The sequence below is a fragment of the Tachysurus vachellii genome, chromosome 15 (genome assembly GCF_030014155.1).
Source record: "Tachysurus vachellii isolate PV-2020 chromosome 15, HZAU_Pvac_v1, whole genome shotgun sequence".
NCBI lineage: Eukaryota > Metazoa > Chordata > Actinopteri > Siluriformes > Bagridae > Tachysurus > Tachysurus vachellii.
The window spans coordinates 8,801,519-8,922,487 of NC_083474.1; the positions used below are offsets into that span (position 1 = coordinate 8,801,519).

Genomic DNA, 120,969 nt, shown 5'->3' on the forward strand with positions numbered 1-120,969 from the left:
TCTCCCTCTCTCTCTCTCTCTCTTACTCTCTATTTATCTTTCTCCTTATTATATGTAATTAAAAGTGACTTAAATGTGCTGAATTTATTGGTATATTTGTGTTAATTCAACCACCAGGTGTATTCAAATTCAAATTGTTACCGGCATATAGCAGTATTTTTTATGTTCTCTCATGTTATTATTTTTAAAACTATGTGACATTTATTCAAGCTCAAACCTTAATATACATTTTAGCCATCACTCATGATGTCCTTTTTTGCTAAATGCATCTTTATTAGGGATTTTGTCCCTCACTGTGGACTGTTGTCCAGCAACTGTTCTTGGTTCTGATCTCAACTTTTTTTCACTGGTGGAAAGACCCTTCCTCATGTTGTAAAGACAGCTAGGAAGGAAATAGGAAGTAAGTCATTCTTTCCATTCTGTACCCAAGGCATATGGAGTCATCTATGTGAATGAGACGAGGCTATTGTGTGTAAAACACAAAAGTGGTGGCTTTGAGTGTCTTTCCCAGAGTGAGGGGGCTCAAGGGCAGAAGAGCAAAGACATTCAAGTTCCCATATACACAAGGCGTCCTTACAAGAACAAGACCGACGATAAGACTTGCATCAACACTTTATGAGACTGTTTCCATGGAGATTTTATAAAGTCACAAATAACTATGAAAGGATCTGACATCACCTCAAGGCTTACAAATTTCTGAGGTCTCATATTGTAACACTAATGAAAAACATGTCATTTGAAACAAATAATTTGATCTGATCGAACGGTCAAGAAGCAACATTTCCTCTGCATAGTGACCAAGATTACCAACGAGTACCATGATAAAAAGAAAAAGTCCTTGAGAAGACAAATTTTCACAGACAAAAATATCAGCCCGATATTTTTGTCAGCCCACGGGAATACAAGTTGCAGCATATCAATATTTTCTTTACTTTGGCTCTCTCCATATCAGGCTTTTCCATTTTCACATGTGTTGCTCTTGGCTGAAGTGTGTGGGTTTATGTGGTATGTGAGGTCAAAGCCAGATCTGACACCAGACTACAGATCAGCATTTTCTTCTGTTGACAAATTGTGTTTTCCCACAGAAGCTTCTGCATAACTGATTTACCCTTAACACTTAAATTTGCCTATACATTCTGGTCAATACAGTCAGCACAGCTTATTTAAAGCAAGGATCCAGAAGATCTCATAATTTACAGCAGACCAACGATTTAACAAGTCATCTTGCTACAAGTAGTTCAGCATCTTCCATATACAAAATAAGACAAGGTCAAGATTAAGACTACATACAAAGAACACAAAGATATTTTCAACAAAACTCAGATGGATAGCGGAATAACCTTTCTGTGTTGATACACATGCAACAATGTACAATAGCAACTTCTAAAATGATGCTACTTTTTGTCATTGTACAATTCTTTGGACCTTGAATAAATGGGAAATGAATGAGAAAAACATGCTTATTGTGACATAAACGTATATTAACACTCTAGAAGATGAGAAATCTGGGAAAAGCAAGTGCTTGTGACATGATTTGACATTTGTGCAAATTTCACAGTATAGTTTTAAGGACTAACTCAGCTATGCTAATATGCAAAAACTTGTCAGTGTCAGCATTAGGTGCCTTTAAAAATTGTTTCAAACCATGTACCTGTAAACAGTTGTATCGAACATGTTTAGAAGTCTTGTGAAAACACTGTTCTGTAGCCTTTTTTCGTCACGTTTTTCGTCTCCATTACTTAATTTTGTAAAAGGCTAAAACTAAGGTGACAAAACAAGGATATTTGCATACATCTAATGAATAAACATGAAGTGCATAGTCTTCAAGTTCAGGGTCAAGTTCAAGGTTCTTTATTGTCAATGCCACCTGCACCATGCAGACATACAGAGGAATCGAAAAACTGTTTCTCTTTCTCGACTCTAGTGTTTACATTAGCAATACGATGTAGAGAGTTTGTATAGTATAAGCAATAGAAAAACATTTGTATGGATATAACAGCAGTGTACTTGTAATAAATAGGCATAAACAGACAGAGTAAATATATCTTGAAAACCTTAATGAGTAATTGAGAAAATGTAAACACTGAATTTGTAAGGTGCAAATATACATCCAAATGTACTGTATATACATCCAAACTTTCTGAGTACTGAGTATGCAGTTATTTGTAAGGTGCAAGACATAGCAGCAGTATGACAGTAGTACAAGAAGACTGTAATGTATAAACTGCAACAGTGTCAGATATATACAGAGAGAATGAAACCTGTTTTACAATGAACTTTATTCTGAACAAAGCATGTTTATTCTTAACCACATTAAACGCATATAATGTGTTTATCATGAAATGGTCTGCATCATTAACGCCAACTGAAATCTTTACTAAACTTGTACATATAAGGGAAGTGTATGGAGATTACATCAAAGGAATTCACACAATTAGCACAATTAGCTTTCCCCCCGGGTCCCGATATTTTTGGCAAAATTGCTCAAGCTCTGTCGATTGGATAGAGGCCATTGGTGAACAGCAATTTTCAAGTCTCTTACAGACTGGAACAAGTTTTCTTCTTGGATTGCCCTGTATTTGGCTCTATCCATCAATCTATCCCTCAACTCCAAACAATTTTCCATTCACTGCTAGGATGCCACATCATGACGCTACCACCACAATCCTTCACTGTGGGGATGGTCTTGTCATAGTGATGAGCAGTGTTGGGTTTTTGACAAAAAGTACCACTTTGTGTTAAAGGCAAAAAAAAGTCCCATGTTTTTTTTGTTTTGTTTTTTTTCACCAACATTTCCTTAATAATGTAAGGATAATGTGTTTAAGCTGATGAATAATTTTGAAAGAAATATTGACTCTTTTCACTATTGTTGCCTATTTTGTAGAGATTCATGACATAATCAGAATGAAATCCTTTTCAATTCTTCAATTCCAGGTTGTAATACTTACTACATTTGGAAATGTAGATGACTCTGTAAAAAGAACATTATATAATTGTAATATTAAATATATAATTTAATACAATATAAAATACATACACATACGGCAGAAACGTTTATCTAGAGTGATGCCATGCTTTTATTTAAAAAGCTTTTTTAATACAATAACACATTTAGGAGCTCTGGTGGTGAATCTTATGATTTCTTGTAAATCCCTGGGGATTTGTATTGTATGGATTGACTGTAACATATTAATAAAAAAGTAACTGTCTCCCCAAAACACCTTTGTATGAGTATTATGTTCTTTTATCCATCCATCCATCCATCCATCCATTTTCTACCGCTTATCCGGGGCCGGGTCGCGGGGGCAGCAGTCTAAGCACGGACGCCCAGACTTCCCTCTCCCCAGACACTTCCTCCAGCTCTTCCGGGGGAATACCGAGGCGTTCCCAGGCCAGCCGAGAGACATAGTCCCTCCAGCGTGTCCTAGGTCTTCCCCGGGGCCTCCTCCCGGTTGGACATGCCCGTAACACCTCCCCAGGGAGGCGTCCAGGAGGCATCCGGAACAGATGCCCGAGCCACCTTAGCTGACTCCTCTCGATGTGGAGGAGCAGCGGCTCTACTCTGAGCTCCTCCCGGGTGACCGAGCTCCTCACCCTGTCTCTAAGGGAGCGCCCAGCCACCCTGCGGAGGAAACTCATTTCGGCCGCCTGTATCCGAGATCTTGTCCTTTCGGTCATGACCCAAAGCTCATGACCATAGGTGAGGGTAGGAACGTAGATCGACTGGTAAATAGAGAGCTTCGCCTTGCGGCTCAGCTCTTTCTTCACCACAACAGACCGGTACATCGACCGCATCACTGCAGAAGATGCACCGATCCGCCTGTCGATCTCCCGCTCCATCCTTCCCTCACTCGTGAACAAGACCCCAAGATACTTAAACTCCTCCACTTGAGGCAGGAGCTCTCCACCAACCTGAAGGGGGCAAGCCACCCTTTTCCGGTTAAGAACCATGGCCTCAGACTTGGAGGTGCTGATTCTCATCCCCGCCGCTTCACACTCGGCTGCAAACCGTCCCAGTGCACGCTGAAGGTCCTGATTTGAGGAAGCCAACAGGACAACATCATCTGCAAAAAGCATAGACGAAATCCTGTGGTCCCCAAACCGGACTCCCTCCGGCCCCCGACTGCGCCTAGAAATCCTGTCCATATAGATAATGAACAGGACCGGTGACAAAGGGCAGCCCTGCCAGAGTCCAACATGCACCGGGAACAAGTCTGACTTACTGCTGGCAATGCGAACCAAACTCCTGCTCCGGTCATATAGGGACCGGACAACCCTTAGCAGAGGGCCCCGGACCCCATACTCCCCACAGGTCACCACGGGGGACACAGTCGAATGCCTTCTCCAGATCCACAAAGCACATGTGGACTGGTTGGGCAAACTCCCATTTCCAAAATTCGGCCGATTATGTTCTTTTAATTAAAGAAAATTGTTCAATAATTTCTTTAGGGTTTTTACATTAAGGTTGGATCTTAATATACCAAACAATTGTGTAAATACCTTTCAAGCTAAAATAAGATAAAAAAAAATTATTCTAACCAAAACCTAAAGCCTTTTTAGCTATTTAAAGTCCTTATAGCTATTTTAATTCTCTTTTGATGCTGTACTTTAGAGTTCCTGAAGGAAAACACAATTCAACAAGGACATAAGGGATGAAAAGTCAAGACTGACCAAAGTTTAAGATTCAGTTTTAAAGTGTTGGTTTTCTTAAAGTTTAGTTAGTTATTTTGCACAATAAATTCAACAATTCAGTCTTATCACAGCCGTATAAAATTAAATCTCTAGAACGGTAGAATAGTATAGAATGATTTAAAAAAAAACAGAAGTCTTATATAAAAGCTTATCTAGATAGGGTCAGTTTGGTGGCAGGAAATGGAGAAGACGAAAATCAGTTACTTTAATGTGTGGAATGATGTGTGGTATAGTTTGAGTGGAAGGAAAATAGTGTGGAAGGTTGCAGATATGTTGCTTACGACCAGTGTTTGTAAGTTTGTAAGAGGATGTTCTGCCCTCTAGTGGCATCAGTTCATCATACGGCAACCATTTGTTTATCGTTTGTAAATCACTTTAACCAGCATGTGATTTCAGTCATTAGTTTGTAAATGATCTGCATTTTCACCGAAATATATATGTGGACGATTTAATATACCGTTTATCTTTATTTCCGTGTTTTTGTTATTTGCAAAGACAAAGACTTCAATATCTCTACAGCGTGGCTTGTACACACACAAATACACACAATAATATACACACAAATACACACACACATACACACAAATATACCCACAAAAATACACACACACACATACACACAAATATACACACACAAATACACACACAAGAATATACACACAAATACACAAACACACACATACACACAAATATACCCACACAAAAATATACACACAAATATACACACAAAAATACACACACAAATACACACACAAATACACACAAATATACACAAATACACACACATACAGACACAAATATACAAACACAAATACACACACACAAATATACACACACAAAAATACCCACATACAAATATACACACAAATACACACACAAATACACACAAAAATACCCACACACAAAAATACCGTCACACAAAAATACACACAGATGAGTTACACACAAATATACACACAAATATACACACACAAATATACACACATAAATACACATGTGGCAACCTAGTGGTTAAGGTGTTGGGAAACCAATTACACACACAAAAATACACACAAATACACACACTAAAATACACACAAATATACACACAAAATAATACACACACACAAAGATACACACAAATATGCACACAAAATACACACACACAAATATACACACACATATATACACACACATATATACACAAATACACACACACAAATATACACACAGATATACAAGTTGATACTGCTGGGCCCCTGAGCAAGGCCCTTAACCCTCAAATGCTAAGTTGTATAAAAATTAGATAAAATGTAAGTCGCTCTGGATAAGGGCATCTGCTAAATGGTGTAAATGTAAATACACACATAGATGATTTACACACGTTACTGCTGTTACAGTCATAATTATGCTGAATGAACAATAAACAGTAGGAAAATAGAATATACAAATATACACACAAAAATATGCAAACAAATATACAGACAAAAATAAGATAAGATATACCTTTATTCGTCCCACAATGGGGAAATTTCACTGTTACAGCAGTCAAGAGTAATAAAATACAAATATCTAAAAAGAATTGAGACATACTGTAATATAATATACAGTATGTACAAAACAAAATATATAAAAAGATAGTATATTGCATATAAAGATAGTATATTGCATATAGGTAATATTGCACGTTTTTCAAAATTTCTGTTATTGCACGTTTAAAATACTTTGTTACTTTGTTATTGTTTATTATTGCAGTTAAAAAACAGTTAAATACACACACACAAATACACACAAATACACACACTCAAATACACACACACTTATACACACACAAATACACACACAAATATACACACAAAAATACACACACAAAAAAATACACACAAATATAACACAAAAATACACATGTGGCAGCCTAGTGGTTAAGGTGTTGGGCTACCAATCTGATGGTTGTGAGTTCGATTCCTACGTCCTCCAAACTGATACTGCTGGGCCCATGAGAAGGCCCTTAACCCTCAAATGCTCAGTTGTATAAAAATGAGATAAAATGTAAGTTGCTCTGAATAAGGGCATCTGAGGAATGCTGTAAATGTAAATACACACACACATGATTTACACAAAAATACACACAGATGATGTTCCCACTGTGCAATATTACCTATCAGCAATATAGGTAATATTGCACGTTTTTCAAAATTTCTGTTATTGCACATGTTTAAAAAACTTTGTTACTTTGTTATTGTTTATTATTGCAGTTAAAAACAGTTCAATACACACACAAATATACACACAAATATACACACACAAATTACACACAAATACACACACAAATATACACACAAATATACACAAACAAAAATACCCACACACAAAAATACACACAAATATATACAAACAAATACACACACAAGTATACACACAAATACACACACAAATATACACACACATACACACATACATAAATACACACAATTATACACACAAATATACACACACAAGTGGATAAGGTGTTGGGCTACCAATCGGAAGGTTGTGAGTTCGATTCCTACGTCCACCAAGCTGATACTGCTGGGCCCCTGAGCAAGGCCCTTAACCCTCAAATGCTCAGTTGTATAAAAATGAGATAAAATGTAAGTCGCTCTGGATAAGGGCATCTGCTAAATGGTGTAAATGTAAATACACACACAGATGATTTACACACAAACAGATGATATATACACAAATACACACACAGATGATTTACACACCTTCCCACTGTTACAATCATAACTAGAAAGTACATTTCCTGAAGAAAATGTGAATGGTGCATGCACGTAGCAAATCCCGGAGGCTATTCGAGACGACACCATCTGTGACATCATCTGAATACAGGAAGTTTTCCTCATTGTGCTTTGATATGTCACATGTTTTGATAAGTGTTTTGATATGTTACATGTCCATGTTGTGCTAATTATTTATTTTCACGTGACATCTCGTGACGTCATCAGAATACCCGTGAGGTAGTTCCCCTCATTGTTGTGAGTGTTTTGATATGTCACATGTCCATGTTGTAAAAAGTTTTTTGATTTTGCATATTTTGGGGGCGGGGCTGTGGCACAACCGAAAGGCCAGTCGGTACACCAATTTAAACCTTTTTTCAGTATCACCCTAAAGGAGCTGGCCAAGTTTGGTGTAGATAGTTCGAAAGCTTGCCGAGTTATAAACCTCCAAAGTTTATAATGGGAGCCTATAGGAAAAAAGTCCATTTTGAGAGCCGGTACCGGAAGTACCGGTACTCGGATCGCTTGAAAAAGTCATAGCACCCCTCTCCTCAATGAGCCGGTCGATTTGACCATTCATGGGTCTAGGACAAACGCAGCGGGACAAGTTACGCGCCGAAGTTTTGTCCGGCACAAGAGTAATAATGTTGCCTTGCAAGCACCATTAATTATGCTGATTAAATAAATAAATAAATAAATAAATAAATAAATAAATAAACAGTAGGGAAATAAAAAATACAAACAAATGAACTAAATACATTATAATGTGACAGTAATTAAGATAAATAAGTTTCTCAGTATATTATCGCATCAGCTAAGTTCACGTGAGGTCAAAAACACAAGTGACGTCTGATCGTTTTACCCACAATTCCGTGCAATATTTACATCAGACTTTGCGCAAAATTAACGCAGGCTTGGTGCGTGCCAACGCTTTAAAACGACACGACCGTTTGTGATAGTAGGCTCTTTACCGAGGGCCAAACGAAAACGAAACTGTCTGAATCGATGTATAAGTATTTTGTCTTTCCGATATGTTTGGTTTTGATTGTCAAATTTCGTTGCCCGCTCACGGCAGAGCGCATTGTAACCCGAGTAGTAAGTACTAAGGAGCTTTAACGCGTTGTGCTTGTTTAGCTAATGCTAACGAGTTAGCTATGAATCTCTGTTCAAATGTAAACATCCGGCTGTTGATTCTCACACGCAAGTGTCGTATAAAGCAGCTTGGTGTCAATGTTAAGTCTTTACCGGCACCCGATTAATTAACAGTTATATCCAGCCTTCTCTGAGTTACATTGCTATAAGATGATGATCTCTAAAACAGTACAACTCTATTATAAGTAGCTCTAACGTTTAACTTCCTGTTCCTAGCATTCTGTAAGTTTGCTGTTGCTAGTTAACTCTGGGTTTGTAGCTGGTGATGTCCAGTCGCACAAGCAGGATGATTAGCATCTGATTTAAACTGTCTGTCGCAGAGACTGCACTATGGGTTGGCTTCCCTTTGTTTTCAGCGCTTTTGGAAAGTGCTTTGACCTCGTTTGCCTGCTTTTGGACATAAATTTCATGATTGTTAACTCACTAGTTCGGTTGTTTGCAGCACTCCTGCAACTGATCAACAGCTTCCCCATCCTGCTCATGAATTCACTGGTGGAGTGTGTGGATCTTTCTCTGTTCTACTTGATCACCATGATGGACGGCATGACAGTCGTGACCCATAATGTGATGGGAGGCTGGATGCAGCTACTTGGTGGCATGCTGGAAAGCTGTAAAATGATGGGCTACCTGTCTACACATTTACTGCTGCGCACCAAAGAGCTCCTTCACCGTGGTCTGCTCTCGGGACAAGGCTTCCTGCGGCAGATCTGCGAAGGCTGTGGTATTGTGTTTAGCCTTTTGCTTTACTTTATCAACACAGTCATCAATCTTCTGCTCATAGGAACACAGAACCTCTACACTGTGCTGCTTAGCATGATCGAAGCAGTAGCCAGCCCTTTACAGAAAGCTCTTGAGCTGGCCTTGACTGTCCTCACCTTCTTCTATAGCTCCCTGGTGGGCACCTCGCTTCTTCTCTGGACACCATGCAGACTAGCTGTGGAGTTTCTGAGCTCTCTAGGACACCTCTTGATCAGTGTCTTCTTGCTGAACTCCTATGGGCTGCTACTGACTGTAGCCATAATCCTAAGTGCCACCATCTACCTGAACCCTGCTCTGTGTCAGAGTGGAGTTCGGCAAATAACTGACTATGTTAACACAGCACCCGCACTGCAGCGGATACAGAGGACATGGCAGCGTTTGTTCTTGCTGGAAAGACACTTGTGGCAGGGCATAGCCTGGGTGCACAGTCGTCTTGGTCTTTGGATGACGTTCGCAGGAAGGGGGACTCTCCGAGCCGGTGACGAGACGGTACAAGAAGTCCACACCGACCAAGACCCTCCTGACATGCCTGAAAGAGCTGAAATGATGGACGGCGATGCTGTAGACGAGCCCCTGGCACTGCTGCCAGCTCCAGAACTCCAAGACCAGCCGCAACCTGGTTGCAGCTCTCGCAGCCCGCTGCGGAAAATGCCGTCCGAGGGCAGCTGCAAAGCTGCCCCTGCAGAGAATCTGCTTACGCTTCTGCAGGAGCAAGAGGAAAGGAAGAAGTGCGTCATATGCCAGGACAGCACTAAGACCGTTGTGCTTCTGCCCTGTCGCCACTTGTGCTTATGCAGAGCCTGTACCGACATCTTGCTGCGCCAACCCGTCTACCAGCACAACTGCCCACTGTGTCGCCACATGATCCTCCAGACCATGGATGTGTATCTCTGAAGAATTGTTCTTCAGATTAAGAAACTTGTTGATGAATCTCAGGTTAATAAAGCACGACCGTTTTCCATCATGATCCACGTTAGTCAGTGAGGCTGTGTACATTCTGTTGTCTTATTCCACTGTGCTGAATGTTTTGCTACTGTCGATTGTAAATGCACATGAACATTCCCTTTTATATTCATACACATGTTGAGGCTTGCAACTATGACACAGCCGTTTTGTATGTTTGTTGTTATTTTTTCCCCCAAAACTTTGCTTTTGTATTGATGCACACTAACGTTTTATACTGGAGTGTTGAATACATGATTGTAAAGTTTTTCTTAGAGTAAGAACTGCAAAGATTTGATCATTTTATTCAATCCCAAACACTGTATGCAAACTAGTGGCCTAAATGTGAGCTGTTACTAGGCGCATATCTGTGATACAGCACTCTAGCCTTATAATGTGAACGGCTCGTTATTGCCTGACTCCAATTACAAACAAGTTTCTGCAAATTTCATTAGACGAAAACAGATTATCGATTTGCTCTGAGTGCTGTTGCTGAGTGCGTATATTGTTTTACTATTTCTGGAAGCCATTGTTAGGATTAAAAATAGTTGATATCTAAGCTGATTTGTTAATCCAGTTTAGATATTTGATGTCTCGATTTAGCGTGTCGATTTTGTATGCTTAGATAAACGCTACTGATTTGTGCAACACGAAATTCAGACATCAGTCCAAATCGTTTGTGTTATTTTATTATTAAAACGTGATTTTATTAAAGTCTTATGAACAACATTCCAGACAAAAAGAGTAACTGTTTAGCAGATGTTTTGACAAAATCGATCTTGATCTTGAACCAAATTATGAGCAAAAACAATCTGCATGTTTACTAAAATCTGCACCAGAAAATAATCAAGAGTAATGTCACAACCTTTAACACTAATCCTCTGTTTACACAAACTACAGTAGTCTTGCTGATTCCTGAGTGTCATTCACTGCATTTTGTTGTTTTGGAACCAGAGTGACAGACACTTACATTAACCAAATACAGCAGGATAAACTGTGGTCTACTGTAACATTTATTTAAAGTTCAGTTCAGGTTGTTTTAGCCAGCTTTCTTCATTAGAAGTGTGTGTGTAAATGTTTGTGAAGACTGGGGCCAGCACAGAAACAGACTTTCTATAATATGATGCTTAATAAAGTGACAAATTATGCTGTGTTCAAACTGATTATTACTTTACTTTGATAAGTAATCCAAAGAGTGATGTAACATCCTGCGTTTGTGTGGGAGAATGACCAGATGAGTGATCAGTCACTTACTGATCTGTTGATTTGTGTGTTTTATTTCTTAGGGTGGTTCTGCTGTTGTACTGTTTTGATATATCTATGGTGTCTTAACCAAAACATATCAATGTGAGTTAGCGTTTTCATAAGCATTAAAGACTCGCCACCCTGAAACACGTTAGTAAAAATATTTGATTTGTTTAGCCATTCTGTTGCAATGTTGTTCAGTTATTGCTGATTTTCTTTATTTGTCATGACAGGTTACATTTTTGGCAGATGCCTTTATCCAGAGTAGCTTACATTTATCTCATTTATACAACAGTGCTATTGACGGTTAAGGACCTTGCTCAAGGGCCCAGATTTTGGTGGTCTTGTGATTTGAACTCGCAACCTTCATATCAGTAGTCCAACATCTTTAATCACTGAGTGTGTCTTATCTCTTCTTACACTGATGTCATAGAGACATTTCAAACAGTTAAAGTGATATTCTGTAGGAGAAACAGTACAACAGTCTCAAACATAAGGCTCACATTTCTCCATCAGCTCCTGAACAGAGCAAAAGTACAGCGCCCTCTCCTGGGACATCACCACTTGTGCCAGGGGTTTGCAAACGTTTTAACAAACAGCACTCAGAATGGTTTAAATGAACCACCAAAACAACCCCCAAACTTTGACCAGCTTACAATCCTAATTACACATTTATACTTTAGGTCTATTGAAATATTTGAAGGATTTATTTTTCAGCCCCTCCAAGATTTTTTTTTTATGATGCAAATATTTTTCAACATATGGGATGCAACTTGCAGTGTTCTTTGGGCACAAGTTTCTTCTTTTAAAAGATTTTTTTTTGAAGTGTAATTATTCTGTGATAGCTGACACATATAAATCAAGGGTCTTCACATTGCACATAAATGTAATCCCATATAGTCCACAAGACAACTAAATTTACACAAGTTCAGAAGTTGGCATACACTTGACTCTTAATACAGTGTGATTATTACCTGGAAGATTTGTAAGATTTCTTCAAGCCCATTGTCTGTCTATTTAAACTGCACACTGTTCTTCAGAAAAATCCTCCTGCATGTTGATTGCTTTTCCAAAACCTTCTGTGTCTTCTGCTACTTTTCAGCAGCAGCTATTGGTTTTGAGATGCATTTTTCACACTAAGGACAACTCAGGGACTCGTACATTATAAACTATTACAAAAGGTTCAAACATTCACTGATGCTCAAGTAAACCATATATGATAAGAGCTGGGGGTGTAAACTTTTGAACAGTATGACTGGTGTAAATTAATATCTTGCTTAATGGTTTTATTTTTTCATTTACACAGTATGTATTTTCAGAAGCTACATTAGATATGTACAGAAGACCAAATAATAATATATCCTGTTCAAAAGTTTACATCCCCCTGAATCTTAAAGTATGGAGTTGCCTTCTTGAGCATCAGTGAATATTTTGCCCCTTTTGTAATAATACAGTGGGCGGTTTAAACACTCAAGACAAACAATAGACTTCTGAACGACTCAAAAATACATAAGTCTCTATTCATCCAGGTAACACAGTGTTAATAATCCAAGCTCTTCTAAATGTTTAAACATAAATTTATTTATTGTTTCAGGGACTTTATGGAAACATCTGTTATGTGAAACAGCTAATTCAGGGCAGAACTCAATAACAAAGTGCATGATGTGTAAACTTCATTTTGCGCTACATGACATGAACAGCCCAGAAATATTCAAGAGCAGGCAGTTAGTTTGTTTTCCTCCTCGTTTTGTTTGACACCATGACAGCTTGGCTCCCAGCCCTGTCTTTCAAAGGTTAATATAATATTTCCTTTTTAGCATTCGCTGTAAACACACATTGGGGATTATTTAGAATTTCTGTGAACGCAGCATGACCAGCAGTCATTAGTAATGCACAAAAATGAATGAATGTGAACAAAGTAGAATATTTATTCTAGCATTATTTTTCCCTACAATGGATTTGGAGGAGAATCTATAAATCGCTAGAGTGAACGCATTGTCAGGTTAAACTGCAAATTATACAAAAGGACAGACAGCAGAACTGTTCAGTTTAGTGCGGTTTTCTTTTTTGTTCAAACAAAAGTATTTCTGCTTTCTGTTTCTGATTCCATTGTTTGTTTTTTAAAGGAATTCTCAGGATTAAAAGTAGGCTTGCTGTAGCTGAGAAAGCTGTTCAACATGGGCAATAATGCATAAAATATATCAGCAGGATGATGGATATAAAGTATTTATCGCAAGCCAATAAATCTTACCATTTGACATGTGACAAGCCACTTTTGAGGTCATTTCAGGACATTCTTACTAATCCTGGCAAAAAACAAAACCACTCAGACATGAACACAGCATCTGGCAGACATTTTAACAGACACAAGGAGAAGCTGATTCATTTAGTTTCACCAATTTTCGGGTTTGTCACTATTACGGTAATTTGCATCATGTTTGCCTCATTTCTCCACAGTAATTTTTAGATATTGGCATCAGTCATTTAAAAACTCATATCGTTCAACTGATAATTGAAGATACTGGAACATGGTGGGGTTTTTTTAACACTCACCAACCAAAACGTGAAGAAGGAAATTAATATTTAAGTGATGTCTTACAGCTTAATGAACAATTGAAAGTTCCATAAAAGTACAGCCCTTTAATTTAATTACTACTGATAATAATAATAATAATAATAATAATAATAATAATAATAATAATAATAATAATAATAATAAATGAGGAAATTTGTTTCTATGAAACAGAAGAGAAATGCTGTAACCTTATTCCCTTATTAATCTGGTTCTCTATCTGTGAGCTCACCCATAGTGTAATGACTGAGAATCAACACTGGAATGATCCAAGAATGATTCCTGATGAGTATATGAGTCTGATCTCAGACACTGTCAGACTGTTTAAAGCATGTAATGTCTGTTATAACTGATGAGCAATAATCTCAATGGGTTTAAACATTCATGGAAATGAAATTCTCATTTGTTGCATTTCTGTAAAAAAAAAAAAAGTGTCAAAAAATTTTTTTGTAGTTGTCCATGCCAGCAGTTGGTGAAATCTTGTCTCAGTTCAAACAGTGTTGTGTGTGTGTGTGTGTTGATGATTGGGTGGCTTTATGGGGTTTGGAGGCTGCTATACAGGCTATGGAGTGTAAAGCAGTAATGTTACAGCCTTGCCTGAAAATGGGTTTTAATAATGGCCTTTGGTGAAGTCATTAAACCAAAGAACATCTGTGACTATGCATGAATGCTTCTCCATTACCAGTTTGGGCTTACAACCAAAGCAACACACAGCTCGTCATAACAAGGCCCCTGGTACCTTTAAAGCAAAAGAGAGGACAACAAACAATTTATCAAACTAACTCTAAATGAAAGAGAAAGCATTCGCTCTCAGAGATTAACTTTATTGAAGTCATAATTCAAAGGTGTTCTGATTTTTTTTTCCAATCTGTACCAGAATAAATCAATTCATAGAATTAAAAAAAAAATAATAAAATAATGATATTTTCGAATTGGTTTGCATTGATATTTCTGCAATTTTATTATTTCACTGACAAATACTATAAGCGAAAGCTACAGGAATTTTATGTAATATGTTATTAACTGTAAATTACATAATGTTCAAATGAGGCTGAGTACATTGTCTATTAGAAAAGACTCTGAAAAGACTAAACAGTGATTACAGCCTTAGTCTATAACTGTTGCAGTACAATGCATAAGAAAAAACAGTGAAAATTATTTGTTTTCCTTTCTAGATTCCCTCAAAACCTTAGACATTCATTTGTATCAGCTATCAAAATTTTGTATTTTGCAGCACACAATTTGCTCCTCAAAGAATAAATACAAATGTAAAAAATCTTTGTAGTGTTTTTACTGCAGGTATTTTTGGGTAAAAGTAGTATGTACCTCAAATCTAAGCAAAAACAGCAGAGTTTTTCCAATCTGAGTATACCAGAAAGCCAATGAAGGTGCTGTCTGTCTTGGGGCTCGAGTAAAAGCCTGTATACTCGCCCAAAGCCATCTGCACCCACACTTGATCGCCGGGAATCAGGTGCAGCAGAGTGCCTCCAGATAGTGATGCTGGCTTGGACCAGTTGCCAAACATCTGGAAGTAGGAGCCCATGGCGTGTCCATTCTTCATCAGGTCAAACTGTAGACTTGAGCGGTACACAGTGGCATGGACGGCAAAATAGTAAACACCTGGCACCCTGCATGTGAAGCGTCCGGTCTCTGCGTTGTAATCGCCCTGCTCGTTTAGGATGATTTTATCAAAGCGCACTGCATCCCCTACTGCTAATGGCATGGTGAGGGATTCAGACAACTTGGCACTGAATGCTGACTTAGGAGCCACCGCACACTCTCCTGAGGGTCCCCTCTCACCTTTTTCTCCTGGATCACCTCTGTCCCCAGTCAGGCCCCTCATGCCTGGCTCACCTGTGAAGAAGACGGCTTCTTTAACTCAAGGTAATCGCACATAGAAGAAATTCCAGGCTAAATATTGTTGTAGGCTTATAAAGGCCAATAACTGCAATGAGAAGTGTATTGACTCAACAGCAAACAGAAATATTTAAGGTTTAAATGTTATTTGGTATCAGAGCCAATAATGGCTTAAGCAACAACCAGTAATTGTGGCCTTTCTATTTTGGATCATTTCCATGACTCTAAGTGTTCCAGATGAAGCAAGCCAGCATTGGGCTATTGGATGCATTCACTTGTATTCACTTCAGTAATATGGAACTACAAGTCAATTTTTATCAAAGCCATCCTGCCACAAAACACCTCATCATTTTACTTCAGCATTAACTATAGACAAATAAAGTTCCCGGTAGGATTTTTTATGTTAATGGTTTTAGCTTTCTAAAGGGCTTTTATGTGGAACATTTTCTGACCATTTCCTGACCATTTAACCATGACACATGTGGGTCATTGAGCAAGGTCTTTAAATCTTGATGCTATTGTATCTCATTTTAGTAATAATATATTTAGCACACATGCATTTACAAAATCAATATATTTAAATATAATGTTTAATAATTATTCATAAATGTATTTTATAATATTACTATGTATCAATTTAACATGATATTCATTTCAGATTATTATCTAAATCAGTATCATATAAATGAATCAGTATTGTTATTTTCAGTTTGTGCAATAACATTCAGTAACTATTATTATTGTATTTGTTCATTCATTAATATACTTCAGCGCTTCTTAAACTGAGGGATGGCCTCACTGGAAAACGTTTATTTGGAACAAGTGTATGAAACACTTAATGGCTAGATGATAGAACTAATTAACTGCTAAATGAAACAAGTCACATTGGCTTAGCAGTCTGATGGGGGAAGTCACAAATTTTTTTCATTCATAAAGTGGAAGTTGATGAAGTGGTAGCTCAGTGATTAAGGTTTTCAACTAACTAATCAGAAGGTACAAATCCCAGCTTCCACTCCTGTGCCCTTGAGCAAGATCCCTAACCCTCAACTGTATGAATGAGATAAATGTAAGGATTTCATAAATGAAAATGTAAAACTTGGTCACACTCAACAAAAGGATCTGCTGATCTACATGAATCAATTTGCCCTGGTCAGGGTTGCTAATGACTTTACACATGAGTTTACATATCTCATTGTGTTAAGTCTTCATTAAGCAAATATACACATACCAGGCTCTCCACGATCTCCTCTTTGCCCTTTCTCCCCAAGGGGTGCATCTCTCCCATCTCTGCCATCTCTACCTGGTTGGCCTGGCCTGCCATGCAATCCTGGAGAACCCGGGATACCTGGGCTTCCCATACACAGACTGTGAATCTTATTGTCCTCCATCGGATTTGAATAGTGTGCCAGCAAAGCAAGAAGGAGGGAGAGAGCCAAGGACTGAAGAGGTGTCATTTCTTTGAGTCTGTTAATAGAGATACACTAAAGCATGATAAATGACCTCCATTGCACAATATATCCTAGCTACTTAAGACAGACTTAGAAGTCATTCACTGATGATGTGAAAAGCAAAGTACTTGAGCAGCAAAATATTATTTCCAACTCATTAGCAAAAGCACGCCAGGGGAAATTTGATGATGCTCCATAATACTTGAAGTATGAGCATGGCTTAAGGCCTATATGGAGAAAGCACAGAAAAAAAATGAAACAATAACAATCCTGTGTATTTTCATATCCTCCCTCACATAAGGGAGGAGGAATGAAGCAGCACACTGATTCATGCCCCTAGCAAACAGTAAAATGCACACAGTCCCTGAAATCACATCACAATCAGGCACAGAATCTGCATCGTCAGGAAAAGTACAAAGTATTTAGTGATTGGTGAATTTTTCACGATACTGCCCCAGGCTGCACATGTTTCAGACTGTAAATCTGTGGGGTTCTCTGCATGGCTTCTGCTTTTCAAACAGATGGTTTAAGTAAAGCGAAGGAAAGTGCTGACTCAAATGAACAGAACACACACCATCAAAGCATGCTTCAGAAAGCAGACAAGACCATACAAGTATACAGATCTATATGTTAAAAAAACAGGTTGTACTTCTGCTTCTGACTATTTGCTTCTAGTTAAAGTTAAATTTTCAAATATCTAGCAACGGTATTTGTGTGTCTTCTTGTTTAAGGCCTTGTCAAAACACAATACAAAGAGTGCTTGGGAATTGCTGCACAAACACCATTAGAGCACAGCACTGCCAAGAGCAATAAACACATAGAAACAAACTCATATCACAGTGCGCAAGACCAATTGGTATATCTGCAATAGAGTAAAGATTATGAAAGACTGTGGAGCGCACTTCTTTCTTATTTTTAAAGTAAAACAGCATGTTGAGTTTGATAGGGATCTTTGTCTGAAGACACAAACATCAAAAGAAATATTAATACCAAGCTCAAAAACAAGTCTACTTTATCCCTTCAAATTACTAATGATAAGTCGCCTGGTTATGTCTACATGACTCTTATAAAAGCTTTAAGGTAGGCAGCTGAGTCAAATACCCGCAAATACAAATAAGAAATCACTTACCATTAATTCTTCAGAACGTCTTAAGCAATGACAGCTTCTGAGCAGAGTGAAACAAAAACTGTAGAGAGAGACTTTTGTGTCCCAGACTGGGGAGCCTGGGAAAAAGTGAGCACTCAGAGGAAATGGGAATGCAAGCCAATTAGAGAATGAGGGAGGGTAGGGGGGAGAGTGAGAGAGAGAGAGAGATAGAGAGAGAGAGAGAGAGAGAGAGAGAGAGAGAGAGAGAGAGAGGGAGAGGGAGGGAGATGTTTTTAAGTTCATCCAAAAGGAATGAGAGAGACAAGAACCAAGACCAATAAACCCTGTGTGCTGGAGTGCATATGAAGTGAATAGTTCAAACTGTATGATTAATTACTAAAGAATGAAAGCACAGAGGATCAGAGCATTGTGGTCTATGGGACAAACCAACTGCTCAGTCTGAAGAGAAGAGACGTATGCAACAGAAGTAATTTGAACCAAATTATTTCCCTATTTCACATCTGTTATTGAAATATTTAAGCCAACTTGTTTACTACAAGAGATTGGTCTATGTTATTACCACCTTAAACTGCCAAAGTAATACTTTCCATGTCTTTTATGTCTGGCTCACACTTGTGATGTGTTGCTGGCATTTCTGTAAAAAGGAACATGTCTTTCATGGTTATAGAAACAAAATAAATATTCAAAATCCTCTTCCCATCTTTATTCTTTAGGAATACAATCTGAAAGGGATTGCAGGTCGATAGAAACAGTTTATGTCTAGGAGTTTCCAGATAATCTTACTGTACCTGAATACGATAGACATAGATATGCAACTAAGTACAGCTGAGAAGGAACTGTACTGTTAGCTAGCTATTTCCTTTATGTTAATTTAAATTCTATTGAAAGCTTTAAACTACTTTAAGCTACTAACTAGTAAGATAACCCTGTTAAATTCTTAGCTAGCATGCCAGTGTCACTGAAAGAAGGTGCAATGGAAGAAGGTGTCCAGGTCTGGTGAATTATGTTTCTTTACCATCATGTGGACACCTGAGTGCCTGTGCAGCCATGGTTCAAGGTGTTGAATTGGCCTCCAAATTCCCCAGACATCAATCTGATCCAGTATCTGTAGAATGTGCTGGAAAAACATGTCTGGTCCATGAAGGCCTCACCTCACAATTTACAGAACTTAAAGGATCTGCTGCGAACATCTTGTTGCCAGATTCCACAGCACACCTTCACAGGGCTTGTGGTATCGCATGTGCACCAAAAGGTCAGAGCTGTTATGAAGGCACAAAGTGGACCTACACAATATCAGGCAGGTGGTTGTAAAAGTTATGACTGATCTGTTTAAATCTCATGCTATTTCAAATGTTTAACAAGTGTTTTTTTGGTCAAAATGAACATTTTTGAAAGTGCAAAAAGCACGTATTTTTTTTTCATCCAGTACGATTCTCTTGTTCTATTTTGTGTGCGCTTTCACGTGTATTTACAGTCTCATGATTTTTTTTTACTTTGCATTTTTCTCATACTGATGCTTTCACTTGCACGTACATGACTTAGCCCTGTGTGCCATCGTTCTACGTTATATAAAGCATTATGGTCGTGAAGAAATGACATTTTATTCTAATGTATACAAGCTGAATAGAGGAATTATGATACCTTGAATGATGAAACCTAAGAGTTATTGTAAGCATAATGCATCCTGCTTCCTTTAGCTTTTACTTTAATAAAGTCACACAGTACATTTTCAATCAGCAAAATGTGAGCAGTGTTTAAAGGTGTACAGTGTTTACTGATGTTTACAGGTGTACAGTGTTTACTGATGTTTACAGGTGTACAGTGTTTACTGATGTTTACAGGTGTACAGTGTTTACTGATGTTCACAGGTGTACAGTGTTTACTGATGTTTACAGGTGTAGTGTTTACTGATGTTTACAGGTGTACAGTGTTTACTGATGTTCACAGGTGTACAGTGTTTACTGATGTTTACAGGTGTACAGTGTTTACTGATGTTTACAGGTGTAGTGTTTACTGATGTTTACAGGTGTACAGTGTTTACTGATGTTTACAGGTGTACAGTGTTTACTGATGTTCACAGGTGCACAGTGTTTACTGATGTTTACAGGTGGACAGTGTTTACTGATGTTTACATGTGTACAGTGTTTACTGATGTTCACAGGTGCACAGTGTTTACTGATGTTTACAGGTGTACAGTGTTTACTGATGTTTACAGGTGTACAGTGTTTACTGATGTTCACAGGTGTACAGTGTTTACTGATGTTTACAGGTGTACAGTGTTTACTGATGTTTACAGGTGTACAGTGTTTACTGATGTTCACAGGTGTACAGTGTTTACTGATGTTTACAGGTGTAGTGTTTACTGATGTTTACAGGTGTACAGTGTTTACTGATGTTCACAGGTGTACAGTGTTTACTGATGTTTACAGGTGTACAGTGTTTACTGATGTTTACAGGTGTAGTGTTTACTGATGTTTACAGGTGTACAGTGTTTACTGATGTTTACAGGTGTACAGTGTTTACTGATGTTCACAGGTGCACAGTGTTTACTGATGTTTACAGGTGGACAGTGTTTACTGATGTTTACATGTGTACAGTGTTTACTGATGTTCACAGGTGCACAGTGTTTACTGATGTTTACAGGTGTACAGTGTTTACTGATGTTTACAGGTGTACAGTGTTTACTGATGTTCACAGGTGTACAGTGTTTACTGATGTTTACAGGTGTACAGTGTTTACTGATGTTTACAGGTGTACAGTGTTTACTGATGTTCACAGGTGTACAGTGTTTACTGATGTTTACAGGTGTAGTGTTTACTGATGTTTACAGGTGTACAGTGTTTACTGATGTTTACAGGTGTACAGTGTTTACTGATGTTTACAGGTGTACAGTGTTTACTGATGTTCACAGGTGCACAGTGTTTACTGATGTTTACAGGTGTACAGTGTTTACTGATGTTTAGAGGTGTACAGTGTTTACTGATGTTTACAGGTGTACAGTGTTTACTGATGTTTACAGGTGTAGTGTTTACTGATGTTTACAGGTGTACAGTGTTTACTGATGTTTACAGGTGTAGTGTTTACTGATGTTTACAGGTGTACAGTGTTTACTGATGTTCACAGGTGTACAGTGTTTACTGATGTTTACAGGTGTACAGTGTTTACTGATGTTTACAGGTGTACAGTGTTTACTGATGTTTACAGGTGTACAGTGTTTACTGATGTTCACAGGTGCACAGTGTTTACTGATGTTTACAGGTGTACAGTGTTTACTGATGTTTAGAGGTGTACAGTGTTTACTGATGTTTACAGGTGTACAGTGTTTACTGATGTTTACAGGTGTAGTGTTTACTGATGTTTACAGGTGTACAGTGTTTACTGATGTTTACAGGTGTAGTGTTTACTGATGTTTACAGGTGTACAGTGTTTACTGATGTTTACAGGTGTAGTGTTTACTGATGTTCACAGGTGTACAGTGTTTACTGATGTTTACAGGTGTACAGTGTTTACTGATGTTTACAGGTGTACAGTGTTTACTGATGTTTACAGGTGCACAGTGTTTACTGATGTTTACAGGTGTACAGTGTTTACTGATGTTTACAGGTGTAGTGTTTACTGATGTTCACAGGTGTACAGTGTTTACTGATGTTCACAGGTGTACAGTGTTTACTGATGTTTACAGGTGTACAGTGTTTACTGATGTTTACAGGTGTAGTGTTTACTGATGTTCACAGGTGTACAGTGTTTACTGATGTTTACAGGTGCACAGTGTTTACTGATGTTTACAGGTGTACAGTGTTTACTGATGTTTACAGGTGTAGTGTTTACTGATGTTTACAGGTGTACAGTGTTTACTGATGTTTACAGGTGTAGTGTTTACTGATGTTTACAGGTGTACAGTGTTTACTGATGTTTACAGGTGTACAGTGTTTACTGATGTTTACAGGTGTAGTGTTTACTGATGTTCACAGGTGTACAGTGTTTACTGATGTTTACAGGTGTACAGTGTTTACTGATGTTCACAGGTGCACAGTGTTTACTGATGTTTACAGGTGTAGTTTTTACTGATGTTTACAGGTGTACAGTGTTTACTGATGTTTACAGGTGTACAGTGTTTACTGATGTTCACAGGTGCACAGTGTTTACTGATGTTTACAGGTGTAGTTTTTACTGATGTTTACAGGTGTACAGTGTTTACTGATGTTTACAGGTGTACAGTGTTTACTGATGTTTACAGGTGTACAGTGTTTACTGATGTTTACAGGTGTAGTGTTTACTGATGTTTACAGGTGTACAGTGAGTTGACACTGAATGCTATTTCACATGAAACGTCTGTTTCTAAATGACCTGCGCTTGACCGATTAGTAAGGATAGCATGCATGTTATCTCTATCAGGAGTTTACAATATTTGTCTGAAAAGGTTCAGCTCTGTTTCTGGGCTTTTTATTTTTTAGTATTTCACATACAGTAGATAATGTCATGATTTCGAGTCATGAGATTGCGAGTAAATCAGAACGTGATTTGGTTGGAGGTAGACCGTGCCACGATTGGGCAGCGCCACGAGACCGTTGTCCGATTGGCTGGAGTAGACGGTGGGCGGAGTCCACCTATTTGTGGATTCTTGTGCAGGTCTTGAGGTTAGAAATGTTTCAAATCCACAAATGAGCAGGAAGCCATTCACAAATAAATACAATTAAATATATATTTATAAATATTTTTTTTATTTGCAAATCCCATTTTATTTATTTGTGAATTTCATAAAATATTTGTGAAACTCTTTATATTTATTTGTGGATTTAAAAAATATTTGTGAAACTCTTTATATTTATTTGTGGATCATAGTATATTTATTCAGAATAACGAAACAATTCTGACCCCATACGGTTTCCTCCCCCGGTCCAAAGACATGCATGGTAGGTTGATTGGCATCTCTGGAAAATTGTCTGTAGTGTGTGATTGTGTGAGTGAATGAGAGTGTGTGTGTGCCCTGCGATGGGTTGGCACTCCGTCCAGGGCGTATCCTGCCTTGATGCCCGATGACGCCCCGTGACCCGAGGTAGTTCGGATAAGCGGTAGACAATGAGTGAGTGAGAGTGAGTGAGCATTAGTAAGGTCAGTTGGGTGAGAAAGCCTGTGGAGCAGTTGGCGTTCACGTTCATTCTAAAGGTGTTCAGTGGGGTTGATTTCAGCACTCTGCACAGGACGAGTTCTTCCAAAACAAACTAGACACAATAACATCAAATAATGAAGCCAAGTTGAGTAAACAAGACATGTTTATTATTTAAACTATCACTTAAATAAAAAAAAGTGCATAGAAAATAAACATGATTAGAAATTTTGCTTTTTTACAGTTATGTACATTTTTCCTCATACATTCGTTCTTAAGTAATTTGTGGTTTGTCAATGGTCTTTCCTTCATTTCTGTGAACAATGAAAACACTGTTTGGGCAACGGGAGAACAAAATAAAATAAAGCATTACCAAACACGGAACACTCTCATAGCTAAAGAGAATAAGGAGCTGTTCATTAGTAAAAGAACATCGATGCCTGAAAAGGTGGGCAGGCACAGGCTCTCTTTCTTTTTTTCAAATTTTTGAGCACAAAATAAAGCTGATGTTTAATAAATGATAATACAGCACTGTAGGGTCCAACTGTACGATGTGCACTTTCGTCTTACCTCAGGGACATAACAGGACCCTTTACCTGCATATACAGATGTTTCAAATTTGCAAAAATAAATAAAATACTCATTACTGTTACTTACTACAAAACAACATAAAATATTGAACTGAATTTCAGACAGGAGAAAGAGGTCTGGGGAACATGGTCAGGTGAACGATCAGGTTTTTTTTGTTTGCTGTTTTCATGACAACCACAAAGTATGTGAAAATGTACAAAGAGTAAAATCAAAAACTACAGCATTGAAACAAATGGCTAACCCCAAAAACTTTACAACCACATCTTACATTTAGTTTGTTTTATTGTATAAATATCATCTTTCAACCTACCCCCACCCCCTTCCCCCCACTCCCCAAAAAAAAGTCCTAAGATCATAACTGCAATGCTCCAATCGAAGAGCATACACAGGCACAGAAAAACAATACATAATGTCAATATTTAAAATGCTGCACATTAATCTAAACTGTATCTGTAACACAAAGTCATTATAGAGTACACTGAACATTGCTATTAACCATTATGAAACTGTTGTTTGCTACTGTAACTACGTTTTGTTTGTCCATTCCATATACTGTGTAGATATTGTGAATATTGAAGTACAATTTACTATCCATACATATGTTTAGGTAGAATATATTCATTATGTGTGTAAGAATATGTATACATAGATATTAAGAAGCAAGTACAGGAGAAGGTGTGATACCACTGGTGTGGTGTGGAAGAATAAAGTCCAGGAACTTAAAGTCCAGGTAGCTTCTCAAACACTGACCGAACACCATATTTCACTTGTTTTTGTGGAGCATCTGATGTTGCAATGAAACTAATTTTATGGAGGAAAAGAGTCATTAACAAAGCCCTTAGGTTTAGTAAAATCATAATCAGATCGACAGAAGCAAATTCTTTACAAAGATCACCGTTGGTGTACAATCCTCACCAGCTAAAATGAAACATAAAGCTCTTCTGTAACGTCCCTGCCTTTCACATTGGAACAATCGTTCAAAAAAAAAAAAAAAAAAAGTTACTATGATAAAAGATCAATCGTAAGTTCAAATAATACATTCAACGAAGGCCTAGCTGCAGAGTTCAGCCCGGCCCTGTGCCGCATCCAGAGAGCCGGACTTGGAGGAACTCGAATACCTGAATCGATGACAAGACCCAAACTGCAAGAAGCATGGCAAAGATGCTCCCAGCTAGAATCTGCGGCAACACCATCAAACCCAACAGATCCAGAAAACGTAATCTAAAAAAAGCAGCCAATTAAGAAAGACATAAAGCATAAATCATAATTCATTGTGTTGTCATGAATCTGGAAATAAGGCTTGCGGAATCTGCAACTGCCTTAAAAAGATATTAGAGTTCACATGAGGCAGTAAGACAATGCTACACAGAAACTGGCCATTTAGTGGCTCATTCTAAAAATAAAGAGCCAGAGGTGCACACCACAGCAATTGAGCGAGCTTTGTCTGGAGGTATGTACACGTCCCCGATGATTTATCACATTGTCCCTTTTATACAACTCTGTTCTGACTGTCAAGAAGACAACAGTGTAAGCGTAAATCAATTTGCATCCACAAAAAATTGTTTTGCTCAACAAACGTGTAATACTTATTAAGACCTTTAGAAGGGCATGCAGTAGAAGCCTTGCAGTATTCTCCCAAGATATGTCTCGAACCTAAAGAGAGAATGCTCCCCAATATGTCTATGTCTTTTATCAGGTCTCATATCAGCCATGACAAATGATTCGATTCATTTAGGAAAAACAGATGGAAAAAAAAAAACAATTTAAAAGAAGGCACCACACCGTTGCTATAAAAAAATGTACAGGACAGACATCCATGGGAAGTCTAAAATTCCTTCACAAAATTATTGTGAAGAAAATAAGATGTTGTCCTAAGAGGGGGACAAAGGGCTTAATCTGTTGAGAAAAATGAAACATACAAAAGAGCACATTTGTGTGCTTTAAATGGCTAGCTGGAGCCTCCATGCAGTGCCAAGGCAACATGTGTCAAGCTGGGAAGAAGACTGATGTTCAGTGCACAAAACAGGGAGAATGAGTTTTCCTCCATTCCTCCAAATATAGTGCTTTAGAAGAAAGTTTTCATGGGCTAGCCTCCGTGGCAGGTTCCTTCGGGTATATCCTTATCTATGAAAATATCTTTTATATTAATAAAATAGATGGAATAAACTTTGTTTAAATTTAAAACGATTTCAAGCATCTTTTTACTACTTGTTATTTCTCCTCGGAAAACTGCTGTCCTTTCTTGCGAAACAGCAACGAGGGGACTTTAACGGAAGGTCGGTATTTGTGTGTGTGTCATATTAAGGCTGCCATTGGAGGAGACATGCCATATCAACAGATAAACACTACAACTAAATGCTTTACAGCCTACTCTATACACCATCATCTGAAATGGTTGTGACTAACTTGGATCGGCAATGAGAGCTACTGGTGGACTGCACACTATGGGAACGACTACTGCTTCAGTCTTTGGAATAGAAAAAAAGAGAATAAGGAAGAAAAAAGCCAAACTTTAAAAAAAGTACACTATAAAAAATAATGACAAGCATTAGTGTTGTAAACCACTATATACTACAAAATGTTGGTAAAATAAATACAATATTTTATTAAAAATATAAATATCAATAAGTGCTATTCACTAGTGAGTGCTTTTCAGTTTTTTTTATAGAAAAATATACATATTATTTACATATGAAAGGAAATAATGACATTTACCTATCTACAACAAAAGAAATAGGAAAAGCAAAACTGTAAAATGACTCCCCTTTTGAGTTTTTTTTTTTTTTTTGAGTAAATACTACCAGCTACAGGCCTTAAAACATGCACATACTAAATCTCCTCATTACAAATATTATCAGTCCAAGTTACTATAAAAAATTTATTTCTTTAGTCCCTCTGCTATCAGTCCACCAGGATCTCAGCACATACAGCCTCCAATGATACCTCCAGGGGTTATTACTTCTTAAACAAACAGTTCAGGTACACTCCTGTTCATACAAAACAAAACCTGCATACGTCCATCAAAGAGAACAAAAAGCTCCCTCTACCATTCTCTATCCATCGGTCCAAGGGCTTATATACACATAGACCACGTCAGCAAAAGGAGAAGGCTTTGATGTACATTCAGAAAGGGAGATTTGCAGGCAGGTTAAAAAAAAAAAAAAAAATTAAATAAAAACAAAACAAAGCTAAAAACAATGGACCCCTCAGAATTCCTCTAGCTAAAAAGACAGTGTACCGTTCCCTTAGAAAAATTGCACTTTGGTGTCAAAAAAAAACAAACAATGTGGCAATTCCATCAAACATTCCATAGGCATGGGCAGATGAGACTCAATCTTACACACTTGGAAATTGTCATGAAGATTTGGGATTAACAGGGCACACAATTAGATAGCAGACTGCTTATCTTTGACTGGCCTGTTTTGGGGAGATGTGGGGAGAGCTCCACTAAAGAAGTCCTTTTCTCCTGTTATTCATTATGACATTGCTCTTGAAACCTTTCCTGAATCAACTTGAGGCACAGTGCCATAATCCCTCTGAAAACCTGAGCCTGTTTCAATAAATAACCATATTATTCAAAATACACACATTGACAAAACAGTTTCGTTTGGAAGGACAGGGTTCAGTCAAAATTAAGGAGGGGAGAGGTGTTAGTTAAGGAACTTGCGACACTTTTTGGCCCCACAGTTGCAAGGCAGCTTATTGCCTGGTTCCTCGATGGGGAACTTGTAGTCGTAGGTGAGCTCTTCGCCCATGTAGATTTTTCGCAATGCAAAAATGACTATGTGTTTTTGCCCATCGATATTGACCACACGGGAGTAGCAGTTGGGCTCACAGGAGTGGTTGATGAAACGAGCTGAGTTGCCATGCATGGTGGCATCTACCACCTCATAGTCATCGATGCGAAACATGTAGCAGCCAATTCCCTGGTGAATAAAAGAAAGTTTAAGAACCACATTTATTCAAGTCAGGATTGTACATAAAATATATATATATGTATATATATATTTTTTTTTGTACAGCAACCTAAAAAGTCCAGCATTTCTATTATGAAATGAACCAAATTTTGGTTATATCTTACAGGTTACTTTGTGTAGAGTTATGCCTTATAACAGGCACAATAATAATCAGATTTGACCTATACACATAGCTTTGATATGATATAGAAGTGTCTTAATGCGATCTCCGTGTGGGCGGAATAGCATGCGAGCTCTCCCGTGTCAATCACAGCGACACCAGCCATTCGAAAATGTCTGTGAGCTCATGTATTCGGAACAGACCATGTGACGTTTTTCTCTTAAAAAAGAGAAACCTTTGTGCGTCTCAGATCAAGCATGTGTTAGTTTTTACTCTCTCCAACCGCTGATGGTTGTCATATGACTGAGAAAAACTGGCTGATGTGTAGGAAATATCAGGTGTGTTGAAAATGGAAAAAGTGTGAATGAAGCGGAGTTAGAAATTTTGCCAATATCAGCAATCCTGATACCAAGCAGTGTCTCATATTAGCAGTCTCACACTGCAAAATTGGCACGTTGATACCGTTTACCCGGATTTAATAAGATGGGAAATGTCATCTTGAAGTAGCAGAGAGCACATGTGTTCTAGTCTAGTGATAATAGCACAGACACAATGATATTAACACCTGCTGGAGGCTGGAGTGTGGACTTGTTTCATCTTCATAATTAAAGCAGTATTTTATGACAAATAGTCTACAGAATCTTGCATTCTTTAAATGTATTGTGTATTGTGTAATGTATTGGGCTGATGGATCAAATTACAAGGTTTGTTTGATATAAAATGTTGTATTATTATACCCCTATACATAGCATTTCAAGATATGTCTTACACGACACACGATACACATACTAATATGCGAGAGTGTAAGGGTTTACCTTGGCATCATAGTATTTTTCTCGCTTGTCAGTAAGAACAGAGCGAATGACATTGCCTGAATACTCGATCACCATCTCACCAGCATCAATGTTTCTCTTACAGAACAGTCCACGGCCGTGTATGGATGACCTGCCAACAGGAACATGGCTTGCATGACAACAGTTTACTTTTATGGTTTGGTGCAGAGCCAACAGAAATTAGGAGGTAACAGAAGTTTCTACCTGTACACGCCTACAGAGTCTTTGGAGGTTTTCTTCAAGTATCTGAACCTCGCTGCCAGAGGCACATCAGTGCTGGTGCTTCGTCTGTAAGGCAAAAAAAAAATAAATTATATATATATAATATATATATAATGTATTATGTGGTCAATAATATATATATTATTGACCACAGTATAGACAAATAATGAGAAATAAAAATAAGGTAGATGTAAAGACAGACCGAGCAGATTTGAACTGCTCTTCATCTTCCTCCTCTTGAGGGCTGTACTCAGGTGGTTGCCGATATTTGGAAGCCAGGAAGTTAAACATGTCCATCACAGACCTCCTTCAGGAAAATTTTTAAAAAGAATTAGTGGCATTACAAATCAGCAAATTAATACCCTCTGACAACAGATGACAAAATCTTTTTATTAATGAAGCTTAAATTGTTAATGAAGCACCAACTGTAGAGTAAATATTTACTGCCTAATTATACATATTTTTAATTAGAAAAAAATTTATTATGCAGATTGGACTTTAAAAATTCCAAGAAGGATATTGTGCATTTTAGAGTTGTATAATTTGTGATGTTTCACAGCAAAAAACATTCTTTACACCAGAGACAGAGTACCATTTGGCCAGCAAATGCAATATTACAACAAGCTATATATTAGTCTTTTAGACAGTCTATATCTATTAATCTGTTAGTCGCCTCATTTTATGAGATTACTTTAAGGTATCGTAACACAACCTATTGTCATGAATAGTCTTAGTTTACCATATGAGCAATCTTTACACATTTGTTTCAGTTCTAGCAATCTGGACTCAGCATTACTTGGGTACGAACCTATAAAATAGCACCTCTGGTACCACAGAAGTAGTATACATCAGATACTAATAATGATCAAAACAAGTCTTTTTTTCCCCCAAAAGAAATGTGCCACATGTGTATTGTTTGCACTCAACATCTTAAAATAATAACGAGTTAATAAACATCTTAATTAATAAAGATTGTAGCTTACAGGTGAAAATGTGGTGAGCAGTGTCTACTAACTCTGTACAATGAGTCATGTTTGTAGATGAGATCACAAACACAACATAAAGCAAAGCCATAAAGGCAAAGCTACATACCTGTAGTGGACATCAGCACGAGCAGATCCATGAGGGTTAAGAGGAGGCTCATCAACATCCTCTGGTTTGTGGAAGCGGAACCTGTAGTTTCTGCAGTACCTGGCACCGTATAGCTGCTCCAAAAGAAAAGCTACAGCATCATGGACAACACCTAACATCCGAAGCCCATTTACTCCTGACAAAACCATGAAGGAAAGCAGAAAGAGACAAAATAATTAACAGGCAAATATTTTATACATAACATTGATCTGAATATTGAGTAGAACACTGATGTAACATGCGTCTGCTTACCATCAAAAGATAGCTCTTTGAGTTTGGCATTACAGCGTGCCTCCTGGACTTTATCTGTTAGAGATTTCCAGGCCTCTGTAAACAAAATCAAGTTAAATCAGAACACATCCAAACATTTTCTCAATTTCTCATCAATATGATGATTTATTAATGTTATTTCTAGTTTTTTTTATATTTTCAACCCTTAAAGATGGCACTTCTAAAATATTCAATGACTTTTATTCTGCTTATATTTTATTACCAGAGTTGCAAATTTAACAATGGAGTACCCAGAACACCAGATATCTCTAAAAAACATGCCAAAAACAGAAGTTGTTTTCCCCCAAATAAAAAAAAAAAAAAAACAGATGAGCCACATAAGAATCTGAAATGATTTTTGCAGGTTTTCTAACATTAGAAAAGTATATTTTTACATCAGTACACTATATTTATTAGAGATGCAATTCGCAAAAGTTGACCATTCCGTTTTGGTATGAAAGAGGTAAAAAAAACTAAAAAGAACAGTCTAATCTTTAATTATAGAAGTAACATTAATGGTGATGATACTTAGAAGTGATTTTTTTTGGTCTGGAAAAGTTAGCCATGGTGCATGGAGACATTAGTGTGCTGTTTACTGTGAACTACTGCAGATTTAAGTAATTACCAAATACTACCATCTAGCTACAGTTCTGGACTGCACAGCCAGCAAAAACATATACTGAAATTATATATGTATAATTATATCCTTATTAAACTAACCTACTAAACTTTGGCTAAACTACTATGCAATATAACCATGTGACCAGAATGTCATATATGCACAACTGAAATAAAAGCACAAATCATACTTGCCTTCTATACTCTCACAGCAGACCTTAAAGCCATCATCACTGCAGATTTCAAACAGAAGTCCTTTTTTGGGCTTGTAGTCTGAGGTGGAGTTTTGTCCATTGTCCTTCTGATTAGGAGTGGTTATCATCAGAGCATTAGGTGCTTGGTCAGAATTCTGACCAGAAAGACCTGAAAAGTGCACAGAATTTTATACGTCTTATAAACGACTATTTATTCAAGTATTTAATCAAACAACCTACAATACAAGAACACTTTAGCACAGGTATGTCTTCTATAATTAAAGATATACCCACTAGCAGTCCTGAATTTTTCGTCATGGGATTCTATGGCCTTTTGATTAAGAGAAGAAGGTTCACACTTTCTAGAATTACTGTAAGCAAGAGAAATTTTGTTTAGTCCAGCAGTAATACATTTGAATATAGTTTTTTTCAAATTCATTATCTTGAATTTCTGTACCTCTTTCTTGAACCCTTTTCATTAGATTTTGCCATATTCGTCAGCTCGAGTGCCATATGCTCTTTACCCCTATTGATAAACAAAATATCACATTTTATTTTGATGTCTTATGAGAAGGCATACTTGGCAAGATAAGGGCTGCAAAATTACTTCTGATTACCTTTGTAAAGAAGATTGATTTGCAGGGTCAGGAACACCTGGTGGCTCTGTCAGTATCTCTGATGGCCCTTTGTGCTTCTTTCCACCAGTACTGGCTACACTTGGTAGAGTCCTCTTTGCTTTTTGCTTTACCTTTCCAATACATGGCGAAGCTTTGGCAGTGGGAGACTTCAGTGTTTGCTGTTGGCTTATGGCTTGTGAGATACTTGAAGTTTGTGAACTCTGGGCAGAAACTCCAACCAGGTGCCCCTTATTAAAGTCGTGTGTGATGTGACTGGGCACAAGAGCCACATGGCCAGATATGTTTGTACTGTGATCACTGGTCTTATCTGCTACAAGTTTGGTAATAGGGGTCTGAAAATTGCCTTCTTTGACAACACTGCCTTCTTTGTCTTGGTGCTGGTTGGGTGACATGCTGATTTGATTTGGTGGAAGAACACAAATGCTACTAGCAATGGGAGTCTGGGCAGGACTGGTAATTTGTGACACCATGGGTGTTCCAGATTGAAGAACCATCTGCTGTTCTGGAAGGCCTAAGTTATGGTGACTGGCTTTAAAGACAAGGTTACTTATGGGACCTGTGATCTCAGAACTAATCAGCCCTGGAGTACTTAAAGACACTGAATTTGCTCCCAAAAGATTCCCAGGGGCTGTAGGAGGCATTGATACCACATTCAACAATGACTGATTAGGGTTTAGTCCTGCCACTGTGCAGGGCAACAAATGCGTTGAGGAATCATGCCCAATGATACCAGCCTGAGCAGCAGTTGAGATTGGCATTGGTTGTGGAAGGAGAGCAGGCTCAATGTACACTACTCCAGATTTGGAGCGTTTTATGATGTTGGGCATTTTGCGGTGAGATGTGGCAGCTGCAGTTGTTATTGTACCAAGTTCAACTAGTCCTGGTTGAGCAGGAATTCCAGTAGCAATTTGTGGAGTTGACAAGTTAATAAGTGTCATGTTAGGCCCAACCTCTGATGGTGCTAGTGTAGGTTGACTCCTGGATCGGGCTAGCTTCTTGCTTTTACGAGGTTGTAGGCGTGAAATTGGCCGCTTCTTGCCATGTCCAGTGGCAAGCACAGTAGGCGTCGGGGAAATGGATGATGCACTGGATACCATAGCAACACTGGGAGCCAGATCATGTCTATGTCCAGCTTCGGATGCAATAATTTGGTGATCATGAGAAGGAACACCTATAAAAAGGCCAGATGTTGTGCTGGGAATAATTGATTGGAAACCTGTCTGAGTGGTACTAGTGAAGGCATGAAGCTGAGGATGATGAGGGACAGGAACTAAACCTTTGGTAACAGCAGGGAAAATGGACTGAGAGGGTGAAATTCCAGCACTGATCCCTGTTAATACAGGTGCACTGCTATTCATGACACCAGCTGCATTGACAGATGGTGCAATCTGTATCTTTTGAGTTACGCCATTGGGGAGAGTTTGCAATACATAAAGAGGCCGCAAATGTTGATTGAGAACTATCAATTTCTCTGGACCAGCTTTCAAAGGAGAATGAGTGGATTGAACAGCAGGACTCACAATCTGAGAGTGACCTGTACTGACTGTGGCAGAGGGAATAAACTTTTGACCCTGCGAAGCCACAGTAGGTGAACTGGGCAAGCCTGGTGTGCCAGATGTTCTGTTTAGATCTGGATTCCCTGCTTCTGTTACTTGGTTTATCCCATGACTTGAAATGTGATCTCCATCAATGTGGGCAGAAATGAAATGATCAGGTGTCATGTCACCTTCGGTTGCCTGCGAATCTCCATCATCTCGTGGGCTCTCGCTAGATACAGCACTTCCTGCTCTCTTCTTGTCCCCACCCTTTTCAACTCCTGATTCTTCAGTAGCCAGAGTCAGCATATTGCGCTCAGAGCTTTCAGAAATGAGTGAACCATGATTTTGGTTATTTACAGATGGACTACGAGTTGTGAGCACAGAGAGGTCAGACGGCAACTCCAGTGGGAGGCCAAAGGGTTCTTCTACTGGAATTGAGGTGCTAACTCCACTCTCTACAGGTTCTGTGCTGGCAAGTGGTGGGGTATAATCCTCAAAAAGTATAGTTTTCCTTCTGTTTACATCAACTCCATAGCCCTCATCCAAAGAAAATGGTTCAGTGGAGTTAGCTTCTGGCTGTTGTCCCAAGCTTTGCATTGATGGCGTGTTTAGCACAAACTCCATAATATCAGAAGGCAAGATGTTACAGTCATCACTGTTGTTATTGTCAGAATCAGACTTAAGAAGATCTGCACTCAGTGATAGTTGGTTTTCAAGAGGATCCTGTCCCTGTGATTTCACAGTACCTAGCTGCAGGCAGTTATCCTTTTGATTCTTACGAACATCGCGATTTTGAGTGCTTCCATCACCAGTAGTATTTTCAGTCTCCTTCCCTGAGTCAGCATTTAGTTTCTCAGCTCGGCTCTCTCGAACCCTCTTTTTGACTGAGTTTTTATGTGTAGTAGACGTTGTAGCAGTGGTTGTGCTGCTGGTGTTTACACTTGCATCACTTTCAGAATCATCATCAACTCCATCCAGCTGACCAATCTGCTGGCATTCTAAACTTTTGGTCGCAGCTGCTATTTCATCACTTTCATCATCAGTTTCCTTTGCTCCATCCCTCATGAACCTGTGGATCTGTGATCTTCTTCCCAAACACTGATCTATAGCCTCAATGGAAGGAAAACTAGAGCTGTGGTTTATGATGGTTCTTCTGAAATTATAATAGTATGAATCCTTGTTTGGACCAAATCCTTCCTCATCCTCCCCACTGTCTGCAGAAGAAGATGTGCTCATATCATCAGCCCCATCTACTTGCCCTTCAGCTGATCGCTTGCTGCCACCAGAGCGCTTTCTTATAGGGATATCACCACTGCTGTAGAAGGGAATATCTTCCTCGCCATAGGAGCGGACACCATAGAAAGGGGTAAGTCCAAAGAACATGTTTGAGCGAGCCCTAGCACTTCGCCTAGGGTATCGTCGTTTTGTGGAACCGTCACTGTCCTCCTCATGGTGCTTCTCTGGAGAGCTTTCGTCTTCTAAATGATGATCAGCCCCATCACCATCATCTTCAGCACATTGGTGGTCCACATTCTGCTCTTCTAGAAGTGTGTGGCTATCAGACTCTGAGCTTTCAGAGCTTGCAAAAGGAGAAAAAATCATTGTATGGGAACACTTCCTCTGTGAATCATGGCTATCATGGGATCTGGAAGTGGAGGTGTTTGTATTAGAGCATGTGTTGACCGATTTGTTCCCATTGGGATCCATTTTTTGAGATACAATAGAGAGTCTCTCTGTGCAATGCTTCTCAACTGGTACCGATTCTTCTCTAGATTTAGAGTGAACAAATGGGGGGCCTGGCGCCGACTGAATTGCTTCCACTGCAGAACTGTGTTTTTTCCCTGTGCTAAATCTCTCCCTAGACTTTAATTGCCTTTCACCTCTCTGATTATGTGATTTTGTCATTTCCACAGAGCCTGAGGTTTTGTTACTGATGACTGCTGTGCCTTTATTGGTGTTATTTTGTGAGGATGACAATTGAGCCTGGGTTTTGATATTACTGCCTTTAGAGCTGCTAGAGTTACTGTTAAGAATTTGTGCCTTGCTGTTTTGAGGCACTTCTTTCCTTTCTTTTGAAACACCTCTGGCCTCTGTTAATTTAACTTTGGAGGGCTTCTCTTTGGTGCTAGGAGTCACATGACTAGCTACCACAGAAGAGTTTGCCTGAGTTCCTCGTTTTATATCCTCTTCTGTAATCACTCCAGGTGTCCAGAGAGGCTTAAGAGCTGCAGCTGGAGACGGGCCTGAGAGACAGTTATGGGATTTCCTACCTCCAGTTTTCTGTTGCACGGCCTGTGGAGAGCCAGTTTTCCGAATATCTTTAGATTCTGTCACTGCTGTAATGACTGCTTCTTTCCCTGGAACACCATTATCTTTTGTATCGGAAGCAAATGGACTGCAGGACAAAAGAGTGGCTCCTGCTGGTAGATCAGTGTCTTTTGTCACCTGTTTCCCCTTTTCTATCCTCATGCTGTCACATCCCCTTTGATGCCCAGTCAACACTGCAGTTCCAAGTGGAGGTGAAGTCAGAACTGCAGATGGAGCAGATTTTAGGCAGTCTCCTTCATTTGGCTTTTTGCCAGTAACTCTACCACCACCAAATCTCTCTGTATAACCGTACACAGGTCTGTACTGGGCTATATTTTTTACAACGGTTGTCTCCCGACATTGAGGTTTCTCATCACTAAACGCTTTCCCTTTTACCGAATCTCCACCTCCATGGTTCTGGGAAGTTGTGGCAGGTGACGGAAAGACTGGTTGGATCTGGCTGAATAAGCTACTTCCCTGTGGACCAGAGGAAATTTTCTGTCTTGGTTTCTGATGTGAGAGGGAGGAAGTACTATGTCGACGAGACCCAATACTAGATAGACTAGTATTCAGCAGAGGGTTACCAACGGTTACTATTTCATGAGCTGAACTGACAGCGCCTGAGATGAAAACAGACAAAACCAAAATGTTATTTTTTAAAAAGCCATAGCCCAAAGGATGAATAATAATAATACACATGTTTAACCTGGATACCTGGAGAGGGGAGATGGCAGGGTGGGTAACTGGGGTGTCTGTTTCTAAAATAAACCCTTGATTTTGGAATCATGGGCAAGATGTTATGGTCAACAGAAACTGAATCAGGTGACAGTGATGAGTTTGTCTCTTCTGAAAGAAATAGCAGTTAAGTATTTTTTAGAAAAATCACATTTAGCACAAATAAATAAATAAATAAATAAATGAATAAAAAATTACCAAATTGCAACTAATTTTACAGTAAAACAAAACTTACCCAAGGTTAGAGGTGGACTGTGAGCAATAGTACAATTGTTTTCTTGCATGACTATGCTGTTACTGGTGTTGTCTGCCACTAGAGGGCGGCATGCCAGAATTCTACAGGTGTAGACGCATCGTTTGCGGGCATCCAGTGTACTCCAGTAAACCCTTGAGCATCTTAAAATAGAGGATGTAACTTACACCTTAAACACTTTTTAATTAACACACAAATAAACATTGTGATTAACATAATTAACTACTTACTGATATCCAATGGGAAAGAGTTTTCTCTCACAATCTGAGAGCTCCGTTAACATACCGAGGCAATCAATAGTCATGGAACCTACGTTAAAAAAAAAGTTCACCATGTCATAATTTACATAAATACATTTTTCTAATCAAATTTGTAAAAATGTTACACCATTTTTTAAAATACCTATCATCATGTGGACATTATCTGGTTTAAGACCATGGAGAAACTTTCTTCTTAAAGTGATGCCTTCAAAGTCCACCAGAATCCTCCGAGTCACTTCAAATCCTGTGTCTGACAGTACCTAGACAACATTTCCAATATTATTGATATGTATGACTTCAACTGCTGATGTGGGAAAACATAAATAATGATAAAGCAGTGACTTTCCTACCTCGCCTTTGACTAAGTCTCTGTGCCGCTGGCAATACACCTTTTTGTCTTCCAGAAAGGCACAGTGGCACTGACGAGCACACATGAAGTGGTAGTTATTTGAGCAGGATGTAAGACAGCACCCTACGGTGGCTCCTGGCTTTTGACAGTTCTCACAGTGCTAAAAAAAAAAAAAACAGAACAATTCAATACCTCAAGGTAAAATGGTATTAAACAATGAAAGAACTTAAACAGCTTAAATTAAACAGTAAATCTTCTGAACAGACACAATACATGATAACACTGCCTTACCAGCTGTCTGCCACGGCTTACTGCCATATGGACATTTTTGAGAGACCCGTCATCGTCCTCAAATACCTCCACTGACCACAATGCACAGTTCACATGAGCCCACTCATTTTGGAAAATGTAAAGCAGCCTTCCGCATTCCTATCAGAAATGAAAACTCTATACACTTAACAGACTGATGCATTTCAGGTGTTTATTTCTTAAAAACTGACAAAAGCATGCACATGTAACTGTAGAGAAATTCAAATTGTAAAAGTGGTACATTAGATGCTTCTGTAAAAGTTCTGGACATGTTCAAAGGCCAATTTCTGTTTCTGAAAAACCTCTGACAACTGTGCGTCGACTTACATTTGCCTTCTGATCCCCATAGTTGAGACAAAGTACACATTGTCTATTGTCACCAATACCAGAGGGAAGGGGAAGCTCGGGGCTCTCTTCTTGACTAAGGTCTAAGTCGTTTTTCGTGGTAGAGAGAGAAGAAATAAGAAAAGAAAAACAAGCTCACTTAAAATACATATTCTAGTCTGAAAAAAGTAAGCTAAAATTGGGTCCTTTTGTTCCTCACCATGCATAAGCTGTGGAGGTGGAGGAGGAGGTACAATTGGGAAGTCAGGTTCTCCAGGAGCTCTAGAACAAGGAGCAGGAATAATCTTCATAGAGAGATGGTGCTCTGCACATGCCATGTCTTCCCTCTCCTGCCACTGGGCATAGTTGTGATCCAGAGAAGGAGGTAGTACAGCATTAGGAAGTAAACCACTACTGCGGCAAAAAGAAGAAAATATCTTAGCATCACTTTAAACAGTAGATATGCAGACACAGATAGACCTGATTTAAGAAAATATTCCCTGATGGATTCACCACTGAATGGTTGACAACACTAATGTCAGATAAATGGTTCTGTTGTGCTGGGGACTGGTAAAGATACAAAAAAAAAAAAAACTACAGTGTAATAAGGAAAGGGGATTTTCTAAATATACAACACGATGTCTCACATACCCATGAATAATTCACATTAACAGACAAAGTCTACCGCAGACTAACCACAGGGCAACCACAAGACTTGTCAAAGCACCTATGTGAAATAGGATGCTTGTGGCTGGTCTTCAACAATAGAACTAAACCATGCATTCCCCATGGACAGGTGATACTCTACTGACAAGCTGTTACAGCTTCACTTTATATCAAGGTTATTCTACCACTGAAACATATGGTCCCATGCCCTATATTAAATGTTCAGATAAGACCTCTCAGCATTCTTTTGAATTAGGAAACGGCTTGTAATAAATAGTTAATAAATACACTTGAAACTTAATAAATAAAAATATCAGATATATAACAGAGGTCATATACTGGACAAGAAAATAAACCAAATGATAATGCTTCAAATAGAAAACATATGAAATGATTAAAAGAGGGGAAAAAACTAACTTGTAAGAGACTTTGTGTGCCTCCCAGAATTTTGATTCCTTCACATTGAACCAAGGAAAAACCCGTTCCATTTGCTGTGAGGAGCATAACATTGTTAGTGTTATAAACAGCACCAGAGGCCTAAAGCACAATCTACTGTAAACACTGTGCCTGCTCTTGCTTAGGCCTTACCCGGATAAAGAAGGACTTCACCATGCTGTTAGCCTTTCTGCTTTCTGGCTGACCTCCCTCTAAATTAATGGATGTCTGGACGATTCTCACAATATCATCACTAAAGTCCAGCTGAAAAACATGAAAAATCAGCAATATTTAATTCCCGGGGGGAAAAAAAACAGCATCCAATCTCTGCACATATTAACATGCTCTTGCAAAACTATTTAATCTAAAACATATTTAAGCCCCTTTCAAATAAAAAAAAAAAAATCAAATCCCTTACCACAGATCTGTAGTGCCCTGAATTCATTTTCTTTTCCACAGATGCTAAGTCAAGGGGAGAATCACTGGGCAGAGAAACCTCTGTAAGAAGAGGAGGGTCAGGCCCTTCAGGGGAACGCCGTGAGGGGAGGCTTTCTTCAGTTTCTGGGTTCAACTCAGGTGGCTTCATCACCACCTATGACACAAAGGGCATGAATCAGTTAAAACGAGGGAAAAAAGTGGTACATGCAGGTAGATATTATTAGCTGGGAATAGTTACTTGTCTGTAATGGAGAAGGTGAGTGGAAGTGCGGGAGTTGAGGAGTGCAGTAAGAACTTGGCGCATACTGCTCTGGATGTCCTTCTCCAAGGCAGTTCGCCACTTAGGTGGGTGGTGCTCAGTACAGTTAACACAGGTATAGGCCGCGTTTTTAGGCAATCTGGATAATAACTCGTACATCTCATCTAAAATAAAAATAGTAAATTTGTGGGTTTTTTTCCATCAAAGAGAAAGCCAAGATAATAGTACAAAAAAGTACTATAGTTATCACAGAATACAAAATAATTCATATTTATTTTCTACTTTCAAAGTGCTATAAAGGCTGAACAGGAGACCAAACAGTCCACTCACCAGTAAGCTTCTCACATTTGGCATGAACCCAGTGATTACACTTTCCACATGGCATCATTTTATTTTCATAATCATCGTCATAGCACTTGTTACACAGAGGGCAGAAGTTTCCTACAGACAGATTTTACACATATTAGATGCCTCTAATGTGTTTCCACATTAACAAAACAACTTTCATGGTGATCAACACCCACCTTTAGCAAAACGTTTGGCACAGTCATGACACAAGGAGAAGTCATGTGACCACTGGGCATCCCAAGTCTTTCCTGGTTTGGTAGCCCCACAACTTTTACAGCAAACACACTTGGTACAAACCTGTGGAGGATGTTAATCTCAATAAATAACTGCAATCAAAACAGCATATTTAAAATTGATTAAAAAAAAAAAAAAAATCAGGAAATGAGTGTCTGTAATACCCAGATTCTTTTCTTGGTTGGTCTTGTAGGATAGTTGGGTCCCAGGCACTCAGGGTGAAAGCTGTTTCGGCACTTATCACAATCCAGCAGCTCCTGTGTAAAAGGGAAGAAAAGTAATGGCTCAGATTCAGAGCTAATTTCAGGTTTATATGATACAGCAGCAAGTAGTGCTGTTTGATTGCTGCCCCAGGTTACAGCTTGAGCTTCTATCTGCTTTTACAAATTTAGAGTTTTAAAAAGAACAAGTGCATATCAACTGCCAAAATAAAACACAGGTACTTGCTTTTGTTTGCATAAGTATCATTGTGCAAGAATAAAACACTAGAATCAGATGTGAATTTTGAGTGCATTGCAAATGGCTGGTATTTCTGACCCTCTAAGTTGTGTAGCCTTTACTTTGGAGAAAAAAATGTAAAGTATATAAAAGTTAGATCTTGAGTGATCAGGTCATGTAAGCACCTGTAAAGTAGAGGTACTGAATTGTGTCAATTGTGTTGCCCTGTATGTTTATTTGCTGCCTTTGCTTTAATGTACATGAATGCTTTGCGTTTTTGAGCATCTGATATGATGTGGGACTATGTGTACATTTATCCAATCAAGTTTATTTGTTTCACGAGCCAATTGGAAGCATCTGCCAATGAATGCAGGGGGGGGCGGGCCCAAAAAACGAGGAAGCCCGCGAACGGAGTAAGACTTGGAGAAGTGCGCACGAGGGGCGAGCTGAAAAAAAATAAAGAAAAAGGAATTTGGAGTTTTGCGGGCTAAAGGATACTACGAGGCATCGCTTCGGCCGTGAGTACGGACATTTTGTGAAGCAGAGGATCAGAAAGTAGTGAGTGAGAAGCTAAATAATAGCTATTGAACTCTTTAACTTGGTGAGTTGTATAAAGTGCACCAACGGGCCCCAACAACATGCGCTTTGAGAGCTATTAAGTTTGTTGGTTTAATTGATATCCAAAAGCATTGTTTTTACACGTCCTTTTATTACATTTGAAGGCCTTATGAATGATAAGTTTGATGTTATATTTCTGGAAATTTGCCTTGAAGCTGCAGTCTAACTATTGCAGGTAACAATTAATAAACTCTTATTTGTTTCTATGTTGTTATAACTGGGTATAGAGGCAACTCATTAACACACACCTACACACACGCACGCACACACACACACACACACACACATACACACACGCACGCACACACACACATACACACACCAAGTTTAGGACATTGTACTGTATTTGAATGTATTTTCATGTTTTGGTGATATACATTACACACTGCTCACTACCAGTAAGTGTAGTAATCACCAGTGGAGGCACCGCGCTACTGGATATTAATGGAGGTTCTTCGTTAGCCACCTCACATACTATTTCCGGGTTGTATTATAATTCTACTTAAGTGCAGGGAGATCAGCCAGTTCACCATTCCACCGCTGAGAATCCAGGATCCTGTTGCGCCATTGCTATACATATTGTAGTTTAACCCTAAATAACTAGCTAGTCAGGTGGTTCAGGTGACGATCACGGGTGAAAAGGGGGTTACATAAATTTTCCTAATCCGGTATAATTCAAACATTAGATGCAACAACATTCATTTATATTTCTGAGTATAATATCAATGCAATGCATCGATTCTAACAATAGTATGTAAAAAAACCTTACTTTATTCTTTTGGTGCTGGTGGCCACAGACGTGACAGAACCGGCACCGGCGGCAACACCAGTTCTCCCACTCTTCATTTAGGGGGCGTTCGGTCTCCCCCAAGCAAAAGATATGGAAAGGCTCACAGCACACCTGGCAGAACACAAACTGTGGAAAGGCCACACAGACAGTGTGAGAACATTGTTGTATAATTCAGTGTCTAAAAAGAGAGAACAGGGTTTGCAGACCAAGTCTGTGACCTAATCTTGCAAAAGGGAGGTGTATTTTTTCCATCATCTAAATACAGAATACAGTACCACACAGTGACCGAGACTTCCTTACCTCCACATTGCCACTGCTGGCACAGAGAAAGCAGACCACTTGTGGGGTGATTGGCACAGAGGTGAGGATGCTGAGCCCACCCATTTCCCACACCTTCTCAATGTCAAAGTCCTCTTTAAAATCCACACTAATTCGATGCACTCCGTCGGAGGGTGCTTTCTGCTTGGCAGTGCCCCCAATCGAGGGAGTGCTCAGGAAGTTTAAAGTACTGCGATCAGGTTTGGTGACCATCTGTTTCTCCTATAAACAACAATTTAGGTGGGTGGTCAAAATCTGAGCCAAGTAGTGTATAAAACAACACAAAAAAAAGTACTTAGCAGGAAGCTCTCACCTTCTCCTTTGGTTTTGGCTTTGGTGGAGTACCACAATGAACAGCCTGCTTTTTTATTTGCTTTGCGTCCGAAGCTGAAAAAAGAAAAAGAAAAAAGATAAAATAAAAAAGGAGAAAAAAAAAGATCTATGTGTATTCAAATGAAACATCCAGGGCACACAAAAGGCATGGGGATTATGACGAGAGTGATAGTAAGGATAACAGAAAACTACCAGAAGATACAGCAGATGAAGGCTGAGTATGCTGTTGGGGCTTCTTTTTTGGTTCAATAGATGGTGACTTTGTTGGTCCTTCCTTTTTTGCTGGAGTCTGGGTTTGCTGCTGCATGTTGTCTTGAGATGGTTCTGGTGGTTGGGTAGACGCAGTGGTGTGTGGGGACCTGGATAAAGGGCTGGACAGCTTTCGATCCTTCTTATAGACGGAACTAGGAGCTAAATGTCTTGTGTCCTCTGGGCTGGGAATTAAAGGGGGATCGTTGTCTGGGGAAGAGCTGGATGGTGGTGGGGATGGTGTATGTTGTTTTTGTGTGTCCTCTTCCTGTACTGGCGGTGGAGTGTCACTTTTCTTCACTGGAGGGTCATCCTTTGAGGGAGCTGGAGTTGATTTGAGGTTTACCTCAGAACACTGAGGTTTGACAGAGTGATGGGCTTCCTTTTTTTCTGGCACTTTGCTTTTCTTCTTATCTTTTTTACCTAAAAAAAAATAAGATGCAATGTATACATGGGGGAAAATGCCAATGTTCCTTGAACTTTGCATGCTTGAAGAGGGAGTGGTACACTGACCTTTTGCTTGCTTCTGAAGAAACATTTTTGATGGCATCCACTGCAAGTTCTGGCACTTCCTTTCCCTGTGAAAACGGACAGATTTATTTCTGTTTTAAACTTCTGTTATTTCTGAAGCACTCAAGCCATGAAAGGTGACGTTAAAAGTTCAAGGTTACATAAAAAATAACCATGCAATATAGTATACTGCAACAGCAATTAAGTGTTTAGTAAAAATAAAAACCACTGTCAAATGCAAAGCCTTTAATGGGCGGTCATTTAATGACACTAAGTAATAGTGCAATAATAGAGCAATATGCTATCATAGTATATATGCCTGTAAACAAACATATATATGCCAGCAATCCTGTAATGTTGCACAAAGAAATAGCGCTTAAAAGACTTCTTAAAAGTCTTAAAATAGCGCTTAAAAGACTTGTATTTAAAGACATCAATAAAGATGCTAGCTACAAAATATTAGAAAAGTGATAGTGATAAATTCAAATCAAAATTTTATTTGACACATACAGAGTATGACATGCAGTGAAATGCTTTAAGTTTTCGCATATCCCAGGTTATTATGAGCCCTGGGGTCAGAGCGCAGGGTCAGCCATAGTAAGGTGCCCCTGGAGCAGGTGAGGTTAAGGGCCTTGCTCAAAGACCCAACATTGATATCTCGGCAGCTTGTGGGCTTGAACCCCGACCTTCTGCTCAGTAACCCGAAGCCTTAACCACTGAACCATCACATCCTCTGTGCAATAAATAACTTTTTATTTAAATTTAGGGATACAAGTGTAGGTAGGATGCAAAACAGTCAAAACTGTGTATGACACAGTACACTTTTTCCCTTCAGATTTGAAGCTCATACTTACTTGCAGCATTGTTTTTTAATGTTGCGTCCTCCGAACTTAGGCTTATCCAGACAGTTGGCGCATTTCCCGCAGTCCTCTGGGACTTGACAACCAGGACACTGCCCACAACGGCGTGAGCGCCGACCCTTTCTGGGTGTGGCTTCCTGGACAGTTTTGTGTCTTGTTACTGGTTTTAGGGGAGGAGAAGCAGGCTCTGCCTCTTCTGAACCTGCCACTGAAGATTTATCTGCAAGAGAATCAGAATGAATAAAGTGTAAACTTATTAACAGATACTAAGACAATAATACTACTAGAAAATGTTCACCATCATTCCCCATGGAAGACAGGATCTTTTCTCTCTCCTCCCATGGCAAGGCACTAAGGGTGGGCATATCATCTGGGAACACAGCACGATTGCGACCCAATGCTACTGCAGCACGACGGCACACGTGCTTGATCCGTGGACCACGGACTGATGCTTCAGAAGAATCACTTTCTTGACCCTATGCAAACAAACATTTTTACTAAGTTAGTAAATTTATTGCATTATTTTAATTGAATAGTAATTAAATATATCGATATTTTGGTGCTAAAAATGTGTGTGGTGTTAAAGCTGCATTCATCAACACAATCAATTCAGCCAAGTCCCTATCATTGCAAAAATGCACTAAGCCAGGAGCATTTGTTCTGTTTGTGCAAAAAAGTGAAAAGTCAAAAAGATTAAGCACTTCAGACATTTAGTGGGTCTTCCAAACAAATAATTGGTTTATTTATTTATTTTGTTTTTAACATACACCTCCAAAACAATCCTGTGCCTAACCAGCTTCCAAAAGTGCAACCGTAACTGTTCCATCTTGCCGAAGTTTATTTCAGACCTTTGAGAAATACTATTATAGACTTTAAGCATTAGGCTAACTGAAGCTCTTAACCTGTATGTGCATAGTTTTATGCATATGAACAATGAACAAGTGTACATGTCTTCCTAATAAAGCAGACAGTGAGAGATTCTGCCTGCTAGTTTGAATTCTTCTATCAATAGATAGATAATGGCAAATGTTTTACATTAGTTTTTTGTAGCTAGTTAGGGTCAATAGGTAGACAGAATTTGGTTTCAAAATAAGACAAATAAGCACATATGAGGAAAAAAACAAGAAGAAGAACATGTTTGAACACCAACCTGCACTTTAGGCTGATCCACTGTTTTCAAGGACTTGCTCTTTTCTATGTTAAAGAGCTGGGCTTTAGCCTTTTTCAGGAGACCTGCCACACGTCTGTCTGTGGCTGGTTGTTTTTCAGCAAGGGCGAGCATGGAACCTAGGGATGGTGTAGAGGGTAGTTTTCTGGAATGGATGGGTGGGACAAGTGTGGCAGATCTCTCTTTGTTCTTCTCCATTTCATCAGCCTCCATACCTTTTTCTGGCAATCTGCCTTTTTTGGACACACGTCCTTTAGATAACAGTGCCCTTGTTGGTTGGATTATGTTTGTGTCAGCTGATGGGGTCTCTGCACCAGACTCAACAGAAACAGATTTCTTTTGCCCAATAGTCTTTTTCTGGCTGAAGGTTTCCTCTACATCCTTACCATCCACAGCAAAAAGGCTTGAAGTGGAATTAGTAGGACTATCTGTAGCAAGGCTCTTCCCTCTTTTTTCCCAGTCTTTTTTGGCTTCTTTTTTATTTTCCTTTCCACGGTCCACTTTACTTCTCTCTGTCTCTCTATCTTTCTCCTTGGGTAGGGTATCTCGTGAAGTTGAAACACTCCTCTCTCTCCCTAATTTTACAGTGCTCCCACTTGAACCTTGGGGACTGGAAGCAAAACGAGGGAAGAGCTGTGACGAGGAAGAGGCAGAACTCACACCACCACCAAGGGTCACATCCACTCTTCGAACATCAGAGGCTCTATGACTATTAGGACCAAGTGAACTTGATGAAAATGTATTAAAAGGGGCTTGAGGTAAGGCACTTGGGGCAACTGGACTGACTGCAATCCCAGGTATAGGGCTGGAATTGCCGGTCACACTAGTAGGAACAGAGCTAGTTAGTGCAGAAAGTTCAGCAGAGCCCTTTCCAGACTGGGCTCCTGACTGACTGCTCCTGGTGGTCATGGAGTGCGAAGGGGATCTGGATTGTATGCGAGAATGGCCAAATGTTCTCCTCCTCCTGTGTCGTGGCAGTCTGTTCGATGGTGGTGTGGACTGGAGAGGAGACTGAGAGCTAGGGCTGCTTCCCGAGGAAGATGGCAGAGTGACTGACTCAAAAATGCGGGAGTGGGCAGCACTGGGAGTAAAGCGAGGGGCACGGAGCAGTGGGCTGCGTTTTTGGAGTGGAGTCTCAAAACGAGATGAGGGATGCTGGTGATGATGATGATGCAGAGAAAACAGCCTAGTACCTGCCCCAGTTGTACCACCTGACGCAGGGAACCCTCCTGTGGCCACTCCCCCTCCTCCAGGTCCAGGAGGCATCAGTCCCACATCTTCAGCTGTGAGAGGTGGAGGGCGAAAGTTGTCAAATATAGGCTTACGAATAAGGCCCTCTTTTGCATACTTGGCAGAGGAGAAGTATTGCTGCTCTATTCGTGACAATGATGTCCAACGAAATGTGGGCTCCCGCAGTATGGCACGCCGTTTGTCATGAGAACCAGGAATTATCGGAGGATTAGGCAGGAAAGGGGCAATGGGATGTGGCATAATCCACGAAGAGTGGGGGTGGTGTTCGCTTATGGCAGATACATTGGATGAGGCTGACTGAGGAGGCTGAGGTGGAGTAAGAAGAGTTGGAGGTGGTGGTGGTGAAGATGATGAAGAAGCAGTAGAAGAGGCCTGCTGGGAACCTGCCTGAGAAGAGGACATCATTACACCTGTAGCAGGGCTGATGATTGCTCTTTTCCTATTGCTGATCAGATTGCTCCGACCACGTGACACAAAGTTGCCTCTCCTTAGGCCCTGACCTCTTCTTCCTCGCCTGTTTGGCTCCATTAACTCCATGTGCTCAGTCTCAGGCTCAGATGGTGGGGACAGTGGACGTGGGGAATGATGCAGGCTGGCCTCCCTCTCTCCCTGAGAGGAAGGGGAATGGTCAGGCTCCTCTGAGAGCACTTGGGTGCCATCTGAAATTTGTGAGTCACAAGAAGAGTCATCTAGACTAGGGCTGCTGGAGCGTGAAGACTCTCCCGAGGAGAGCTGGAAGGAATGTTGTGACACTGCACTGGAGCCACAAGATGCTGCACTGCTACTGAAACGCCCATTACTGTTGCAGCTGTTGTTACTGATGAGACTTCCTGTTGCAACAGTGGCATTGGCAGGAGGTGCAGGGGGTGGAGGAGGAGGGAAGGTATCAACAGGCGGACCTGCCCCAGAAACGGCCGCAGTTCCAGTTGTACTTGGAGCAGTGGAAACAAGTGTGGAGGATGTTGTTGAGGGATGGGTGACTGGAGCTGGTACAGTAGAGTCTATGCGTGCAATTTTCATGTGTGGGGGAGGGGCACTAAATTCATCTTCAATGAAGCGCTTAGGGGTTTTAATAATCCGCAAGGACACTGTACTCACCACGGGCATTATAAACTGCCGAATGTTTTTTAGCTGTGTTCTTGTTCTCTTCCTAATACCAGATTCAATAGCTGCCGCTCCCTGAGTACCTGCTGCCTCCAGTTTCTTTTTGCGTGCCCCTTTCTTAGCTCGCTGCAGTAACTGCTTTGCAATAGTGGCATCAGTGCGTTTGGAAGGTGGGACAGTGCGCACAGGCTTGATATGGCGAGGACTTTGCCGTAAACCCAAACGACTTCCGTGTTTTGGAGGTGTCGTTGGGTTAACAACTGATTCAGAATCTGGGGAATCTGGAGTAGTGTGTTGATCAGCAGAATGAGAGTCCCTGAGCTTGGGATGCTGTGTAGAACCGGGATCCATATCCTCTTCTAGGCGAACACCGAAGGTCTTATGTTTGGCAGTGCCAGACTCAGAGGGGGACAACTCCAGGGCCAAGGAAGCAGCAGCAATCTCAGCCTTAAGGCGTTCAGCAGAAGGAGGTCTGCCACGCCTCCGTCTTGGCACAAAGGGAACTGGGACACCCTTTAAAAGTCCAGACTTAAGAGGCTTTACTTTGACATCACGCATCCGCTTCAGTTTGGTCACATTTGAATCACGGCCCACTTTTGTTAACTTGTCCTCAGATTCCTGCTCCTGCACTGATCCAAGGGGAGTTCTCTTTGCAGCCTTTCTTTCAATGTCATCATCCACAATGTCCTTGCCAAGTGATGGACTACAGTTGTGATCCAGTCCAACATCCCTGCTATCACTAGGTAACAATTGGCCACCTTGCAACCAGGTTCTTTGGTTGCCAGACGCAGGAGGACGGCCTCTTCTTTTTTCCCCAGATCCAGGAGGTCTACCTGGTGGCCTCTTTATCTTTTCTGTGGGTGGAGTTGTAATGACAGACAGAGGATGAGGTTCAACACGTGTAGCCAATTTCTGCAAAGTCGAACATCTCGGGGGGCGGCCTCTTGGCTTCTTCTCTTGTGACAATTTAGCTATCAAATAAAATACAAGATTTAGAAACTGACATACATTTCTTACTGAAAATGAAGGCCTTTGTGGCAAATTGAAAAAGATAACTAATAAACATACGTCAGCTTTTATATCTTTTCTACTCAGATTCTTTCATTAAATTATTTTCAAAACTTAAAATGATTGTTTCCATAAAGAATAATACATTAACAAGAAAATGGAAACAGCGTTTATGTGTTAAATATCTGCATGAAATGGTGAGATGGCATGATATATAGATATATGATTAAGACACATCACCTGTTGGGGTCCACCCTGGACTATGTACTCTTCCATTTTCAATGACTGTATCAAAACCTTCAAATGCATCCTCCTATAAAAATAAACATGGGAGATTCAATCATTATGTAATAAATAATACATGTAAATCTGATCAATATAAATTTCAAGCTGAAATTAGTCATTTGTTAATTCATTTATTTATATTCAGCCTGAGATTGCAGAACAAAGTTCTGTGCACTGTGGCAGCGATATAAAAATGTAAAAATCTGCGACGGCTTTCTGAAATAGTCCATTAAATAATAAAAATTCTAAAACACAATCATTAGAGATGAGCCGGATACTCGGCTACTCTCTGTCTCTCCCTCAGTCACTCGGTTTCGCGGGTCTTTTCCGTTAACGTTTAGGGTTTCTTCAGCTTTTTACTTCGGGTTGTAACGTTAATAATACGTACTTACTAACCAGTAGAGTTCTGGTAAAGGTGGGTTCGTTCAGACGTGGTGCTTGCTTGGTAGAATGCGACTCGCATTGCGTCTCTGCCTGTCAGAGATTTTTTTTTCTTTTTTAAACCTTCAGCTGTCTCTAACCAGTAACCAGACACTGAGTGTCTGACACGTTTTTGCTGTATTTCATAAAAACATAAAGGTAGTAAGCTAGTGTTATAAATATGACAAATTAATTATTACAGGTTAAAGCCCCGCCCATTTCAAGACAAGCCTACTTCCGGGTTAGGCCCCACCCACTCCGAGTACGGATACGGATACAGATAATTCATATGGTTAACAGATACGGATACAGATACAGATAATGCTGTACTCGCTCATCCCTAATAATCATAAAAATCATAAAAGTACACAGTTATTATAAGACAACATCAGGTCATCAGTAGGAACTATTTGTATTAATTAACCTGCACTGATGACAGGTAATATGTTCAGTACCACAAAAGGGCAGAGATGTGGAATTCTGAGAAATATACTTATGTATATTTATGTATGAATGAAGCTCAAAAATGCCAAATAATGTCACTGGTTTCCAGGCAACAAAAACATGTTACTGGGCAGCATACAAAATCTTTCATTTGTCCACCCTGTGTATGTAAATGCATGATGTAGATGATTTATTTCGTTATTTTTAGGTAATACTAAAACATTTGCTGACTTAAGTTATTATTAAAATTTTTATTATTATCTGTTGTATAACCACATAGATAGACATGGCACAAGTCAGTCTGTTTAAAAATGCAATAAATAAATATTTAAAATAAACATATGCATCAAGTGATAAAGAATTAAATCTGTTTTAATATTGCTCAATATGCAGCTAACTTGCCATACACGTTGGTTTACAGTAGGTCCACATTTATCCTACAGAGTAAACTGTACAAACAAGGCGAGTACATCTAATAGTGTTACAGGCCTACATACTATTTTGCAGCCTACCTCTCTTCGACCTCAAGGGAGCCCAGGAGGAACACTTATTACAAAAGCCATATATAGTTCTTTTGGTCTAATTCTGTCACAACAGTTTAGGTAGGTCATAATTCCCTTTATTTTTGAACTCACTGTGCCTGTTCCACTAAGGCTTACATGTATGTACAGTTCTTTGTAGGCTTTAAAAAAAAAACGAGCAGTTATTTATCAAATTCCACCACTTTGTTTACATCAAACCAAAATGGCAAACACTATGGCATTTACTGTGTTTGTTTGACTGATTTGGGTTTTAATTACCAGAGCAAAAACAAAATCTATAGTAACCTACAGGAAAAGTTTTCACTGACTGCGTAACGATTTCATCAAGAATAGCATCCAACGGCTTAAAGCAATCACATGAAGTAAGGTCCAATCATAATCTGAGATGCATGCTAATGCCAACTAAATTTATGCTAAATATATTACACAAACAGAACAAAATAAAGCTTAGAAATATAGCATATGTGTAAGCTTAGGCAGAATACAACAAGCCTCAGCAGTTCTTGGGTCAGAAATACAGCATACAATAGAAAATGTAAACAAACCTTTGGCAACCATCAGACATTTAAACGACTCTCAAATCATCTTCATCGTCACCACTACTACCACCACTGGCTCAATAAAACATTACAAGCAACCCATAATGCACAATATTATCATTCACTTTACAAAGTTGGATTAAATCACTGTCAGATCATGTTCTCATTGTATTCAAACCAGTCTAAAGTGAGCTGTGCATATCTTTCAGGCAGCTTCAGCCTGCTTGTTGTTGTAAAAACAGTGATGGGAACATTCAGGTTCCCGCTTTCACTACATTCACTCAGAGTTTGGAAATGTGTAAATAAGCCTGACGGTGCTTTTCAATACTTTTAAATCATAATAATCAAAATGATTACAACTCACAAATAAATACATTTAAAAAAGTAAAAGTAGAGAATATAGGGAACCAAATTCCAAGTCTGGTAAGCTCCATGAGGCACAGAGAGCAAAGAAAGAGCATGAACACACATTAAATGAGCAGACGTATGTGGACGCCTGACCATCACAATCATGTGCATTACACTCCAATGTGTTGCCACAATGTCAAAAGAATTGTATAAAACAGAATTGTATGAATGGGCCATCGTGGGATCAGCTTTCATTCCAACCAAGCCACACCAGAGTTTACTAAATGCCAAGATCATCCGATTAAACAGGTGGAATCAGGTGTGGCTCCTGCTTGATTGGAATGAAATCATGCACTGCACCAGGGCACCTATGGTAATGAATGTCTTTGTATGTTGTAGCAATACATTTTCCCCTTTATTGGAACCAAGAGGCATGATAATACCCCTGTACACAAGTGATATACACAAAGACCTGGATTTGCCAAGGCTGGACTGGAAAACCTCCAGTGGCCTGCAGCAAACCCTGACCTCAACCCCACGGAACACTTTTTGAGATGAAGTGGAACATAAATTTTTCACCAGGCTTTCTCCCCAGCATCCATGCACAGCCTCTTGTGCAATATTAATGCCCATGGTTTTGGAATAGGATGTTAAATACTAAGGTTCACATACTTTTGGACAAATAAGGTATGTCAATGGATGCCATCTGGCTTCTTGTATATGTGGATATTTCCTGGTGCATAAAATGTCTTATCCTTGTAGTTGTGAAAAGCTTGTTGTGCGATTTCAAGTAATACACCAGACCTACACCAATTCCAGCAAACATGGAATTAATCTCAATCAATAAGCTACAGAGTTTTTGACTGCATGAAGAACAACACTACTCTGCCGAGGCAGGGGATGCTGAAAAGTACTTAGTTTTAAGGACAGTTCTTCCAAATGGCCATCCATTTGAAAACCACACCTTTTGCTACAGCTGAAAAGTCATTCAAAGGAAGGTCACATAATAAAAAGATTTATTGGAAATTGGTTATAGCTAAAAGTTTTGGGCTAACAAGCTCTATATCAGCAGTCAAGGCTGTATGATCAGTAGCAGTTGCAGCAAAGCTATTGAAAAAATCTCTTTTTTCTATGTTGGCATTTAACAATTTGGATTGATGCCCAGCATTTAGCCAGCACCTGAGTAAGACTTTACTCATTTCCTGCCGAAATGACCCACAAAGGAAAGGCAAACAGCACCAGAATTTGGTGCAAATAAACTAAATATTGTGTATATATATGAGTTCCCAGTCACATGGCACATGAACATGCAGTAAAAATAGTAGCCATTTATTATTTTAAATTAAAGTTTTATTTTATTTTTTATGAATACGTGTGGGCCTGTAAATGTCTATCATTTATAATACAAGTAGACGCTCATGATGTAGCTATAGCACATTAAAATATGATTGCTGTTACGTTCTAAAAATGCACTTGAGGCCTCATTCACATGGTTATGGATGTTTTTGAATTTTAACCTTAATTAACCAAAATTATCTCCCTGCACAGAAAGACTTGAATACTACATGATTTGAAACACTTTCATGAACACAGTAGACCCTAGGTGGTGTTACCGTGTCATATACCTATGTATGTCATAAACCAATATGTCAAACAACTAAGAAATGTTGTTAAGAATGGCATAAATATTAACATGCGGATATGAGGAAACTTACAATGCAAAATGCAATGAAAATGCAATCTTCAGCCACAACAATCTAAAAAATTTTTTATTAGTGTATATATATTTAATACATAATTAAACGTGAATGGGTTAGAATCCATAAACTTTCTTAATTCTAGTTAGCACCCATGATCTGAAATGTGCTGGTAGAATTATATTGTTTACAGAAGGATTGCAGTGTAGTACTGCAGCTCTGAGTCATTATGACAGCATGAGTTGCTTTAAATGACAGTGCAATTCTGCCATGCGCGTGCAATTTCTCACTCTCTCTCTCTCTCTCAGGACACCCAGTACATGTCACACATTGCATGTAAACAACACCCAAGGAGAGGAGAAGGAGGAGAAAGGATGACGTGCACATCACCGGTGTGAAGATAAATAATCTTAGAGAACTTGAAAAAAAAGCTAAGCTAAACAATGCTGCTTGCATTATATGCCGACTTCTTGTCTCCTTACTGGGCCAAGCTGCTGAATCAGTGCCCATGGCCTGAAACAGACAACAAGCTCGGAGTTGCTGGACACAATAAAAAGACACCCAGCATGGCTAACATGCAGACACCTGCTCCATGTGTAGGGGAAGGGAAACTGTAGCAAATGGGTCAGAGTAAATGCTAAGCAATCATTTTGCTGGCCTATCTTTCCGGACTCACCCACGCAAGGTGAAGGTCATTGGTTCGAATCCCAGGTCCACCAAGTTGCCACTGCAGGGCCCCTGAGCAAGGCCCTTAACCCTCAATTGTTCAGGTGTATAAACTGAGATAAGACAATGTAAGTCACTCTGGATAAGAGTGTCTGCTAAATGCTGTAAATGTAAATGTTTGACCGAACAGGACCTGTTTTCCCAAAAGCTCTACTTCAGACTCATCAGTCCACAGAACATCTTGCTGTGTCTGAGTAGCACACGTCTGTAGTTATGTCTGAAATTTGAACCATTCTGGTATTAATTTCTCAATTTGTGCATGTAAATCAACTCTGAATGCACTAATTATTTGCCTTATTTTAATACAATTTAACTAAAGATGACAGAACGTGATTACTTTGGGATCGGTGGGAGCAGGACTGTGTTCATTGAGTCACAAGAAACTTTTTTTGTTGTTTTCCCTTCCAACATAAACATTGCTCACTTAGGGACCAACATGGACAAAAAGGGGTTTTGAGCAGAATTCAGTCAAACTTTAACTGAACCTTGAAGATGAGTAGGAGCCATATTTTCCTCTTTCTGGAATAATTCAGTTAAAAAGCTTACCGAGGGAATTCTGTTACTCAACAGCGGTCACACTGGTTATATGTTTGTTTCTATTTGTTCTGTACTCTTCATTCTGACCGTCATCATTTCCCAGGGGATCTCGGTAACGATCCACAGTGTCTGGTTTTTGTTTGCATTTGTTGATATAGACAATGCCATTCATTACCTTTACAGTGTAATTTACCCAAAACGCCACCATGAAAATCTAACTTTTCAACGTCTAATATTTTTGTTAAAGTGAATGATGGGACATGTGCTTGACTTTCAGCTCTGTGAATGAGGCAGCAAGACAAGACAAGACAAATGGCTGACCTTTTTTACTCAAACGTTATTCTTGAGGCAAACAATGTAATATAATGTGCTTCACACAGTCCAATTAAAAATAAGAAAAAAAGTTGTTGTCATACATTTTAGGCACTCAAATTCAAGCAAAAGAACAAAAAAGATTTTAAACTAAAAAACTGTGTTATAAAATATTATTATATGCCTAATACTCATAATATGCATAATCAAGAAAACATGCTTTGAAAATTCAGTCCATTCATGACACACTAAACTTTATTGAAAACTGTTGAAACGAGAACAAAGATTCATCTAAGAACCTTTTTCTTATTTAAAATTAAAACCTAAGTAATGAAACTCTTAATGCATTTCTGACAGTTCCATTCTGCTTAAACTGAGCAAGATGCTCCCATTCATACATGTAACTTTTAGGCCATCTGTCAGCTTTAGTTAACAAAAGGTTAACAAGCAGGCTATTTGTTTACACAGGGTCGTGACGTATCCCGTCCTGAGCAGATGGTCACAAACCCTGCAAAGTTCAACATGGCAGTTAACTCAAGAACAAGGCATAAACTGAGAAGTGCACGGAAGCTATACTCCTGAAAATAGAGCATAATTATACTACTGTGTGTGACCGATGATACTAAACGTATATAAACCCCTATAATCACTGCACAAGCCTACAGCATATAACATAATTGATGTTTAACTTTAAACCACTTTAATTTTTACTTTAAATCCCTGGATATCTGACAGAATATTTGGAACATGCAGATAAATGGTAGCTATTATCTCAAATGATTCAGAGCATTTTCCTTAAATGTTTTTGGATCAGATTCATAATTCATTAATAAACTTTCTTTCTGAGAAAGAAAACAATGTTTTTTTTACTACTTATATTTAATGGTCTACCATTGTAAATAAAGATAATATATCACAAAGCCACATGCTAGGTGTAACATGGAACATAAAAATTAAAGACAAGCACTCAATCCGCTCAAATGGCTGACCCCCACTTAAGCTCCCACTCTACAAACTACAAACGGTTGAGTTAAACTCCTCTGACCGCCTGAGTACAAGAAAAAAGTGGAATAAATCCATGGATGCGAGTGCATGTGTCCCAGTGCTGTCCCTGGGGGAGGACGAGGGCTTGCTCTTCACCCTTTGATATCCACGCCTGTGCTCTTTCAGTTGCTTGCATTTCTTAAAGGCTGGAATAAAGGCAGACACAAAGCTTCCTGCTATGATCCACACGATGTCTGGGGGAGCCAGACCCTCTCCACATAAATAGGCCAAACACCTGCTGGACCTTTTCCCTCTGCATAAAGCTACGGCATTCGTTTGAAACCAGTGGAGCAAAGCATTCATTTGTTGTATCTATTCAAGTAGACTTTTGTACAAGGCCTTGACAGTGATCTACATTCTACTTTCGGATGCAATGGTTAGTCCGAATACTAAGAAGCAAGCAAAATGTGGGCTCTTAAAAAAAAAAAATCACTTATTGTTTCTGATTTGCTAACACTCAAACTGTGGACAACTATAGACTACTACAGAAACTGAAGTCAAACTTTTGTCCTCACATGAAAATATTGCCTTATAGCTGAAAGGATGGCAGGACCAGTGTTACAAACTTCTAGCTCTCTGTCTAGTCACCTAGTCATCTTGACTTAATTCACCAAGGCATTTTAACTGACCTAAACGACTGAAAAGCTTAAGAGACATGGAAGCAATACTGAAAAAAGGATCTCTACAATAGACACTAATAATATATACATTATATTCCCTGTTGCGTCTGTCAGATAAGTAAGTAAGATTTTCTCATTAACAAAAATAGAAAATAAACACTTTCTCTTTAACAATTTTAATCAGAAGCAACCATTCAAAAGAGGCAAAAGGACATTTTGGGTTTAGGGGTACTGTCTCTTGTTTATGAAATGTTTTCCCATGAAGACCCAGTAGAGACACACACACAAAAAATAGAATTTGAATTTGTGTGTCCTTCTGTTTATGCTGGCTTCAAGCTGATGTGTGCGCTCAGCAGGCCGTGATGATCCTGAACAATCCTGGCCAGGCACAACATCCCCCTCTGAAAGAAACCACAACACTGTGGACACAACTTCCATAAGCCACAAGTTCCAGTGGGATCTCCTATTCTAATTTTACTTTTATGCAGGTTCAGAGTATGGCTGGAGCAGATAGAGATGATCAGAGATCCTTGCTCCAAATTGACAGAATGGTCAAAAAGCAGAATAAAAAGTAGTCTTGCAATATCCAGAAATTCTTTGTTGAAAATTTTATAATAACAATTCAGGGAGCTCTGTTATGTGCTTTAGTGAAAGCTCTGAATTTGTGTTTTCAAACATATGTTAGGTTTGGTTTTCACTCTGTTAAAATCATGAAAACACTGTTGCTTAGCAACTGGCTAATATGGATGTTGAGTGTATGCTAACTAATGACAGACAAACAATGTACAAAGCATAGCATGTCTTTAATGACACTGCAAATGAAACAAAAAAATGTCAAGAATGTCAGCATTTTCCTCAGATATATTGATAAATTAAAAAAAAAAGACTCAATACAACTGTAATTATACATAACACGGAGCTTAAACACAACTTCTATGCCTACTGAGAAAGATCAACAGTGGGTTATACTTGTGAACTAATTCTGAACTGTTTGATAATTGACCGTGTTGATGTGCTGCTCGTTCTGATTTTCACCATTTGCTGCACCTCATGCACCAGCTGAGAATCTTATCGGGAACCAGGAGCAGGGATTTGTGTGAAAACAAAACCATCCTAAATAAAATCGTACACAAAGATAGTAGTCAACTTGTAGATACTGGAATAATAACTTTTATGTGCAATGCCAGGACAGAACAACATATACTTGTAGGTGCAGCATCTAATGCAAATGTAATGCATTACATAAGCATATACACAGTCATTTCCTCAAGTCTGCAGCAGTATGACTAATTAGAAAACTACATTACATTATAACATTAGCTACCTAAAACTATGACCTGACAGACAAACCGCAGACACTATAATTTCACTTGTGTTTACCTGTGACAATGCTGCTGTAGTTAGCAAGTAAGGCTAGTGGCATGCTAAGTAAGATAACAGGAGAGAAGCAGAGCACAAGGGCAGTGTTCATTTGAAATTCACTCATCCTGCTTTTTTATATTTCTGGGAAAAACAATGGATGTTCCTAGGCATTTTAGGAGCTTATTTGACATTGATAATAATAAAACACACCACAAAACAATTTAAAGCTGAGCAATAAGGCTGTTCAATTCTTGAATCTGACAGTTCAGAAGGTGTTGATTAATTTTCCATAATAGAAGCCCTGAAGACAGTGTTGTCTGGAAAGCAAAGCATACGTTTCTTTTAATACTGTTTGGCATGTATGTCTTTCCATGTGATCTGAAACCAATAATTATATTAGACAGATATTTTATATATTAAGCTGCTTTGCGACGATGTGAACTTTTAAACGCGCTATTCAAATGGTATTGAATTGTATTATTCTCAACGAGACGTTTATTTAACATTTAGGCAAGGAGTCTCCGGTGTCAGCACTCTGCAACAGTCAGAGGTACATCGCTTTCCCTACAAGTAAGATTCTCCAAGAAAGATGGATTTGCAGCTTCTGTGTAATACAATCTAAAAAGAGATAAAATCTAATAAAATCTAAAAAGAGATAAAAAGATATTTTTGTAATATAACAACAAGAGAGTGGCTGGTGAAGGTCATTGTTACAGTCAGCTGTCATGCCATGTGCAAGTGCAAATGGTTTTAATGTAGGAGTAAATATTAGCAAACTGCTGTGGTATAAAAGGAATAAAACACTTAATGTAGTAAACTTTAGCAAACTGCTGTGGTATAAAAGGAATAAAGTAATGCATGTAAGTTCACAGTGTATTGCTGATTAGTCTCCTGCTTCAGAGGTGTTACTTACTGATCATTCCAGGATGTTCAGAGATATTTGAGATGCAAAAAAGAAAGAAAAGAGAAAAATAAAAGTGTGTGTGGGGGGGGGGTTTACATGTTAAAAAAAAAAAAAAAAAAAAGGAAAGAAAAGAGCAGCAGCATTGTGCGTGTTGTTGAGATAGCTGCACGTTTCCGTTCTAAGAGTGATGTACAGTGTGCACTGCCTCCTCATCACTGAGGAGGAAGATGGGAGCTGCTTCGTAACAGTACACACCCCCCACACGCACGAGCTCCAAGCAAAGGCACGCTGTTATTGGAGCCTTTTACTCCTCAAATAACTGCGTTTCCTACTGCATTAGTTAGTTCGTCTTAAACGAACCTAACTCGCTACACTTCCCTGCAATTCCATATCTCTGTGTGTTCATATTATTGTTACTACGCAATATGTGCTTCGAAGAGAGAGAGAGGAGAAAAAAAGAGAAAAAAAAAAAACATGTCCACCTCCCATTTTCCTGCGCATCATCAGCACAAGCTAACAGGCTAACGTTAGCATAAACAGACAAGCCCCGTTTTTTTTTTTTTTTTTTTTAAGATATTTGAAGCAAATCACAAACAAATCGAAGTGGAAGCTTATCTAGACGGATATAAACGAGCCGAGCGAACTGTTCTGTTTGTACTCGGGACCAACCTGCTAACTGAAAAAAAAAACAGAAAAATAATGGCAGCTGTGTAAGCTAGTTAGCATCATCGTGCTATCGTGCTATCCGCAGGGCCCGGATGAGCCCTTAATAACCAGCTAGTTACTTTGCTATAAACTAAACGTTTGCTCACAGGCAGGTGATCCGGAAACCCTTCTTCTGTCGCTTCGGTTCGGTACTGAAATGAAACGAAAAGAAACCAACAAACAAATAACACACGGGGAAAAACAACCAAAAAAAAAAAAAAAACACGGCAGGTTTCAGAAAAGCAGCGTTTCGAACGCTGTCAGTGACGGTTGCAAAAAATAACTATCCTTCAGTGTGTGGTTTTACGTTCAGGATATAAAATACATCGTTAAAATCATAACCTAAAACGCTTATATTTCTTTATTTATCTTTCTGTCTTTTTTTAACAGACGTCTCTATTTTAAAACACAAGCTCTCACACACTTGGGGGAGTCCGTTAAACAGCCCACAGCTGTAAGCTAACTACTTATAATGCGAATATGAACAAACAAACAAACAAATAAATAAATAAATGTGTAAATAAATAAATATATAAACATAACACGTCCCTGGATTGTATTTAGCCACGATTTAAGCGATTTTATGAGTTTGAGAAGTGAGTTTTGACCGCACAACACGACACTAACGGTGTATTAGCCTGCTTGGTGTTTGTTACCCTCCTTTAGTTATATCTTTCTCATGTAGCATAAATGAGTTATATATAGGTATTACTCATTATTATAAGTCTATTACGCACTTTAGGCCGCTTTGAATTCACCCCTTGATTTGTATTAAGACTTAACAAAGGTGATTAAACAGACAGAGATGTTGGAGGTTCAGCTAAGCTAATAACTATCACTGTTACCGAAATTCTGTCAAAACACTGATGTAAGTCCAGGGCCAAGTTCCTTTCTTGTTGTACATGAAATTTGCTCCACAAAACCGCACCTGCACACACGAGAAGTGCTTTTGGCGTACAGACGACACGAACTACTGGTGTTAACTTTTGTTTACTGTTCGATACGCTGTCACTGAGTTTAGCCGTCAGGGCGATTAGCGAGCTAGCTCGGTGAGTTACAGAGGAAAACAGCACATGGATGGATTTGGGGAAGGCATGTGTCTGCTGCGCAGCAAAATAACCGTGTTTAGCAGAGAAGAGAAGTCGGGAAATTAAACGTATTCTAGCAGACGGAAAGAAAGCCGAAAGCATATGACTATCCATCCAGTCTGGGGAAAGGTGTCGCTTACCTCAGCGCTGCTGCTGCTGCCGCTGCTGGAGCCGCTCGACTCGCCCAAAACATCACGAAATTTCTGCAGGTTGCTGCGGATCGCAGTAGACACTTGCAGCGCCGCGTCGAAACCGGGCCCAAGCTTGCTGGCTGTAGAATGGGTTCCTGCGCCATTTCGGAGGGAAGCCGTGACCCGGATTCGGCCCGCTTTTCTCCCAGTGCCCGAGTTGCTGCTCCCTCCGGGCCGAGCAGGGAACCGCCACCGACAGCTGTGCGCCATTTTAACACTCTGCCTGCCTGCCCTCAGATCAGGGAGCTCGGTGGGCGTCGCCCCAAACCAGCGAATTCAACCGACTGCCACTTTCGTCAAGCGGCGAGACTTCAGTATGCAGGTTCCGGGGTGGCTGTAAATATGGACCCCCGACTTCAGATGACAAAAACGCTTCAATGATGTCTTGCGCAGGTTCTGTAGTGATATCCACAAGAGCCGTAAACACACAACACCACACGTAGAAAAACCCCCACAAACGTTCAAGTCCCAAAACAACGTATTAACGAGACCACTTTTTTAATACTTCATAAGGAGTTGGAAAGTGTTTTTGGAGGAAAAACCGAATATGAAAAAAAAAAAAAAAAAATCTAAACAGTTTCTGGATAAACAAATAAACAAAAAAAAGTAATTAAATAAATAAATCACAGGAAAGGTTAGAGATACACGTCGTCATGGCAACACACCGCACCGATCAGGTAAACCAGGTGAAATGTTTTAGAAATGGTTTTAGTAAACATTAAAAAAAAATCCAATGACTATCTAATAACAGCATGTTTCTCTCGCCTGGTTCCGGTTACTATATAAACCATCGCACTGAAAATGTTTAATTATATCAGCAAACACTGATTCAGAGCAAAAAAAGTCATTAACATTATTAACTGTATTAACAAGGGGGCACGGTGGCTTAGTGGTTAGCACGTTCTCCTCACACCTCCAGGGTTGTGTGTGTGGAGTTTGCATGTTCTCCCCGTGCCTCGGGGGTTTCCTCCGGGTACTCCGGTTTCCTCCCCCGGTCCAAAGACATGCATGGTAGGTTGATTGGCATCTCTGGAAAATTGTCCCTAGTGTGTGATTGCGTGAGTGAATGAGAGTGTGTGTGTGTGTGTGTGTGCCCTGCGATGGGTTGGCACTCCGTCCAGGGTGTATCCTGCCTTGATGCCCAATGATGCCTGAGATAGGCACAGGCTCCCCGTGACCCGAGGTAGATCGGATAAGCGGTAGAAGATGAATGAATGAATGAACTGTATTAACATTAGGGCATGTTATTATGAGGCTTCATAGAGATATACATGCCAAACTATTCTTGTTAAAAATAATAACCATAACCATAATTACTTTAAATTAAAGCACAACAATGCAACAAAAGTGTTTTTTTTTTCTAAAAACATAGAACTAACAATAACAATTGTCTAGATAACTTCTGATATTATAAAGGCTATTTATTTTTTTTTTCATACAAAGACAATATTTGTGATCAAATACGTTGCCAGAATCTGAAAAAAGATGAACATTTTAAACACACACTGTGCTGGCATAAAATGAATAATAATAATTAATGATAATAATAATAATCATAATAATAATAATAATAATAATAATAATAACATCATTATTATTACAGGCTACATTCAGATTTACTCCAAACCAGTTTTCTTAAGAGCATTGTCTGTTAAAAGAAAGATGAACAATACTTGGCGTTAGCTTTAAAGTTCTCTTTAGAGTACAAGGTCAAACAATTAAAGACATCCACAATTTCTCATTTTTCACACTGAGGTCATTCTGTTCTTGGTACACGATGAGCCACAGTAACTGAAAATGCACAGTCTGGCTCGGTTTCAAGAAGTGACTCTACAAACATAATGAATTCCTGTAGTATGCACAGAGATGACAATTTACATATAGTGTCATTAAAATGGAACACAAAACTATGATGATGTGTCAAGTTAAAAGAAGCATTTCATTTGTAATGAGCAAAAAAAAAAATTTAATTTGTAATGCAAATTAAGCAGGTGCAAAGAAAATGCAGTTACTTGACAGTAATTCCATTATATCCTAGAGAAACCTTTTAAAAATGTATATCATTAGGTTCACACAAACTTTAAAAAAAAAAAAAACAGACACTGCTCATTGCGGTAAGTGAATAAAACCGCAAGTTTCTGAGATTTCTAGACTTCTGATGATAATAAGATAGCATGGCAAATCTGTTTCACACAATTATGATAACCAAAATGGGTTAATTTGTTAAACTGTTTTTCCTAAGGATAGAAGAAAAGTGTAACTTTTTTGTTGTTTTTTTTATTGTCGAAGATCTTTATATTGTCTGTACACACGAATCAAAAAAAAAATTCTGCAAGAAAAAAAAATCTGTACAAGGCAGAAAGCAAGACAGCAAATATTATGAACCATTTATTAAAGCAGTATAAAAGCTTGCTGCAGTTAGACATTAATATAACTACTGATATTCATTCTGAGCAGATGTAAATTAGACAAACTTTAGACAGATGTATGTTATATGAAAATGTTTGACATTAACAGAGATTATTACACCATGCCAGTAGATATATGTGTTGCTCTTGTGATGAATGAATGATTGAATGTGTTGTTATATGGCTTAGACATGATGGACAGGAGATTGGCGGTTGTTTGTGTGTGTCTGTGTGTGTGTCTGTGTGTGTGTGCGCATGTTAGCCACTGGGTCCCATCTGCACATCCCTCTGCTTGTGTTCAGCTAGCCACTGCATGATCTGTTGCTTGAGCTCTTCATTGGGTCTGATCTGGTCCATGGTGAGTGGACTGCGGTTGAAAGGGTCTGTCTGATCACTACAGGGGAAAAAGATGAGCTCAAGATAGACACCAGACTGAGAAGCGAACATTGGACGTTACATTGTACGTAAATGATTGTGTGGCTTGTAAACAGAATGTTGTTACACACCTAAGCAAGTGCCGGGCTATTGTTGAACGGTCAACTGTGACATTGGAAGAAGGAAGTAGCACAGGATCAAGCATCAAGGTTGACATGATGGGATCTAAAAATTCATCTGGAGCATCTGAATAAGTCTCCTCTTCCTGCTGATGTCGATCTGCCAAAGACTTTGAAATACAAAGGCTTTAAGCATTTCAATATTAAAGGCAGGGTCTCCGATTTTTGAAAGCCAATGTCGACATTTGAAATCTCCAAAACAAACACACCCCTAACCCAAATGGGTCCCACCCCTGTATTGATAGCTCCGCCCACACATACATACGTAACCCAGGCAACTAATGGAAAGAAATGTGTCTTTATCATAGCTGAAGGGAAGAACAATACGATTGCAGATAAACAAACAAGCAAAAATGACACAAACATAATCATGCAAAGGACGGCAATATTAGTTCTGTGAAACAAAGCAAAACCAACGTAAATATGAGCAACTTCCCGCTCCTTCAGTTCTCTCCAGCGCTGGAAAGGAGAGGTCCTGCTTTTTGCCTTATCGTAAGCCTTTCTTCGCTTTCTTTCTTTGTTTTTATCCTCCATGCCGCTTTCTGCTAATGTCACACATGCGCACTGAACACTCTCTCCGCCGCATATTGACAAGACCCGCCCCTTTCTGCTCATTGGCTACACGTTTGTTTTGATTTTTGTTTTGATTTTTGTTTATTATTCGGCCCGACTCAGTTTTCTGAAGCATTTCTCAAAAATCAGAGACCCTGCCTTTAAGGAAAGCAATTATAATAACAGCTTGGTGACCAATAAATAATGTATCAAACCTTTATTTTATCTGCCAGGAGGCTGAATGCCACTATAATATCCCCAGGTTTGTTGATCTTCTTCAGGACTCGAACGGTTTGACAGAAAAGGGTGGGGGAATACGACCTCCCATCCTTTGGGACAGTGGCACAGAAGTTTTCCTCGTCTCTGTGCCAAAAACACCTTTAGTTTAGTTTAAACCCATGATGATGTTGCTGGAAATATGCACATGTTAAACATGAATAAAAAACTCTACCCTAGGTTTAGGTAAATAGTACAGATGTCCGACACTAGCTGCTGAGGCTTGAAGTCGAATTCGCTGAAGTCTTTCACTTTAAGAGCTCCCATCTTGGGCCCCACCAAGTGTTGCAAAAAGTAATTGAGCATGGAGATGATTCTTTCAGCGAGGAAAGGATGAACAAAGATGCCTTTGATTTCTGAGTAATATAAAAATAAATACGATTATGTTTCAGATATATGAAATCATAATATTTCAGGGTCTTTAAAGACACAAAAACACTACCATATATCTTACCAGATGTCAGAAAAGCCAGAGTGCCAATTGTCTCATTTGACATGATATTGTGGAAACGAGCCAGCTGTCCGAACATTTGCAGGCTGGACTCCTTCTCTCGTCGGGCATCAGGGGCCAGACTTTCCCAATCACCACGGTCCCTCTCAATCTGGATGAGCTTGATTTTACTCAGGTACTAAAGTGATAAACAACAAAGAGAACTACTTTGAGGATATGGTTCAAATAAATCTTAAATCATTCAAGAATCATTTATATTAATATCAATATATCTGAGCAGCACTACATATACAGTTGTGTTCAAAATGATTCAACCCCCACTGAAATTGATTGTTTTGGTCGGTTTGACATTGATTATGATCATTCAGTCATCCTGCTTACAATTAAATCAAAGAGGCACATGTAGGTCAGACAAATATAACATAACATTTATAATGAAATAACCACAAATGTCTTTTCTGAGCTCACATCATTATCAGTTTTATTCAACCCCCAAGTGACATTCAATCTTAGTACTTAGTACAACATCCTTTTACAGTTATAACAGCTTTTAAACGTGAAGCATAGCTTGACACAAGTGTCTTGCAGCGATCTACGGGTATTTTCGCCCATTCATCATGGGCAAAAGCCTCCAGTTCAGTCACATTCTTAGGCTTGCGCACTGCAACTGCTTTCTTTAAGTCCCACCAGAGGTTCTCAATCGGATTTAAGTCTGGTGACTGCGATGGCCACTTCAAAATGTTCCAGCCTTTAATCTGCAACCATGCTCTAGTGGACTTGGAGGTATGCTTGGGATCATTGTCCTGTTGAAAGGTCCAACGTCTTCCAAGCCTCAGGTTTGTGACGGACTGCATCACATTGTCATCCAATATCTTCTGGTACTGAAGAGAATTCATGGTACCTTGCACACGCTGAAGCTTCCCAGTACCTGCAGAAGCAAAACAGCCCCAAAGCATGATTGACCCCCCGCCATGCTTCACAGTAGGCAAGGTGTTCTTTTCTTCATAGGCCTTGTTCTTCCTCCTCCAAACATAGCGTTGATCCATGGGCCCAAACAGTTCTAATTTTGTTTCATCAGTCCACAGAACACTATCCCAAAACTTCTGTGGTTTGTCCACATGACTTTTGGCATACTGCAGTCGACTCTTCTTATTCTTTGGGGACAGCAAGGGGGTGCGCCTGGGAGTTCTGGCATGGAGGCCTTCATTACGCAGGGTGCGCCGTATTGTCTGAGCAGAAACTTCAGTACCCACATCTGACAAATCTTTTCTCAGTTCCTCAGCAGTCACACAGGGACTTTTCTCCACTCTACGCTTCAGGTAGCGCACAGCAGTCGAAGTCAGCATCTTCTTTCTGCCACGACCAGGTAGCGTTTCAACAGTGCCCTTTGCCTTGAATTTGCGAATGATGCTTCCTATGGTGTCTCTTGGTATGTTTAACATCTTTGCAATCTTCTTATAGCCATTGCCCTTCCTGTGAAGAGTAATCACCTGTTCTCTTGTCTTCCTGGACCATTCTCTTGACCTCACCATGTTTGTAACCACACCAGTAAATGTCTAGAAGGAGCTGAGTATCACAGTCATTTTAAAGCTGCCTAATTGGTGCTTATTAGGCTTTATTGCTGCTCCCTGATATCCACAGGTGTTTTCAATACCTGATTGAAAACACTTCATTGAACCTCTGTTCTTCAGAGTGGTAGTCTTTAAGGGGTTGAATAATTATGTCAATGAAGAATTCACAAAAGAAACATTTACTACTGTATTACAAAACTAATTGATGTCATTTTAGTTGCATATGGTTCTTTAAGAAGTCCTTGTAGGATTTCATTCTGAATACAATTACAAATGTACACTAAATTCCCTAAAACCATTTACAGCATTGGGGGTTGAATAATTTTGAACACAACTGTAAGCAGCACTATAAATAATATATCATTACAAGCACATACCTGTATGGCTTCATCTAGTAAGAAAATGGCATCATTCATAAGCAGATTAAGAAACCTCAAAAAGAGTGGCGGATTCATGGCCTCTAGATTTTCAGATGCAAAATCTGCCAATTGCTAAAAAAAAACACACACAACAAAGAAAACGACAAAGTGTGAGTTTCATTTTTTTAACTTGAGATTTGCAACTCAAAAAAAAAAAAGTACTGAATTTTGCTACCCCTTATTCATTCACCTTAATACTCTCTCTATAACTCTTCTCTCCCCACATGTACTTCAGAATGGGGTACATGGGCCTTCTGTAATTAAACTTTTGTTCAAACTGGTGTGGATCACCTGAAGATATAGATATATATGTAAAGAGTACATAAGTAATTACAAATGACATGGAACACGTAAACCATTACTAACGTGAAAAATAGGAGATTCTTTGAAGCTCACCAGTAAACTCAATGTCTACAAACACAGTAATGAGAGCCTCGGCTAGACGAGGCGCATGGCAGTAAGAGGAGAATGCCCTCTGTCGCCGGAACATAATGATCTGGGGAGCACCGGGTGACACAGAATCCATGTGTGGCATCACTGCCTCCAGAACCTCTGCTAGTTTTGCCCTCAAATGAGGATTTTTCATTCTGTAATTAAGTGAATAGTTACATAAAAAAAAAAGAATACATATAAAAAGTGCATAACAATTGAGAATGCAGACAATGTAAAAGAAAATGGTTACTACACCTCTCTACATTTCCCATGTAAACCGTGATGAAATTGAGGACGTGCTCCAAGTTTTCTTCAGAGGACTCCAGGACGTCGTCTGCAAAGCGCCGAAGGAATATGAAGAGATCGCCCATGTTCTCTGCAAAAAACTCTGCAAAACCACATGCGCCCAGTATATTTTGGTGAATTATTAATATGATTAGTTTGCATTTCAGCAATCTAATCATCTCTAATAGAGATTTGTGAACACATAGAGGACTGTATCACCTGGCACATAGCAGATCAGGCTGTTCTGTAGTGGAGGCAGAGGGAAGGACAAGGGAATGTGTTCAAGGCCCTTGTTTCCCAAACCGAGTTGTACAAGAAGAGAAGCACAGGAGGCCTGCAGATTGAGGCAGTTCTGAAGCATGGAAGGCTGAGTGGCAGCAGCCTTGGTGGACAGGTAAACAGTCATGAGACGCTCAAATTGCTCCCTTAGCTGCTCTGCCATCGGCCCTCCGTTGAGCTGTGCCTCCCGCCAAGTACCCTGCAGCCGATGCAGCGACTGATTCATTTTCACCATCTGATCATGCAGTCTGTACAGAGAAATTTACATTAGTGTTTGTCTTGGATCTCTACAATGCATTGCAATAACAGACTACGGGCTTCATTTATAATACAGTAGTGTTACACACTTGTAGTGAGAAGCACCTGAATTTGTACACATTGATATACAGGCTTAAGCTTTGTGCACACTGGAAGAGACAGGATATTAATCAGAAATGATAGTTATGGTGCAGACCAGTTAGTATCTATGGAATATGAGATGTTATGAGTTATATGGAGTTATGAATTGAATTAAATTGCACTATAAGGTATAGCAGGTAAATCTAGCCTAGCTTATTACATTGACAAATAATGGTGTAATCCATGTTATATAACAGTTAGCTTACTAAGTTGATTGGTGGAGCAGCTTTCCAAAAATGATGATGCGTATTTATTTTTATGTAAAATATTAACGCCCAATTATAGATACTAATTTCACCAGACACCCCTTTAACGGGAATGTACGTACATAGCAATGATTACGAGCGAGCCAAATAGTTGGCATACTAATAAAGTGAGTGTAGCATCTTCTGGATCTATTTCTCAAACAGAGCAAAACTTAACAGGACAAATGGATTTATGGACAAATGGACAAATTCAGCTTTTGTGTTACATTTGACAATATTTGACACTTAACATAAAGGATCATCCAGAAAATAAGCTCAAGCATGTGTGTAACTTGACGCTGAAAAGATGCAAGCTTTATACTTGGAAATTTTGAATGTGTCCTTATGGACGTAAATAGCATTTGTTTGGGAGATTGTAGGTAACAAAGCAGAAATGACCTGTGGAAGCCCAGGTGCAGGGTGAGCTGAGTGAATACCAGGTTTTCTGTGAGAAGGCTGTATGTTTGGGGAAATTCGACTGTTTGCTGCGGTGGAACAGGAATCAGACATGTCTCTTTGTCAAGCCCTGGAGAAGGAAGCACGCTATTTGACCTATTTAACCTTTAAAATTTGATAAGAAATGAATGAGTGACTCAGAAAAGGAAGGCAGGTATCGTACCTTTAGCATGAACGTTCCTATTGCGCCTTTCTTCCTCACTCAAGTCTGTAAGAGCACAGTATGTGGGATTAAATGTAAGGAGCTTTGAAGAGTGAGGGCGACAGAAGGGCTGGCAGAGTTTGAGAAGTGCAGCGCCTAGATTTAGGAAGAATGCATCCGAAGCATACATCTGGAAGAAGATCTCAGGCATCTGGTTGGCCCAGATTTTGGCACGGCCCATGTTGGCCTGCAGGCAGTTGCCCAGCCACGAGAGCAGAAGGTGACGAGTCTCCGCCGATTGCTGCAGCAGATTCTTCAGGATCTGCTGCAACTTGTCAGAAAATTGTCCCATGAACTGATATAGGAAACAGAGAAAACACAGGAATTAAATGGTCCTGATTTCTATACTCAAACACTCTCACAAGAGCTTAAAGACAAGCAACAGTTTGCCACCTGGTGGATATTAGATTCCTGAATCTTCATTTCCTGCGGGCTGGAGCGGGAGGGGTTGAGGAAAAAACCATGGTTTTCCACCACCCCTGGGGTTTTCAGCAGACAAGATATATTTAAAACAGTGCCCAGAAGAGTCTTCTGATACTGAAGTCCATTAGTAGGATCTTTGGGATGAATGTGTTCCACCAAAACCTACAAAGAGGTTAAATTAGAATATGCTTTATACTGTATGTCCTCTGTGTTTCTCTATTAGTACTGGCACTAAATGAAACCAAGCTCAAACCTTTGCTATGTCTTTTTGCCGACTAAAGTAAACTAGAATGTCCAAGTAGGAGTAAAGCAGCAGATGGCAGAGGTCTAAGTCTTTCACACGACTCTGGAAAATTTCAAATACTGGCACCATAACCTCCATAAACGTGCGCACTTCTTGGTCAGTCAAAAGGCCAGCAATAACTTCCTCGAAAAATTCCACTACCTCCTCCATCTCTGCAAACATTAAAATAAACAAAAAATAAAATATATTACACACACACACACATATATATATACACACACACATACATACACACATATATGTATATATATTTTGAGGACGTTTTGTACACGCACATGCACACACACACAGACACACACATATACATACATATATGTTCATATATGTATACATATGAGTTTGGGTTTTTTTTTGCAGATGTTTGGTATACACACACAGCCACACACAGACACACACACACAGACACACACACACATATACACGGGCTTACGGGCTCTGTTAACTGCCTCCAGAAGCAGATCCAGTAGTTGTTCATACACATTCTGGCTGGTGTAGATCTCAGGAGTAAGTAGCACTGTGCAAGCATTGGACACTGTCAGGTTCTTACAGCGCACAGCATAGGATAGCAGCTTCTCTGGTACTTTAGTGACCTGTTGTAAAAATAAACCCTTGAAATGACAGATCATACCAGTGCAAGCTCTAGTTAATTCTATGGACTGACTACACCTTAAAATTTGTCGGCAAAAAAGCTCAAGAAATACAACAAATTAACACCAGAATTGCTAAACACATATTTAAACACAGACATGTCAGAATATAAACATTTTAGAAACATGAAATGTTTAGAAACCTTAGAGATTACTTTCTGGCTATATATGAATTAATCTTAAGTAGTTTTTTTTGCAGTGATGGAATCCATTAACCCCCCCAAGTCGCTCATGAGACACAAGCAAGCCATATTATCAAACTGATTATCAGACCAGTGAGGGTAAATAAATAAAAATAAATAAATAAAACAAAACCCACATGAGAATCTGTAAAAACCTGTGAATCCCTCTAGCCCTGTAGCTCTCTGTGCAGGACATTTAAGCTCTTCAACTCCAACCTCAACAAACCTTGTTGTCATAGACCTTGATTTGTTTACAGGGAAACATGCTGATACATGAGGTAAAGATTCTCACAGATCCTCTCTTTGGAGATATTAAAGATATACACCCACAAAGTCTTGTGTCCTACAAAGTCAAATCTGTACCTTGCAGTGGTAGAGGGTGAAGTTCAGCTATAGTGGCTATCGTTGATGCTGTTGAAGGTTTTCAGACTAGATTACATCCATCACAGCACAGTTTTTGAAAAATGCCCTCTAATTCAGAAAATGACTCACAGACAAAGGATTGAATTTTTGAAGAACCATGGAATTTGCTTTGCCTGTTTGAAAATTGGACATCTTAGCAAAGGTTGTACAAGTCGGCATATTTGTGGTGTCTGTAGTCAGAAGCATCCTACTATATTGCATATCTCAGCTAAGAGTAAACCCTTTGAGGAGAAACAATTGAGTAATGCTCTTGTTACTTTGCAGACCTATGCTCATACTGGGGCCGGAGAACAAGATTGTTCATTGTCCATTATGCCAGTTCAGGTCAAGTCTAAGTTTGGAGACTTTACAGTAACAACATATGCTTTCTTGGATCCAGGGAATACAGCCACTTTTTGTACTGAAGGGCTTATGCGGAAGCTGAAGATGAGTGGAACAAGAAGGTGCATATTGCTTCGAACGATGGGACACGAAAATGTGGTAAACACATCTGTGCTCACTGGACTGGAGATATCAGGATTGTCTGAGGATAAAATTCATGGATTTGCCAGAAGTCTTTACTCAGAAGACAATACCTGTAAGTAAAAATAATGTGGTTAATCAAGAAGAGTTAAAGAAATGGACATATTTGGATGATGTCAAGATTCCCAAACTGGATGCTGAAGTTGAATTGCTAATTGGCACAAATGTTCCAAAGCTCTTGGAACCATGGGAAATCGTCAATAGTGAAGGTCAAGGACCCTATGCCATCAAGACCCTATTGGGGTGGGTCATAAACAGTTTTGTAAAGGGAGCAGATGATGGACGGAAGACTGGCTTTCAAATGGTCACTGCTAATAGGATTTCTGTTACCAAGCTAGAAGAGTTACTAATTGCTCAGTACAATCACGATTTCAGTGAGAAATCTTCAGATGATGATCTCAAAATATCAGGATCAAAGGTTTATGGAGATAACGGATCAGTCAATTAGCACTAAAAATGGTCACTACTGTATTGACTTACCCTTCAGGAAGGATGATGACATCATGCCTAATAATAGGTGCCTTGTTGAACAACATCTAATGAACTTGAAAAGGAAGTTCAGTAGGAACCAGGAGTTTTCAAACGAGTTATGGATAAGGGGTATGCTGAAGCAGTACCACAAGATCAGTTACTTCGGAATGATGGTAAAGTGTAGTATATCCCACATCATGGGGTATACCATCCTAAAAAGAAGACTATTAGAGTTGTGTTTGATTGTAGTGCAGTTTATAAAGGAGTGTCCTTAAATTCACAATTACTACAAGGCCCAAATCTCACCAACACATTATTGGGTGTTTTGACCAGGCTCAGACGAGAGCATGTGACTTTGATGACAGACATTCAAGCCATGTTTCACCAAGTGGGTCAAATGTGTCACAGAAGAATGTGGATTCGTTTTCTATGGTGGCCCAATGGTGATACTACGCAAAACTTCACAGAATACAGAATGAAAGTGCATCTGTTTGGAGCTATTTCATCACCGAGCTGTTGCAATTTTGCTCTGCGAAAACTTGCTGAAGATTACAGAGATTGCTTTCCAAACAAAGTCTTGAATATGATCCTGCATAACTTTTATGTGGATGACGGTTTAACATCTGTTTCCACTGAATAGGAAGCACTTCACATGGTTAAAGACTTAACTGCAGTCTGTTCTAAAGGAGGATTCCAGCTATCCAAATGGATGTGTAATAGCCGTAAGGTATTAGCAAGTATTCCAGAAGAACGCCTGTCAAATTCAACTAAAGATCTCAACCTGGATAAAGATGATCTACCTGTAGAAAGAGCACTTGGGTTACACTGGTGTGTGGAATCTGATGCATTCATGTTTAAGATTGCCACAAGTGAAAGACCACTAATACTGCCTTCTAAGTTGTTGTTACAGGAATTGTGTAAACGAAACATTGGATGGGATACTGAAATGCCACAGTCCCTATCATGTCAGTGGTCAGAGTGGCTGCAACATCTCAATAAGGTAGCTATGGTGAAGGTGGACAGATGTATCAAGCCAAAGGAGTTTGGAAAGCTCAAGTTGGCTCAATTGCATCACTTTTCAGATGCAAGTGAATGTGGTTATGGAACAGTCTCTTACTTGCGTCTTGAAGATGAAAACAGAAAGGTGAGACTTTCTTTTATGCTTGGAAAATCTAGAGTCGCTCCACTGAGGCAGATAACAATACCCTGACTTGAACTAGCAGCTGCTGTTTTAGCAGTCAGAATCGACAAAATGCTCACAAAGGAACTTCAACTGAATCTGGCCAAGTCAGTGTTTTGGATGGATAGCCAAACTGTATTGAAATACATTGCCAATGATGCCAAGAGGTTTCATACATTTGTGGCAAATAGATTGTCAGTCATCAGGGATGCAACAGATGTTGTACAATGGAGACATATTGGAACAAAATTAAATCCTGCTGATGATGCCTCTAGAGGCATGTCCATTGAAAACTTCTTGAAAGCCAGCAGATGGGTTCAGACTTTCTATTGGAATCCTCAGAGGAATGGCCTCAATCCTGGTTTGACCGAGGCTTAAAGGATGATCCAGAGGTTAAAAAGGACATAGTGGTAATAGCTGCCATTTTAAAATGTTCGGACAGTGCTACTCATCAACTTTTGAATTATTTTTCTATTGGACAAAATTGAAAACTACAGTGGCATGGGTTTTAAAGTTCAAAGATGTGCTTTTGAAACTCAAGCAACACAGAATGTTTATTCAGTCCATCTGCTGTGCCACAATACATTTACATGTACTTGCAGTCAGCTGTAATACTTTGTCCACATCTAGACTGTGGTCCACTGGGCCCCTGCTCTAGTGGTTTAGCTGATAGCTTAAGAGTCATTTATCTCAAATACAAGGTTTACAGTTTACATTATAGATAATGTAAGAACACAGCCACATTAAATATGGCTTAAAATGTGATAAAAGAAATAAAACAAACACTGACAGTCAAAGAAAATTGGTAGGAACAGAATGGGGACCTCAAAAGACATATAGACATATGCAAAGGTTCATGACATTTTTTTATAACCTTTGTTTCTTAGGGTGTTTTCACATATAATTCGTTTTAAAAGAACCAAACCCAGTTCACTTAAAGTGAATCAGAAAAGGAACTAGCCGAATGGGACCTCAGTCCGTTTGGTCTTCACAATATAGTGGACTCAAAAGAGAACCCAGTTCTCTTTTTGGTCCTCTTTAGTATTGAAGTGATCTCAGACCCTTTCGTGTTCACCTCAACTTCATAAGAACTCAGAACTCTGTGCAGCAATGGATTTTGGGTATTCAAAATTGCCTCTTTACAAGTTGTCATCACATGGCTGTGGTGAGAATAGTTGGCTTTTAATGCCATCCTCTTTCCAAATATCAATAAGTGCACAGCTTTCTTCATAAGACCACACGACTCCGCGACCTGCCATGGCGAAAAGTTTTGTGTTTTCAGCAGTCACAGTGACAGAACACGGCTGCAGGTATGGCAAGCGTCCAGGGACATTTGGCAAAACGAAACGCAAAGCGGACCGGGACCTCATTGCTTTCACATGTCACACACAAATCGAACCACAAACGAACCCACAAACGAACCCATAGTAATTAGGTACAGCAGAACTGTACTGATTGCTTCTGGGTCCTTTTAAGGGGTATCAGATCACATGGTTTGTTCACATATACACACTGTACCGCTCCGAGAGCGTTTGGAGGGCTCAAACGAACTAGGTGTGAAAACACCCTTATATTTATGCTTCTTCTCTATTATTACTATGCACCAACACACCAAGACAAATTCCTGTACATGTAAACCCTACATTACCTGGCAACAAACATGATTTAAAATTTTGATTTTAAAGTAGACTTTATTAGGCATTTACATTGATCTGAATCGATATCCAATCAATGTCACATACCTCTTCCTTAGCTCTCTGGTAGCAGGCATACAGGTATGGTATGGCTAGTTTCTCCCCAGCATCACGATCTGCTGACAGGTTTGCGACACTGCATGAAGTCATGTAGATTAGGTGGTTACCCGGTTCCGGTAAAAGAAGTCTGCTGAAAATGGCCTGAGTGTGGTGACATGGACACATTAGTCTCTTGTCCAAAAACACCAGCAATAATGTTTGAAATGCTCAATTTTCTTTCAGACTGATTATGTTCTGCTCATCACCTGCTCTATCGTGTCCATGTCAAGCCAGTCCTGGCCATCGAGATCAGCTGCCATCTCTCCAAGGTAGACACAGCGCAGGGGGATGCCATTATCACTTCTAAGACTAGGGTCACCTGAAGCCCATGAAAATAAGAAGTGAATCATAAGTATCAGTTGATTTGTAGTGGTGTGCAGAAACTGAAATTGACTTGGCTAATGAGTGAGACTGGAACTCAAAATTGGGACAAAAGCTAAGCTGGGAAAGTCAAGGACAGGACTGAGACGAATAACAGAAAGTAGTGACGTCCTTTGCCTAAGTTCTAGAAAGGAGCATTACTCAGAAACATTTTAAGTGACCTCATCAAAGGAGTTAAAAGAAATGAAGTCATTTGGCTTACAGTCTATGACTCATGTCTCAAGTGTCAGCAAATGACTTAAAACACAAAAAGGCACCAAGTGGAACTGAGATCATTAACTAACATGAGGTCATGGACAAACCATTAAAGCACTCACTGTTGTCCAACGTGATAAGGAAGATTCTCTGGATCATGTGATTGATATTGAGCTGTTCACAGAGTTCCTGTCGTGACCGGAAAGAGCGGCTGATCTCGGCCACTGAGTCATCGTTGTCCCCGTTACTGTCTGACACAGAGTTTTCAGACTCAGACTGGCTCTCTCCAGACTCTTCCGCTGTAAGGATCAACACACGTAACATTACACAATGTGAATAATTATGTATTTATAGATTTATAGACTGATTTTATAGATATATTTTTGCCATTTATTTGGAAAATATGACTGATAGTGCAAAGTATTTTTTTAAAGGATAGTGGTCACATGAAGTCATTATTTATCACATAGTTGTCTTTTTAATTATTAGAGTATAGCACAACCATATCAATCAAAGCAACAAGCCATACCTGCTGTCAGCCTTTTTAAAACCTAATAACTGAAATTACCTAAAGAACCCCGATCAAAAGTTTACATATCCTTAAATGTTTGTCCACATTATAAACACACAGGTTGACACACAGAGGTTTAATTGGCTATTAAAGGGAAGTCTTTACAGCTGTGACTCATTATAATTATTGTCTGTGCATAAATAGTCAGTGAGTTTCTCAGCTCATGAGGTGATGCACTGTCTTGGCCAGATAGTGCACCATGGGGAAGACAAAAGAACTGCCAATGGACCTGTGTAATAAGGTAGTTGAACTTTATAAAGCAGGAAAAGGATAGAAAAAGAGATCTCTCATCACTTGAAAATGCCAGTCAGTACTGCTCAAACACTGATAAAGAGGTGGAAAATAAGAGGTTCTGTTGATACTAAGCCACGGTCAGGTAGACCAAGAAAGATTTCACAAATTACTACCAGAAGAATTGTTCGGGACGCAAAGAAAAACAACTTTGAGAGAAATACATTCTGCTCTGGAAAAAGTGGTGGTGGTGTTTCAAGGAGCACAATATGGAGGTACTTGAACACAAGTGACCTGCACGGTCAAGTTGCCAGAAGAAAACCATTACTGTGCGCATGCCACAAAAAGCAGCTAGACAATCCTCACAGCTTCTGGAGCCATTTGGAGTGATGAGAGCAAAATAAAACTTTATATTCACAACTATAAACACTATGTAGCACTATGTAAAGCCACTCATTGAGCCACTTTGGGGAGATCTCAAATGTGCAGTTTTTGCAAGACAACCAAAAGATGTGCAGGAACTGGAGGCATTTTGCCAAGAAGAATGGGCAGCTATAGGGATTATTTCCTTATTTTCTTTTTTGTTATGTTTTGTTTGATTGTGCCATTCTGTTATGCCTTACATATTAACTTAACTCCTATAAGAAATAAAATCACTTTACTTTTGCCTTGGTAGTACACATCTTGCAAATTAAAATGGTACACATCTTGCAAATTCTCCCAAGGTATGAAAACTTTTGAGCACATCTATCTATCTATCTGTCATTATATATATTTGATTGTTGGTGTATAAATGTTTGTTTGATTGGTTGTGTTTCTAATGTACATCAGAGTTTAATACTTAGTACTTTTATTAAATGTATTGTAGTTTCTTTATTGTTATTTCAATATGTACTTTTATCTTTTTTTAGGGTTACCATCTGTCTAGGGACTACAGGTGAAAAATAGCCATCTGGCTAACTCTGGCATATTGATAGAAATGTTTATTAATACGCATTGTCCCTGTAATAAATAAATAAATATATTATATACATACATACATACATATAGAGCAGAGTCCAAAAGTCTGAGACTGAAGCTAGTGAAAAGGCTTTCAAATCTTTTCAAGATGAATATTAAACTTTTCCATACGAAGTATATAAACAGCAATAACCTCAGAACTATCTCTCACTCACTCACTCACTCACTCACTCATCTTCTACCGCTTATCCGAACTACCTCGGGTCACAGGGAGCCTGTGCCTATCTCAGGCGTCATCGGGCATCAAGACAGGATACACCCTGGACGGAGTGCCAACCCATCACAGGGCACACACACACTCTCATTCACTCACGCAATCACACACTACGGACAATTATCCAGAGATGCCAATAACCTACCATGCATGTCTTTGGACCGGGGGGAGGAAACCGGAGTACCCGGAGGAAACCCCCGAGGCACGGGGAGAACATGCAAACTCCACACACACAAGGCGGAGGCGGGAATCGAACCCCCAATCGAACACCCTGGAGGTGTGAGGCGAACGTGCTAACCACTAAGCCACTGTGCACCCCCTCAATCAAATTAATTAGTAATAATGTCTTTAATGCCTAATGGGTTTAAATAATCATTTTAATACCACTCTGAACATCTGAAGGAACTCTAACATGAAGAAAAAAAAATTCTAAGAAAACAACATTTATTAAGAAAAAATTGTGTTACAATTGTACATCTAGAATTTCTTCTCAGAGAGAATAGCAAGGGTGCCAATAATAGCAAGGGTGCCAATAATCCTTTAGCTGGCTGTGTTATAGAGTTGTAACAGAGAAACTTACATGGTGGTGCAGCTTGTAGCTGATGTAGATTTTGGCCAGATGCGAACTGCTTTGCGTCAGCAAGTGAACTGAACAGGGCAGCAAACGGGTTTCGAGAGATGTTCTGATTATTGTTGCCCTGGTCTGTCATTTCAGTGGAGCATCTACTCCATCAACATGTGCTGAAAACCAGCCTGCATGAGGAAGAACAGACAGACGATTACAAATATAACAGACAGGTACACGAATAACAGACAAGTACACAAATAACACAGGTACAACAATAACAGACGGGTACAAATATAACAGACAGGTACAACAATAACAGACAGGTACAACAATAACAGACAGATAGATACAACAATAACAGACAGATACAACAATAACAGACAGATACAACAATAACAGACAGATACAACAATAACAGACAGGTACAACAATAACAGACAGGTACAACAATAACAGACAGGTACAACAATAACAGACAGGTACAAATATAACAGACAGTTACACAAAAAACAGACAGGTACACAAATAACAGTCAAACAATAATAACAAATAACATATAACAGAAACAGGGCTGTCAAGTGTCACGCATTTCGGTCTTTTGTCACACTCTCCCACCCACCACACATTGTATTCCTCCCAGCACTATTGTATCTGGGTAAGATTTAATGCAACAACCAATGGAAAAAAAAGCAGATCCTGGAATTGTTCAGCATCATCCTCGTTCACCCACAGAGAAAACCACTGGAGCTGCGAGCATCACTTTGAGCACAGAGTAAGTCATGATCTCCTGTTTTAATGTTACAACAAATTCACAACTTGTTTGACACAAACAATGACATTTTGTAACTTAGCTAACAGTTTTACAGCCTGTTCACTGACAACACCTGCTCAGAACAAGTAGTCTAGGCCAGTGGTCCTCAAACTGGGGGCCCTGAGATGGTGCCAGAAAACATCTGAGTAATAGAGGCCCCTGGTTCCTTTTTTCAAAGGTGACTGGACTGAACCAATTTGGGAGGCTATCAAAGATCGCAGCCTTGGTTTTAGTGCTTCCACATTCTAATGCTGATGCCCAGAGGGTATTTTCGATGGTCGGTTTGATAAAAAAAACCTCAACACGAAACTGCTTGTCTCTGGACGGGACATTGTCCTCAATCATGACCCTAAAAATGTCTGGGCTTGAGCTGAACTGTTTTAAATGGGAGCAACATTACAAATGATAAAGGAGTCCAAAAAGGCAACAAACACTTACAATAAACAACACCAGTCATAGGCCACGTTCACACTGCAAGTCTTAATGCTCAATTCGGATATTTTGCTCAGATATGATTTTTTTGTTTGGCTGTTCACATTACCTTTTAAAATGTGGCCTATATCAGATACCAGTGTGAACTGTTTGCTGTTTCGAACTGACCCGCATGCGCAAACGAACAATAACAATGACGGCGTTGCGCTAAAAAGTTGGCGAGGTTATGGAGGAAGTATTGTATCATCTGGTGCAAGCAAACATATCATGTAATGCTATAATATGATGTATTCAATGCAAGCATTATGAGCTGGTTCACGTAACCACTTTATATAACACTCTTAACACACACGTTACCAGTCACGTTTGTGTCACGTTTTCGCAGGTGCAAAAAAAAAAAAAAAAAAAAAAAGGTTTTAAAAAAGTCACATAATTGTGACGAATGTCGATGTAGATTGACGTAAAAGTCGCATCAAATCCGCCTTGGCTGTTCACACTGCAGCCACATTGGAAAAGATCAGATTTGGGTCTGATTCAGGACCACATATGGAAGTGGTCCAGATCTGATTTGAAAAAATCAGATCTGGGCCAGATTTGAGTGTTCACACTACTCCTGAAGAAGTCTGACCTGGTCACTTGACCCCAAAAAAATCGGATTTGGGCCACTTTTACCTGCAGTGTGAACGTGGCCAAAATCTCTCTCTCACACACAAATTAATAAAAGGAAATTGAATAAATACTTTGTATTTGGTTAAATTGTGCTCAGTGATCCGAGCACAACACCCCCATTGTTTTTTTTTTTTTTTGTTTTTTGTTTTTCGGTGTCTTGGAGATGTCACTCTTGCCTGTCTTCAAAACTTGAGAGCCCTGCAGACAGGTACAAATATTACAGACAGGTACACAAATAACCAGACAGGTACAACAATAACAGACAGGAACACAAATAACACAGGTACAACAATAACAGACAGGTACACAAATAACCAGACAGGTACACAAATAACCAGACAGGTACACAAATAACCAGACAGGTACAACAATAACAGACAGGTACACAAATAACCAGACAGGTACAACAATAACAGACAGGTACACAAAGAACAGACAGGTACACCAATAACAGACAGGTACACAAAGAACAGACAGGTACACAAAGAACAGACAGGTACACCAATAACAGACAGGTACACAAAGAACAGACAGGTACACAAAGAACAGACAGGTACACCAATAACAGACAGGTACACAAAGAACAGACAGGTACACAAATAACCAGACAGGTACAACAATAACAGACAGGAACACAAATAACCAGACAGGTACAACAATAACAGACAGGTACACAAATAACCAGACAGGTACACAAATAACCAGACAGGTACACAAATAACCAGACAGGTACAACAATAACAGACAGGTACACAAAGAACAGACAGGTACACAAAGAACAGACAGGTACAACAATAACAGACAGGTACAACAATAACAGACAGGTACAACAATAACAGACAGGTACAACAATAACAGACAGGTACACAAAGAACAGACAGGTACACAAAGAACAGACAGGTACACAAAGAACAGACAGGTACAACAATAACAGACAGGTACACAAAGAACAGACAGCTACACCAATAACAGACAGGTACACCAATAACAGACAGGTACACCAATAACAGACAGGTACACAAAGAACAGACAGGTACACAAAGAACAGACAGGTACACAAAGAACAGACAGGTACAACAATAACAGACAGGTACACAAAGAACAGACAGGTACACAAAGAACAGACAGGTACACAAAGAACAGACAGGTACAACAATAACAGACAGGTACAACAATAACAGACAGGTACAACAATAACAGACAGGTACACAAAGAACAGACAGGTACACAAAGAACAGACAGGTACACAAAGAACAGACAGGTACACAAAGAACAGACAGGTACAACAAGAACAGAGAGGTACACAAAGAACAGAGAGGTACACAAAGAACAGACAGGTACACAAAGAACAGACAGGTACAACAATAACAGACAGGTACACAAAGAACAGACAGGTACACAAAGAACAGACAGGTACAACAATAACAGACAGGTACAACAATAACAGACAGGTACAACAATAACAGACAGGTACACAAAGAACAGACAGGTACACAAAGAACAGACAGGTACACAAAGAACAGACAGGTACACAAAGAACAGACAGGTACAACAATAACAGACAGGTACACAAAGAACAGACAGGTACACAAAGAACAGACAGGTACACAAAGAACAGACAGGTACAACAATAACAGACAGGTACACAAAGAACAGACAGGTACACAAAGAACAGACAGGTACACCAATAACAGACAGGTACAACAATAACAGACAGGTACAACAATAACAGACAGGTACAACAATAACAGACAGGTACACAAAAAACAGACAGGTACACAAAGAACAGACAGGTACACAAAGAACAGACAGGTACAACAATAACAGACAGGTACACAAAGAACAGACAGGTACAACAATAACAGACAGGTACACAAAGAACAGACAGGTACACAAAGAACAGACAGGTACAACAATAACAGACAGGTACAACAATAACAGGCAGGTACACAAAGAACAGACAGGTACAACAATAACAGACAGGTACAACAATAACAGACAGGTACACAAAGAACAGACAGGTACAACAATAACAGACAGGTACAACAATAACAGACAGGTACAACAATAACAGACAGGTATACAAAGAACAGACAGGTACACAAAGAACAGACAGATACAACAATAACAGACAGGTACAACAATAACAGACAGGTACAACAATAACAGACAGGTACAACAATAACAGACAGGTACAACAATAACAGACAGGTACACAAAGAACAGACAGGTACACAAAGAACAGACAGGTACACAAAGAACAGACAGGTACAACAATAACAGACAGGTACAACAATGAACAGACAGGTACACAAAGAACAGACAGGTACACAAAGAACAGACAGGTACACAAAGAACAGACAGGTACACAAAGAACAGACAGGTACAACAATAACAGACAGGTACAACAATAACAGACAGGTACAACAATGAACAGACAGGTACACAAAGAACAGACAGGTACACAAAGAACAGACAGGTACACAAAGAACAGACAGGTACACAAAGAACAGACAGGTACAACAATGCTCTGAAGCACACAGTTTGATTCCAAGTGGACTTTAAACTGATTTTTAATACGTGTCATGTCGTTTATTCTACAATAATCAGCACATGATACGTTTTGTGACTTTACGTTCACGTCCTTGTGAAAGGAGCGACAGATAAAGCCGACAATTAACGACAGAACAGATGTTAAGCTGTCAACTCAAGCTATCGGGCTAGTTAGCATTTAGCTAACAGGCTTAGATACTAGCTTTAGCATTGTAGCCTGGCGCGAGCGCGTCAGTCAACACATTAACGTTTATCACTCGTTTGCAGAAAGGAGAACGAAATCAAAAATAGTTAGGGATTGTTATATTATAACGCGACCGTGTCGGTCAAAGCAACAAGCCATACCTGCTGTCGACTGTTTGTAATGTAAGGTTTTGCTCAATGCTCGGTGAATTCTGTTCCTGAACGCGAACGTGTAGCACGTCATCACGATGCGACAGTAGTTCAGTCAGGCAGTAGTTTGTACATTTGCTGACAGGGCAGTAGTGTAGTGGTGAGGCTGAAGTAGCCAAACTGAGGGAAACTTGTGTCTAATAGTTATAATGGAGCTGGAAATGTTCCCCAAGGAACACACTTTGAAAATGCGCAAAAAGATGATTGGGTATGACTGGAAGAAATCTCTCTGTTAATTGTTTTGTTTTCTAACTAGTGGGTTAGAGTCTTGTTGTTTTTAGTTACACGCTTTTCTAGTGCTTAGTGAATTTTTTTTTAATTACATTGTGTGTATGAGTGTGTGTATATGAGTGTGTGTGTGTGTGTGTGTGTGTGTGTGTGTGTGTGTGTGTGTGTATGAATGTGATTGTGTGTGTGAGTGTATATGAGTGTGATTGTGTGTGTGTGTATGAGTGTGTATGAGTGTGTATGAGTGTGATTGTGTGTGATTGTGTGTGTGTGTGTGTGTGTGTGTGTGTGTGTGTGTGTGTGTGTGTGTATTCCCGTGTGGCTGAAGTTTGCCTTTGGGGTTGTTATGGCTGATTGGCATCTCTGAACTATATGCTGTGTGTGTGTGAGAGAGAGAGAGACTGAGACTGGGATGGCATTCACATTTGCTTATTAAATTACTCAAACAAGCCAGGCTGCTTTGTGAGAATAATCCTGTTTTTATGTGTTCTTTTTTGTCTTTCAGCAGTGGTTAGACTATTTTGAATTTTAAATTGAAATACATTGCATTTTACAATCCTGCAATAATTTATCTGCACTTTGGATTTAGATCTTTATCACAGCTACATTTATGAACCTGTCTCTTGAACAACACCCTACTCACGATTTCCCTTGTCATTACAGGCAGTCTTGCAGACTCTTTTTCTCTCATGACCCAGTGAAAATAGTGAGAGCACAAGGACAGTATTTATATGATGAAAATGGGACACAGTACTTAGACTGCATTAGCAATGTGCAGCATGGTATGTGTAAATGTACTTTATCAAAGTTATTATTTTTTGGAATTTAAATCCAACGGGCCTCAATAAATTAAAAACAACCATGTATAAATAAATGTTTTTTAAATACATTTAAATAAATGTACTATTTGTTGCTGTAAAGTATAGGAATTGTCAAAAAACTATTGTACAAACCTGAATAACGAGCCTAACATTTAAATAACTAATTATGTTTATAATCATTCATGATGAGGAGGTTTGTATATAATTAATTTTATTGGTAAAGGGGTTGAACAAGTATGAGAATCCATGCATTTACTTAAAAAAAACTTATATGGATGTTATAATGTGCATCTTGCAGTGGGTCACTGTCACCCCAGCATCAGTCGGGCTGCAGCAACTCAGATGGAGCTTCTTAATGCAAACACCAGGTTTCTACATGATAATATAATCCAGTATGCAGAACGCCTTGCAGCCACTTTACCCAAGAAGCTACGTGTCTTCTACTTTGTCAACTCAGGGTAGGAGCTTTTGTTCAATATCAAACATGGTGTACTTTTATTGCAGTACTACACATTTTATTGATGTAAATATGTCATTGTACAACATGTTTCAGACTGCAATGTGGTAAATAATTTCATTGTTTCTGTAGCTCAGAAGCGAATGATCTCGCCCTGCGGCTGGCCCGTCAGTACACCCAACATGAGGACGTTGTAGTTCTAGACAAGTAAGAACTTTAAATAATTTATCATATGGTCCAAATGGTTATACATATACACTTGATTTCATAAGTCCATATTGCCATTTTCCTCCTCTGAAGTGCTTATCACGGCCATCTTACCAGTCTTATTGACATAAGTCCGTACAAGTTCCGTAAACTGGCAGGCCAAAAAGAGTGGGTTCATGTGGTGAGTAAAAAACACAAACAATACAGAAAATTCTACATGGTTCTAAGCTAAAATTGAAACTGGTTTGATTCATGCAGGCACCAGTCCCTGATACATACAGAGGTCTTTACCGTGCAGATCATCCCAACCCAGCAGAAGCTTATGCAGATTCAGTGAAGAGTCTTATCGATGAAGCACATAAGCGAGGACGCAAGGTATGCTCTATCACATTTAATGATTTCTCAGAGAAAACCACAACGATTTGTCTTGCAATATGTATTTATATTATTGTCTCTTTTATAGATTTCATCATTCTTTGTAGAGTCCTTGCCCAGCGTTGCTGGACAGATCATCTTGCCACCTGGATACTTTCAAAGAGTTGCACAGTAGGGGTTCTCATATTGTTGTGTAAACTCACACTGCATTATTTCACATAAACATGTTACAATAATGGGGGGCACGGTGGCTTAGTGGTTAGCACGTTCGCCTCACACCTCCAGGGTCGGGGTTCGATTCCCGCCTCCGCCTTGTGTGTGTGGAGTTTGTATGTTCTCCCTGTGCCTCGGGGTTTCCTCCGGGTACTCCGGTTTCCTCCCCCGGTCCAAAGACATGCATGGTAGGTTGATTGGCATCTCTGGAAAATTGCCCGTAGTGTGTGATTGTGTGAGTGAATGAGTGTGTGTGTGTGTGTGTGTGTGCCCTGTGATGGGTTGGCACTCCGTCCAGGGTGTATCCTGCCTTGATGCCCGATGACGCCTGAGATAGGCACAGGCTCCACGTGACCCGAGGTAGTTCGGATAAGCGGTAGAAAATGAATGAATGAATGAATGAATGTTACAATAATTAGCCAGTAATTACACATAATATACTAGGATATTTAATGCTTATTTTTGTTATGGGGCACTTCACAATATTCTATTTCTGACATGAATTCTACATTGCTACTACATGCCTACTCAGAATAGGGTAAATTATACTTCTTGATATGTGCTGATTGAAGTAACAGTTCAAATACATTTTTACAGATATATCCGGGCAGCCGGAGGCGTTTTTGTAGCGGATGAAATTCAGACAGGCTTTGGACGTGTAGGAAGCCACTTCTGGGCTTTTCAGCTTCAAGGGGAAGACTTCTGCCCAGACATTGTGACTATGGGCAAACCTATGGGCAACGGGCATCCTTTGGCATGTGTGGTTACCACAGAGGAGATAGCTAATGCCTTTACATCCAATGGAGTGGAATATTTCAACACTGTGAGATACTCTTATTTTGTTACATCATAACACATCTCATATTTAATATTGTTTGTATTGTTTTGTCTTGTACTGTGGAAATTGTCAATTGTGGAAAGATTATTAACAAGTAAAGATATATATCTGCAATGCAGTTTGGTGGAAACCCAGTGTCCTGTGCAATCGGCCTTGCGGTACTAGATGTGATTGAGAAAGAGGACCTGAGAAGTAATGCAGTCTGTGTTGGAAATCATTTGATGAAGCTCCTTCGAGACCTCCAGGCTACACACCCAATTATTGGTGATGTGCGGTGAGCTTATTTAACCAGTTCCATCATTCAGGTGTTTTGTTTTTTTTTATTTTGTATATCTTTTGTGTCTCACATTATTGAACAGGCATTTTAAGAATGCCATTTATTTGCCCCTCATCACTGATCAGTATTCTGGTCCCTGCTGAGCTCCACAGCATGATGCTAATAGAATCATGCTTCGATGTGGGTATGATGTTCACAGGGTTATGTACGGTGGCCGGGAAATGCAAAACACATTAACAAATCCGAAAACAAATTAACAAATCCCAAAACACATTAACAAATCCAAAAACACATTAACAAATCCAAAAACACATTAACAAATCCCAAAACACATTAACAAATCCCAAAGCAAATTAACAAATCCCAAAACACATTAACAAATCCCAAAAGACATTAACAAATCCCAAAACAAATTAACAAATCAGAAAACACATTAACAAATCCAAAAACACATTAACAAATCCAAAAACACATTAACAAATCCCAAAACACATTAACAAATCCCAAAACAAATTAACAAATCCCAAAACACATTAACAAATCCCAAAACAAATTAACAAATCCCAAAACACATTAACAAATCAGAAAACACATTAACAAATCCCAAAACACATTAACAAATCCCAAAACAAATTAACAAATCCCAAAACACATTAACAAATCCCAAAACAAATTAACAAATCCCAAAACACATTAACAAATCCCAAAACAAATTAACAAAACAGAAAACACATTAACAAATCAAAAAACACATTAACAAATCAGAAAACACATTAACAAATCAGAAAACACATTAACAAATTAGAAAACAAATTAACAAATCCCAAAACACATTAACAAATCCCAAAACAAATTAACAAATCCCAAAACACATTAACAAATCCCAAAACAAATTAACAAATCACAAAACACATTAACAAATCACAAAACAAATTAACAAATCCCAAAACAAATTAACAAATCCTAAAACAAATTAACAAATCCCAAAACACATTAACAAATCAGAAAACACATTAACAAATCCGAAAACACAACGACAAGTCAGACAACCCAGAAACGGTAGTGTATCGTTTTTGAATGGAAACTTACCGATCATTGGACAAGACACCTGTCACTCAAGATATACAGGTATGGAATCTTATGTGTAATGTGTAAAGTTCTCCATTTAAATAAAGTTTTCCGTTCAAGAAAATAACAGAATTAATCCACAGTAATCCATTCCATCCATCCATTCCAACTTTTCCCTGCGGCAGACTGTTGAACTTCATGTATACCTTGAGTGACAGGTGTCTTGTCCAATCACAAACTATACCAACCGCTTCCGGGTTGTCTGAAATGTCGTTGTGTTTTCTGATTTGTTAATGTGTTGTCTGATTTGTTAATGTGTTTTGCACTTCCCGGCCACCGTAGTTATGATCCCTGAAGCGGATCCACCAAATGTAGTGGGGTTTTTTTGGTTTTATCACACCAGGGAACACATTTTCCTGAGTTTGGTGAGTTTCCAAAATGCTTTTTGTCCACCTTCAAACAACAAATTGTCACTTTTCCATAAAGCCCAGCTTTGTATATTGTCCAGTCTGGTCTGTGGATTGATTGATTGCTTGTCTAATGCCATTTTTTGGTGTTATGTGGGTTGGGCATTTTATTTCCAAACCAAAACCCTAGAAGGTGTTGGTTTTGGTATATTTTCTAAAAAACTTTTAGGCCTTTCAGAAATAGGTGTATTTATACAGTATACACATATCCCACACTTTTTTGTTTTGATCCATAACCCAATCCCAGTGAAGTCCTTTCAGTTCAATGTTGTAACACATCAGAATGCATTAAGGTTCATGGGGGTGCATATTGATGCGACGCACTGTACAATATCATGTATAGTAAGACTCACATCTCATTTTAAGTATTAGTGTAAAATTTGTGCTCAGCTAAGTCAAACCTGAGTGTCCTTGTAAACCATAAGAAATTGTCATGCTATTTGACAGAACTTTTTTATTGTTTTCATGGAAATATTTTCATCTCCTCCACAGTGGTGTAGGTCTCTTTGTGGGCTTTGAACTGGTTAAAGACAGAAAGGTTTTAACCCCAGCAACAGATGAAGCAGCACTGCTTGTTAGGAGGTGAGAAATAGCAAGACATGAGACAAAGCAGTTAACACGAATGAAAGATTACTCAAGAATATCCTTGTTGTCTTATTATTTTCCAGGTTGAAAGAGAAACATATATGCTTGAGCACAGATGGACCATGGGAGAACGTCGTCAAATTGAAACCCCCCATGTGTTTCAGCATGCAGGATGCTGAAAGGGTCACTGAACAAATTGATCACATTCTCACAGGTGAGAAACCTGACATACCAGTTAGATTTTTTTATTTGGCACATAAATTAATATTATACTTAATACGATACATAAAAATCTAATCTAATGCAGTATGATATTTCATATTAGATCATGTATGCTTTTTTTTTTGTTACAATATATTAATCATATTTGACTAAATATATTAAATATTATTCAATGATTATTCAAAATAATAATCTTTGGGCCTTTTACAGAAATTGAAGGTGGCCTTTCAGAACTGGACAACGAAAACAAACATGGTTAGTAGGGAAATTAAAAACCTGGGTGAAAATGTCCAGCCTTTAAAACCTTTAAAATGCTTCACATATCAATGAACAAACACAGAATATATAAGAAAAACAAGGAAAGATCAAATGAAACTGAAATACTTGTTTACTATATACATATACATGCATGTAAATCTAACCATGTATCATTTTTAACATACAAAAATATATTTGAAACATTGCAAATCCTGAACTCTGAGTAATTTGCTTTATACTTTGTACACATTTTTATCCACTTTTAATGTAGTATGGAGATTTACAAATGGAAAATGACAAACAGATGCATGATCAGTTCGTAATTATTATTAACAATCATAGTGTATATTCAAAAGTTGCAAAGTGAAAAGACAAGAATATGTGTGTCATGTCATGAATAAGTCTCATTAATAAATATGAGTTATATTTATGAATGAATGACTAATTACGATTCGATGCATAAATACACGATTTGATCCAATAGATAACAGCAGATTTATTGAGGTGAATTTTCAACCGTTTATACAAAGTTGTCTTCTGTTGTATCTGGAACCTGCAAAAAAATAAATAAAAATAAGCCAACAAGGATTTAGAAGACTCTACACATTTTGTCAGCCTCTGTATCATGTTTTTGTCGATTTTGCTCAACATATTTACATTGGAGCCTTACTTTTTTGTGTTTGTGTGTGTATATATTAAAGCCTATCCTTTTATCAAACTTTACTATATTATTTTTATTGTTGACTCAATGATACTCAGTTCCACCTTACTGAGAAAGTTAAAACCTGAATTATATTAATAAATGAAATTTGGAAATGAAATCTCAATCTACTAATATTTTATTAAATAACTTTGAATGTCAAAACATAGAAACTATATGTTGGACCAAACCATAGGTGAAGAATCTTGGTGTTTTATTCACTTGCAACCTCTAATATCAGGAAATGAATTTTCTTTTAGCTGTTGTATTTTGACTTCACTAAGGCTTATGTCAGTCACCTGCATAACAAGAGACTACTTTTTAGTTTGTACTGTTGTGCTGATAATTATTGGATTCAGTTTAAGGATTTTCTAGTTGTTTCTACATGCTCTAGTGCCTCTACATCTCTGAGTTACTGTGCCTTTGTTCACACATCATCTTTTCTCATGGGTGCAATTTCTCACCTGTGTGCTCACATCTGGAGTGATCGGTACACCATTTGTTCTGAGTTTTTCGAACCCATCCTTATCTACTACAAGCAACATAAGTGAAGTGCCTCCCTTCATGATCAGTGTCACCACATTCTCCAAATTCTCATGCTCCACATTCTGCCCGTTCACTTCCACAATCACATCCCCTTCCCGAAGCCCTGCTCTCTCTCCAGCACACCCAGCTTCTACCTAGCAGAGAAAAACAGAGTGTTAATATGCAGATGATCAGTGATTTGTTTTAGAAAACTCATTTGGTGTGATTGTGATATGACTGTGCTTTTAATGTGTGTGAAATAAAACGTGCAATAACATAAAAGTGCAAGATATCAGATGAGAACCTGGCCAACGTAGATGACATTGTCAATATGGCTGCATGCCAGCTTAAAGCCGAATCCTGTGTCCTCTCTGTGAAGGGCACACAGTCGAGGTCCTGGTGTTTTGTTGGAAGGTAGGGTGTTTGTGGGGAAACACACTTTTTGTGGAATGTATTCTTCATAAAACATCAGTGGTGAAAGCCCCAGCTGTAAAGGGCACAACCAGAAAATTCATGCCTTTAATTCACAATTACACAGAATCCACAGCTATTCTACATACAGTAGCTGTTTAGCACAATGCTAAAACAGATAAGTGCTGCTCTCCATCACTTCTACAGTGGATTTCTTATTAATACTGTACGATTTTAAACATTATTGAAAAATGATGAGTGTCTCTTTGTAATGTCAGTGTAACACATTTACTGTTTACTTTAAAAAATGCACCAGAAATATTAAACATGTCACTATTTGGCCTATATGTAGGTTTACACTATACGTACAGTATGTGAACACCTGACCATCACATACATTTGTGCTTATTAAACATCCTATTTCAGAATTATTCCCCACTTTTAAAATAATCCCCATTCTTCTGGGAAGCCTTTTCACTACATTTTGGAGGGTGATTGTGGGGATTTGTGCTCATGCAACCACAAGAGCACTAGGAAAGTTAGGCACTGATGTTGGGTGAGGATATCTGGGGTGCATCCCAAAGGTGTTCACTGGGGTTGAGTTCAGGACTTGACAAACCTTGTCTTTAGGGAGCATGCTTTGTGCACAGGGGCATTGCCATGCTAGAACAGGTTTGAGCCTCCAAGATTCTCCAAGAAATTGTAATGCACACAGACAATCCTGCATATGAGTGTGATAGTCATGTGTCCAAATACTTTTGACAATATTAGTGTTGTTTTCTTTAATAAACATATTTATTGTGTATCTGGGTGGAATTTTCCTTGAAGCACATTTGTAATTAGCCCAGGCTTGCATATATCTTCCAGTTTAAATCCCAAACCAACATAAACTAAAAGAGGAACGCTTACTAAATCACTGTTCTTTGAATGGTATTAAATTCAGCCCCAAAACATGTAGTACTCTACCCTTGTGTGCATGTATGCACGTGAGTGTGAACTCACCTGTGTGTAGTAGTCTTTGCCTTGAATAGAGATGGTAGTAAGTGTGACCTGCTGGCCGCTTCGCCTTATTCTGTTGACTATGTCCTCATGCTCAGCTTGCTCCACCTGTTCTCCGTTAACGGCCAGGAGCAGATCCCCATCCTCCATCCCTGCTGCTTCAGCTGGGCTGCACGGGTCCACCTCTCGCAGCAGGTGAGCTGTAGGAAGCCAAAGCATATACTTGCTTCATTAAACATGCACATGCTTCATTAGTATGAAAGTAAATTCACACTGAATCATAGGGCATCCTATCCAGAGTGCATTCCCACACCATGGCCAGCATTCCCAGGATTCCCAGATCCACTGCAACACTAAGCAGGATAAAACAACTACTGGAGATGAATTCATAATAATAATAATAATAATAATAATAATAATAATAATAATATATAATTTTATATTTTTCTGTTCATTAATGATCATTCTCTATTGTTATTGAAAGGAAAGGTCATACAGGCATGATAATGAAATTAAGCTTAACTTGCTTCATTTAAAATGAATCCCAGCATTAGAGTGCTAGGAGGGGGGCTTAATCCAAACATGTTCCAATAGGACAATGCCTCGGTTTATTACATATACAGTATAATATTGCAGTAATTTACAAGGTTAAAAAAAAAGCACGCTGAAGCACATGCTTACACATCCTCACCAATATTTCCTGTAGTTAGTTTCTCTTGTCGTAACAGGAACCCATAGCCCTGTGGTCCCTGGATAAGGTGTATGGTTTTTGGCCTGTAGGGCAGGTTATGAGAGCTGGCAAAAGCGGGTAGAATGGGCAATCTTCGTCGCTTATAGCTCTCTTCACTTCTACTGTCTACCACCAAAATGGTTATATATTCACCACACTTTTTAACCTGACAAAAAAAAAACAAAAAAAAAAACAGAAGTTAAACAAAAACAGAAGTAATTGATAAAAGTCTTGAACACCATGCCACTAACCATTTTCATCAGTGCAGAATGTGTAAGTTTTGAGACAAGGACACCATTGATCGAGAGCAGATGATCTCCAGCCTGAACCCCTGCCCTCTCTGCTGGGCCGTCACTTACTGGACTTAAATAATACTTTCCTCTCTCACCTGCACACACACACAAAGCATACTCAAACTGTAAACCCTCAAGCCATTACAGATTTGGATATGTGTGTTTTAAGACTGATCCTGATAATGATTCATTCCTTATGCTGCGCATAATTTTTAGTACCCGCTATAAGACTGATGCTGAGTCCCAATCCAATGCCAGGATCTCTGATTATGTGGCACAAACGAGGACGTGCACAGCCTTCACCTCGATGATCCCTGGATAGAGCCATGAGGTCTATTCCTTCATTCACAGCTCTTTCATACTCCACAGCACTCAAGACCAACAGACATAGCTGTAGCCCAGATGCTTGCACCTTCATCACCACCTTCAAAAAGAGGTGAATTTAGTACACAAATGAATCCCATTTGAATAATTTTTGCAATACTCCATTTTGTGCACATACTGTACATGCTGAGAAATAAGGTACTAACTGGCTAACCTGCATATACTGTATTATCTGAAAATGTGTTCATTGAACATTGTACATTTAAAGGGAAAATCCACCCTGAATTATTTCAGATCTGTATTATTTACACATGATCTTCAATGCCATGCAATTTTTATTTTCTACTAAAACTGCACTGAGTTGACTTTTGTTGTTACCCATAACACTATCCAACTACCTGTTCATAGTGGTGCTGGGGGAATGGTCAACTTGCACTCGTTTACAATCAGCAGTAGTTGCATTCCTGTCTGGATCTATGAGTCTGACAAATTCTTTGTCACCTACTGTACGTCTGTGCTGGATTTGTCTTAACCAACCATTATTACCAACATTCTCATGGGATTCTTAAAACTAATGTTATATGTTACGAATGTCCTAATTACACAAAATGATCTCTGTATCTTGAAGGTTCATATTTGGAAAATTAGGATGCAGCGTATGATGCAATAAGGAGGAAATGTAGGCTAGAACTCATGCAACAGCCCATCTTTAATGGATGTGTCTCAGTCTGCACTGATTGGCCATTTTAAGGGCAGTCTCAATTGCAAAATCCTTCCAGTGCACTGGAACATTTGCTCCCACAAGGCACCGCAAAAATGAGCGATTGATGATCACTATGTTCCCTTTCTGGAAATGAAGTCACACTTTGTAAAACCTCTCAGCTTGAAAGAAATGGCAGACAAAATAACACCATCTTCTACAAATGTAAGTCGTTATCATTATAGATCACAAATGATTACATACATTCGCCATTTTTAACTTCCCTTATACATTGTGGGACGTGGTATGCTAGTGAAATAAAAATGTAAGTCACTCCGAATAAGGGTGTCTGCTAAATGCCAGAAATGTAATGTAAATGTACATACAGTTTGTTTGAGACTAATGCCTTTTAAAATCCACTAGATAGACTACAATCCTGCTTAAAGTACCAGGACAGAAACACACGTGATTATGCTAACAAATGTATAAAACGTATAAAACAGAAATATATATGTTTAGCCTTGATGCCCGATGACGCCTGAGATAGGCACCGGCTCCCCATTGTAGTTTGTATAAGTGGTAGAAAATTAGTGAGTGAGTGAGTTTAGTTTTTACAGTGACTGAGGAAATGACAATGTCGTTGGAAATTGAGTCATAAGTGTCCCAGTGTGTAGTGATCCAGGGTCCTTGCAAGTGCCCCAACTCGTGTGCATGACATACTGATTCACAGCTGATTAAGACGCAGCTGCGGTCTTTACCTTGGTGTACTCTTGGTTGTCCACAAATGCTTCATTGACCTCTAAAATGCGGTCTCCATCACTCAAGCCACTGCGCTCTGCTGCACTCCATGGGGTAACTTGGTGCACAACATGGCCCCTACAGCCACTCTCTTTCCGCAAACAGAAGCCAAATCCTTGGCCTACCTCTCGTTTTAACAGGCATAAGCGTGGACAAAAGTCTGGCTCTGAAGACAGATTCATTTATAGCAGCATTGTTTATTATACAGATGTATTGCAGATGTTGCATAAACGTTCTTTAGGATATTGCTGTCATATTGTTTTTTTATGTCATCTACCTGGGTCATCTGAGATCATCAACACTGGATTGTCAATCCCTTCTTTTGGGTTAAAAGTGAACTTCCTTAGAAATTAAAATACATAATGAATACAAATAAGTTTGATGTATACATTAATGAACAGTCAGTAATGAATTGATCATGTGTTAGGAGGTCTGTACAAGATTAGCTCACTGATAGGGAAACTTACTGTGGCACATCTGTTGCATCTCCTGGTTCTGAAAAATGAGTGTAATATTTAGTTTGAAATTTTATTTAGCAAACTGAGATTTCGGCTGAGATTTAAAATGAGCTTGAAAGTACTTTCGTTATTTTGGTTACTGCAGCCGCAAATAAATGTCAAATAATCTAACGATATTAACGATTCAGTAATTATCTCACACAGAGAACATTATTATAGTCAGATTCTACCCTCATTTAATCATATTTTGTCATGATATTTAAAACCATAAGGATGGGGAATAGTGTCTATTTGGCTAAGATCTTTCATATAGCTGTGAGGAACCTTTGTCTACTCTTCTCAATGTTTGAGAATAGCAATCTTAGCTTAGCTGGTCACTGAAAATGTAAATAATTCCCCATGTTAATACATTCTTTATTTATTTGTCTAACATAATTCACTTCATGTAGATATGACAGTTTTGGTCGCATCAACTCTTTTTAGATTCCTCGATATTTGGATTTACGACAACATCTATTCAAACATATTTACTTCTCAGTGACAAGATGATCTGCGTTCCTTATTTAGAGACTTAATAGACTTTAGACTTGTATAGACTTTATACAGCACAATAGCATGAAAACAAGCATATATTATTTTCTTGAATAAATGATAACATTTCAACCATCTGCACTATAAAGGTTTTAATCTGGATACTGTGTATACAAAGAAGTGAGATTTTTAATATTAACATCATACAAAAATCAGGTTTCTGTTTTTATAAAGTATACATATTTAATTCTAAGACCCAATTCATTAAATACAAATATTTTTGTAAGGATTTCAGAAAACATCTGCCAAAAAATAGGTTGCGATATCTATTGTTTTAAAAAATTACACAATAATACATTATCCATTTCATGTGTAGTTTGAATCTTGCCTTGAATGTTAAGTCATTTATAATTTCCCATGAACACACGTTCAAAAAAATGCATTGCAAGCGTAATAAAGTAGAAAACTCTATCAGATTTATTAGGCGTACAGCGAACCTCTCGTAAAATCCTTACTTCCTTGCTGAATAATTATTGTTGATTGGGTAAGATTTTAAAACAATTTCTTTTATCCTAGAAAGTAAGACAAATCAAATCAAACTGAAATGAAGGAGAATAACAAACTAATTCTGGTTACAGGTACCTGTAGTGTATCTCATGGTGTGGCTTGCTTGTGTCCTGTCTGGACGACGGGATTGCAGGCAGTAAAAGAGTTCAAGGTGCACACTTGATGCACAAAGCACTTCGTGTCATCTGGACTCCTCCTTTCTCCTCCACATTAACTCACTTAAGATTAATATTTAAGCTGAGGTTTATGAAACAGTATCATAGGCAGAGTCATATATCAGTAGACCCCAGTGTTATTAGGATCACATCTAAAGTAACTAAATTAGAATTAGAACTACATTGTTTTTTTAATTAAAAGTATCAGTAATTAGAAATTAAATTAAATAAACACCTACAGTATGACCGCAAAAAAAAGAGATCAGCTTGTATTTCTTAGACATGTTGCTTATTTATTTGTGTTGATTGAAGGGATTCACATTATAAAATATCATATAATGCGTGAAATGTAGTTAAGGCACATGATTGGGTTTTGCATTTTCCAACCCCATTCGATAAGGTGCATGTTAGTTGCCATTTTAGTATTTAAATGAAATTGTATTGCAAAATAAATAAACTACTTTATAATTCCTAATTTCATTTCATTTCTTGATAAAATATACTTTTTTGTTCTTCTGATGTATATGGAAGCACTGCTTGGTACACAGTTTGTTTCATTCTAACACATTTTAAGAGTAAACATTTTCATTTTGTTCATGAACCAAACCTCAAAAGTATTTAAGAAAAAGCTACATCATCACTACATGCAAAAGTAACAGTTTTCTCCACACATATTACACATGAACAGGTACCGGCAATTTTAATACGCTATGTGGACACCTAAACACATCGACACCTGATTTATGATTATTATTCTGTCCCATTACTTTTGGTCCCTTAACAAGTGGGAGGCTCATATGCAAACTGTTGTAATTCCTACACCGTTCACCTGATTTGGATGTAAATGCCCTCAAATTAAAGCTGACAGTCTGCAGTTAAAGCACAACTTGTTCGTTTCATTTCAAATCCATTGTGGTGGTGTATAGAGCCAAAAATGTCCCAATATTTATGGACCTGACTGTACATGCAAGCTTTACTTTAAATTGTTGCTTTAAAGCTGGAAGCACATCATTTTAAAGGATGTTTTTGTATGCTGTAACATTCCAATTTCCCTTCACTGACTCAACTAACAGAGCCCTGATCTCATCCACATGAACTAGACGCATTGGGAAAGACTGCACCTCAGATGTCCTCACACTACATCAATGTCTGACCTTAATAATGCTCTTGTGGCTAAATAATCATAAATCCCCACAGTCAAGCTCCAAAATCTAGTGGAAAATCTTCCAGGAAGAGTGGAGCTTATTATAACAGCAAAGGGAGAACTAAATCTGCAATAGGTTCAAGGTAAATGTTCATCAAGGTGTAATTGGTCAGGTGTCCACATACTTTTAGCCATATCTGTGGCCACACGAGTATTGAAGTACCTATTTAAGAATTTCCACATAACCGTTATTTTTTTTTTCCAGAGGAGCCCCAAAGCTGTGAGTAATGAAGCAATTCCATCAGTTAGCATTGCTTCCTTTTTCCAGCATGCGCAGCATCTGCCTGACCACACGCTCCACTCTAAGGAAGTGTAACTTCTTCCAAAAGCTTGAGTGCTGTTTATAGCCCCACTCTAGATCCTTCAGGAAGACCAGAAGTTGTTCACGTACACGTTCTCTTTCCCAGGATAATGAGTTCTTCCCTATGATGCTTAGAACGGGATGCCAATGCTCTGAGATGTCTGAGCCCTCGATCACTGAAGCCAGCACCTTAACCCGTCTTCCATCTTTTACCTGCGGAACGCCACGAACATGCAGCGACTGTTTTCCCACATCTGTTAGCTGGTTCAAGTACAGGCTGCCGAGATACAAATATCAGTATTAGTAATTAAAGAAATATGCAGTAGTACATATAAAAACATGATACACTTCCCTGTTAAAATTGCAGCATTGTGATGTAAATGAAATGAAACAAGATAAATAACAATTGTGCAAACCCATTTAATTGGAGATGTGGCTGTGTTCATAATCAATTAATCACATTCAAACTCATGTTAAACAGTATCAAGCCATTAATTAAAAACTTGCCATTAATGAAATAGACTCTGATTATCCCCAGGTAAAGTTCAAATGGTCTTTCATCTTACTGCAAAAAGCCACGGTCCACAAATAGCGACCTGCTCAGAATACGGGTACAAAGGAATTACCAAGTCATTAGCTATACCAGGGAATACTTTAAAGACCATCAACAAATGGAGAAAATATGGCAGAACACTGAACTATGGGCAATAGAATGTCAGGCAAGTATTTGCTGCCCCCTACATGTGACAACAATCATTCATAATATCATATCCATACACATGACTAGACAGAAGCCAAAACCAAAATAAAACTAGATTTGTAAAGTTTGTTGCGACAAACTTTGATGTTGGCTTTGACGATGCAAGTATTCACAAAGGCCAGTGCTTTTTGGAGGCAAGTGGACATAATGGTCAGTGTTACTTTTGGAAGAAAGTAAACAGAAAGCTAGGGTGCCAAAACATTTGGAGGTAAGTGGAGACGAGCATGTGATGTCATCCGAATACTCTTGAGGAAGTTTTATTCAGAGTATCACCCTAAAGGAGCTGGCTGAGTTTGGTGTAGATAGTTCGAAAGCTTGCCGAGTTATAAACCTCCAAAATTTATAATTGGAGTCTATGGGAAAAAAGGCCATTTGAGACCCGGTACTGGAAGTACCAGTACTCGGATCGCTTAGAAAAGTAATAGCAACAAACGTCAGACCAGGGACTATAACATATACTCGAATTTAGTGCATGTGGATCAAAAGCTCTAGGAGGAGTTAATAAATTATAATAAATTTAATAAATTTTTGTCTAAGCTTAAATAGGAAAACAGAATGTTGGCTTCTACAAAGCCAACATAATAACACAAAACCATGTAGTAAAATATGTTATGAACAAGGTTGAATCTTTTAGCCAGAATTCCACAAGAGCACCAAACCCAAAGTGAAACATGGTGATGGTAGCGTCATGCTTTGGGGCTATGATTCTTCAGACAGAACAGATGCTTTATTTAAGGTGTAGGGGTTCATAAATAGCTCCATAGATCAGTCCATTTTGGCACAACACCTTGTGAGGAGAGAAATTTAATCTTCCAATATGGCAACAATCCAAAACATCTATTCAAACCAACAAAGAATTCACTGCACCAAAAAAGACGTGATGAACTAAACAGGGCTGTGCTGTGAAGCAGAAAAATGTTTTTGCAAGAAAGACAGGGAAGATATTGCCAACTATTATTAAAGCTAATAAACATTTAGCCAAACGTACAAATCAAAAGGTGCTTCAACAAAGTATTTGTTTATGGGTGTGCACAGTTATTTTTATTCATTCATTAATTCATTCATTCATCTTCTACCGCTTATCCGATCTACCTCGGGTCACGGGGAGCCTGTGCCTATCTCAGGTGTCATTGGGCATCAAGGCAGGATACACCCTGGACGGAGTGCCAACCCATCACAGGGCACACACACTCTCATTGACTCATGCAATCACACACTAGGGACAATTTTCCAGAGATGCCATTCAACCTACCATGCATGTCTTTGGACCGGGGGAGGAAACCAGAGTACCTGGAGGAAACCCCCGAGGCGAAGGGGTTTGCATGTTCTCCCCGAGGGGAGAACATGCAAACTCCACACACACAAGGTGGAGGTGGGAGTTTTTATTTATTTATTTATTTATTTAAAAATGTTACTCTAGAGGTTGCAATGTCACATTAAAAGTACAAAAAAGTTAAAATGTGTTTCATCCTTCTTTAATTGTTTACATCACAAAAACCTTCCATTTTAACAGTGTGTGTAGACTTCAAAACAAATAGGAAAAATCCTAAACTCACTGTAATGTGTGAATCGTAGGGTGCTCTCTGCAGGCATCAACCAGTTTAAGAGCTGCATCATCTCCAATGTTATTATAGGCGACGTTCAGCTCCTGTAGCCGATCATGTGAGGCCAGCTTTGCAGCTAACTCGGAAGCAGCACTATCTCCAAGACCAGTATGCACCAAAGACAGTATCTGTAAAGACTGGTTTCCAGACAGAGCCTCCAGAAGGTAGCTAGCTCCTCTGTCCAACAAGGAGTTATCACACAACCTGGAGCCAGAGTTTCATTAGATTAAAATTGACATTCAACAGTCTAGCTTATTATAGTAACTATGATCTTACATTTATAAAACAGCATTCTACTGTTTTATTATTCATGTACTTTGTTCTGAAACAACCAAGCAATCATTTTCTCTTCACTAGGCTGGTTACCCACCACTTGAAAATCCAAAACAAATATTGCAAAACAAAGTGCAAAGTGAAATCTGCCTTACTGTAATGAATTAATTTTACAGTTGGATTCGAGCAGAAGATCTCGCAGCAATATGCAAGATTCAGGATCCAGACTGTTAAACTGCAAACTGAACACAATATAAAAACACACACGCATGCCGTTAGTTTACTTTCTCTGAGAGAAAATCAGTGTGGTCAGTATGTTAATGCACTGCTATTCATTTTCATCCGTTTGTTAACAAAATATTTACAGATTATAAATAATAAAATAGCTAATATAGAAGGTTATTCATTAGCTGTCATTAAATTACACGATTATTACTTATATTAAAAGGTCTTAAGTGTTTCTCTCAATCTATGTTCAAATACGTTCAGATAGACAAATAACAATCATTGGTTATTTATAGAACTGGTTCTCAAACTGTTTGTGTCCAGGGACCCCGTGAAGTATTAAATACATTTCACAGATACGCTCAAACAGATTCATTTCACAAACTACAAAATATGTAAAATATAATTTTGTTTACTTATTACAGCAATACTGTGCTTGTGAACCTTTCCCAACATAATACATGTTGTTTTTTTTTAATTAGGGTTGGATTAGACTGTTACCCACTGGTCCTTTGGGCAAGTAGTCAGTAATATAGGCTATTAAAAATAACATCTTAATAATAAAAAATGTGTTGTGATTTTCATCCCTGTAACCAACTAAACTAACAATCACTAACGCCCTCGTTATGCTTCATGGACCCTCAGTGGTCCCTGGATTTTAATTTGAGAACCACTGATTTATATTTTTTGTGCAAGGACAAGCATTTATAAAGACAAATCACCACTAAACCAAAAGCAATTGCAAAACTGGTAGAAACATATAGTCTCATTCATGAAATGAAATAATGTCTAATATATTGCAGAGGATTATGGACAATTTCATATTTCTCATCTAAGTAAGTCAAAAACATTGTCATTAAAAATGTAATTATCCTCACATATAAAAACGTATCAACTTATTAAACAGAAAATCTCTCACTTGAGGCTTTTGGTGTTGTTAAAGGCAGGATATAGGAGGTGTAGCAACTCTGAAGTGACATGGCAGGAGGACATGTTGAGCTCATTCAGCACAAAACCAGGAGGTAAACAGTTCAGCACCGAGCTCAACACAAAGCATTTCAGTGGAGTCATGCGCACATTAGACAGGTTGATAATCTTCACAGACTGCAACACTTCAGCCGTGAGCCGAGGGTTCTGGAGCTCATAGAGCAAAACTAGCAAATCCATCAACTCCTCAGGTGGCTGCTGTTTACGGCTCTCCTTGATCAGCTGCTTCTTCAATGCCCGAGTGATCTGGGCCACCGTGGTGCTCTTAATGTCACATCCAAGTTGGTACAGTAGCCTTCTGTTCCCATAATGAAGGAGTCCTCCCATAAAGATCGGGTACAACTCAAAAGACCTTGATTCATCTTTTTGCTCTGGCTGCGGGCCTTGAACTCCCAGCAAGCTTTGCTCTACCTGATCGAGAACATCTTCATTGTAACTGTCTTCTGAGCGGAACATTTCTGCAGCCATGGTGTTAGCAATGCGGCCCCGACTAAGGCTAGACAGCCGGTCAAAAAACTTTGGAAATAGTTTCACTATGTTGAAAAGGGCAAAGATCCTGAGGGGAATAAACTTGGAGAGCAGGGTCATTAGGGTAGTGATATCATCACCAACTGTACCAAGGGCAGATGACACTTCTAAAGTCACCTTCTCCAGGGCAGTTTTGTTCTCACCAAGAACAACATAAAGGGCAGCCAGATACTCCTGCATGGCTGGAACAGCGAAAACATAGCGTATCTCATCTGACCCAGCAAGATTTCCACCATGTTCCGCACAAGGCACGAGGAAGAAGTCTAGCACGTCTGTACGGAACACTGCCAGTTGGTGTAGCTCTTCATCAGTTTTGGTCTTTCCACCAACCCACTGTTCAAGATCAGTCGTTGAAAAGGATGTATGTTTACTGCTGATTCCATCAAAAGCCAGTTTCCCTACAGTGCGGACCACATAAAGCAGTAATGAATTCTGGTGCTCTTGGGAAGATTGTTCTCCTCCTGTTGTCAGCACCTCTCCTCCAAAATTAAGCCTCAGGAAGCTTGTGTACATACCAGTAAGTGTGCGAATGGGTGCCTTGGCATCAGTAAAGTGCAGGAAATGAAGAGTGGCACACATGAGCCAGCAGTAGGAAGGTAAAAAGCAGGCTGCTGCTAAATGGCTGTCTCGCTGCAGGTTAAGGTAAAGCATATCGATCAGAGCTTCTGCCTCTTTGCTGGGTTTTTCTCCACTTTGTTGTAGCAGTCTGCTTGTGAAGTAGGTTCTCTGGCGATCAGGATCATTAAAACCACAGATTTGAGCATAGCGGTGCACATATTTCTTTGGGATATGATCTACAGCAGACAGCCTGGTTGTGACCAAAATACTGGCCTGAAAAATATTAAAGAATATATGTTAAATATATGCTAAAAAATATGTTTTTGCTGTTCCTAACAACTATTTGGGTATAATTCATTCATTCATTCATTCATCTTCTACCGCTTATCCGAACTACCTCGGGTCACGGGGAGCCTCAGTCGTCATTGGGCATCAAGGCAGGATACACCCTGGACGGAATGCCAACCCATCGCAGGGCACACACACACTCTCATTCACTCACACACTCACACTAGGGACAATTTTTCCAGAGATGCCAATCAACCTACCATGCATGTCTTTGGACCGGGGGAGGAAACCGGAGTACCCGGAGGAAACCCCCGAGGCACGGGGAGAACATGCAAATTCCACACACACAAGGTGGAGGCGGGAATCGAACCCCCAACCCTGGAGGTGTGAGGCGAACGTGCTAACCACTAAGCCACCGTGCCCCCTGATGTATAATTAATTAATGCAATATGATTTGGCTGGGGGTGGGGGTAAGGTGGGGTTCAATTTTTTAAAGATAGTTATTCTACAACAGGATTAAAATTCTCTATACATTCAGCAACAAAATCTGAATCTTGGTGCAGAGAAGGAAGCCTTTTGTATTTACATTATCAACAGACAAATAGGGTAGTTAGTTTTTAAGCTAAATTTCTAGACACAAAATTTCTACACGCTCTTTACCTGGTATTAGTTTTAATTAACAATTTAAGGGTGCTAACAGTTAAGGTAAGGCGACCAGGAGTTTAGACCCACCTCAGGTAGGAGGTATTTCCTCAGCAAGTTCACTACAACACCTCCTGATGGAAGAGCCTCATTAGGATCATTGCATAATTCAGTACTGCCGATCCTAAAGTCTAACTTCATCTTCTCCATTCCATTAAAGATGAATAGGACCTCACTGGCCTGGTTATAATCTCCACTGAGAAACGGCGTCTTGCGAAGGTGTACATACTTTCTACCCACAAGGTCTCTAAGTGATGTGGATTTAGAGAGCTGTGCAAGATCTTCACAAGAGAAAGGCACCACCAGCTTGAACTGGGAAAGAGCTGATCCATCACACCAGTCCAAAACCAACTTGCGGACAATTGTACTCTTTCCAGTGCCAACAGCTCCGTAGAGCATTATGTTGAGGCCATGTCCCTCCTGGATTCCATTTCTTGGGTCAAAAAGCTGCTCAGCTGTGATGGATCTTCTCATGGATTCATTGTCTTTGAAGGGACTCATCAAGAGTTCTTTGCCATCTCCTGGGGATTTCTCAACTATAAGTGGCTCTACATGCATGGTTTCAGGAGAAAAATAACCCCCAAACTGTTTCTCTTCTTGAGGCAAGTGACTGAACCACAGTTTTAACTTTTGCTTGTGGATCTCTAAAGAATCTGTAGAACACATTCAACACAGCACTGAGATAATAATCACATTTTTTAAATTACATTAAAAATGTTATTTTTAAAATGAATATGGATCCTAGTCCCATTACCCAAAAGCTGTTGTGCGTAGCTATAACTGATGACACATTATGGCAAAAGTTAAGCTCACCTGTGTTTGGTGCGCTAGAAGAATATAACCTCACATTGTAACGAGAGCATGATGAACTCATTAACTTTACATGTTCACTCCACCAAGTACTCATCCACCTGTTAGGAACAATTAAGGAACAAGACTAATACACTAGGGTGTAGATATTTGTTTTGCATTTTACATGCTATAGCTTTATATCATGCTACATTACCTGGGAGGTAATAAGGATCCTGCTTTTCTGACACAATATAAGTGACTAGATGTACAGGTAAACGCCACTTCTGGTAATAAAAGGAAAACAAATTACAAAAATATAGTATTTTTACTAAAAGGTAAATGAGTAAATTTAAAGAAAAATCAGATAAATGTGCTTTGAAAAATTACTTCTCTCTGGAACTGATGATTTATGTTTGTAGGGAAAATCCTTTCGTGCCCTGTAGGATCTGACGATTCCAAATCGCCACATTCTGACATCCTGTAGGGCCCCTACAGCAATAATCATATTATAATATGGTTATGTTTATTAACATCCATTGCTTAGAATGAATCTTCCAGCAGATAGATAAATAGATAGATAGATAGACAGACAGACAGACAGACAGACAGACAGAGCACTGTCAAGGGTTACAGTATTAGGCATGTTTTAAGTAAAATGTATTCAAAAGCTAATTAAATGTATTCAATTAGTTAAATGTATAACATGTTAACTAATTAAACTAATTAAAACTAGTTTAAAGCAGTTAATACAAAACAGCAAGTGGGGTTCTAGACATAAGCAAGTAGTAAGTGATCAAATTGATCAATGGTGTCTGTTACTAATGTAAGAATATAAACGATGAGGGCAAAGATCTTAATGAAGGAGTGACACAATACATGAAGTACTTTGGGTTAAGGAAAACCAACCAGGCACAGGACAAATCCTGTTCAAGCATTTTATACTGTTTACCCCTTTGTATAAAGGCTGTGTTGTCGTCTAGCCGGATGTCTTTAAAATGTTAATCATGGTCACACCTTGGCTTAGTGTTGTTACAGGTGTTATCACCCTAAGGGTCGCTTTAATTGGTAATCACGCTCATGTTTACTCTTTGTTTAATGACAATCCTTGATGTCCTGTTGCACCTCACATACAATTTAATCAAGGTTGTTTATTTAGAGTTCTAAATGTATTACCTTATGATACTTGAGCCTTGCTCGACTGATCCCACCATCAGTCAGGGTAAGAGGTAAGTATACAACAAGACTCTTTTCTGTTCTGGCACTAAGGTGGTAGAATGAACTTCCCCTAGGGGTCCAGACAGCCGAGTCACTGGTTATCTTCACACGACGGTTGAAGACCTACTTATTCATGAAACATTTCAACTAGCACTTCCTCCCTGTTTGTTGTATGTATGAATGAATGGGTGTGTATATAAAAAACACTTTCAACAGTGTTTTAGACTCATGGTATCTTAAGTCTGTAAACTAGTGAACCAGAGTTAATGTATCCAATGATAGAGACTTAAGCACTTTTGTAGGCGCTCTGGATAAAGGCGCCTACCAAAGGCTGTAAATGTAAATGTAATTTCTTACACTGCTTTAGGTCTGAATACGGAAGTGACTTTTTTGGTAACTCACGAATATTAACGATTGCATATTTCTACCACAATTACACAAACACACCTGAGATGGCAGCTTTTAGCTATTTATTAACGGATGATTTGAGTGGTTTCAGATATATAATGTACTGTATAATGTTTACTCCTCTCTATACACTGTTGAATCAGGAACTAGTTAGTTAGCCACTTAGCTGTTTGCTTTCAGCAATAAAAACTGCTACAGACCTGATTTAAGATTCCACTAATGAATGATATATAAACAATGTTTTCTTTAACAGTGCAGGACAAGATTTCTAACTACACAAGAACCCTGTTTATGTAATTATGGGGGTGACTTTAGACAAGGACACTGAAGTAGCATAGAAATGGTTATTTTTTTCTTACCTACTGCTTTAATGCATTGCAGCTTCATATTTATATATATATATAGAGAGAGAGATATATATACATTAAGGCTTAATCGATCGCCGTAAAATCCATAAATTGATGTAGCATTTCAGGTGTTCTATAAATTCTTCTTAGTATTATTTTCTACCCGAGCTTTCTGCGCATGCGCATTCAAAGACGCGTCATTTTTTGCCATCTTATCGTCCCACACCCATAAATCAATTCTATTGCTGCTAGTGAAAAAAAAAACAAAACAAAAGAAAACATTTTTTAAATGATTTTTTTTATTTAGTTATTATTTTAACTTTTTTTTTATTTAATTAGAAATTATTTTATGTAATTTTTAAATTACAATTATGATAAAACTAAAAAGATAAAAAAGGTTAAATATAAATAAATAAATAATTGATTGATTAATTAATTAACTATTTATTTATTTATTTGTTTATTTAACCTTTGGGGAACAAAAAAAACAAAACGCTTGCTTTTATTAGCTGACAATATCCACTATTAATATGCTTGTGATAATCCAAAGAAGTAATGCTAGTTGTAAAGAATCTCTTATTATACACGTGTTCATGTTGCCACGTGAAACTTGGCCTAACAAAAAAAAAAAAAGTAAATACATTTGTCTTTTTGTGTATAAACCTTATAAATACAGTTTAGTATTAGTATTTCAGTTTTCTTTAATACAGACTTTACCAGAGATTATACCATTTTAATCTGGCAAACTGCTTATATATAATAATGTTATATATAATAATGATGATAATAATAATAATAATAATAATAATAATAATAATAATATATTCCACTGTTTATTGGTATTAATGATTCAGAGACAAAGTAGTTGGGAGAGTATCTGGACCATAGCCAGGCCTTATTTTATGAGAAATTAATGAAGTCCATCATTCCATAGCGTTAAAAACTTTTTACCTCACAGCCTAAGGTGAGTTTCTGTACATGTTCTCTGGTGTATAACAACAACAAAATTATGTCGATACAGCTCAAGAGCATGAATGTTGAGGTTTACAGGTGTTCCTAATAAAGTGGAGGATAAATATATAAATGAATTGTGTGACTGCAACATTTTCAGAAAGGTTCACTTGTTGCAGTTCCCATTTCTGAACACTATATGCAATATAGTTTTGCTATGTTGTAAAGTTGCATGTTTTGAATGACTGCAGGAAATGTCACTATGAAATATCTAAAGAGAGAAAAAGAATATATATAGTGATTATTCTTTCTGCATGTGATTAGCATTAGAGATGTACAAAGGAATAGTAAAGATGTTTATGTAAAATAAACTTTTATGTGACAGTACAGTAGGTGACAGTTAAGTACTACAATTACTTACAGTACTAAGCTCATTTAGTACCAAACTGCAAAACTATATAGACTATCTTAGGTTAAACTGCAATAACAGTTTAATAACATGCTAATGTTTAATAACAACATCTACAATAACATGCTATACAAGCTAAATTCACTAGGCAGAATCCAAGAATCAAGATAGAGACTATTACAAGACTTAAGACCTAAGCACAGGAAGAGAGAGTTAACAGAGGATAATCCCAAATTATTCCCTGCTACACTGCCAGAGGGCACCCTCACCCTTATTTTGAACCTCTTAATTGTCATTTCCTGTTCCACAACTACCTTGTTTTGCTCTACCCCTTTGTTTTGATGTTGCAGCTGGCTTTTGGACTTTGGCCTGTTTTTCCGTTGGTGATTTTTGGATATTGTATTTTGAATAGATATTTGTTCATTGAGGAAACTTTGCTATTTACCCTTCCTGTTCTTATCCTGATATACTGTTTAATCCTGTTACTGTTTGAGTGCTCTGTTACATCATCTTTATAGTATAATTTTAGATATTGTATATAAAGTCAGAGAATATCTATCCTGTCATTTTATGCTATGAAAATGTATGTAAAGTAAAATTAGACATATATCTAGCATCACTTAGACCACCTCCCATCTCCAGGGTCCCTGGTTTGATCCTGAAGCTTGGTTGCAGTCTGTGCAAAGTTGTGCATTTTCTTCCTTTGTACGTGTTTTGTGCTTATGTCATAACCAAGATTGACCTTTTGTTCTGTGGAATAAGTTTCAGCAATCATGTTTGTTGTGTAGAAATTGTAGCTCAGAAATCTTTATTTCCACTTAGTCACATACACTGTATTTCACATTTGATGAGTCCTGCACTGGTACACACTTTTTCTTCTCATTTCTTTGATGAACAAACTTAAAAAAGAAGATTTTATTGTCATTTCAACCATATATAGCTGTTGCAGTACACAGTGAAATGAGACAACATTTCTCCAGGACCATGGTGCTACATAAAGCAAAGACAGAGCTAAGTAGTGCAACCTGGTGCAAACAGTGCAGAGGAAGGCAAACAAGACAGTGCAGGACAAAAGACAATACACAAAAGACAATAAACAGAAACAGAGCCAACCAGTGTAAAAACTGTATGTTCAAACAATATTGCATGTGCAGAAATACTGGAATGAACACAGTATTATAGCAACAGTTACCTGAGATATTGTAAAGGATTGTGCAAAACAGCAATCGACTGAAATGTGAGACAGCATGTGCAAAGAGCAAAAAACAAGTGCAAAACAGCATGTAAACAGATTGATGGATAAATATTGGAAGAGTGTGTATTTGGTGTAAGTCTGTGCAGTCTATACAGCTGATGTGCATGTGTTTGTTGTGGTCAGTACAGTTCAGTTCAGTTATTAAGAAGTCTTATGGCTTGTGGAAAGAAACTGTTACATAGTCTGGTCGTGAGGGCCCGAATGCTTCGGTACCTTTTTCCACACGGCAGGAGGGTGAAGAGTGTGTGTGAGGGGTGTGTGCAGTCATCCACAATGCTGTTGGCTTTGCAGATGCAGCGTTTGGCCTAAATGCCCATGATAGAGGGAAGAGAGACTCCAATGATTTTGCTGTCCTCACTATTTGCTGCAGAGTCTTGCTATACGAGATGGTGCAGTTCCCACATCAGACAGTGATGCAGCTTCTCAGAATGCTCTCAATGGTCCCTCTGTAAAAAAGCACCATATTGAATCCAGATTGGCCGCTGCATGCTACTGCCATGCCGCCATCTTGGATCATGTCCATGTCCAACTTGTTGTGGAAAAAACGGCATAGAGAAGTGGCAATCTGAAAAGTGGGCATTAAATACGTTTAAAGGGCTTGAAGCTTTATGTTGTGAGTTTACATTTGAAGGTTGGTATGAGAAAATTTGAAAAGTGTGGACATCCAAAGTACTAAATCTGTTATTGTGGTATTTATTAAGAAATCCTGGAGCTTGCCAGGCTGTGCTGGCAATAATAAGTGAAAACATTGTGGAACAACAATAGGCATAACACTTACTAAACAAACACAATTTAATTATTGCTCAGGGCTAACAGCATTGGTGAGAGTAGAGCCAATAGTGGTGAATTGGGAGAGAGGGCTGGCTACAGTCATACTGGTTGATAAAGTCAATGTGTTAAAAGAACAAACAGGAGAAAATCCTGTGAGACCTTGTTTGACTGTGAAACAAATGAATGTTGAATTAAAGTGGTCTCCTGTTGATGAAAACTCAGGTCTAAAAGATAATACAGTAAAAAAACACACAAATGCTTTGTGAACCTACTTTGGCATCCAAACACGGCGAATCCTGATTTAAAATGATTTAAAATTGGCGCTAACAACGTTCTCTTTGTCTTGTTGGTCACAGTAACACAGCATTAACAGTAAAGCAACATCTGCTATTGTTGATGTTGTGTTTGTGTTTGCCACTGCTGTGCTGGGAAACGTGACACGTATACAGTGACGTCAGACTCGGCTCTGTGATGGCTCTCTACCCAATGGAAAGGCAAACCGGTTCTTAGAAGGATCGCCAGTGGAACCAATTTTGAACCAGCACTAGCTCTGAACCAGCACACGGTTCTTTCTGGTGGAAAAGGTGCATTGGTGAGGGGCAATGGGGCAATAGTGACAGCATGGATGAAAAGGGCTCTCCCACCCCTGTAACATCATGGTGGCTAAACACAAAGACATTGAAGATAGAATTACAAAATACATGAAAAAATGGCATAATCAGACAAAAGGAGGATTGCAATGGCCTAAGGATGGCTCTTTTGATAAAGAATTGTGTAATAGGATGAAAGTTAGAAAAGAATGTCAGTCAGTAAGTAAAAAACAGAAGTTTGAGAAGACTATAGAAAAACTCAGAATTGTAGAATGGTTTGAGGAAGAGAGACAGCTGATGCTGGAGGAGGAAATAAAAAAGAAGTAGATGGAAAAAAGGAACAAGCAAGTAAAGAGCAGGAGGTGAAAGAGCAGAAAGGGTCAGCTCCAACAGACAGGAAAGGCCACCCCCATAAAACAAGAATGCGATGTCAAAAATAAGACCTGGAGGAATGTATCCAGTTATGACAAACCCAGACTCAGCAAGAGACATGGAGGGCTAAAGTCTGCCCTGACCAAGATCTGATACAGTGGGATGAGGAAGCGAAACAAAGAGCAGAAGAGTATTTGAGAGATAAATGCAGTCCGCCTCAATTCCATGCACAACCCCAAAGCACCCCTTTTCACTGTCAAAGACAACTGAGACAGAAATAAGATAAGCCAGAAGCAATAGTAAGCGACTGTGAAAGTCAGTGCAGTGAAATGGCACCATTACACCATGAAGGACTGGAAGAAGGAGACAGTGAATCAGATAGAGAAGTGATAAATAAACTCAAGACAGATGAAAAGTGAAAATGGGTGACAATAAATGGAGAAGTACAAATGACACAAGTGTACGATGTAATGAAAAATACTCTGGCTACTGCAGAAAGAATGGCAGAGATGGAAAAAAGAGCAACTGAAGTTCAGGAGGCATTAACTAAGACATTAGCCAGCTGAAGAAGTGAGCCTGAGGAGGGAGAGGATGACGCCCAAGTCATCTAATCAAGGCCGAAAAAAGTTGGCTTACGAATGCCACGAATGACCACAAGATCCACTGCACTGCAAATGAAACATTGTAAATTAGAACCAGGCAAATAATATGAGGGAGAAAATTAGGAGGAGAAGGATAACCCTGGACAGTTCCCACTGATAATAAAAGGGAAATGGATGTTTATGGACGTCACATTTATTGACTTCCCAGTGTATGTGATAGAGCACAAAGATGGATCACATGCTATGAGGAGCAGACAGCAGGATAACACCTGGCCGTGGGAGAAATATACTGTAAAGGCAATCCTATCCAAACATTAGGAAAAGCAAAAATGACAGATATTCGACCAAGCCGATGGAAGACGGATGTCGGAAGAACCTCGTTATGATCATCACCCACTGAGCCCATGGTAAAAGGCAATATGGGATGCCCTGCATCAAGCTTATCCATCAAAGGTGGACCCTGGAAAAGTAGAAATCTTAAGCTAGAAGATGACATGGGAGTAGCCCAATTCATACTGAAACTACATGAGAGGAAATGGGAGCCCCAGCCTCTGGGACCCCCAACCACAGGGGCCAAGAAGACAAGAAAACTGGAATGGACAACGGATGGATGAAAGTTACCATTACCAGGCTCCAGTACCACCAGGAGGAGACCCTATGGGTCCCCCACGTGGAGGACAATGAAGAGGCCCAGAGAAGCCTGAGGGGAAGCTAGTGCAGAGTGCTGACACTCTGCACCCAGCACAGGAACAAACACTAGTAGTAGCAATAGCAGAAACAATGGGGTAACACTGGGGTAACATTTACAAGTACGTGGCTTGGTGCTTGAGGGACGTCTCTTCCTGTGCTTGAATTGTTTTTGCTTGGCTAAGTATTTTGATTCAGTTTTTAGCTTTTATCTTTACAAAGGGTGAACACAACTGCAATGGCAATATCATCTTAAGAGTAAAATACTCGTTCAAAATACTTTTTGATATCAGTAACATTTTATTTGTTTTCCTGAGCGTCCTCTTCAAGCTTGTTAGCCCGGTTACCGCTAGTTCTCTACACCTTCTCACACCAATTATCTCTGTCGTACTTGCCCTATAACACCATGTCGCTTGTGTGTCTGCCTTTGAGTGCAGGTGAGGACACGTTCAAGCTGCACTCAGTGGAACTGGAGCTGGAGGCTGTGGAAAAGCAGATCCGTGACCTACAGGTGAAGCAGACCCAGCTGCGGAAGTGGAAAGCCATGCCGGAATCTTCCCGGTGGGTCGCTCACCTGTCTCAGGTAAATTCTTGGCACGAAATTGGAACTTCCTCCACCTCTACTCCGTGTATTTCTCTGTCCAGGTCCAGCGCACCCAGTAAGCGGCCGGCCCAGGTGTTGTTCACTCCAACGCCAGGGAACCACGGACCCTGGGTGCAGCAGCAGCGGAAGACGCGAGCCGGGCCCCGGTCGAGGACCTCTCCCCCTCCACCGCCACCGGTCTTTGAGATCCCCACCTGGAACCAATTCGCCCCCTTTGCCAGACAGAACGTGACGCTGTGATCATCGGAGACTCCATCGTCCACCGCTTCTGTGCTGCTGTAGCTAAAGGCTCACACTCACTGTTTACCTGGTGCTCGTGTTCTTGATGTCGCTGCACAGGTACCTGGGATCCTGCGCTAGCATACCGGAGCTGTGGTTCTTCATGCTGGGCATGGAAAACACCAGCCTGAGGCAGTCGGAGATCCTGAAAAGGGAATTCAACACCCTGGTAGAGACGGTTCGCAGCACATTGCCCACGGCAAGGATCATCATGTCTGGACCGCTTCCCAAGTACCGGCGAGGAATCGAGAGGTTCAGTAGACTTTTTGCTTTAAATTAATGGTTAAAGTCATGGTGTCATGCTCAGAATTTACTCTTTATTAATAACTGGAATGTTTTCTGGGAGCATCCTAGGCTATTCTGTGCTGATGGCCTGCACCCCAGCAGAGTTGGAGCGGAAATTCTCTCGAACCACATCTCCAGGGTGATGCACACCTTCTGACTGGCCATTTCAATGGCCATCCTTCACTTCATCATCACATTGATACAAATGTACACATCCTATAGAAACTGTGTCTGTTCACCGAGTAGTGAGATCAAAAATGAAATGCATGAGAAGTTCTCGAAATAATCCTACCGTAATTAGACCAGAAAAATGCCAAAGAAACAAACAAAAACAGTTCCTAAAGTTCAGGCTTTTGAACATTAGATCACTTGCACCCAAAGCACTTATTGTAAATGAAATCATCGTAGAAAATAGCCTTACTGCACTCTGCCTTACTGAAACTTGGATTAAACCAAACGATTATATCAGTCTAAATGAGTCAGTATATATCTATAAGCGTGAGCCTTATCAGACTGGTCGTGGAGGTGCCGGTGCCACTATCTTTAGTGATTTCCTTACTGTTACTCAGAGAACACGGTATAGATTTAATTCCGGTATAGATTTTAACATTCACGTTGACGATACAAACGATGCTTTAGGACTCACATTTATGGACCTACTAAACTCATTTGGACTTAAACAAAACATCACTAGAGCAACTCATCGTCTTAATCATACGCAAGATTTATTAATATCACATGGAATAGATGTCACTGATATAAATATTATACCTCAAAGTGATGACATCACAGACCATTACCTCATACTGTACACACTACCTGTAGAACAGACTAACTGTGCCTCACCACGTTATCAACTCGATAGAACTATCATTCCGACCACTAAAGACAGATTCACAAATAACCTGCCTGATCTGTCTTAACTTTAGCCTTAAACACAAACGATCTATATGTAATGACTAACAGCATAGGCGCTATCTTCACTAGCACATTAGACACTGTTGCCCCAATCCGATTAAACAAGGTTAGAGACAAAAGACCTGCACCGTGTTATAATAGTCATATTCACACACTCAAGAGAGGAACCTGTAACCTCGAGCGAAAGTTGAGAAAAACTAAATTATAGGTTTTTAGAATTGTGTATAACGACAGTATGTCCAGCCTCTAAAATCTGCTAGGGCTGAGAGCAAACTCATAGAAAATATGATCGGAGCACAGTGGCTAGATTAACAAAAAAAAAAAACAGGACAGGAAGAGCTAGATAAACTTATTACTACAGCTGAATCAACAACTTGTTTACTAGACCCCATTCCAACTAAATTACTGAAAGAAGTGTTACATAAAGCTGGGGAGCTTCTTAATATTATTAACTCCTTGCTATCTTTAGTTTATATCCCTAAATCTTTCAAGTTGGCAGTTATTAGGCCCCTCATTAAAAAAACTTTATATAAATCCTAATGAACAATAAAATTACAGCCCTATTTCACACCTTCCGTTTATGTATAAAATACTAGAAAAGGGTGGGTCTGTTCAGCTGAGCTCCTTCTTACAGGAGAACAATATCTTTGAAGAGTTTCAGTCAGGTTTCAGGCCCCATCATAGCACGGAAACTCCACTTGTGAAAGTTATAAATGACTTGTTCTTAGCTTCTGACAAAGACTGCATGTCACTATTAGGCCACGTTCACACTGCAAGTCTTAATGCTCAATTTGGATATTTTGCTCAGATCTGATTTTTTTTGTTTGGCCGTTCACATTACCTTTTAAAATGTGGCCTATATCAGATACCAGTGTGAACTGTTTGCTGTTTCAAACTGACCCGCATGCGCAAACGAACAATAACAATGACGTCACACGCAGCACGCCGTTGCGCTAAAGTTGGCGAGGTTATGGAGGAAGTAAGCATTTTCGCTTTTCTTTCTAAATGTTTGTGTAATGGCAGCACAGAGACGCAGTGTTTTGAAAATTTTCGTATGTCAAGGGCTTTTGATTATTTGATCCATTTTGTAGGCGTAGTCACGTTTGTGTCCGTACTCGCCGGCACATAATTGTGACGAATGTCGATGTAGATTGACGTAAAAGTCGCATCAATTCCGCTTTGGTTGTTCACACTGCGGCCACATTGGGAAAAATTGAATTGGGTCTGATTCAGGACCACATATGGAAGTGGTCTGAATCTGATTTGAAAAAATCAGATCTGGACTAGATTTGAGTGTTCACACTACTCCTGAAGAAGTCTGACCTGGTCACTTGACCCCAAAAAAATCAGATTTGGGCCACTTTTACCTGCAGTGTGAACATGGCCTTAGTTCTACTTGACCTTAATGCTGCATTCGACACTATAGATCATTCTTCTAGATCAAAAATGACATATTTACACAAAACTACACAGGTATTAATGCACAGGCTTTAAGTTGGTTTAACTCCTTCCTGTCTGATCGATACCATTTTGTAGAATTAAATGGCGAATCCTCTAGTTTATTGCCAGTTAATTATGGGGACCCTCAAGGATAAGTTCTAAGACCTCTGCTTTTCTCGATATACATGCTTCACTTAGGGAACATGCTTAGAAGTCATGGGATTAGTTTCCACTTTATGCTGACAATACACCGTTATATATCTCATCAAAACCAGATGAAATAGTCAAATTGTTCAAATTAACTGAGTGCGTTAAAGAGATAAAATATTGGATGTTCTGTTGTTAAACTCTGATAAGAATGAACTACTACTTATCGGTCCAAAAACCAGTACACAGAAGCTCTCACAATTCAACTTCCATTTAGAGGGATGTTCTGTTACTAGTAGCTCAACAGTGAAAGACCTGGGTGTTATATTAGACAGCAACTTGTCTTTTGAAAATCATATCGCCCATACTACAAAAACACCCTTCTTCCACCTTAGAAATATTGCCAAGCTGAGAAACATCCTATCTGTATCTGATAATGAGAAGCTAGTTCATGCATTCATGACCTCTAGACTGAACTATTGTAATTCATTACTTCAACTTCATGTGGTCTTTTGCATCATTACAACATTTGTCAGACTGTATATTTATAATCACACCCTCCCCTTTGAGTCTGGTTTCTCTCAAGGTTTCTTCCTTCCATTCAAGGGAGTTTTTCCTTGCCACTGCTTCCTGAGTCACCTCAGACTTGCTCATTGGGAATAAATACAAACACATTTAAATATATCTAATATTGTTCTTGAATTTTGTATTATATTAATTTTTATATTATTCTTTATAATAACCTTTTAAAATGACTGTATCTGCTTTGAGACAATGTCAATTGTAAAAAAGCGATATACAAATAAACTTGAATTGAATTGAATTGAATTGAAAGTATAGGCAAAGAAAGTTCCAATCTCCCCCTCACCCGTAAAGCAATAAAATTCATAGGCTTCTCAGTAAAAACAAAGACTTTTCGGTTCACTGAACCCCAGGGGATAACTGTGGAAGGAATTACAACGCAAGCTCCACTATTATATTCCACAGACACCCTGGCCAATCTCCTCAGAAGAGATGTGCTACGTAAACTAGAAGCCAAGATACACTGTGGGCCAACAGGTATATGGATTACTCTACCAGAATTATTTAAACAACAATGTGTAATGATGACCAGCAAAGAAGCAAACACTGCCCTGGATATAGTATACTGGCTGGAGCTCATAGACAAAGAAACCACCAAATTCTGGAAATGGTTTAAAAAATGTAAACCATGGATCAATTTCATGAGACCAGACTGCTGTGAAGCTAGAAATCCATGGCAAGTAGCAGTAGAGCAGGAGCTTACAGACAAAGATAAGCATGAAATATTAGCTAAAGTCCCAGAACAGCTGTGTACTAGACAGCCAACAGATGTAGATTTAGTGAAATCGTCAGGACTGGTTAAAATCCAACAAAAAACATCTGTTCCAGTCCAGTGCCCTATCAAAGACAGTACCCATTGTCTCAACAACCACTAGAAGGGATTAGGCCCACAATTGAGCTATTAGTCGAAGCAGGAGTTATAATTCCAACTAAGAGCCAATGCAACACTCCCATTTTTCTGGTCAGGAAGCCCAACTCAGATAAATGAAGACTAATGTTACTGAGGGAACAACATGGTATACTGTAATTGATATATGCTCTACTTTTTCAGTGTGGCATTACATCCAGATTCCCAGTTTCTGTTTGCCTTCACCCATGGTGGAAAGCAGTACACGTACACCAGATTGCCGCAGGGATATTAGATACAATAGGCTAACTTTTTTATCCGTTTGAAAGACCTGATGAATTTTGACCATGTATCCCCCTAGTAAGGCCTTGCTGATCCTCTGGGCTGGTTACGTTACACTGGTTGCTCCCACCCCCCACTGCCAAATCTGTTGAAGAGAGTCTTGATTGACATTGAACTAAGAAGGCCCGGTGATGTGGATCACACTAGCCTCGCCGTCGGTCTTTCAATGGGGTAATACCACCCTGGAGGTTGGTGTAAAAACCTGATCCCCTTCAAATAGATGGGGATGTGAACTCCATGTGATCTTTTGCATCTATACAACATTTGTTTGACTGTATTTTTATAATCACATCCTCCAGTGTCACCCATATGAGGATGGGTTCCCCTTTGAGTCTGCATGGATCAGGATCTTTTCTTGGTGGAAACAAATCTCAATGACTCCATCTCTCATCAATTTTTGGGGTCAATGTGGCTTGTCACGGTGTGTTGCGCATGGAGGAGACATGTTTGTGCCATTGACTGCCTACACAGACAAAGCTTATATGGATAACTCCTCCATTTTTATTCTTTGTGCATGTGATTAGCAGTAGAGATGTACAATGAAATAGTAAAGACGTTTATGTAAGATAAACTTTAATGTGACAGTAAGAAAATTAATTAATAAGCTCATTTAGTACCAAACTGCAAAACTATTTAGACTATCTCAGGTTAAACTGACCTAAGTATTATTAATATAGCTTCATAATTCTACAAAAAAATGCTATATAAGCAAAATTTACTGGGCTAAATCCAAGAATCAAGATAGAGACTTTTACAAGCACAGGAAGACAGAGTTAACAGAGGATAATCCCAAATTATGCACCCTCACCTTTATTTTGAACCTCTTTATTGTCATTTAATGCTCCATAACTACCTTGTTTTGATGTTGCAGCTGGCTTTTGGACTTGGGCCTGTTTTTTTTGTTGGTGATTTTGGATATTGTATTTTGAATAGATATTTGTTCACTGAGGAAACTTTGCTATTTACCCTTCCTGTTCTTATCCTGATATACTGTTTAATCCTGTTACTGTTTGAGTGCTCTGTTACATCATCTTTATAGTATAATTTTAGATATTGCATGTAAAGTCAAAGAATATCTATCCTGTCATTTTATGCTATGAAAATGTATGTAAAGTAAAATTAGACATACATCTATCATCCCCTATATAAATGTTTCTCTTTAAACAACCATATACAATGGCCATACATTTAATGGAAATCTTGCTGCTATAGTATGAACCACTTCCCTTCTCCAGGGTCCCTGGTTTGACCCTGAAGCTTGGTTACAGTCTGTGCAGAGTTGTGCATTGTCTTCCTTTGTACATGGTTCATGCTTACAGTATGTCTGAACCTAGATTGACCTTTTGTTCTGTGGAGTAAGTTTCAGTAATCATGTTTGTTGAGTAGAAATTGTGACAGTCTTTCATATGAGTCAGGTTCACCACAAGATAAGCTTATTATAAATTTTTTCTATCCTCTTAGTCACATACACTGTATTTCACATTTCATGAGTTCAATGACCAGTCATTGCAGTACGTTTCCTCTATATTTCCTGCACTGGTACATACTTTTCTTCTCATCTTGCTGATGACTTGTCAGTTGTTGTTTTTTTATTTGAATAAATTTAACCTATATTTTCATAGAACTTTGTTATTACTCAGCAATTATATGCACATAAATACACTATAAGGTCCAAATAATGTGGACACCTTACCATCAAACCCATATTTGGTTCTTTCTCAAACTATTGCCAGAAATTTGGACACACACACCATATATTATGAACTTTTAACTGTTGAACTCTTTTAACTATATATATATATATATATATATATATATATATATATATATATATATTAGGGCTGGTAAGCGATTAAAAATTTTAATCTAATTAATTACAGGATGTGGCGATTAATTAATCTAATTAATTGCATTTAATTGCACATAAATATTAGTTGAGAATTTCTTGCAAAATGTCATTTAAAATGATTGTGTTTGAGGAAGATTGAACCAATATAACAAAAAGCAGTTTTTTTATTTAACACAAGCTTATCACTTAGGCTTGTGTTCAATAATAAAAAAATGTTATGGCCATTGTAGCCTATCACTTAGGCTAAAATGGCCTATCACTTAGGCTCAACGTCCTGTATCAGTTGCTCTCTTTGTTGTCCGATTGCTGGCTGTGCTTAAAATGTCCTACAATTTTGCGACACTTTGTCAATGCATCAACAAACCCACTGTCCGGAAGGCAAACAGTAATGGTCCTCTGCAATATGTGCGCGGCACCGGGGATGTGATCAAACGGAAGTTTTCTTGCTGCTGCAACCATATTTCGAGCGCTGTCCGTTCCGATAGTGGTCACTTTTTCTGTAATGTTCCACTTGTCTGCCACCATTAGGAACTGTTCGGCACATGCATCCGAATAATGCCGTGTCTCTGTTTTAAGTAACGTTAACGCGAAGGACTGAAGTGTCCAGTTACGATCGATGAAGTGAGTACTGTAGTAACACCTAGATAGTTGTGATTACTGATTGAAGTCCAGTGGTCTCCGGTCAGAGCAACATATTGCGCTTGAGTCAATTTTTCCTGTTTTGATAGTTTTTCGGTGTCATACAGCTACTGTACGTCTTGCCGGTAGTGTGTAGCTTGTATCGGAAGACGCAATTCGAAAAGCATCCATTAACCCCTTGTCTTCCACAATATTAACAGGCCTACTGTCCATTGCAATCCATTTAGATATTGCATTTGTTAGTGTTTCTGAGGACGACTTACTTAATTTGCGGCGATTTTCAGTCAGCGTGGTTTGGCGGAGCTTGCCTGCAGCATCCGGGGTTGTGCTAACTGCAGAGCTCGCAATATGTTTTGAGTTCAGGTGGTATTTCATGCTAGAACTACTTCGATGGTAGGCAAATTCCTTATTGCAGAGAACGCAAAGGAC

At 39.0% G+C, this 120,969-nt stretch overlaps 7 protein-coding genes across 9 annotated transcripts; 2 read left to right on the top strand and 5 right to left on the bottom strand.

Moving 5' to 3' along the window:
• The first annotated feature begins 8,333 nt into the window (after window positions 1-8,333).
• Window positions 8,334-11,442, top strand: rnf26 (ring finger protein 26). Of its 2 annotated transcripts, XM_060888004.1 has the most exons (2): window positions 8,334-8,525; window positions 9,025-11,442. In XM_060888004.1, exons 1-2 carry the CDS (start codon window positions 8,462-8,464, stop codon window positions 10,233-10,235), a joined length of 1,275 nt encoding a protein of 424 aa, XP_060743987.1. In that variant the 5' UTR covers window positions 8,334-8,461; the 3' UTR covers window positions 10,236-11,442. The 2 variants fall into 2 exon arrangements, with proteins under 2 accessions (XP_060743987.1, XP_060743986.1); XM_060888003.1 differs by having other exon boundaries at window positions 8,383-11,442.
• A 3,149-nt stretch (window positions 11,443-14,591) lies between these two features.
• On the bottom strand, window positions 14,592-18,663 carry c1qtnf5 (C1q and TNF related 5). Its single transcript, XM_060888762.1, has 3 exons — window positions 18,535-18,663; window positions 17,186-17,421; window positions 14,592-15,954 (listed from the first exon to the last, which is right to left on the bottom strand). Exons 2-3 carry the CDS (start codon window positions 17,409-17,411, stop codon window positions 15,434-15,436), a joined length of 747 nt encoding a protein of 248 aa, XP_060744745.1. The 5' UTR covers window positions 17,412-17,421; window positions 18,535-18,663; the 3' UTR covers window positions 14,592-15,433.
• A 7,746-nt stretch (window positions 18,664-26,409) lies between these two features.
• Window positions 26,410-61,332, bottom strand: kmt2a (lysine (K)-specific methyltransferase 2A). 2 transcript variants are annotated; one of them, XM_060887658.1, is made up of 35 exons: window positions 61,010-61,332; window positions 49,537-49,609; window positions 45,916-49,259; window positions 45,064-45,241; window positions 44,760-44,985; window positions 43,909-43,973; window positions 43,339-43,818; window positions 43,127-43,200; window positions 42,796-43,035; window positions 42,475-42,621; window positions 40,814-40,906; window positions 40,592-40,712; window positions 40,398-40,508; window positions 40,047-40,231; window positions 39,789-39,962; window positions 39,524-39,634; window positions 39,353-39,426; window positions 38,490-38,680; window positions 38,273-38,373; window positions 37,928-38,065; window positions 37,638-37,796; window positions 37,430-37,547; window positions 37,258-37,336; window positions 37,010-37,170; window positions 36,754-36,885; window positions 32,174-36,659; window positions 32,014-32,082; window positions 31,851-31,927; window positions 31,558-31,725; window positions 30,727-30,801; window positions 30,436-30,610; window positions 29,546-29,650; window positions 29,326-29,409; window positions 29,104-29,233; window positions 26,410-28,137 (listed from the first exon to the last, which is right to left on the bottom strand). In XM_060887658.1, the coding sequence occupies exons 1-35, from the start codon at window positions 61,268-61,270 to the stop codon at window positions 27,862-27,864; spliced, it is 12,681 nt and encodes a 4,226-aa protein (XP_060743641.1). In that variant the 5' UTR covers window positions 61,271-61,332; the 3' UTR covers window positions 26,410-27,861. The 2 variants fall into 2 exon arrangements, with proteins under 2 accessions (XP_060743641.1, XP_060743640.1); XM_060887657.1 differs by having other exon boundaries at window positions 38,490-38,683.
• Window positions 61,333-62,501: 1,169 nt separating this feature from the next.
• Window positions 62,502-83,653, bottom strand: ube4a (ubiquitination factor E4A (UFD2 homolog, yeast)). The gene is made up of 20 exons (XM_060887591.1): window positions 83,525-83,653; window positions 78,727-78,899; window positions 76,233-76,409; window positions 75,741-75,853; window positions 75,484-75,636; window positions 70,747-70,906; window positions 70,266-70,468; window positions 69,983-70,174; window positions 69,551-69,884; window positions 69,331-69,457; window positions 68,228-68,535; window positions 67,979-68,111; window positions 67,688-67,878; window positions 67,482-67,582; window positions 67,250-67,363; window positions 65,305-65,479; window positions 65,026-65,206; window positions 64,790-64,937; window positions 63,975-64,132; window positions 62,502-63,862 (listed from the first exon to the last, which is right to left on the bottom strand). The coding sequence occupies exons 2-20, from the start codon at window positions 78,854-78,856 to the stop codon at window positions 63,727-63,729; spliced, it is 3,234 nt and encodes a 1,077-aa protein (XP_060743574.1). The 5' UTR covers window positions 78,857-78,899; window positions 83,525-83,653; the 3' UTR covers window positions 62,502-63,726.
• phykpl (5-phosphohydroxy-L-lysine phospho-lyase) lies at window positions 83,616-90,311 on the top strand. The gene is made up of 12 exons (XM_060887593.1): window positions 83,616-83,780; window positions 84,464-84,582; window positions 84,920-85,079; window positions 85,211-85,285; window positions 85,379-85,466; window positions 85,544-85,660; window positions 85,749-85,831; window positions 86,471-86,696; window positions 86,831-86,985; window positions 89,016-89,105; window positions 89,192-89,322; window positions 89,541-90,311. The coding sequence occupies exons 1-12, from the start codon at window positions 83,722-83,724 to the stop codon at window positions 89,588-89,590; spliced, it is 1,353 nt and encodes a 450-aa protein (XP_060743576.1). The 5' UTR covers window positions 83,616-83,721; the 3' UTR covers window positions 89,591-90,311.
• Window positions 89,620-96,786, bottom strand: nherf4a (NHERF family PDZ scaffold protein 4a). Its single transcript, XM_060887592.1, has 11 exons — window positions 96,700-96,786; window positions 95,536-95,563; window positions 95,346-95,410; window positions 95,029-95,234; window positions 93,466-93,670; window positions 93,205-93,341; window positions 92,915-93,119; window positions 92,227-92,423; window positions 91,118-91,300; window positions 90,753-90,968; window positions 89,620-90,141 (listed from the first exon to the last, which is right to left on the bottom strand). The coding sequence occupies exons 1-11, from the start codon at window positions 96,713-96,715 to the stop codon at window positions 90,109-90,111; spliced, it is 1,491 nt and encodes a 496-aa protein (XP_060743575.1). The 5' UTR covers window positions 96,716-96,786; the 3' UTR covers window positions 89,620-90,108.
• A 265-nt stretch (window positions 96,787-97,051) lies between these two features.
• On the bottom strand, window positions 97,052-107,138 carry nlrx1 (NLR family member X1). Its single transcript, XM_060887935.1, has 9 exons — window positions 106,984-107,138; window positions 105,389-105,490; window positions 105,216-105,285; window positions 105,023-105,120; window positions 104,240-104,862; window positions 102,066-103,492; window positions 101,077-101,163; window positions 100,601-100,852; window positions 97,052-98,561 (listed from the first exon to the last, which is right to left on the bottom strand). Exons 1-9 carry the CDS (start codon window positions 107,009-107,011, stop codon window positions 98,225-98,227), a joined length of 3,024 nt encoding a protein of 1,007 aa, XP_060743918.1. The 5' UTR covers window positions 107,012-107,138; the 3' UTR covers window positions 97,052-98,224.
• Between the last annotated feature and the right edge of the window lie 13,831 nt (window positions 107,139-120,969).

What these genes read in the sequence shown, in the direction of transcription:
- rnf26 (XM_060888003.1), top strand. Translation starts at nt 8,913, where the DNA reads ATGGGTTGGCTTCCCTTTGTTTTCAGCGCTTTTGGAAAGTGCTTTGAC.
- ube4a (XM_060887591.1), bottom strand. Translation starts at nt 78,856, where the DNA reads ATGACAGACCAGGGCAACAATAATCAGAACATCTCTCGAAACCCGTTT. An exon ending in CTGCACCTGGGCTTCCACAG is followed by an intron (nt 68,536 to 69,330) that starts GTCATTTCTGCT and finishes TTCTCTGTACAG; the next exon opens with ACTGCATGATCAGATGGTGA. An exon ending in ACTATTTACCTAAACCTAGG is followed by an intron (nt 64,938 to 65,025) that starts GTAGAGTTTTTT and finishes TTTTTGGCACAG; the next exon opens with AGACGAGGAAAACTTCTGTG.
- c1qtnf5 (XM_060888762.1), bottom strand. Translation starts at nt 17,411, where the DNA reads ATGACACCTCTTCAGTCCTTGGCTCTCTCCCTCCTTCTTGCTTTGCTG. An exon ending in AGGAGATCGTGGAGAGCCTG is followed by an intron (nt 15,955 to 17,185) that starts GTATGTGTATAT and finishes TCTTCTTCACAG; the next exon opens with GTGAGCCAGGCATGAGGGGC.
- nlrx1 (XM_060887935.1), bottom strand. Translation starts at nt 107,011, where the DNA reads ATGAAGCTGCAATGCATTAAAGCAGTAG. An exon ending in ATCATCAGTTCCAGAGAGAA is followed by an intron (nt 105,286 to 105,388) that starts GTAATTTTTCAA and finishes TTTTATTACCAG; the next exon opens with AAGTGGCGTTTACCTGTACA. An exon ending in AACAACACCAAAAGCCTCAA is followed by an intron (nt 101,164 to 102,065) that starts GTGAGAGATTTT and finishes TATTGTGTTCAG; the next exon opens with TTTGCAGTTTAACAGTCTGG.
- phykpl (XM_060887593.1), top strand. Translation starts at nt 83,722, where the DNA reads ATGGAGCTGGAAATGTTCCCCAAGGAACACACTTTGAAAATGCGCAAA. An exon ending in TTCTACTTTGTCAACTCAGG is followed by an intron (nt 85,080 to 85,210) that starts GTAGGAGCTTTT and finishes TTGTTTCTGTAG; the next exon opens with CTCAGAAGCGAATGATCTCG. An exon ending in CACATAAGCGAGGACGCAAG is followed by an intron (nt 85,661 to 85,748) that starts GTATGCTCTATC and finishes TCTCTTTTATAG; the next exon opens with ATTTCATCATTCTTTGTAGA.
- nherf4a (XM_060887592.1), bottom strand. An exon ending in GATGCAACAGATGTGCCACA is followed by an intron (nt 95,411 to 95,535) that starts GTAAGTTTCCCT and finishes TTAATTTCTAAG; the next exon opens with GAAGTTCACTTTTAACCCAA. An exon ending in ATTCTGCACTGATGAAAATG is followed by an intron (nt 93,120 to 93,204) that starts GTTAGTGGCATG and finishes TTTTTTTGTCAG; the next exon opens with GTTAAAAAGTGTGGTGAATA.
- kmt2a (XM_060887657.1), bottom strand. Translation starts at nt 61,270, where the DNA reads ATGGCGCACAGCTGTCGGTGGCGGTTCCCTGCTCGGCCCGGAGGGAGC. An exon ending in ACCTTCTCCATTACAGACAA is followed by an intron (nt 39,963 to 40,046) that starts GTAACTATTCCC and finishes TTTGTGTCATAG; the next exon opens with GTGGTGATGAAGCCACCTGA. An exon ending in GACTCTGTAGGCGTGTACAG is followed by an intron (nt 29,234 to 29,325) that starts GTAGAAACTTCT and finishes TCCTGTTGGCAG; the next exon opens with GTCATCCATACACGGCCGTG.